Source organism: Zingiber officinale, chromosome 11A (genome assembly GCF_018446385.1).
Source record: "Zingiber officinale cultivar Zhangliang chromosome 11A, Zo_v1.1, whole genome shotgun sequence".
Taxonomy (NCBI): domain Eukaryota; kingdom Viridiplantae; phylum Streptophyta; class Magnoliopsida; order Zingiberales; family Zingiberaceae; genus Zingiber; species Zingiber officinale.
This window is the reverse complement of record NC_056006.1, coordinates 5216721-5360591: the sequence shown is the minus strand read 5'-3', so window position 1 is coordinate 5360591 and position 143871 is coordinate 5216721. Positions and strand designations below refer to the sequence as shown.

Here is a 143871-nt window from a genome sequence, read left to right as displayed (position 1 = left end):
CTACTGAGAAGCCAACTCTCTGGCGTATTTCCCGTCGAAGTTCTGCTACCCTGACGATGAGGAATGAGTCTCCGACGACGACCGCAGCGGCGACTTCCCAGAAGAATTCTAGTATTTGGTCCGCATCGACGCTCTCGGCATGTTCCATCTGAGGATGCCCAAGTAACGGCGCTAGCTGAATTCCGGATCGATGAAAATATGGCCAATAGATATCGTATTTACTGTTGTTGTACTACAATTTCTCTGTGATTGAAGATTTGTTTTGTATATGTTTTGATTAATATTTTGTATGCTATGGGATTTTTGATCGTGTACGGAGTGGGTGGGCCAGGAGAAAATTCGAAACCGTGAACTTCCATTTTTTCATAGTCATCCTTAATATTTTCAATCTTTTAGGTTTTGGAAATTTGATTACAATCGTGTGTGAAATCATTTGTAACATGAGATCGGTGCAATTTTAACAAATTCTATTTAGATTCCACTACAAAATTCAATCTACAAAATCCAATCTCAATCAATCCCGGATCAATTTACTTCCAGATCATTCGATCCAGATTGCAAAGTTTTACAAACCAGGGAGTGGACCGGTCTTTTAAAAAAAAATAAAAATAAAAAAGAACGAGAAGCACTCCATGATTCAGAATATATATATATATTACTATTTTATTAAAAATCTTCCTTTTTTACTAACTAATTTTGATGAAACCTAAAATGAATTTACGTAACTGTCCTTTTTTCTATTCACACTAAAAATAATTCCAAAATTTATTAATAATTTCACAAGCATAACAATCAGTGATCTAGAGTTCGAGACTTAGCTACGACGTATTATTAAGAATTTTTTTCATCATTAATTTTCTCTGGTTGTTTTATATAAAAAATTATAGATTTCTTTAGTTCCACATCTTAGAATTGACGACACTATGATAAAAAAAATTTCTATAAATATTTTAGACCGATGATATTAATAAATATATTTTTCTTAGTTTCTTTTACTAAGATAAGTATAATATTAAATTAAAATATTTTTTTTATATAAGAAATCCCGTTAGCATGGGTCTGACGAATCTTACCCAAATAATTAATTTTTAGTTCTGAATAATTTGGATTCTTAAAGATCTAAATAATTTATATATTATTATATTACACACGCAACATGTGTACACGATCACACTAGTATATATTATTTTTGCCCAAAGACATTCACATCCAATGCAATATAATAACCAGACAGAAACAAAAGAAACACAGACGGCTGGCATGTGTAGTTCAGCTTTAGCCATTGAAAAGTCCATCAAATTGAAGCAAAATGACCCAAAAAAACATAAACAAAAGAAAAAAGAAGAAAGCATTAACGAAACCATCGTACCTGCCCTGATGCTAACAATAAAATCCAGAGACAAAATTTGGGGCAAATTGACTTTTTTTTTTTTTTTTTTGAGAAAAAAAGTGTGATCAAGAAAAATTCTTTAGTTGTTTCCATCGCATCGGTTGCCTTGCTCGTGATCTTCGGCTATAAAATTGAAATACTCGATTCGGTTTGGAAATCGCGGTCGAGGCTTCCTCCAAATTATCAAAAGCTTATTGGGCGACACCGGTTGATTATACAGCAACTGGTTCGTTTACAGAAGACATTACGCCAGAATTAACCTGCAAAAACAAGCAGCAAGGATTACTATTATCCCCAAGTAATTTTTTTTTTTTTTTCAATTTCAATCTTTTGGGAACCAGATGTCTGACGAATGAGTTTGTCGAATGTTTCTCAATAAGACCTGTGGAACCTGGTTGGATTCAGCAGTGAACTATCATAACATTCAGATTGAGGTTGTTCACCAATTTTTATTGAGTAAAAATCAAATGGGCATCCTTTTTATTGGAATCAGGGGCTCATTTTCCATTTATCAACACGACAGTCCCTCCCTCATCCCATTTTTGTTCCCGAAAATATTTATATTTTCGATGTATTATAGCGGCTACAAGCCTAACTGCTTCAATATAAAACAAAAATGACTTAAACAGTGTTTGTTATTTATTCTTAATTGCTATGATATAATATATATGAGACAAAGTATCTATATTGTAATAACTACAATTCATAGCCATTATAATATAATATTGATCTTGGCCAAAGATAAAGTGTCTATATCATAACAGTTCCGGTTCATAGTTACTACAACATACTGTTATTAATGTTCATCAAAGTTGAAAAAGATACCGATGTTTTGATGATAAATGAAAAACAGATGCCCTTTTGACAATTCCAATAAAAGGAGCACCCTTTTGATTTTTGTAGTCCTTATTGTTGTTAAGTCTTACTTAGCTAGTCAAATTCAATAGTAAATTTTTCACAACACCATTAATTCTAGTCATTCAATGTGCATATGGTTACAATGGAATGGGGCATGAAATCAAAATGACAATAAAAAGAAGAATGATCAATTCTGAGGTCAAACTAGTGAAAATATGCATTCAATTTTTTGGCTCCTCTAATTCACCCAACATGCTCGGTTCAATCAACATCTAAGTTTGATCAGTTTTCTGGCTCATTTGACCTCCGCACTCAGTTTATTTATCTCCGTCTTAGTTTTCGAAATACTAACCTGATAAATAATATTATACTTAATAATGGTAGAACAAAGCTTTCTATCTCTTAAATTATAGAATGTTACGAGTCATTCCTCATTTCTGCATCCAAATATTGGAACAAAATCGTATTCTTTTGTATAAGGCTGCTAAATATTATTCAGAAATAAGTTTTTTTCTAAAAAAAATATCATATAAGTTACCACCATTTTCTTAAGAGAAATCCTCATAAGCAAATTCTTGCAATAAATTTTCACTGAGAACTGAATTAAGATTGTGAAGACAACGAAAGCACTAAATTATATTTTATGTGTTATCTACCAGAGATTCTTGATCCTAAGAGTAACACATGATCCATATGACTACGGTAACATGTTATTCAACATAACTAAATTGAAACTATTGTGTTTCAGAATTTACGCATGCAAATATCAAAGAGATTATTTTTTATTTCATTGATTTGGATATTTGAATCACAAGATGAGCTACATACCTTGGCAGATTTGAAGAGTTCGTCCAAGACTTCAGATAAGGTTGGATGTGCATGAACAGCAAATTTAATGTCCTGTTGAGATTTAAGATAATAGTTTGATTTAGTTGAGTAACTAGAATTGGCTTGGCTTGCACACAAAACAAAGCAAACAAGTTGGTGTGATTGTTCACTGAATACACGTGAGGATTTTGTATGTTTGTTGCTGTGATAAAGCAAACTGTAAGCAGCCGTTCATTTGGGATCCTTCAAAATGGAACATTTGCACTTTCTGAGAACTCTTAGTAATTTAAAAAAGATGGAGTCTGCCTTAATAATAAGATTTAAACATCATATGAAGGTAAAAAGAGCAGGACAGTAGTCATGCATTATTCAAGTCTTTTCACACGGTGGTCGGCGCAATACAAGTGCAAATATACAATATGATATCAACAAACCTTCACGACCATTTCGCAAAAGAAGACCTCTGTTAATTGTCAAACATACAAAAGTAAATTAATCCCCAAAACATAAAGTGGTGTTCGTGTATGAGTTCTATTGGTCCTTTCATTGTAGGAAAAGGATCTTTCAGGTTCATTCAAAACTGTGAACTAATTATTTAGGCATTTAAATAATGTGTTTGTCGAAATAGTCGAACCTAATGGCATGTTGTTAGTATTTAGATGCATCGAACATGTAAAATAAATAATTGTATCAGAGCAATTCAATTTGTTATCATTAAAAAAAAATCATGAATCACGAGTCAGATTATGTAAATATGATTACCTGTAATCTTGTTCCCAAGGCAATGGCATTTGATGCCTCGTGGATGAGGTCAGCAGCATGCAGCCCTATGATATGTACTCCAAGAATCTCCCCAGTATCAGGTCTGTATATTAACTGCATTTAAGCAAACAAGATCTCTAAGTTAATCATGAATCCACAGCAAATTTCCCAAGTTTGTAATTTGTTGGTGTGGGAAAGAGGAAACAAAGTTCTAATTTTCTAAGTTGATTGTTTAAAACACAAAAATAAAAAGTTAATTAACTTAAGAATTTTAGGCAAAAAGATTTAGTTCCCAAATCAAAGTTAATTGACTTAGAAGTTTATGAAAAAAAAAATTAGGTCCCAAATCAGATGGAATGTGTCAGCAGTAACACTTCTGCTCGATTCCGTGGAATCAAAATGTGAAGAGACAGTGTTAAATTCACAAAGGAATAGATTGTAACCTTAGCAATCCCCTCCCCCTCATTTTCTGCCAGAGCTTTGGTGTTCGCCTTGAAACTGGTTTTAGCAACACTGATCGGGAAACCACCATTTTCAGCTTTCTCCCTTGCTTGTGGCTGCAAAAGTAAGTTGAGAAATATTAAATTTTCACAAACCATAAATTGAATATGCTAACTTAACTGGTACAGTTCCACATTTCCATTGGCTAGGTCCAATTCCTTCTAACAAATCTAGACTTGTGTTTTTATGATTCATTTCGTTGGTCCTTTATCGAAGCAAGCAAATTGTTCTTTGAAATTCCACATGTCAGCATCAATGTAATAGTTGAGCTACTGCTCAGTAAACAGTTGATTGATTTCTATAATCATAAATCTCATGTAATTTAATCTACCAGAGACACTAATGAAATGTTGAAGTCTTATTTCAAATTCATATCTAAGTTGTGCTTACCTCTGTGAGTCCAACCATACTGATCTCAGGGTGAGTGAAACATGCAGCAGGAATGCTCAAATGATTAAGCACATTATCGTTGCCACAAATTTGCTCGACAACTATGTTCAAAGCATAATGAATTATCAAACTGCAAGAATTTAAAAACTATGAAAAATAATTATACTATGAAAGGAGATGGTACCCGATATCCCCTGTGCACTGGCAGCATGAGCAAGCATCAACTTTCCGTTGGCATCTCCTATGCAAAATAAATGAGGGACCTGCATGGAGAATTTTGCAGATCATTTGCAAGGGTTATATGCAATATGAAACTATAGACATCTAAAGTGTATGTATTACTCTTCTGGAAGAAATGCTAAACTAACCAGATTGCCATCTGCATCTGTTACTTGCATGTGCTCATCAACTGGGACAAACCCACGTACAGTAGCTACATTTATCTGGAAATCATACGAGAACATCAAAAACCACATATTTTCCCTCCCTCCTATTTGATAAAGATCAACAAGTTTGAAGATTACGTTTTCTAAGCCAAGTCCCTTTGTGAATGGTGCCCTTCCAGTTGCTATCATTGCTGCATCTACCTGCAGAAAAAGGCTAGTTAGTTACAACATCAAAGCAAATAAGTTATACATAGAATACCCGTTACTCTGAAAAGAGATGTCCTAAGTAACAAAGGCAGCCTCTAAATGGATCAAGTAATTGTTTTGGATAAAGGTAGGTATGCCTTCAAAAGACATTATAGTTTCCCCCCTAAAAACTCATGCATAGCTTGAGTAACAACTGTCTATTATTAAACGACTGTCCAAACTAGAGGGATTTATTTTTTTTTTAAAAAGGCAATCCATCAAAAATACTGAGATCTCTTGTCAATAAAGTCCAAAATAGGGCTACTTTCACCACAAATATGCAAAGCCGATGTCTGATAGTGCGTTGAAATTTGTTTACATTATGATAAAGCGACAGATGCAGAAGTGATAAAAAAACTGGAAGTGCACGTATTCACCTCTAAAGTATCCTTTGGTTCCTTTGTCTTGGCGTCGATAAGTTCAATAAGAACAGGTTTCCCATCCTTTGCTGGTGTGATCTATAAGACCATATAAAACCAAAATTGTGATGCTTTAACTGCCAACCAAAAGAACCTTACAACAATTTCCAATCAAAGGGAACAGAGGTTAGAGGAAGGAGAACTAAAACCTTGGTTGCAAATACACCTGTATGATAATCAATCTTCCTAGGATTAATAAGAACTCTCTGAGCAAGCTTTGATATCTCAGGATCAAATCCAGGCATTAGCTGATCTAGAGCTTCAACAAAAGTAACCTTATACAAATAAAAACAGGATCAGAAGTGTTCCAAGCAAAAAAATCTAAAATTCATACAAGTTCGATGGAACCAACAAAGGTGGAGTATTGCACCATAGGAGAAATAAAGATGAGGTTTTGTTTTTTGATCTAACTGTACAGAAGTACAGAAATACTTGGGCTCTAGCTGTTTCACTAAAAAAACAAACCTTGGAACAAACTTTAATAGCACACATCTTTTGTCAAGTCATAGGTTGTTTGATGGACCCACTACATACAAAGGCCTAGTCGAGTGAAGAAAGATTAACAGTAGCCAGTGAATTATGATATAAACCTCTTTCTTATTAAAGGCAATATGCTTGTAGAAGCACCAACGCCATTAAGAAGTATCTGTCATGTGCTCAGGAACCACCTTAATTCAGACAAAAAGCATGTCAATGTGGTAATGTGGGAATAAGGTATGCTAAGACTTGTTTGCTGATGAACGTTGGGACTTAGGAGAAAGGCAATGTAACAAAGCATGGCATTTGATTTTACATTAAGGATTCCTGTTATAAAGAAAATATTGGAATACAATTATACAAATCATTACCCTAAGTATCTGGAACAGTAATTGTCCAAACTAATTATTTCGTACAAAAATGGAGCTGCGTAAAAGAATCAACCAGGGGAGCTGAGTAAAAGAATCAACCAAGGAATAGATACAGCTGATAAAAAATCATAGAAAGGGGAAGCTGAAAATGCAAATACCTCACTACCAAGGGCAGTGTAGACATCACTAAACTCAAGTCCAATATAACCACTTCCTACTATAGCTATCCAATCTGGCACCCATTCCAGCTTGAGTGCATGATCACTAGTAAATACAGTTTTCCCTGCCCATATCACCAAAGATCAAAATTAGTGGAACAGTGTATCCAAGCACTACCAAGTCGACCATGGAAGTAGGTTTGAAGATGAGAGATGTTTAAGAAAATGAAATGTCATATCAGCCAAGCAACAAGGAAAGATACAAGGAAAGAAGGGTTGTCATACAAGTTAAGCTGCTTCCACAGAAAAACAATATTCAAAAATAATCAAAGTGACTAAAAAGAATCAGTTCATCACTTCTGAAAAAAGGTACATAGATTAAACCAATATGATAAAGAAAAGAAGCAAGGAATGCACAAATGAACATCTCATTGGAAATTCTCCTACATGAACAACATGTTATAATCTGAGTGTACATATATGACTGGCTAATTACCAACAAAAGAGACACAAGATAAGGAATTACCATCAATTTCAATGCCTTTGGGTACAAAAGGAACAGATCCAGTAGCTATTATTATGTTTTCAGCTGTAACTTCTGTATCTGGAAACCCAACTTTTCCATATTTCACCTTTTGTGTCCCCTGAGAACATCAGTAAGCCTAGTTTACAACTCTCTGGTGAAGGCAACAATGCAAACCACTGAGAAAGATAAGAGCTAGAAAGGAAGCACTACCATGTTTGCTCTCAATATAACAGATAATATAGTTTGTAACTGACAATCTAAATCTCCATACAAGATATTTGTATTCTGCACCTTTATGTAAGTTAATCAAAGCCGACAAATAACAAACAGAGCATGCAAGCACTAACACAGTATAGCTGCTGTCTCTTGTAAGATTTATTGCAATGAATAACTAAAACAAATATATGCCAAAAAGGCCAGTTTGAGCAAATATTATATGATTTCCGTTAGCTACCAATAACAATGTACACTTGATTTTGGTTCTCATATTCTTTTATTTAATGGCACCACAATGTCAAGATGAAGCAAAGCCTTCTAATCAATATGAATAAAAATATCAAACCAATAAAAATTAAGTGAAGTAAAAATATCTTCTCATAATTTTATAGTTCATGTGGGATAGGCATTGAGATTCTACAAACCATTTGATTTTTGTATATTTTTTTAGTTAATGGCGCTCAATTGATGAGAGATTAATAACGGACCTTCTATAGAAAATGGCTAAAAATATTAAGCCAATGAAAATTATAGAGAACTGGAAATGTGTTTTTGTCATTTATATAGTTCCTTCGATTGAAAGAATTCTCACCTTTTTACTTGTTTGTTTGATATGTAACTGAGCAGGAATATCTATTTAAACACAGTATGGTTAAGATATGATTTTTAAGTTAACCAAAAGATATATGGATGGTGAAAATAGTAGCTAAATTAATAAACAACAGGTTCAAATATTTACTCAAAAAATATGATTTAACGACAAGCAAATGGTTTTCCACAGCTTTCCTAACACCATATCAAATAAAGATCAAATGTGTAAGAATATATCCATAAGATAAAATATTCCAATCTAATTAGGATGAAACTCAGCTATAAATCAAGTGGCATAATGATGGACAAGTATAAAACAACGTTTGACATTGAGCACATGCAACTTACCACAATAGTGCCAAAGCCTGTCAGTATATCAACGCCTAAAGATTTCAATGAATTAGTCAAGTTGCTCCGGATTTTAGAGGCGAGATTGTTTGCGTGATCAGCAACACTTTGTCTATCATAACCAGGAGAGGCAACCTTTTTCAGAGAAATGAGATGACATCAGCAAAATATTAACATAAATGGTGGGAAAAAAAAGATAAATTTTGTCACACCATTTATCTCTCTAAGATATTTATGCTACAAGCAAAGAAAATGAAGACCTCTAGAACTATAGTTTCAAAAGATAAAGGGACAATCTTTTTAAAAGTTTCACAAAGTTAATGTAAGTTTGAATGCATTCAAGTGACATGACATTGATATTGTACGATAGTAACCAGATTTATGTCAATTTCTTGTTGAGGGGGGACTTCAGTTCCATGTTGAGAGAAGTGACATTGTAATACCTGTAGACCCAGTGCCTTCAGATGATGTTCATCTTGGAATTCACGCATGCGACCACTAACTGCTAGTAGAGCTTTAGATGGGACACACCCTCTGTTTACACAAGTCCCACCAACAATATCCCCTTCTATAATGGCAGTTTTCAAACCCTGCAAAACAAATACATGATTTTGCACTCCTAGTCGAGGTAATAACCCACGTTGCTAAGCATATGTAGAGAACTCCATGAGTGAGTCAGAAGTTATAAATGTCAATACAGATTTTCAAGAGAACATAAATAAGGTTGATGGTTCAGTTACAGTCACAGATGTAAAAAAATCTTCATTTGGCCGTGAAATAAGCAGCAGAATCAGATACTGTGCTAGAAGTGCAATTAGAACCATTACGATTGGTAATTTTCTCTACAGACTATTTTCTACTTGAAAATAATTGTAGAATATTGTCGGTTATTCATGTGTGATTCAAATACCATGAATTGCAACAACTCACCAAACATGGAACGCCATCATCAGTGGGTAAAAGATAAGCCATAAAAGAAGAGAAAAAGCACACTGATTACACCACATATGTCAGAAAAATCGCATGATGCCAAAGCGTCGATTGACATAAGACCACGCAAGGAAATCATCGCAGGTAAGGCAAGCTACTTTTGGCGATGCATTACGAGATAAAGCACCGAATGTTCGGAGGAGAGAGTGTAAGTTCAAAACATACGGCGTGCCTCAGATGCCATGTAAGAATTGATCAGCAGAGAAGACTATAGTACCTTCTCGACCGCGTGAAGCGCAGCTCCATGACCACCTACGCCAGCTCCGATTATGATGAGGTCGTAGTCGAACTTGGCAGGCTTCCCGTTGTTCTCAGCTGCAGCCACGATCTTGGCGGCGCGATGTCGGGCGAGATCCGCGATCATCCTGCGCGAGTCCGCCGAACCAACCGAGCGGAGGGACAAAACCTCCCTACGAAGACCGCAGAAGCTCAGGCTGCTGCTGCGGAAGGCGGCACCGAGCCTGGCCGCGGCGGGACCGGATCTGGGAGTGGAGGCCGGGGAGAGGGAGAGGGAGAGAGAGATCGACGCTGCCATCGAGAGAGCGGAGATGGAAGGTTTTGCGGCCGACGAGAGATCGGGGAGAGATTTGTAGCGGAGATCGAAAGCAAACCTCGAGGACTCCGTTGGAGGCGGAGGATTCGAAGTGAGGAGGCGACCGCATCGTTGGCGAGGTTTAGTCGCTACTGGGTCAGGGGCGAGTACAAGGTGCGGGCGACCGCGTAGAAAATTTGAGTGCGGATTGATCGGCATCACACAATTTGGAGTTTTCTTATCCAGTCCGATTCGCATGTGGCCCCACTTCTATTTCTAATAGTAGGCTGGTAATGTTTAGGGTAACGCAGGTTCCGGTGGAGGCAATTGATAATTGAGAAGGTTTAAAAAATTGTTTTAATTTTTTTTCTATATTTATTATGATATAAATCTAAATAAAAAATATGATTTTTTTTTTAAATAAATGATTTATAGATTTTCTATTGCCTTCGGGTAAAGGTGTAGATACTTAATTAGAGACAGACTACTTTAACCATGGTTGATTGAAAATTATTATTATTAATTTTAATTATCTATCAAAATTATGTTAATTAATCTTAATTAGTTTAAGTAACGAAGATACATTTGATTTAAATTATCATGTATAAATTTGTTTATTGATTATGAGAAATAAAATAATATAATATTACTTGATTCAATTATTTTAATAAAATAATATAATTTAGGATCTAAAAAATAACAACTCATAGGTGGGGTCATCCATCCTATTTTATAATTAGACTATATCCCTTACTATATCATCATATATATATTTAAATAAATTCTATAACATTTTATTATTATTATTAATTAAGAAGGTATTTTGTTTAAATTTATGAATCGATGTAGTAATTGTTAGTTAGAGTCCTAGAGTCAATCATTTGATGATTGTATTATGAACTTGTTGTATCATATTCTTATATAAATAAAGACATGTGTTTTGGTTATTATACTTACTTATATTGGTGTCAAATAAACTAAGTATAATAACGTCCTTGAGTAGAAGGTTCTCACCTATATCAATCGGTTAGTTGAGCCGATAGTGAGATGATATAGGGAACACTACTCTTAATCATTCCTAGTCGAGTATTAACATTCAGGGACAATGTTAATGCAATAAGACTAGCATGTAGGTCAACTCGATGACTTGATCTCACAAGTCATGGATAAGAGATATCAAGTTGACACATGGGTATGCATTGGAGAATGTATACTGAATGACCCGCCATGAGAAAGTATCATGGATCGTTATATGAGTGTCATATACTTTCTCATGTGGTTATTAGTATGACTACTAGTCCTTGGACCTGAAGTCACCATGGATCCCTACATAAGGAGTTATGTACTTTGGTTTCGTCAAACGTCACCCGTAACTGGGTGGACTATAAAGGCGATTACTAGATATGTAACGAATTATGCCGAGGGATGTGAGTGATGTAGATGGGATCTATCCCTCCTATATGACGGGAGTGACATCGATATTCTTGATAGAGTGAGACCACGAAGTACATGGTCATGCTCAAATGAGTAAATATGAGATATTGAGCTCATTTGATTTAATGAGTCTACTTGGAGATCAAGATTTAGATTGGTCAGAGGATGACACGGTCTATGCCTCATATTGATCAATCTAGATGTCTAGGATAAAAGGGCACTTGTCATATATTGTGAGGAGTCACAATTAGTAGTCACAAGGTGATGTTGGATCTCAACATTCTTATAACTTGGGTAGTAATGATGTGTTGTTAGATACCGCTCATTACTTATGCTTCTAAAAGGGTTTAGGAGCATTGCCAACGTTATAAGAACCTATAGGGTCACACACAAAGGGCAATTAGATGGATATTAGGTTCATTTGATGAACCTAAAGGATTAGGTTCATGTGATGAACCAAATTGGATTAAGAGTAATCCAAAGTAGGCTAATTGAGTTGGACTCAATTTGGTTCATGTATTAGATGAGTCTAATTTGGACTTAGACTCATTGAATTAATTTAATTCAATGAATAGAGATTCATTAAATTAAAATTGACTTGAACCAATTGTTAGATTAGATCAACCAAGAGAGAGAAGTGGTCAAGTTTGACTTGACTTGAGAGGAAGATGAAAGGTCAAGTTTGACTTGACCATTTGCCACCTCATTAGTCAGTTGGCATTGAGTGGGCCAATGATGATGCTCCACATCATCATGGTTGCTTAAGTGGGATGTCACCTCATGGGAGTTACCAAGAGTTATGACTCTTGGCCTTCCATGGAAGTTACATCTCCACCTAAAGTGGCCGGCCACTTTTATTCAAGGAGGAAGTTTATTTTTCTTTGGGTAACTCCATCTTCTTCTTCCTTGGTTCTCTTCTCTCCCTCTCCTCCATGGTTACTGATCTCTAAGGTTGCTAGCACATCCTTAGAGATTTTTCTCCATCTCATGCTTGTGTGGATACATATAGAGAAGTGTCTACTTTGACACATTCGAGATCCGGTGAACCAAGGACAAGTAGGATTGCGAAGGGCTTCGCATCAAGGGTATATTCCTTCTTCTTTGTAGATCTACTGTAGATCGAGGTTTAGAAACTCGTACTTGTAAGTTTTTCGAAAGTTTTATCTTCGTACGGATCAGGTGGCGGGTTTTCGCGATGCAAAAAAGCGATTTTCGCGGCCCGAAAAACCCAACAGTAATAAGTTTGATTACGGGTCAATAGGAATGAGAAACAAAATTATATTATTAGTATTTGGTTCAAAATCTAGAATGAATATGATTATAATTGATAATTTCTTTCGAATCAAGATCACTAATGAGAATCAAATAAATTTCCAATTTTACCTTCATTAATTAATACATTAAAAATATTTAAAAAATAATTTCTCTATTTTTTTAAATAATAATTTGTTCATTTTAATTATTTATGTATTCGAAGTCTTCTATTATTAATTTATTTACTATTTTTTTAATATATATTTATTAACATAATCTCTGAAATAGAAACACTTCCAAATTTAAATTTTAAACTTTTAAAGATTTTAAATTTTTGGAAGAGAAGAGAAGAAATAATGTTTAACATTTAAAGTTTCGAAGATCCAATAGTAGGTGAATTGTCTCCAAATCATCTATTCTATCATTCTAATTGATAGTGGTAAATTGTATCCAATAGAAGGTGAATTGTCTTTCTTTCTAATTATTATCATAACATTATAATTGAAATAAAATTTATTTTCTTTATTTCCAAAATGAAATAAATTCAACACATTAAGCAACATATTCAAAATATTACCAAAAACAACATTCATAACCATTTTAAACATCATCTACTTGTTGAACACAAAATGAAATGTCTCGATGCAAAACCAACTATGAGACTTAAGCAAAATATAAACTTACTCATAAAATATTTGTTGGTGCAATTGACCTCTAGGGTTTGGATGTTTGACAATGCATCAAAGTCTAGTCAGTTTGACCAAGGGTTAATCCAAACAGGACTTGATGTTTGGAAAAGAGTAGTATAGTCAGGATTAGATGACAAGTAAGGAGAAGTCATAACTAGAGGTTAGATAAAGTGGAAGTCTAGATAGTGGATGGAAGTTCTGATGAGTGAATTCAGATCCTAGTGAGTGAAGCTAGGTAGTAAAAGTCCTGGTGAGTGAAATCAGACCCTAGTGAGTGAAACTAGGCGGTGGAAGTCCTGGTGAGTGAAGCTAGACCCTAGTGAGTGAAGCTAGATAGTGGAAATCTTGGTAAGTGAAGTCAAACCCTAGTGAGTGAAACTAGATGGTGGAAGTCTCGGTGAATGAAACTGGGCCCTAGTGAGTGAAGCTAGGAGGAGGAAGTCCTAGTGAGTGAAGTCACGAAATGAAAATCCTAATGATTGAAACTAGGCAACCCTCAGGGGAGATGACCCTAGGTTATATGTGACCGACTAGTTTCTGGTCGACCGGACCAGTGAAACTTGAATTCTGTTAACACTGTTTTACCTTACCATTTTATCTATTATGCTAACTCAGTGTTGCAGGGAAGTTCAGCTAGGTCAATGGGCTGATTGGATAGCTGGCACGAAGTCCAGACAAGTTGACGGACTGACCGGATGTCTGGCAGGTAAGTTAAGGTAAGTCACTGGAGGGGAGTGACTTGGTGAGACGTGTTCCCAGTTAGAGAACTTAGGCGTCGATCCAACTTAGAACCATTTCGAGAATTTAAGTTGAGATCGAGATTAGATTCTGGTCTCAGTGAGATAGAATCTAATTACTACTCTATTTGAATATAATTGTACTAACAATTTATTTTGCAGGATAGTATAACTTTTATTTTGCCTCGGACTAACATTTTCTTGTAAGAAAATGAGTTTCTAGAAAATGGTGGTCCGGGCGCCTGGAAGGGATCCAGACGCTTGGAAGGCAAGTCTATCTCGTCGCAAACATGGAGCGCACTGATTGGCCGAGCCGACGTCACGGTCCGAGCGCCCGGAGCACTCCTATAAAAGAAGCCTTCCTCCAGAGCTACGGACAACAACTTCTTCTACGACTGCTCTGTTGCGCTCTGCTCCTGCGACGCTACGAGACTCGAGCCGCAGCCGGGTGTGGATCAGACTCAGACCGAAGATGTAGAAGACAACCTCAAGCAACAACTTATGGATGTTGTACTTCTGACCGGCCAGCATCGCCGCAACATTCAAGTAGTCTGATCAGCTCTTGTAACTCTTTAGTGCGGGCTGAGGCACCACTTCGAGCTGCTAGTGGGTTGAAAAATCTGATCACTCGGGAAGACCCAAGAAGAACAAAATACTCCCTCTAATGTTTGTTGAAAGTTGGCATTTTATCAAAAAATACTAAGCCGACCCGAGATTGGAACGGAAGGTCCCCGGTTCGGATTGCTTTGAGTAATAAAAATAATGTCGTGCAGTCGGAACAAGACAACAACGCTGCACAACAAACGAAAAGCGTTCGACACAAATTGGGGAAGGGAAATGCGGAAGTATTTACAGACGGCGAGAATGAAGTGGTGAATAGGGAACCGCAGACCGGCGGTAAAATGGTCCCTGAATAGACAGATGCATCCAATCGGCGGGGTATTCGGTCGATCGGACGAAGAAGGCAAAATGATTTCGTGGTCGAGAGGAATTTCAAAAGCGTTCCTAAGGCTCTCAACGTCGCCCTTATTGAACCTAGACTCCATGGTGGTGTATCATAGCCCAGGGATGGAGGTCGACGGCTGTGAGGAGCTAGCCATTACAAAAAACAGGCAGAAAATGGACTAGAAGGAAGAAAATACGAGTCGAACGAGGAAAGACAACCACCACAAGGTCACCGGAACAGAGGAAAGCAGAAAGCTCGAAAGAAAAAATGACGGGGAAGAGAGCTTACGGGAAAAAGATCGACGAGAAGGAAACGCAAAGAACTGCCAGAGCAAATCGCATAGAAACACAAAAGGGTCATCGGAAACACAGCAGCGGAAGCGTAGAGAAGGCGGCGACGCAGCAGGTTTATAAACCCCAGGCTTAACCAACCGGAGCCGTCCGATCTAGGTCGCGGAAACTCAGGCCAAGACCTCACTGTTGAATTCAAACCGCTGAGCATCACATCACGCCTGTCACGTTAGGCGTGCAGCGACGGTGGGCGTGACACATGGTACGCTACCACGGGTCAGTAGTTAATGCAGGCGTGGGAACCTGTTCTGCCTTAATGCGAGGGGATTTACATGATTCTCAAGAAATCAAGGTGATGTCAACATAGCCCGCGCACACCCGAGGCATTCCACGAAATTTTTTTAACAAGTGCAAACCTCCGTCAGGCCGATCAGATAAAAGGAGCGCACTTATGCCCATTCGGCAAACTTCAACAGGTCGATCGGCGAGGATCGGGCCTACCCCGATTGGAGGTCACGCAGTAGCGAAGTCCAATCGGAAGGGAATCTGCTCACCCAATATTCCAGTCAGTCGGAGTACAACCTCCTTCAACTAGACTTGAAGGAGAGACTTGTGATGTGGTGATAATAAGGGGTCCCACCCCGTTGTCACGGTGGAGGTCAAAGTCAAGAGGGTCAATGGGTGGACGGTGTTAGCCAGTCAGGTGAGGCATATCCCGACCACGGGTATGGAGTAATCAAACCGACGCTTAAGGGACGCGCAGGAGCCGAGCCGAGCGACAATCACGCTCGGTCCGTCAATCGAGCATATGGACAGTGGGCTACCGGCCGAGCGACCCTACTGCTCGGCCCGACAACGGGCGACACTTGGACAACGGACTTTCAGCCGAGCGGCTATCCCGCTCGGCAAGACAATAGATAATGCAAGGATAGCAGAATTCCGGCCGAACGACAATTCCGCTTGGCCAAGCAACAGACGCGGCAAGGTATCCTTCGACATCCTTTTGGGAGCTAGTGTCGCTGACAGACGGTATGGTCAGACAGAGGATTGTACGACAAAGCTTCCACTGTCACTTCAGAGATATGCTTGGTCCGTTAAAGTACTGTGTCAGAGACACTTTACTGGCACATTTTTTCAAGGAAAGATTTGAGATGCGTGCTCACCTTGGGAAGTGTGCATGTGCACTCCCGGGGCTCTATATAAAGGGGGTCCAAGCATCGGCGGAGGTATGCTTCTCTTGCGATTTCTACTGTTGCACTACAATTCTTACTTCTTCTTACTTCGCCAGAGACTAATTTGAGCGTCGGAGGGTCATCGTCGGGACCCCTTCCCTCGCTCGGCACTGACGATGCTTATGTTGTAGGCGAGAGTGGAGTCCACCGGAGGTCAGCAAGAGCGCACGTCGCCAGCATTCGTCTTTCCAACTTTCAGACAAGATCATGTTGTATAAACAATAAAATAGAATAAAATAAATAAATAAATTTAAATTATCAAACTCAATAACCAATCAAACAACTAAAAGTTTCAAACAATCAAACAAACTTGAATTAAAAGCTTGATAACATCTAAACGAACCAAGCTCAAGCCAAACTTGAATTGAGAACTTGATAGCATCTAAACGAACCAAGCTCAAGTCAAGCTTCAAACAAGCTCAAGCTCATAAAAAATAAACCAAGTCAAGCTTGAACACTCATTTCAAAAGTTTGGTTCATTTTAAGCTCGGTTCGGCTTGGCTTGGTTACTTATCAAACAAGCTTGAACACCCCAAAGCTCGGCTCGGCTCGGCTTGTTTACAGCTAGTCCTATTTTCTTCCTCTCGAGTTGAGGGTCGTCTCCGTTCAACCTACTCCCAAACAGGACTTGGATTGTTCAATTGTTGAGATTGATCGCAGCGTGGTTCGACCTCTGTCCTTTCCCTTTCCCTTTGCCCAGCTGATCAGCACCTATATCTCCAATTGGGCGACGGTGACTGACGATACTGCCTTCTTGGAGTCGGTCTATTAGCCAAGTAGCAGTCCTGGGTATTATGAATCGTCGATTGATGGAAAGAGCAAAACATCAGTGTCCATATTTTGTCCCTGGAAGCTTTAGGCGTCCGACCCCAACGTGTTGCATGGCATGCGTCCTAGGCTCGTGTTGTGATTGAGTTCCTCCAGATCGGGGTCCTTTAGAAGGTTGATGGTTGCTCGATTGACGCTGCTCGGACGTCATCGCTGGTTTGGCAAGTGCCTCTTTTTTCCTGACCGTCTGGACTTCTTCTACATTGATATATTCATTGGCCCTTTTTTTGTAGATGGCCAAAGTCCTTTGGCGACTTCCGAATGAGTGACCAAAAGAATTCTCCTTCCGTGAGCCCTTGAGTGAAAGTGTTTACCAATATATCCGAGGAGATCGCCGAGATGTCCATTGTCACCTGATTGAAGCGTTGGATATATGCCCTTAAGGCCTCTTGTGGCCCTTGCTTCAGTGAAAATAGATTTATGTTCGTCTTCTGGTGGCACGACTGCCAGCAAAGTGATGCAGGAAGTTCGCTCGGAAGTCTTTGAAACCGTAGATCGAACCGCTTGGCAAACACTTGAACTAGCGTTGTGCTAATCCAGATAACGTAGTAAGGAAGACTCGGCATTTTACCCCGTTCGTGTATCGGTGAGCGCAGCTGCGTTATCAAACTTGACCAGATGTTCATCGGGGTCGGTCGCTCCATCATATTCCCCAACCGTCAGTGGGGTATAATGTTTCGATATAGGGTCATTTATAATCCCCTCCGAAAACTGTTGATTGACCTTTCGGGCGAGTCGTTCCCCCTTCTTTTTCTTGTGTTTTGAACGAGTGTCTTATCAGAGGATGATCCCCGATCTTTATCCGTGTGGCCCCTCTCTGCTGGAGCTCATTACAAGGCATGCACATTAGGGGCTTCCCTATAGATATTGATCGACATCTTGTTCAGTTCTCGAGTGGAGTGTTGTTTAGCCTACCGCCCACTATTGAGGTTGCAGGTTCTTACACTTAACGATCGACTAGCTCTTGTTATTGTTGCTCCACTATCTTTGCTGCCCGGGTTTATATCAGCGCGTCGAGTTCCTCTTGCGTCAGTGTTATCGTCGTGAATCGTCCAACGTCTTTCATCTTTTCGTTCAAATGCAAGCTACGTTCTCATAGATGGTATCAAAATGATCATATTCGAAAGCATAGAGATAAAAAGTCGAAGAGATAACAGTTCCGCTAACTAAATGATGACCTTATTTCTTTATATAAAACAAAATTAAAATAAAGAAAAAGGACTCTCATCTCCTCATCAAATATTTTAAATTATGTTTTGTTAGTTATGTCATTAACTACACGATGATTTGAACCAAAAGCATAATATTCAGGTTAGAATTCAAATTTTGAACATCTTGTTTATTTCCTTTAATATTAAAAGAAAAAACAAAAAGTAAGTTAAAATAATTGGTAGTTTAGGTAGGTGGAGTTGCTACAATCGCATTTACTTCCGAGCCAACCCTTTGTGTTTACTTCGAAGAGGATGGAAAATAATAATAAATAAATAAAATTACACGTGTCGGTCATTTACAAGAACACCTCGCCAACTACTCCCTTAATTGCATAACTACCCCTTCATTTTTATTTATCACCATTTTTCTTCAATCTACTAAGAGGGAATGCATAATCTTTAAGTTCAAGTTAAGTTCATCGCGTATCAAATAGACTTATTTAAGACTTAGACCTAAATTATCAACTTAAAAAAATGGTGAATATTCTCAAAAAGTAATAAATAAATAAATAAATAAATGTTAAATAATTAATAATGCAAACCGTTTAAGTGACCTTCCTATTGCTTCCCAACCAATTCATTTAAGAGGAAGGAAACAACACTTCATTGCTATGCCTAATTCAATCCAAGCATATTTAATTCTCTATTTTGAAAAATATTTATTTATTTTTTTATGTTTCAATTTTATCTTATTTTATTTTATTTGTTATTGTCATAGTTCTCTATATATATGAACCTTCTTTCCTCACCACACACAAACATTGAAACACACTAAAGAATCAAAGCTTAGGCAAAGGAAGAGATCGACAATGGCGGTTGTCATCACCGAAGAGTTGAAGGCGAAGTCGGAGGTTTACTACGGCGATGAGATTTGCCGGGAGAAGTCTAAGTTCCTCCTTCAAGAAGTGAACCTCCCTCGCGGCCTCCTTCCTCTTAGGTATAAAAATGTTGTCCAGCTCAATCGGTAGAACGCAAGGCTTTTAACCTTATGAACATGATTTTTTCTGTGTTTTAATAGGGATATCATTGAGTGTGGGTACGATAAGGAGACGGGTTTTGTGTGGCTAAAGCAAGAGCAAAAGATTGAGCATGTGTTTACGAAGATCGGGAGGAAGGTGACCTATGCGCCCGAGATCACGGCCTATGTTGAGAAGAACAAGATCAAGAAGGTGGTCGGTGTGAAGACGAAGGAGCTGCTGTTATGGCTGACGGTGGAGGAGATCTCGGTGACCGATAAAGCGCCGGAGAATGTCACCTTCACAACCTCGGCCGGGCTTTTTAAGACCTACAAGAGGTCGGCCTTTGAGCTCGAGGAGGAGGAGAAGAAGAAGATGAACATAGAGGATGAAATAGAGAAGATCAAGCTTTCTCCCTTAGCTCCGGCACCGGCGCCGGAGCAAGCTTCTGAGGTGGTGGCCAACAAGTGAAGTGAAGTGTCGTGATGTGCTTCAGGGAATAAAATTAAAATTAAGAAAATTGATGGAGGGAATTGAAAAAGAAACTGCTGCCGTCACTACTATTTATGTTTTATGTAATATCTTGAACTTTTTTCAATATAATATATGATTTCTTGTTATGAGAAATTAATGGAATATTTTTTAAAATATATTAATTTAATGAAACATTTAATTCACATTACTGTACGAAGAAAAAAAATTGAAATTGAAATGTTGGTGCTAATTAATATGTTTTAATAAATTGGTACTCATCCAAGGACCAAACATTAATATTATGGACATGAAGGACCACGTGGTAAAATGGATAAGACAGGTAATAATTTACCAATAATAAAAGAATCATTTTGCAATAATAATTTATAATTTTAAGAAATATCAATTCGGTCCAAGTAAAATTGATGTGTTGATTGGTTCGATAGAGAGTGATGAGATAATGATGCTCTCATAAATTGAGAGCGAGTTTTGACAACTACGGATCTATATAGTGGTTATTTTAGGTTAATCTCATTTAAAATACTTAATTGTACTTTTTGAATAGTACATTTGAAGAATTATATACTTTTTTTTATTTAATCCATTAAAGTTCAACCTTCCGCACGCCAAGTCTAGTCCATCTCTAACTCCCAATCCATTCCTTCTAATTTTTGATTGTCCGAAGAGAAGAGGTCATCCATAATATCTTCATCTAACGGTGTTATGGAGGTTGTTGGTCATCCGACGGCCTAAAATTTAGATTCATAAAGACATCAATCTAGTAAATCCATTGCTAACGTAACATGGTAGACTCGCATGGCGATGATGTGAAGGATCATTTGGTAGCATGGACCAATAATTAATATTGAGGATGTGAAGGACCACTTGGTAAACTGGATAAGGCAAGCAAGAATCATTTTGTAAAAATGATGTATTATTTAAAAGGAATATCATTTGGGTCCAAGTAAAAAAAAAGGTGTCTAGATTGGTTCCATCAATAACTATGGAAAGAGGGTCATCATCGCCGAGTCAGGATTTCCTGGATCACTTTTTGTGGTCCAAGGGATGAACCACTCATATTTACGGTTGAATCGTGATCGCGATCCAATCGTAATTGGTTGCGATCCTTTCCTGAGTTCACCGTCCCCATCAGGTTATAGTTTGGTTTGGAGCGGACGGCCAGAGGCCGCTCGGAGGAGATCCTCGCTCGGCGTCCAGCAACCTGGCCACTTGTCCACCACCGGTGTCCTCCGAACGGCCTCCAGCAGTTCGCTCCGAACCAAACTATAACCTGGTGGGGACGGTGAACCCAGGAAGGGATCACAACCAATTACGACCGGATCACAACCACGATCCGACCTCAAATATGAGTGGTTCATCTCCTGGACCACAACAAAATGGTCAAAGAGATCTACTCTCCATCGTCGCCATAAAAAGGATTATGAGTGTAGTTAATTTAGGCCCTAGAGTTTTAGTGTAGCGATCAGACATTGTAGTGGTTAATACTTAATCAAATGACAAAATTGTGAATATGTTTGTCCCAGTGCTCTCACCCGCTCGTCTCAGAATAAATACGGAAGAGGTAAATCATGACTAAAATGATAAGTGACAGGTGGGATGAGTTTACAAGGGTTGTAGAAATTTACGCCCCGCCAGTCCCGAGATTCAATTTCAAGACCTTATATGACAATCAACCTGTCACTTACCGATTCAACTAAGCAAGTGGAGATGGTTAATACTTAACCAAATACATAAGATTGAAAGCTCAGCTATGTAAGATATTTTCCTTTAATAGGATGACAAATCTAAAGATGTTAGTTGCTCAGAACAGGGTAATCATAAGTAATTTCTGATTTATTTAGTGAGCAAAATATAGGATCAAACTATCTACCTTATATCTACCTTATAATTAGTTGAGTCATAAGATCTAAAACCTGATATAAAAAAGGATGTGCATAAATTAAAAGTGGGTGAAAATTTAGGTTGATGTTGACCATATATAATAACAATAACAATCAATTAAGAGTGACTGTTGTAATACATTTTGGAATCAATTTTCAACGAAGACCTATTACGTTAAGGTAAAATATCTCTTATGATTTATTTCTTTCAAAATATATCGGGTTGTCTTGGAGGAGATGTTAAAGTGACGACTTTACTCTTTGCTGCAACAATCAATTAAATCTTAGTAACTATATAAATCTTCTTATGTCATTAAATTTTATTTTTTATTATATTATTATTTATATTTAAATATATTTTAATTTTAATTTTATTATTATTAAATAAATCTTTTTTATTTTTCTCCTTTAATATGAATATTTGTTATTGTCTTATTGAAATATTTATTAGAGCATATTAGCCATATGACTACATGAAATATAAATCCAGAGCTGATAAAATCTATTGTTAATGTCACATAGTGGGCTCAACCAAAGCCCAAGTCTAGTAGCTCGATGTAATTCGTCATTACATTTTGAAAGAGATCAATCATAATCCAACCCTAAACTACTAATTTTCGATGTCCCATTTATACTCGTTCAATAGATCATTTATGGTCCATCCATCTTGTTCAATGTCCCAATTCTCTTCTTCATAACCGATAGCAAAATCTCCGTTAGTCGTCTCTGTATTTACTTTGTCGTCCCGTTGATCTCCTCGAACTTGTACAACAGTCGAATTAGGGTTAGTAAAGTTTGAGTGCTCTTCTGATGCAGTTATCAACGACGTTCCAATGGTGCGATCGTGATCCACGTGGATGCGCTCCAAGAGGCGTGGCATCCATACAAAGCGTACGATGTCCTGAAATGTCTTGCTGTCGATGTCGCAACGGAGTTGCTTCGCATGCTTTTGCACACGAGTCCTCCAATAGTTCTTTATTTCATTATCAGTCCTTCCCGGTAAGTGTTGAGCTATTTTCGACCACCTATAGTGAGAGTAATTAAAATTGAAAGGGTAAAAGTAAAAATTATCATATGTATGAATATTTTTATTTTTTATGGAAATAAAAAATTATAATTACCGATTTCCGAAACGGCAATGCAACTCCAGGATGAGGAGCTGCTCCTCCGCGGTGATGTTACCACGCCGAACATCAGGGCGAAGATAATTGAGCCAACGTAGTCTACAACTTTTCCCGCTACGTTTCAACCCTGTTCAAATTAAAATAACACATTTTTTTTAAAAAAAATGTAAATATTATTATTTTAATAAAATTTAAAATAAAATCTTTATAAATGATTATGCTTAAAAACATTCCCATTATTTAATGACTCAATCCACTTCAGAAAAATATACAATCTAAACTTTTGATTTCTCCTAACAAATCCAGTCAGTTAGAAAAATACAGATTTATTATAATAGAAAAATGATTAATTCTTAATGAAACTCCTCTCACCCCTAATTATTTAATAGTCAGTTATAAATTGATCTCGTAATTTATTTTATTTATATAATTTGGAGATAGACGGTAAGAGATGTCTAGTCCCACCTCTAGTCACGTGATGATTGACTATAAATTAATTCCGTAATTTATCTTCTTTAACATAGAGACTTTTAGAATAAACATAATTATTTTTTTACTACAATAATAGGTCGAATTTTGATCAAATTTTATATTTTTCCTATTCCATCCTTATTTATTAAATTCATCCATATCTCTATTTATATGAGATATTTAATTTGCATCCTTATACTTATTCTTATTTTCATTCTCATCCCTACTAAAGAATTAGATATTGATGCTCTATCTAAATATTCTATTACCACCTATAATATTTTCATAAAGTTATGAATATTTAATTTATCTAATTTGGTAAAAAAAATTCATAGGACTAGACTGAACTAATTTGGTTTATCATTTTTTTATCATAAAATTATGAATATTTATTAAATTTATAAAACAACGGGTGGAAAATAAAAACTAAAAATAAAAAATAAAAAACAAATTAAACATCATAATCATAAAGAAATAATAAAATATTAAAATAATTTATCCTAATACCATTATCTTATATAAATATAATAATTTAATTGAGCATTCAAGTATAAATAGTATTTTATCAAATCTACTTCTATAAATTATATAAATAGTATTTTATCAAACTCACTTTCATACTTGAATTTAAAAATTCTTATGCCTGATTATTTAATCAAGTAAAAAAAATCTCTTTATATATTCTTTTATTTAAGTCGGATATATTCTCCATCTTTATTCTTTATTCAAATCGAATGTATCTTGGTCGAATTCAAAGAAAATTATCATCTCTGAAATTTATTTATGTTAGCTCAATGTAAAAACAAATGTAAACTAAACAACTCAAATACTAATGAGTTTGGTATGTTAATATTGGATCATAGCGAACAATTTAAGATCAAATGATGCATAAACTTACTCGATTTTAAACTTATTTTTTCTAGTTTAAATATATAAAATTAGATAAAGTCGATAATGCACATAGATTCAATTTCAACCTAATGATATTGTTCTTCTCCGCTATATTCAGGGAGCTTGTTGACAAAAACTAAAATTCCAGGGAGATTTTGAAGAAATGCATACGGAAGAGGGAGGGGCAATATAAAATAAAATTGTCATTTACTCCTCTAAGTTATATAAAATTAATATTCACCCTTCAAAGGTTTAAACAGAGCACCTGCGTGGCTCGCCCGCGCGTTCCACCGGCCCTCGCCGTGCTCCGCCACGACCTGGACGAGCAAGAGATCCTCCTCCACCGTCCACGGCCCTCTCCGGAGTTCCTCCATCTGCTCTCCCGGTGGTGACGGTGGTGGTGGCTCTGTGGCGGAGGCCAGCGGCGCCCTTTAAAGTACCAAGCGAATCGCCTCCTCCTTTCCACGCTGATGGCTACGCAGAGCGAAGAAAAGTAAACAGAGTCGAGATCGATTTTTATTTTTTATTTTTTATTTTGTATTTATTTTAAATTGTTTTTTTAATTAAAATTTGAGTGGAAACGAGAAGGATTTGGAAATTGTGTACGTATGTCAAAGAAGGAAGGCGTTGAAGGCTGACTTCATCCTCTGTTTTCCTCTGCTTCCTCTGTTTACTTGAGGAGTGGATGGTTGTTAGGGTGGAAAGAGGAGGTTCAATGGTTGATTTTTGAAGGGTAATGGCTGAGGAGGCAGTTTGTCGCACACTTTACGGTGTGTTTACTTGGGTGGATGCAGCGGCGATCGACTATAAGACTAACGGTCACGACGCCCCTAGGCGGATGAAGAGTTTGGGCTATCGGTCAATGACGGAGATAGAAAGACTTGTCTACCCGAGCTGATTTACTCGGGTTAATATAAAATAAAAGTCTTTGGAAGAATCTAGGTCGACATTCACGCGTTGAAAAAATTTTCTTAGTTTATCTTTCACAATTTTCATTTCTCCTCCTTTTGAAATCTTAGGACTTTCGGGCTAAAGCCCGAGTAGATTTACATGTGATAGCGACTTTGATGTCGATCACTGACAGACTGGTCACGTTATCTTGCGATGACATCTTCATGGAGTAAGTCATTGCACAACTAAAAGACGCATCGGCCAACCCCCTTTAAACCTAAAATCTAAATAAAGGAGAGAAGGACGAAATAGGGATTTGAACACTATAGTTCAAAATAACTTGAATTCTATATTCAAATTTGACTAAAAAGGATTAATCTTAAATATAAATTGAATATTTTTCAAGTTAGTTTAAAAAAAGCACAAGCAAATTCAATTTATTTGCACCTCTAAGAGGGAACAAGGAGGGGAAGCAAAAAGAAAAATGGAAAAGGATGAGAGGAAGGAAGAGATCTCTAAATAAATCTATTCGCTATTAGAAAGAGGTTAACCTTGAAAAGTTCTTCAAATTTAAGTCACTTATCATAAGATAAAGCATTTATTATCGCCGATAATTACTTGTCTAGACTTGGTTTACTTAGGAGACTCCTTCCTTAGTAAGCTACTTGACTATTCAAACTAAGTTTGGTGGTCAAAATCCATTGAGAAGAGTCTATGCATGAGGTTCATTAAGTCCAAAATTCTTTGAAATTTAGGGGTGGGAAAAAATAATATTTTTCGATAAAATTCCATTTTTGATCTTTTTTTGTCATATTATTTTGCATTGTTGATGTTGCTATATAGTCACCGTGTAGGAAACCCTAACTTTGAAACTTAAAAATGAACAAGAAAACCAAAAGCATGTAGTTCTCCGATTAAGAAGAATAATGTTTCCCACCAGAGCCCCTCGTCTAGAAACCTAAGACTTTTCAATTCATGTCACTAGTTTTTTGGAAAATCGATCGTCGAAGTGGATGTTGCTTTGACTTGAGCATTAGTTGTGTTCATCATTTTCTTTTTATTTTCTTTAAATTTTAGACTTCTTCCCCATCTTTTATTTGACTCGCAATACCAATACCAATGCGGACTAGAAGTCCAATTCTCTTTAATGACAATTCTTCTCCACTTATTACTTTAAATTAATATTTTAAACTCTTTTATCTGTTTATTCTAAAAGATGGAAGTGATTGATCACTCATGCGATGATGAAGAGGAGTTCCATCCCGTGAAAGATAGTAGTTATGGTGGAGGTCAAAGTTAAGATGATCAACGCTTAGATATCATCGGCTGGTCGGGTGATCAGGTTGATACTAAGACATCATCGGTCGGTCGAGTGGTCATGCCCCGATCGGAGGGAGAAGGGTCCGATCCGACCCCGTCGTTGACACGAGGAGATCAAATGATCGACGCTTAATGGAGTATTGAACGCCGGATGGCGGAAGAAACGATGTGCAGAAGCCGAGCCAAGCGGCTATCCCGCTCGGTCAGACAACAGGACTCGACAGGCAGAGTGGAACGTCGGTCGAGCGGAAGTGACACAAGCACAGTGAAATTTCGACCGAGCGAATGCGACACAAACACAGTGGAGTTCCGGGCGAGCGGACGGTACACAGGAACAACGAAGTTTCGGTCGAGCGACCAACTCGCTCGGCCTAATAGCATATTCTCTTTGGCATCTATCGACATCTTTTTGGGAGTTAGTGTTACTGACACCGGGCATGGGCAACCAGAAGATCGTACGGTGGAAGTTTCCACTACCATTTCAGAGATATGCTTGGCCCGTTGAGGTACTGTGTCAGGGATACTTTACTGATAAGTCTTTTCAGGAAAAACTTTGAAAAGTGTGTTTGCCTTGGGGGGCCTGACGCATGCTACAGGAGTTCTATATAAAGGGGAGGTCCAAGCATCGGTGGAGGTACGCAATACGCAATAGGCGATAAACACTGTTCTCGCTACTGCTCATTTTTGTTGTTCCGCCTTTTACTTCATCGTCAATGACTGATTTGAACATCGGAGGGTCAACGATGGGGATCCCTTTTCTAGCTCGGCACTGACGTAATCTGTGTTGTAGGTCCAAACAAAACCTACAGACAGTCAATGAAAATACGACATTTTCAACTTTTCATCTCATCGACGTTTGGATTGGATGAACCACATTCATACTTCAATATAAATATAGAGCAAGATATATATTGTATTTGCCTTCAAGGAATGTGGTATAATGGTAAAAGTGGGATGAGCTTTTTAGATATTGGAACGGTTCGATCATCTTTAAAATTAATTGAATCATAAAAATTAAATATCTAAATTGAGTAAAAAAATATACATCATTTTCCACTCGATTGTTCGACTTTGATTCAACCAAACGAATCAATTGATATAGTACATCCCGTTCAGATTATGAAGACGTGTTAATTATATCATAAGTTATATTTATACAATAAATCAAGATGTAACTATAGGACATTTTTCTTCAATAAAATAAAAAATTGGGAAGATCGATACTAAGCGAGGAGTTATTTGTATTTATAAATGTGTCTGATGGCCCGTTTGTAGGATTGGATCGTCACTTAAATTATTAAAAAAATATAAAATTGTTTATCTCCACTTAAACTATCAAAGAAATATTATTAACAAATATTGTTTTGGGCTAATGATTTTTTTTCTTCTTAAAAAGGCTAAATAGTAGTTTAAATTATTAAAAAGTTTAGAAAGGGCTTATAAATCTTTTTCATGCAAGATTACTCTTAACAAAAAGATTAGTCGATATTTGAAGAATTGGGGCATTGTCCAAGACTCTTAACTAGACACAATACAACATTGAATTTAGGCATATGTTTTGCTTGTTAAATAAGGATGGATATGCTGGGTTAATTCGGAGCTAGGGGGTGAAAAACTTCTCACACTTCAATGATGATGATTTCCAGTGTAATATACTCAAACAAACTCCCAATACTAATACAAGGATTTATTTGACATCCATCTCAAGAAGAGGTGACTAATATAAGGATCCACACATCGAACACATTCTCAACTAAGAAAGAAACTCTTTCTCGAAACAATCGGAGGTGGAAAAATCTCTTACAACACTGACACAAGCATGTAACTCAACGCAAGAAATAAATACGAAAATACAAGAGAAAACCTCTTTCTTGCTTGCACTCATGTAACTTGTAGATGCCCCTTGACCTTGGAAGTGTAAAAGCACTTATCTCCAAGATACTTCAAGAAGCGACGATGAGTAGTCATGAGCTCATTGAAGAGAATGGGGGAACTTCTTCGCATTTGAATCTCGCCAACGACTTTATCCTGTCGCGATTTAGGGCTCTCAATCGATAGCCACGTCAGATCCACTAATCCCAACCATCCAAAACCTGCACCTGGGAAATGGTCATATCCCAATCAATTGACCAATCAATTGGGGAGACTTTGATCGATTGATCGATTCAGAGCACCTCTGTCCTCTCGTAGATAAATGCTGAATCGATTGATCGATCAATTCATGTTGCCTTGCAATCTCGCGAGAAAACAAGTCCCAATCAATCGACTGATCGATTGGAGTATCCCAATCGATCGACTGATCAATTGGGGAGCACATTGTGCTCTTCGCGCGAGTGACCTCCAATCGATCAGCTCGATTGACATAGCCCCAATCGATCGATCGGTTGATCGATTAGGCTGCCCTTGCTCGCGAAGCTCTCCTAATCGATCAACCGATCGATTGAGATCTGGTTCAATCGATCGGTTGAGTGATTGACTAATCCTAACTTGACTAACTCAAGTCTAATATCCCAAACCCAACATCTGGTCAACCGTGACCTGTTGGGACTCGCTCATGTCTAGCATATAGTCAACCTTAACTTGCTGAGACTTCGTTACCAAGTGTCCGACCAATCCTTTGACCCACTTGGACTTTTCTAGCTGTGTCAAGTGTCCGGTCAACCTTGACCCACTTGGACTTACCGTCTCATGCCAAGAGTCTAGTCCTCCATAACCCACTTGAACTTCTAAACATCAGGTGTCTGGTCACCTCGGACCCTCCTAGATTTCCATATGCCTGACTTCACTCACCAGGACTTTCACCTGACTTCACTTACTAGGATTTTTCATTTGCCTAGCTCCACTCACTAGGTCTTTCACCTGACTTCACCCACCAGGATTTTCCAACTATCTAGCTTTACTCAATAGGATTTTTCATCTGTTTGGTTTCACTCACTAGAACTTTCCACACCAAGCGTCAGGTCAACACTGACCATCTTGGATTTTTATCATCTGCCAACCTCCTCGCTGGACTTACCCTTACCTAACTTTCAGTTAGGACTTTCCAATCAAGTATCCGGTCAACCTTAACCTACTTGACTCTTCTTCAAACCAAATTGGTCAAACATTGACCAAAGGAGAATTGTTCCAACAATCTCCCCAAATAGATTATTGTACTTACAATCTTCATACATTGTCAAATATCAAGACTCAAGCTCGAGCCAATTCAAACTTAGTCAATCTGGTCAACTTTGACCTAGGGAAATTGTACCAACAATCTCTTCTGTTTTGATGTTTGACAATACGTTTTGTTGGTGCAATATCCCTCAGGTCAAGGTTGACCTGTGTAACCAAGCTGAGTCTTGGTTTGGGTTTAGATGTTTGACAATAAGATATTGATTGAAGAAGAGTCAAGTAGGTCAAGGTTGACTGGATACTTGACTGGGAAGTCCTAACTGGGATGTTAGGCAAAATGAAAGACCTAGTGAGTGAAGCTAGGCAGTATGAAAGTCCTGGTGAGTGAAGCCAGGCAGAAGAAAAGTCCTGGTGAGTGAAGCCAGACAGAAGGAAGTCCTAGTGAGTGAAGCTAGGCAGATGGAAATCCTGGTGAGTGAAGCCAGGTGAAAGTCCTAGTGAGTGAAGCTAGGCAGATGGAAATCCTGGTGAGTGAAGCCAGGTGAAAGTCCTAGTGAGTGAAGCTAGGCAGATGGAAAATCCTGGTGAGTGAAGTCAGGTGAAAGTCCTAGTGAGTGAAGCTAGGCAGATGGAAAATCCTGGTGAGTGAAGCCAGGTGAAAGTCCTAGTGAGTGAAGCTAGGCAAATGGAAAACCCTAGTGAGTGAAGCTAGGTGAAAGTCCTGGTGAGTGAAGCCAGGCAAGGGAAAATCCAGATGGATCAAGGATGATTGGACATCTGGTGTTGGGAAGTCCAAGTAGGTCAAAGGATTGACTGGATACTTGGCATGAAAGAAAAGTCCAAGTAGGTCAAAGGGATTGACCGGATACTTAGCACAGAGAAAAGTCCAAGTGGGTCAAAGGGATTGACCGGACACTTGGTAAGGGAGTCCTAGCAGGTCAAGGGAGTGACTAGATGCTAGGCATGACATACCAACAGGTCAAGGTTGACCGGATGTTGGTTTGGGAGGTTTGGGACTTGGTTTGGACAAAAATCGACGGATCGATCGTGGATCGATCCAGGTCTGGATCGATCGCTGGATCGATCCGACTGCCCAATGGTCGGATCGATCCGTGGATCGATCTGCAGGTCCCAATCAATCGCTGGATCGATTGGGACGCCGGTCGCGCGATAAGCGCCGGATCGATCCGTGGATCGATCCAGCGCCTTTCGAGCAGAGGCTCGGATCGATCCGTGGATCGATCCAAAGCCTCCCGATCGATTGGGAATATTCGAATCGATCGGATCCGACCGCTGGCATCGTTTATAGCTGCAGGCGTTCGATGGCTGCGACATCTCTTCACCGATTCACTCCTGATCTCTCGCCACTTCTCCACAACACTCAAAGCTCAGATCGCCAGTTCTTGAAGGATCTTGGAAGGTTTCCAAGTCAAGAGGCGGATCAAAGTCAAGAAGAGAAGCTAGGGTTAGGGTTTGTACTCATTGTAAGCTTGTAAGCTTGTATTTCTTGTATCCTTTCCCTCTTTTCTTGTACTGAGTCTTGTAGGGCTTCTCCGCCCTTGGTAGTTACCATAAAGGAGAGTATTATTAGTGGAGGGTGCGTGCGTAGGTGTGGATCCTTGGACTAGTCACCTCTTGTGAGGTGGATACCAAGTAAACCAACCTTGTTAGCGTTGTGTGGTTTGTTCTTTGTAGTTCCGCTGCACATCTTTGAAGGAACGAGCACCGAGCGAACGCGACGAGCTATTCACCCCCCCCTCTAGCTACTTTTGGTCCTAACAAGTGGTATCAGAGCAAGGCCGCTCTTCACCGGAATCATCGCCGGAAGGGTCAAGCATATCAAGAAAAGCTAGAGGGTGAAGAAGTTGGAGCAAATTCTTCAAGTTCAAGACTTTATCAAGCTCAACTTCAAGATGCAATTCCAAGATGGGCTTGGATTTGACACAAGGGTGGCTCCACCATACACTTCTACGAGTTTCGATTCTTGGAAATCAAGAATCAAAAATTTTCTTATGATGGAGATAGAGCAATGGTTTGCTCTAATGGAAGGCTTCAAGGCTCCAAGAAATTCAAAGGGCAAAATTCAAGAAATAGCAAATGGAGGAGCAAGTGCCATCCCTACACAAGAAGGTATCAATGTTTCAATTAAAAATAAAAATCATATAATATGTTTGAGTGTAGGAAAAGTGGGCACTACAAGAGCAAGTGTCCCAACTTGGCCAAGAAGAAGGGTCAAGTGACGCAAAAGGGCAAGGAGAAGGCCGAGGAGACCATTCCCGGAACAAAGAAGAGCAAGGAGCATATCATATGCTTCTCTTGCAATCAAAAGGGGCATTACCGGAGTTAATGCCTCAAGGGGAAGAAGATGGTCAAGGCTCAAGGAGGCATTAGTCAAGGGGGAGCCTCCAAGGTAAAGAAGAAGGTAACATTTATTGAGTCTACTCCTTTACATTATGGTAAAAAGCATGATAGTTCTAATTTTTATCATTTTAATGCGATTTACCATAAGAATAGGAAGCATGAGGGCTTTAAGGAAAAGCATGTGGCCCTACATGCCAAAACTACTACACCTAAGGCTAGGAATGTAGGTAAAAGTCTAGGCAAGAACTCTAAGGATTGTAGCTACAAGCCTAGAAACAAAAATGCTCATGGACTTAATGGAAAACCAAAAACTAAGGACTTAGTGATGGAAAATCAAGTCTTGAGGTCAAGACTTGATAAAATGGAAAAGACCCTAAGAAGGATGGAAAATATCCTATTAGGCCAAAATGAGCATAGCTTAGGTCTAGGAGCACAAAGGTCATCTAATAGTTATAGAGGTTTGGGATACAAACCCAAGGCTAAGAAGGATGTGCCCTCTTATCATAGGGTTCCATATAGTTATGGAACAAATCCTAAGTCTAGAGGTCAAGTCAAGGATACAAGGGAAGATATCCCTAGAAGTATCTTTGCAACCAAAGTGACTAAGACTTCTAAGAAGTCTAAGAAAGTCACTAACAAGGCCACAAGGGAGGCTATCCTTAGAGTTGACCTAGAAAATGTGACCAAGGCTTCTAAGAAGCCCAACAAGGTCACTAGGAAGGTATCTAGGGAAGTTATCCCTAGTGAATACCTAGAGCATCCAAGGAGCACCAATAGGTGTTGGGTTCCTAGGAGCATTTTCTCTACCCCATAAATGGGTTAGAGAGTGTCAACTCTAAGTGAAAGGGTAGTTAACCCAATCATGAAGAAATTGACACTCAAGGAGCATTTTCAAGGTTTTTGTTAACCTTTGAAAATGAAATTGAATTATTATTTACTCCTTGAAAGAGTAAAATGTGCCTAATGGTGAAAAATTGATTTTATCTTAAAATGGCATAAATTGGGAAAACCTAGAGAAATACCAAGTTGGGATTTTGGTATTCTCTTAGGAATTAAGGCAATCCGGGCCTTGATTTATGTGATTATTCTTGAGGAAAAATGGAATATGCCAACATTTGAGGATATGCTTAATTTTTAAGTAGCATAAACAAATCAAGAGAAATAGAAATGTCAATTTAGGTTTTGGCATTTCTTTGAAGCATTTAGGGCAATCTAGGTTTAACATTTTAAGTTAAAACAAGTGATATATTTTGGGTTAGCTAAGTGGTTAAGGATACTTAGATAGGTAATCTAGGTATATTTTATTTATGTTAAACCTTGCCATGATTATTTGCCCATCATATGCCATGACATCATGTTTTATTTTTACATTCATGACTTATTATGAAAAACTCAAAAATACCATGTCATGACATACATACATCATGTAGTTATAGGAAATTTTCTTCTGAAAATTATTTCCTTTTGATGTATGTCATAACATAATCATGCATTAAGTTTAATTCCTTATAATTAAGGACAAATGACATTTAACAACACTTATTAACAAGTGACATCCTAGGTGGATGTCTAATATCTCTAAAATGCCTAGATAGATATGCATGATCCCTAGAATAGGGCAAAACCAAAATCTCACATCTCACAAGGACGATAAGGTGACTTGTCTATGTTTTAGTGCACATTAAATACAAGTGAGATGTTAGGATGATGAACAAAACTCAAGATGTTGATTTAGTGCATTCGTTTGAGTTTTTAAGTTCATCAAAACACATAGTTATGTGTTTTCCCATCATTGGGAAAGCTAATGTACAAGTCATGTGCATTAAGCCCAAGGAACATGGTGGGATATTGGTTTTGAAAATGTTTTTAAAATGATTTTGGAAAACCTTGGTGAAGGCTATCTTTTGATAGTAATCACCATTGAATAGTTAGACACAAACTTGAAGAAAACACTAAAGTTTTAGCAAGTTTTCAAGCTTGTGTCAATCTTTGAAAATATGATGTATTTTCATAGAAAACTATTTTTCCATGATTAAGTATGCCCTAAATAAAGCCTATACAAAATTTCATGATTTTTGAATTTTTGTAGAATTTTCTAGGGGTTTCTGAAGTTGACTGAAATGGAATTTCAGCAACTATCAGAGCTCCGATCGATCCATGGATCGATTGGAGTTCCTGAATCGATCCGTGGATCGATTCAGAAGGCAAACCACCCGCGAGTAGAAGCTCGCTGGATCGATCAGCCGATCGATCCAGGTAGTCCGAATCGATCAGTGGATCGATTCAGCAAGGTTCAATCGATTGGAACCCAACTTCAATCGATCCAAGTTGCTGGTTTTGGCTGGGAAGGCCTGATTTCAGCATCTTTGAACCTATTTTAGTCTAGGTAACCATTCCAAACCCCTAAAATACATTTGTATCCATAAAAAGGGTGTTTTCATGTGAAAACAAGGATGGATTGGTTAAGGAAGGCTAAGTTGAAGTTTAGGTTGAGGTGTGTTTCAAATTTTGAGTATTTGAACCTCAAAACTTCTAAATTTGGGTTTCCTAATGTTTTAGGGATTCCAAGTCATTGTTGGTGCAATGACAGAAGTTACCACCATGTCTTTAGAGGGAGGGACTCTTTAAAGACATGAAAATTATTTTTCATGAACCTTGGAAGGTGGTTAACCTTCTGTTGTGAACTTGCTCAAGGTTGAGCATTTAAACTTGAAATGGGGAGTGGATATCCTCATTATTTCAAGTGGACACTCAAGTGGTTGAAAATGCTCAAGGTTGGGTATTTGTCAACATTGAGGGAGAAGTTAAGGTGATAATGACGGGTATGGGATCTCATTATCGGGTGATCACAATGAGTGAAGTTGTGATCACGATGAGCAACTCTTCAGGGGGAGAGTCTTCAACAAATGGATTTGTTGGAAGTGTGCCCAGAATTGGAGCATAGGTTGATGTGTGTCCAACGATGGGTTGATGTGTGCCAATAGGGGGAGAATGTATGGTTAAGTTTAGGCCTTCATTACCTATGGGAAGGTCATAGGGGGAGAATGAAATGACTCATGAAAGGGAGTAAGTTAGGCTTTCATTACCTAGAGGGAGTTTGCCCTCTTAGGGGGAGAATGAAGAGCTTAATTTATGCTTTCATTACCTAGTGGCATGAAGAAGGAGGCTATGGGATTAGCCTAACTTACATATGGGATTGTAAGTGTTATTGTGGTATTGTCAAACATTAAAAAGTGGGAGATTGTTGGTGCAATATCCCTCAGGTCAAGGTTGACCTGTGTAACCAAGCTGAGTCTTGGTTTGGGTTTAGATGTTTGACAATAAGATATTGATTGAAGAAGAGTCAAGTAGGTCAAGGTTGACTGGATACTTGACTGGGAAGTCCTAACTGGGATGTTAGGCAAAATGAAAGACTTAGTGAGTGAAGCTAGGCAGTATGAAAGTCCTGGTGAGTGAAGCCAGGCAGAAGAAAAGTCCTGGTGAGTGAAGCCAGGCAGAAGGAAGTCCTAGTGAGTGAAGCTAGGCAGATGGAAATCCTGGTGAGTGAAGCCAGGTGAAAGTCCTAGTGAGTGAATCTAGGCAGATGGAAAATCCTGGTGAGTGAAGTCAGGTGAAAGTCCTAGTGAGTGAAGCTAGGCAGATGGAAAATCCTGGTGAGTGAAGCCAGGTGAAAGTCCTAGTGAGTGAAGCTAGGCAGATGGAAAACCCTAGTGAATGAAGCTAGGTGAAAGTCCTGGTGAGTGAAGCTAGGCAAGGGAAAATCCAGATGGATCAAGGATGATTGGACATCTGGTGTTGGGAAGTCCAAGTAGGTCAAAGGATTGACTGGATACTTGGCATGAAAGAAAAGTCCAAGTAGGTCAAAGGGATTGACCGGATACTTAGCACAGAGAAAAGTCCAAGTGGGTCAAAGGGATTGACCGGACACTTGGTAAGGGAGTCCTAGCAGGTCAAGGGAGTGACTAGATGCTAGGCATGACATACCAACAGGTCAAGGTTGACCGGATGTTGGTTTGGGAGGTTTGAGACTTGGTTTGGACAAAAATCAAGTGCTGGATCGATCAGTGGATCGATCCAGACCTGTCCCAGCGAACAGAGAGCCTCTGGATCGATCCGTGGATCGATCCAGAGGTCCCAATCAATCAGTGGATCGATTGGGACGCGACTGCTTCGCGTGATAAGCGCTGGATCGATCCGTGGATCGATCCAGGCGCCTTTCCAGAGCACAGAGGCGCTCTGGATCGATCCGTGGATCGATCCAAAGCCTCCCCGATCGATTGGGAATATTCGAATCGATCGGGATCCGACCGTTGGCATCGTTTATAGCTGCAGGCGTTCGATGGCTGCGGCATCTCTTCACCGATTCACTCCAGATCTCTCGCCAGCTTCTCCACAGCACTCTCAAAGCTCAGATCGCCAGTTCTTGAAGGATCTTGGAAGGTTTCCAAGTCAAGAGGCGGATCAAAGTCAAGAAGAGAAGCTAGGGTTAGGGTTTGTACTCATTGTAAGCTTGTAAGCTTGTATTTCTTGTATCCTTTCCCTCTTTTCTTGTACTGAGTCTTGTAGGGCTTCTCCGCCCTTGGTAGTTACCATAAAGGAGAGTATTATTAGTGGAGGGTGCGTGCGTAGGTGTGGATCCTTGGACTAGTCACCTCTTGTGAGGTGGATACCAAGTAAACCAACCTTGTTAGCGTTGTGTGGTTTGTTCTTTGTAGTTCCGCTGCACATCTTTGAAGGAACGAGCACCGAGCGAACGCGACGAGCTATTCCCCCCCCCCCCCCCCCCCTCTAGCTACTTTTGGTCCTAACACGTTTAAGTTAGGTTAATCTCATAGCCTCAACTTCTTATTCATGCCCAAGCATGAATGAGGGTTTCCTTCATTTTCTCTCTTTCCCAGAGGACAAACTCCCCCTTTTAGGTAATAAAGGCATAATTTAAACGTTACATTCTCTCCCTTTGACACATATCAAAAACTCTCCCCTAAAGAGTTATTCACACGTTGTTCATAATTTCACATGTTGTTCACAACACCATAATGAATATCTCATACCCTTCATTGTCTCCAATATTCTTCCTAGAGCATTCACACACCACAATGAAGATATCCAATTGTCTATTGTTTTCCAATGCTCAACTTTGAGCATTCAGTATAATGAAGGTTTACAGCCTTCCATGGTTTTGTGAAAAATAAATTCATGTCTTTAAGGAATAGCTCCCTCTCAAAACATGCTTTAAAATTTTGTCATTGCACCAACAATAACCTGGAGCTCCTAAGACTTTAGGAAACCCAAAGTTTAAAGTTTTGATGTTCGAAATTCAATAATGAAACTCAACCTTATCCTAAACTTTAACTTAGTCTCCTTTAACCAATCAAATCTTGTTTTAATCAAGAAAACTACCCTTAAATAATCATAAATGAATTTTTTAGGGTTTTATGATGGTTAACATGACTAACCGTGGCTAAATAGACTGAAATCAGGTCATTTCAGTCAAAAATTAGTTTTTTCAATCGATTGAAGCCTTTCAATTGATCCATTGATCATTCAGTAAGGCTCGTCACGAAAAAGCTATTGAATCGATCAGCTGATCAATCCATGTAGGGTTCAATCAATCGACTGATCAATTCCACGAACTTCTGTTCGCAGAAAAATCCAATTCAATCGGTCGATCAATCGATTAAATATCCCCAATCGATCGACCGATCAATTGGGTTTCTAATTTCCTAAAGTCAAATTTCAATCGAAAATTCAGAAATGCCCCAAAAATTCTATAAATCGTGAAAATTTTTGTAAACATTATTTAAGACATATACTATCATGAAAAAATAGTTTTCTAAGAAAATACTGTTGGTTGGTCCTAGAAAGATCGTACCGGTTCCACTGTACAAAATTTTGTATAAGTGTCGAACCTTTCCTAACAACTTATTGTGTTCTTTAGAAATTAAATTTGAAATTGCAAACGGAACTTAACATTATTGATTCCAAATTTAACTTATCTGTTCTTAGTGGTTTAGACTTGGATCGCAAACGATATTTAACATTATAGATCCAAATCCACCTAGGTAATAAATTTAATTAAATATTAATTTCGGAAATCGGCTCCCAGGTCAAACATGACGAGACACATGGTCTTCTTGGGTATGGGAACATCCACCACTACCTCGACAAAGCCTCTTAACAAAATTCAATATTTAATTTCCTTATATAACCTTAGGTTTAATAAAAAAGAACAATCGAATTACAAGATCGACAAATAAAATAAAAGAAACACAACTTCGAATTACAAATCTGAAAATCTAGAATCTCTAGCCTCTTGTGTTTGATATTTCAAATCTATACAAAGAAAACTAGTATGATGCAAAATAGAATTACTAGTTATACCTTTCTTTTTAAGCAACAATCTCTTGGTCTTCTATCGTATTCCTCTTCTTATCTCAGACGTCATGTGGGCGACGATCTACCGAGATGAGAACCACCCAAACCCTTCTTCTTCCTTCTACCAAGATTCGGCCAAGCAACCTTCTCCAAGAGATTATAAGTCTCGGCCACCAACCAAGCTCCAACCAAGCAACCTTCTCCAAGAGATTATAAGTCTCAGCCACCAACCAAGCTCCAAGGGAAAACTAGGAAACAAAACCTCCTTCTTCTTCTTCTCCAAGCTAGATTCGGCCACCAAAACAAACTCCTTAAGGTTGAAGAGGTTCGGGCACTAAGGAGGAAGAAAAGGAGGAAATGAGGAGATGATATAACCGACCACCACCAAGGAAGAGAGGAGAGGAAAATAGAAGAGAGTTGTTATCTCGTGAAGGCACCTCTACCCCCTCTTTTATATTCTTTGGTCTTGGCAAATAAGAAAATTTAATTATTATTAAAATTCCCTTATATTCTTTGCCTTTGGTTAAAAAGGAAATTTTAATTAAAATTTCTTTTAACCCTTTATATGGCCGACCACCTTCAAGAGCTCCAAATAAGGAAAATTTTGTGCACAAAATTAAACTTCCTTATTTGCTTCCGGAAATTTTTAAAATAAAAATTTCTCTAATAATTTTCCCTTCATGGTTGGTTATAAAAGGAAACTTTTATAAATTAAAATCTCTCTATTAAAACATGTGGATGATCTCCAAAAAGGAAAGTTATCTTTAAAATTAAAATCTTCCTCTCATTCTACAAGTAAGGAAAGATATCAAATCTTTTCTTAATCTTATGTAGAAACTATAATAGGAAAGATTTAAAATTTTAAAACTCTCTTTTAAAATCATGAGAATGATTACAAAAAAGAAAAGTTTTATCAAAATTAAAATATTCCTTTTAACTACAAATAAGAAAAGATATCAAACCTTCCTCTCTATGCTTTGTAGAAAGCTATAAAAGAAAAGATTTATAATTTTAAAACTCTCTTTTAAAACCATGGTATCCACATAAGAAAAATATTTTAAATAAAATCCTTTTAATCTCTTGTGGTCGGCCCATCTAGCTTGAGCTCCAAGCATTGGCCGGCCACCACAACGGCTCAACCTTTTGGCTTTGGCCGACCCAAGCTTAGACTCCAAGCTTGCTTGGCCGGCCACCTAAGGGTGGGTAGGAAGTGGGTATGTGGTGGGTATAATTCTCTATATACAAGAGACTACGATAGGGACCGAGAGGAGAAATTGGTTTTGGTCTCCCAATGAAATTAAGCTTCCCGTCAATTTAATTTCATCAATAATAATTTATACCACTAAATAATTATTATTGAACTACCACACCAATCCCAAATTACATTTTGGGTTCCTTTTTATCATGAGTGTGTTAATCTCCCTGTGTTTAAAATGTCGGATGTCCACTAACTAATTGAGTTATTGACAACTCACTTTAATTAATATCTTAATCCAAGAGTAGTACCACTCAACCTTATTGTCATGTCGGACTAAGCCCACCTGCAGGGTTTAACATGACAATTCTTATGAGCTCCTCTTGGGGACATTATCAACCTAGATTACTAGGACACAATTTTCTTCTATAATCAACAACACACACTATAAGTAATATCATTTCCCAACTTATCGGGCCTATTGATTTATCGAGCTAAATCTCACCCTTTGATAAGTCAAAGAAATAAATACTAAATATATGTGTTTGTTATTATATTAGGATTAAGAGCACACACTTCCATAATAACTAAGGTCTTGTTCTTTTATTAAGTCAGTATAAAAAGAACTTACCTTAAATGGTTATGCTCAATACACTCAGAGTGTACTAGTGTAATTTATCAGTCAAAATAAACTAATACCTAATTACACTACGACTATTCCAATGGTTTGTTCCTTTCCATCTTAGTCGTGAGCTACTGTTTATAATTTATAAGGAATTGATAACATGATCTTCTGTGTGTGACACCACACACCATGTTATCTACAATATAAATTAATCGAACAACTACACTTAACTTATAATTGTAGATATTTGACCAATATGATTCTTATTTCTAAGTAAATATTTATACAAAAAACTAGACTTTTAGTATACATCTCAACAAATACACCATATTTTCAAATATTGACACAAAACTTGAAACCATTAAAAACTTCAATATTTCTTCCTAGTTTGTGTCTAATTCTTCAATGGTGATTGCTATCAAAAGATAAACTTCACTAAGGCTTTCCAAAGATATTTTGAAATGATTTTCAAACCAATTTCCAATCATGTTCTTTGGGCCAGATGCACATGACTTGTACATTAGCTTTCCAAATGATTGGCTAACACATAACTATGTGCTTTGGATGAAATTAAAACTCAAAATACTAAATCAACATCTTAAGTTTTATTCATTATCCTAACATCTCACATGTATCTAATGTGTACTAAAACACATACAAGTCAAGTTATAGTCTTTGTGAGATGTAGATTTTAGTTTTTGCCCTAAAATAAGGGATCATACATATTTATCTAGGCATTTTAAAAATGATTATCCATATAGGATATCACTTGTTGATTATTGTCATTGCCCTTAATTACAAGAAACTTAAAATAATGCATGAAAATGATGATGACATATATCAAAATGAATAATTTTTCAAAAGAAAATTTACTATAACTATATGATGTATGTATGACATGACATGGTATTTTTATATTTTTATTTTTCACAATAAATATGAATAAAAAATATAATGTCATGGTATATGAAGAGCAAACAAAGTATGTCACTTTAGCATAAATAATATACCTAGATTATCCATCTAAGTATTCTTAATTAATTACTAAATCAAAATTAATCCTAAGTTGTCCTTTATCTTTCAAAAAAATGTCAAAACCCAATTGAGCTTTTCTTTGACTTTTCCTATTTGTGCCAATTTTAATTAAGTCTAATTACTCAAATTTTGACACATTTTACTCTTCCAAAAGAATAAACACTTAAACTATTTTCATTTTCAAGGAGTACAACTACATTGAAAATGCCCTCTATATGTCAACTTCTTCAAGGGGACCAATTGATGCTCCTTGGGTGTTTTAGGTATTCACTAGGGACAATTTCTCTTGATACTTTCCTAATGACCTTCCTAGGCTTCTTAGAAATCTTGGTCATGCTATATTCCTCTTGGTCAATTCTAGGGATAACATCCCTTGTGACATTCTCAGTGATTTTCTTAGACTTTTTAGAAGCCTTAGTCATATTGATCTTCTCAAAGTTAACTCTAGGGATGACCTCCTTTGTAACCTTGACTTGACGTCCTAGACCTAGGATTGGTTCCATAACTATATGGAACCCTATGGTATGACGCTATATCCTTCTTGGCTTTAGATTTGTATCCCAAACCTCTATGGTGATTGGATGACTCTTGTTTATCTATTCCTAACCCTAGGTTATGTCTATTTGACCCATTTAAAACTCTTTCCATTTTCTTTAGAGTCTTTTCTAATTTATCAAACCTTGACTTCAAGACTTGGTTTTCAATCTTTAAATCCTTAGATTTAGATTTTTCCTTAAATCCTTGGACACTTTTATTTTTGGGCGTAAATAAAAAAATCCTTAGAATTATTGCTCAATCCAATTTCTACCTTCCTAGCCTTGGGTGAGGTAGTCTTTACACGACACACTACATGTTTTTCCTTAACCCTATCATACTTCCTGTTTTCATGATAAATAACATTAAAATAATATAACCTAGAATTAGCATGCATTTTATCATGATTTAGAGGAATTAGTTCAATAAATAATACCTTGAGTGTTCCCTTAGAAGCTCCTCCTTGATTTAAGCTTCTTCCTTTGTCTTTGACCGGATTCTTTCCCTTTGGACATTAGCTTCGATAATGTCTATTTTGTTTACACAAGAAGCACACAATGTGCTCCTTGCTCTTGTGTACCATGAAGCCGACCTCCTTGGGCTTCTCGTTGTCCTTTGCCCTTTAGTGCCACTTGGAACTTCTTCTTAGCTAATTTGGAACATTTACTCTTGTAGTGTCTTTTTTCCTTACACTCAAAACAAATAATATGATATTTATTATTTACAATTGAAATTTCTATACCTTTACCTGTACTTTCTTCATTTGATTCGAATGAAGAGACTTCTTCTTGATCCGACATTGATGTTCCAAGCTCGCCCTCAATCCTTGAGGTGGAGGTCTCTTCATCTTCATCCTCATGCATATGAAATAAGGAGTATACTCCTTTGCCTATGTCTGCATGCTCTCCAGAATATGAACCTTCTTCTTCTTCTTTTGATGTTGAGCATCTCTCAACTTCGGATTCCTCTTCTTCTTGATCCAATGAGTTGCCCTCTTTGGATTCTTCTTGATTTTGTATAGTGGAGGGATCTTTATGGATTCTTACCAATTTGCTCCAAAGCTCCTTGACATCCTCATATTCTCCTATCTTGTTCAAGATGATGCTACGCAATAAATTGACCAATAGCTTGGTCACTTTATCATTGACCTCACATCTTTGGATTTGCTCTTGACTCCATTTGCTCCTTTTGATGAGTTTTCCTTTTGAATATCTTAGAGCTTGAAAACCCTCCATTAGAGTAAACTATTGCTCTATCTCCATCATGAAGAAGTTTTTGATTCTTGATTTTTAATAATTGAAGCTTGTCATTGTGAATGGTAGAGGCACTCTTGTGTCGAATCCAAGTCAATCTCGAGAATCCATCTTGAAGTTGAGCTTGTTGAGATCCTTGACTTGTTGGCTTTAGTGCTTCAACTTCTTCTTCCTCTAGCTCGTTAGCCTTCCGGCGATGAGTCCGGTAAAGAGCGACCTCGCTCTGATACAACTTGTTGGGTCACTTCGGAGCTAGGGGTGAATAGCTTCTCACGCTTCGATGATGATGATTTTCAGCTGAATAGACTCGAAGCAAACTCCCAATGCTAGCACAAGGATTTACTAGGTATTCACCTCAAGAAGAGGTGACTAATCCAAGGATCTACACACTGGGTACACTATTTGTTGAAACCCCAAGGTTGTTTTGGTGTGAACAGCAAGTTAAGTTAGGTCCTATGTGTATTTAACCTTGTGTCTAAGTGTGCAGGAGCTTAGGAGCACAGGTACTCGAGCGGAAGACGCAGCTAGCGAGAAGGACGGCACGCGGTGCGTCCGAGGGACGAGGTGCTGCGGAAGAGTACATCGGCGGACGAGAAGGAAGCGCGCGCGGTGGTTCCGAGGGACGAAAGCCGGAGCGGAAGATTGCTCGGGGAGCAAGAGACGCAGCTAGCGCGAAAGTCAGCATGGGGTGCGACTGAGGGACGAGAAGGAACACGCGGCAATTCCGAGGGATGAGAAGCCGGAGGGAAGCACGCTCGAGAAGGCCGGAACATGGGTTCGGGTGAGCCCTATTCCGGAAGGCCGAGATCACCCAAGCAAACGGAGCCGGAGCGAACAGACCCGGACCGAGATGAGCTGGATCGAGACAAGCTGAACCGGAGTCAAAAAGTCAACTTATGTTGACCTTAGGGCTCCGGGCGCCCGGAACCCTTCCGGGCGCCCGGAATCGACTTTTCAACAGGATCGAGTTTTGACTCGATCCGACCGTTGGGGGATAAAATTTATCACCCCAGGGCGTCCGGAACCCTTCCAGGTGCCCGGACCAAGACTATAAATATAGCCTTGGTCCAGAAGCTTAAACAGAACTCACTGATTGTAAATCCAGTGCTTGCACACTCTCTTTTAGTCTAAGCTTCTGTTTTCTGCACTTCAACGCTGTACGAGGCTTCTCCGCCCGAAGGAGTTTTATTGAGCTTAATCTTCCTTGGATTAACAACCACATCGGTTGTAACCAAGTAAATCTTTTGTGCCTCGCTTTTCTTTATGCTTTTAATTTACTGCTTAGTTTATTTATGCAAGTGTTAGCTTAAAGAGTTCGAGGAAGGGTTGTTTGTTTTTCTTTTTGTGTTAGCAGGATATCCAACAACACCCTCCTAGCCGGTCCAACGGTCCTACAAGTGGTATCAGGGCCGAGTACGCCTCAGAAGGACTAACCGCCGTCTGACGCAACAAAAACGATGGCCGGAGCTAGCGACTACCCACCTGCATTCGAGGGGGAGTTTTCCATCTGGAAACAAAACATGGAGGTATACCTTAACTCAGATTCTGATATTTCTTTAATAATGAAATTTGGTTATGAAGAACCAAAGAACACGAACGGAGAAGGACTCGATCTACGCCTCTGGAACGAAAAGCAACGTGAGGAGTCTATGGCAAATGGGCGAGCAAAATATTATCTTCTGAATGTAATACCAAAGGAAGATTTCAAAAAGGTCGCAGATTTTGAAAGCGCAAAAGAACTTTGGGAAAAGTTCTTGCAACAGGTGACACCTCAATAGACACCGAGCCACCGACAGAAGAGTCCGAAATCGAGGTAAGTACTACAACAGCCGAAGTACATCCCGAGATCGATGAAGGGGGAGAATCTTCGGAAGAAAGCAACTCGATAGGGGGAGAATCAATTACTGACAAGGTAAGTCAGGTATGGACTCGAACCTCTGATCAATTGAATGATTCAATCGAAGAATTGCCTGAAAATTTTTGTGATTCATCGAAAGAGTTTTTTATATTAGAAAATCAATTGTCAAACTTATCCTGCAAATTTGAAATATTATCGAAAGAGTTCTTCGAATTTCAAAATATCTTAACAAAAGAAGTTTGCAAGTTGGAAACTTTGCTAAAAAACTTTTGTGAATCACAAAGAAGTTTTTCGAAAGAATTATGCAACTTAGAAATATTATCGAAAACTTTTTCTGGTCCTAAAAATTTGGAATTACAAATTACTTTATTGAAAAAATTTTATGAATTAGAAATTGATTCATCGAAAAATATTTTCGGATTAAGAAACCTATTATTAATAGATTCCTGCAAATTCTTATTGTTAAAAAATTTTGGCAAATTACAAAATATTCTTTCAAACGAATTTTGCACATTGCCGAAAGATTTTTTTATATTATTGAGGAATTTTATCAAGTTAGAATTTATGCTATTTGAATATTTTTGTGAAGTTGAAATTCAAAAAATAATAGAAATTAACATGATACAAATTGTTGCATGTTTAATATTTGTGGCTTTAAATTTGAAACAGTGTGATTTAAGAAGTTTTGATAAATTAAAATGGAAATTTAAATTCTGTTGATAAAGAGCATTAGAACAACAATTAAATAAATGCAAAGAAAAATTTTTTTACGTTATCAATTTTGCTAAATTTTCTTAGAATGATTTTTTTTTGGTGAAAATTATTGCAAAATTTTCAAAGTTCTCGAAATTGCTCTAAAAGGATCTTAATGACTTAGAAATTCTTTTGTTTAGAGGTATTTTTATCTAAGTCTTTAACCCTTAGATTGTTTTTCTTGAAACCCCATTTTTATTGTGATCAAAGGGGGAGAAGAGAAAGTATAAGTCTAGGGGGAGGTAGAGAAAATTGAAATTTTCTGTTAAATTCTGTTAAAATTTAATTTTATCTATCATGTTGAGGTAGAGAAAATTGAAATTTTCTGTTAAATTCTGTTAAAATTTAATTTTATCTATCATGTTGCATGTTATTGCAATAAACTGTTTAATTTCATATCTATTTTTGTCCCTAGCTTAACTTGGGTTGATCACACCAAAAAGGGGGAGATTGTTGGAACCCCAAGGTTGTTTTGGTGTGAACAACAAGTTAAGTTAGGTCCTGTGTGTATTTAACCTTGTGTCTAAGTGTGCAGGAGCTTAGGAGCACAGGTACTCGAGCGGAAGACGCAGCTAGCGAGAAGGACGGCACGCGGTGCGGCCGAGAGACAAGGAAGCGCGCGCGGTGGTTCCGAGGGACGAAAGCCGGAGCGGAAGATTGCTCGGGGAGCAAGAGACGCAGCTAGCGCGAAAGTCGGCATGGGGTGCGACTGAGGGACGAAGACTGCAGATGAGTACGCTGGTGGACGAGAAGGAACACGCGGCAATTCCGAGGGATGAGAAGCCGGAGGGAAGCACGCTCGAGAAGGCCGGAACATGGGTTCGGGTGAGCCCTATTCCGGAAGGCCGAGATCACCCAAGCAAACGGAGCCGGAGCGAACAGACCCGGACCGAGATGAGCTGGATCGAGACAAGCTGAACCGGAGTCGAAAAGTCAACTTATGTTGACCTTAGGGCTCCGGGCGCCCGGAACCCTTCCGGGCGCCCGGAATCGACTTTTCAACAGGATCGAGTTTTGACTCGATCCGACCGTTGGGGGATAAAATTTATCACCCCAGGGCGTCCGGAACCCTTCCAGGTGCCCGGACCAAGACTATAAATATAGCCTTGGTCCAGAAGCTTAAACAGAACTCACTGATTGTAAATCCAGTGCTTGCACACTCTCTTTTAGTCTAAGCTTCTGTTTTCTACGAGGCTTCTCCGCCCGAAGGAGTTTTATTGAGCTTAATCTTCCTTGGATTAACAACCACATCGGTTGTAACCAAGTAAATCTTTTGTGCCTCGCTTTTCTTTATGCTTTTAATTTACTGCTTAGTTTATTTATGCAAGTGTTAGCTTAAAGAGTTCGAGGAAGGGTTGTTTGTTTTTCTTTTTGTGTTAGCAGGATATCCAACAACCCCCTCCTAGCCGGTCCAACGGTCCTACACTATTCACTAAGAAAGACTCCTTGTCGGAACTTCTGGAGGTGGAAAAACCTCTTACAACACTCACACAAGTATACAACTCAACGCAAGAAATAAATACGAGAATACAAGAGAAAACCTCCTTCTTGTTTGAACTCGTGTAGCTTGTAGATGCCCCTTGACCTTGGAAGTGCAACAATACTTATCTCCAAGATATTTCAAGAAACGACGATGAGTAGTCGTGAGCTCGGTGAAGAGAACGGGAGAAAACCTCACCAACGACTTTATCCTGTCTAAATCTAGGGCTCCCAATCGATTAGACTTGCTCCTAATCGATTGTCATGTCATATCCATGTAATCCTAGCTGTCCAAAGCTTGCATCCTGTGCAACGGTCATATCCCAATCAATTGACCAATTGATTGGGGAGGCTTTGATCGATTGACTGATCAATTCAGAACGCCTCTATGCTCTTGCAGATAAACCTTGAATCGATTGATCAATCGATTTAGGCTGCCTCGCAATCTTGTGAGAAAACAAGCTCCAATTGATCGACCGATCGATTGGGGAGCACGCTGTGCTCTTCGCGCGAGTGGCCTCCAATCGATCAGCGTAACCCTAATCGATCGGCTGATCGATTGGGCTGCCCTTGCTTGCAAAGTTTTCCCAATCGATAAACTGATCGATTAAGATCTGGTTCAATCGATCGTCGATCGATTGACCAACCCTAACTTATCTAACTCAAGTCTAGGGTCTTAAATCCAACATTCAGTCAACCGTGACCTGTTGGGACTGGCTCATGCCTAGCATTTGATCAACCTTAACTTGCTGAGACTTCGTTACTAAGTGTCCGGTCAATCTTTTGATTCACTTGGACTTTTCTAGCCGTACCAAGTGGCCGGTCAACCTTGACCCACTTGGACTTACCGTTTCATGCCAAGTGTCTAATCCTCCATGACCCAATTGGACTTCTAAACACTAGATGTTTGGTCACCCCGGACCCACCTAGATTTCCACATGCTTGACTTCACTTACTGAACTTTCACCTGACTTCACTCACCAAAATTTTCCAACTGCATAGCTTCACTTACTAGAATTTTCCATCTGCCTGACTTCACTTACCAGGACTTTCCACACTACATGTCTGGTCAACACTGATCCACTTAGATTTTCATTATCTGCCAACCTTCCCGTTGGATTTGCTCTTGTCTAACTTCCAGTTAGGACTTTCCAGTCAAGTATCCAATCAATCTTGACCTATCCGACTTTTTTCACACTAAACTAGTCAAACATTGACTAGAGGAGAATTGCTCCAATAATCTCCCCAAATGGATGATTACACCTGTAATCTCCATACATTGTCAATATCAAAATTCAAATATCAAGACTCAAGTTTGAGTCAATTTAAGCTTAATTAACCTGGTCAATCTTGACATAAGAAAATTACACCAACAACATCCTCTGATCCATAAGAGATTGGTCCATTGTATAAATTGATTGATTTTGATCGATCCCACTTATTTAATAGATGGGATCTGTCAAAATTAATCAATCCTAAAAAATGGAGCATCCCTCCCATTCGTAATACATATTAGTTATTACCTTTGTAAATTAATCCATAAATTAGTTTATTATTATTATTAAATCAGAGGAGTTTTTGAAAGAAAAAAGAATTTATTTTGGATAAAATAAAAATACAAATTAAAAAAAAACAGAAAATTAGAAGAGAACGTTTAGTTATCAGGCCACGTGGCAAGTGACCATCGAGTCGCCTAAATTTGCAGAACACGCAGCTTTCGTTAATCGATAGAGTTAGGGTTGGGTATGATATACCATATATGGTATATTGTATTGGAAATTTTGAAAAAAAGAAAATTATATCATTATTATATTAAAATTTAATATATCATACCATTCTATCGAAAATTTTAAACTAATTAAATAAAAAAAATTCAAACTAATAAAATCAATTAAATTTATTAAAGAAAAATTGAATTAATAAAATATCGATTAATTTAATTTTTGATTAAATTAATTTGAAGAATTTTATATACCAAAAATCAGCACCATGTTTGATTTTTATAAATCATCCGCCTAAAGTAAATCAGCTATGATTTTAATTTCAAAACTAGCACCACATTCATTTTTAAGAAAAAATTTATTTTGTATTTCAGATAAATTAAGATATTAATTTTTAGTATACCAAAATTTTACTTATTAAATAATATTATTAAAAACAATTATTATTAAGTAATATTTAAATATTTAATATATTAATATAAAATATTATTAAAAGTAACTCATCAATATCCTCCGTATTATTTTTTATTTGGCAAATTAATTCAAAAATAAGTTTATTATTATTATTTTAAGTTAGGCATTTTTGAAAAAAAAAACATAAATGAAGATTATATTTCCGTGATCGGGCCACGTTGGCATCTTCCGTTCGTCGATGCAAAAGCCCTGTTACATTCCAATCACCAAACATGTTCCCCACCAATCAAAATCGTCCGCGTGGTCCAATTCGCTTGATATTACTCACTGCCCTAGCTTTCTTCCTTTCTCGCCTTCTACCTCTTCTCTCGTCGCCACTCTGCCTCCTCTTCTTCGTCCCTTTTCTCCCTCCCCATTCCAACCGGCGGCGATTTCAGCCGGATCTGAAGACACCAGCGTACACCAGTTGCTCTGATCCGCTGGAAACCAACCCATTAAGCTCTCTACGCACTCCGTCACGGGAAGGAGGTATCGATCGCGACTCTTTTTCGATTCTAGGATTCGCCCCAAAAAACTTTGGTTCCGTAACGATTTTTGGGGATCGTATTGTTTGACGCCTACGATCCTCTATCTAAGTTTATATTTACTTTTTTGTTCAATTTTGATCGAAGCCTCGTTGAACCTATCGTGAAACTCTGGCAGTGATGCAATATGTTGCAGCGGGTTGATGTGTGAGAGATGAGTCTCAATCAGCGTTTTAGAATGCCCCTGCTCAGCCACTATAGGTAGGTTCTGAAGGGATCTACATAGCCTCCGCTTAGCCACTATAGGTGGGTTTTAGAATGCCCCTGCTCAGCCACTATAGGTACGTATATGCAATCTATACAGTTAAAAAAACTTATTTGATTTATTTAAGCTAATATAAAATAAATTAAATTGATCTAAAGCCCTAAGCTATGCGGAGTAGTAACTCGGATCTCGTAACTATTACTCAAACATTTATTTTTCTAGTGAAAAAACTCAAATATCAATATAACTATTTTTAATACTTTTAAGGCAGTGAATATAGGTCTAAGTTTGGACATATAATTTGCCACCAAATTGTTATATTTGGATATTACCCAAAATATTTCACCAACAAGGGTTAAATAGTGGTTTGGGCAATCTTTTGCCAGCAAATTGTTTCTTTGGATATTACCCAAAATATTTCATCCTATAACATAGGTTAAATAGCAGTCCAGTGCTATTATTTAGATCCTTGCAAACAATAAAAAATATATACACACACACACATAAATTAAAATAAATCTTTTTAGTGCATGTATGGAAAACCTATATTGAACAACTTGTACCAAAATTTCTAAAATTTTCTATGGATAAGTTCCTTGGGAAAAAAATATGGATAAGATCCTTATGGCTTTATTCAAAATTTCTAAGTTTCCAAAATTAGGTGTACGGCGTACCTACTTGGTAAATTTCCGCATTACTTTTCAAGACTGTGAAGGGACTTATATGGTTAAAAGAGCCATTTTCAGAGTGCTTTTCTAATGTTTTCCCGTACTCCATAATGTAAATTTAGTTTATAAACGGCTTATGGATTGACTTGATTTTTGTGCATTTTTGGATGGAAAATGATGAGTTTTAAAATACCATTCTAGGCTATATTGTCAGTATTTAGTGGTACAACCAAAGCTAGTGCAGGCACTGAAGTGAATCATAAATCTGATTTTAGTGTTGGTATAAGTTGTCCAATATAAGTATTTCCATACATTCAGTAAAAAGATTTATTTTAATTTATGTGTGTATATATAAGGATCTAAACAATATGTGATATGTATCAGTTAAAAAATCACTTGGTTTTGCATTGGACTGCTATTGGATGAAATATTTTGGGTAATATCCAAATAAAACAATTTGCTGCAAGAGATTTCCTAAACCACTATTTAACCATTGTTGATGAAACATTTTGGGCAATATCCAAATATAACAATTTGGTGACAAAGGATATGCCCAAACTTAGACCTATCTACAGTTCTACACTGCCTTAAAAGTATTAAAAATAGTGATATTAATATTTCAGTTCTTTTCACTTGAAAAATAAATGTTTAAGTAATAGTTACAAGTTACTAATTCGGGTAGCTTAGGGTTTTAGATCAATTTATTTTATTTTATATTAATTTAAATAATCCAAATATACATATGTGGTAGCTATGTAGATCCCTTCGGTACCCACCTATAGTGGCCGAGTAGGGGCATTCTAAAACCCCTATTGAGAGTGTGAGATTTAATACATATTGCTCTTGTTCCGACCCCACCTAGTGGGAAAAGGCTTGGTTGTTGTTGTTGTTGTTGTTGTTGCTCTTGTTTTAATTTCACTTTGGTTGATTTTACAATATAATTTTTTTTAAAAAAAATTTATTCTAGGTCATTATTACTGAAGGCAACTTTTACAGGATTATATACTTAAACAATCATTTGTGCGTGTAATTCATAAAACAAATTTTAACCTCTTTTGTTATATATTTTACTTGCATACTATTCTTTCCTCACCATAGGATGGCATTGCAGTTCACTATGTACTTACATGGGTCATGGATCTCAGATTGGGGGAAGATAAATGAGAACATCTCACCTGTGCGATCTTAAGCAAATACGGAAATAGGCTATTTTATAGGCCAATACAAAAGTTCACAAAAGCCTTATTCTTCTTTGTATCATAATGTTTAGAATTAGCTTACTTATCAGGTAAGTTTCTTTTTTATGTTGCAGTTTTTGGTTTACTGATGTGAATTATCTTTGCAGATGGGCTTAGTTTTACTGGCATATCATGTATTGGCAATTATATGGGAGTAAAATATATTTTAGAGAGGTATTGTTAGTAAGCAATTTAGTTAGAAGAGTGTAATCTATTAGAGTGTAAGGGGGTAGATGTAAATGGAAAATAAATCTTTAATGTAATTAAAATAATTTAATTTATTTGAATACTACTAATGATATGACTTTTCAAAGAGTTAAAGGGAAGGATGAGATATATAGCTGATCTAAATGGTTGAGATAAATGACTTGATGATAATGATGCCAATACTTACTATCCTAAGCAAACATAGGGAGGCGAACCATCGTTGTTCTTGTTATCCATCCTGTGATCAGGAACAATGAGTTTAGTATCAGTGCAGAGTGTATTCGTGTATGTTATTAGCAGTATGGTGCACCAATGTCCCCTGTCTCCAATTTCAATTGTTTGTAATATAGAAAATTTTCAATATCACATCATTGTTTGATGGGTTTACTTTGCTCAAATATCTTTATAATATACCTACCTAAGTTTCTGGGCAATTGAGTATTGTATCTTTGACTAATTTTCTTATAGAATCAAGCCATTTGATGCATTCTTAGAATAAGTGTTTATTTTGGATTTTGGCTTTCAGGTAGTGATTGGCATTCATTTCAATTATCCGGGAGTGCCCATTACTATATGGCTTCAAATATCCTGTCAGGAGATCGAAGGTTGATGATTGCTTGTGATTTCAATTCAATCTTTGTTCTTGATTACAAGTTCCTGTTTGAAGTTCAAACATTTTCCTTCTATTTTATTTTTTAAAGAAGACTTTTAGCAATTTTGTGTAAAATTTTTAGTAATATTTGGAGAAGATTGTAACTGCTGTATGTAAGTGTAGCCCACTTACTAAACAAGTCTCCATGGAAAATTTAAAATTGACAGCAGGCCTTATGATGGTCTCAATGCTTTTCAATGGTCACCTATATAAATGTAAGAGAGAAACTTGAAGAGAGATCTTACGTAGTCTAGATCATTTATCTTGCCATTTGAGATGCTTTCTTTCTTTCCATGGTGTCTACCTTCTACTTTATTTTCCCGCTCCTTCCATCCTTTCCTCTTTTCATGCTCCAAAGTTGGTATACCAAGAATGTCTTAAGCGGTAAATTTTGGAGATGAAGAATCTCCTCACAAAAGCTTATTCTCTTTTTTCGTCTTTTGGTTCTTCTGCTTCCCTAATTTTCTCCTCCAACCTCCTCACTTTTTTTTTTCTGGTTTCAGGGTTGATAGGAGGGCAACCACCTAATTGAGTTATATGGCCCTCACTCTGAAAATTCATGAGCCTCTAGTCTCTGGGAAAGATTTGGGGAGAGAGAGAAGGGTAGTAGACAAAACTGTTGGCCATAACATCTTTGTGTATTAGTTGACTACACATATTGAAATCTTGCATTTAAAGTCTTGCTTGAAATTTTGGCATGGTAATCAAGATGATCTAATGTTCTTAGTTATTTTCAAAACATTTTTTATGATTTCTTGCTTGTCAGTAATCATTGCATTTTTTTTTAATGGTACTTCTTTAGATGGGCTTCTGGACGAAAGTCAGGCATGACTATTTTAGGCAAAGTGCCAAAACCCATCAATTTACCTAGTCAAAGGTAACAATGCATTATCACTATAATTTATAATCTTATTTATGTATCTTGGTTTGATTTGTGTACTATTATTTTAATAGTTTTTTGTACTTAAATTTTGACCACTTTTGAAGGTCGGAGAACAATGGCCTCGACCCAAATGTGGAGATTGTTCCAAAGTGAGCCTATTGCTTCCTCATGTGTATTTTCCCCTTCTAAAACTGATGGAGGGATGCACTGTTTATTCTACTTGCATGATGATTCCTGATTGATATTTCAGGGGCACCCTTTCTTGGGGAAGCCGATCATCTTCATCAACCTCAAATGTGTGGAGTTCATCGACTCTACTATCACCTAAAACTGATGGAGGTACTGGTTCACCCAGTCATTATAATAGCCGCCCATCATCTGGTGGAAGTGGAACGAGGCCATCGACAGCGGGCAGTGATAAATCCCTAGACTCCCAAAATGCATGGGGTTCAAATTCTCACCCATCAACTGCATCTGGACTATCACCCTCACACCAGGCACCAGTGCTTGCATCTCGTCCCAGGAGTGCAGAAACAAGGCCAATTATTGCAGCTCGCCCTCGAAGTGCAGAAACAAGGCCAGGTAGCTCCCAGTTGTCTCGATTTGCAGAAAATGTACCAGAACCTGCAGTTGCATGGGGATCTACAAAAACTGCTGACAAGTTGGTATTTCCCTATCTTCCTTCTTCCAATCTGTTTTGCACATGTCTCTATGAACCTTCTGGTTGCAGCTGTACTCATGCTTTAATGTGCTTTAAAAATTTTAATTTTTCTTCATCTGAAATTTATTTTTGTTCTTTTGACATTCAACTTGATCTTTTATATGTGTTAGGGAATTGCATCATCAATAAATCACGAATTTTCCTTAAGTTCTGGAGACTTTCCAACTCTAGGCTCCGAGAAAGGAAATGAAATGCATGGTCAGCAAGGTGACTTTTTTTTTTCTATGTTGTCTTTAAATTTCATAATCCAAGTGTTAACAATATAAATATAAGATTATTTTTTATGAGTTTGCACTTTAGAAACAAGAGGTTAGCCAATCAAATTATGTTATTTAAGAGGTCCATCTCATTAGCAATATGTCTTGGATAGAATGGGGACAAGATGCTTGCAGCCAAACTCAAATAGTTGGAACAAATACGACTGAATGATGAAGATGATCCTTGCATAGACTTTAATGGAGGGAGAAGATCTATTCAGTAAACCTTGAGAGTGGTGACTAATTTTGTGATGACGATTAGCTTTGAGTTCTGTTGAACTCAAATGTACGTCATTAGATCACATATTGAGCGACCCAAAATATAAATACATAAAATTTGACATTTTTTAACTGTTGGAGCTTTTGGAATCATTGGTTTGTTGTTTAAATTTAATATAATTATCATTGTGGGATTATATTATTTATATCAATTTTATATCCTAATATTGGTGATAGATTCTGTAGTGAAGTGCAATTTATTTTATATTCATTTAGGTTTTACCAGATTATTATCAAGGTTTAAAAAGGCTGGTAAATGTGTGCGAATATATATGTGGACAAACATTTGATTAAATTGACTTATTCTTTTTTACAAATTTTTTGGTCCAAAGATTTAAACATAGTGAGGGCATGAAATCATTAATGATGACAATTTTTATGTCGCAACCCGTGTTTATAATGATGTCCAAGTAGTTGTATGAGACACCGTCGAATATATTCTATGTATTATCTCTAATATAGTGCATTAATCAATTTATAAAAAGGTACAATCACAAGTAAACAAGTGATAATTAATAAATGAACACATACCAACAACTAAATACATTGTATTTCACATTGCTTCGAGGAAAACACAACAAACGAGCAGAGGTAAAGTGATATATATATATATATATATACGAAAATATTACCCTGCGGCACACATCCGTGCGGATCGGTGCGGTGGATCGATCCACTGATCGATTCTGCCCCGTTGGATTGATCAATGGATCGATCCAGCAGGCGCGAGAAGACGAAGCGGGGCTGAATCGATCAATGGATCGATCCAGTAGACGCGAGAAGACGAAGCGGGCCAGAATCGGCCGCGACGCTAGCAGATGCAGCGCCGCCGATTCTAGCCGCGATCCGGCAGGAATCCGATCGCGGCCGGATCGCGACTGGATTCCGGCCAGATGACGGCCGGGATCCGGCCATTTTGTGGCCAAAATCGGTCGCGACGCTAGCAGATGTAGCGCTGCCAATTCTGGCCGGAATCTGGTCGCGATCCGATCGGAATCCGATCGTGTTGTGATCCAACCGAGGGGTGATCCGCTAGCGTCCCGTGAAGATCAGCGGCGACCGACCGCATGGAGCGTGCCGCAAGGTAACTTTTCTCTCTCTCTCTCTCTCTCTATATATATATATATATATATATATTAAAAAACACACCTGGACTGCCTGCCTGGGTCAACTAGGCTGGCTGCTATTTGGAGTCGCATAAAGGGACTGCTCAATCACTCGGCAAAGCGGCCCCTTCCATTTCAGTCTAGGCAAACACCTATACTGCTTTTTAGAATAGTGATTCTTATTCAGATTTGTTACTCATTTCTTGACTGATAGTTGAAGAGCAACTAAGGTGTTTGAAGTAAATAATACATGTATATGAATTGGGTATTCTTGTGATATTAAGCTGTCAACTACCAGGAAAAATTAAAGAAGGATTTAATTGGTTTGGAGGTTACTAAAGTTATAGTAGAAGTGAAAGTAATAAAAGGTATCAGGATCTACAAATGATAAAGTAGAAGAGTTTCTCATGGTTAGCGTCTCCAAGCTCATCTGTTTTTCACCAACCCTGAATTTTACCTCCATACACAGAAACCATTATGGGCACACCTTGAATGGTTGCCTTTTTAATGGACAGGAAAGGTACTATCACACATTATCATTTTGTTACATCGTTTTCTTAGCAATTAATATAATAGAAGAATTAGATGAAGGTGAAGAGGAAGTAGAAGAAGCAGTCATTGTTGTGGGATGTTTATCGATCCTTGTTGATCAAGCGATGATGGAAAGTATAACAGCTTAACTGTTAATTGGTTCATCAAAATTGTTAGCTTGTTCCAGCTTAGCAGTGTATCTTTGTTGTTGATCAAATTCTTGCTGATGAGGTTATGGGGTGATTGCAAGGTGCACAGTCTGAATCTAATCCTTGAACTGAGGCAGTATGTAATCTGCCGTCCCAATGTCATGGCCTATGCTGGGCCTTACTAAGTGAAATTTCTGCAGGGTACTGATACCTTACTGATCCAATAGATCTTTTAGATTGGTGTTGTTCTGAAATTTTACACACTCCAGCACCATACGAACCAGTTTCCACTGATGTGGATAACATACTGAGATTTTAACATTTTATATGGGCTGGTATTGGGTGGGTTCCATAATGTCACAAAGCTGTCTTGGATGGTACAATAATAATACCTTGACAACCTTCCAGCTTAACTCTGCTGATTCAAACAAATGATTGAAATGTTTTATAGCTTATAAATCAGGCCATACCATACTTCATCAAATCTTATTCTGTTTTTTTTTTTGGTCTGGTTACATTACCTTTTTATCAAAAAAAAAGAAAAAAAGAAAAAAAAGGCAAATTAGTCAATTCTGTTGTTGGCTGATTGCAGATTTTGCTTTGTTTTTTTATTCCAATCTCAAGTTAGTTTGATGCAAAAATACAATTGAAAACAAACAATACTTATTTTGTATCTTTTACTAGCAATATTTTATGCTATCTTTTACATCTTTGATTAGCAGGTCAAACATTCCAAGAACATACTGATGCGTCTTCTGGTCCTCTGAGATCCAATGAAAGCCTGAAATCCCCTCGTGGTGGGTGAAGATGCATTAGCTTGCTTGGTTTTTAAGTTGCCTATTCTTATCATAATAGGACTCAAGATATGCTTTGTGAACTCAGGAGAAGATGCCTGCATGGATCAAGAGGATGCCAGTGCTCCTAGAACTGGGAGAGAGACTTCTTATGGAGTTGCTGCCTCACATAACCAAGAATTGCATAATAATTCTCAGCAGGCACAGCCACTTAAAAGCGCCAAATTGACACCTACTCAGTTCGATTCTTGGCATGGTCCTGGAATTCATGCTCCTGACAAAGTTTTGTACAGAGGGGCATTAGTTGGTCCTTATGGACTGGCAGGGCCTCCTGGTGGTTTTCCTGTTGAATCTTGTGTGTGCTATCCTCATCCATTGCCATCCAACTCAGAGGCTGTTCCAAGGCCAGGTGCCGGGTCTGTTCAGTACCAATCTTCATCTGGAGATGTGTATCGGCCTCAAGTGCTGCCTAATTCATACATGTTTTCTAGTCACCCTGTTATTCCGGCCATACCTGGGCCCTATCCTACACCTGTCCCGTATGATGGATGTTATAGCTATCATCAAGCAAGTTTTTGCACTTCTGGTGAACAACAAATGCCTTCAACAAGAGTGGCTACTCAACCAAGTTTCTTCAAAAATCCTAAATCCAATAGCAGCATAACCTCAGATGAGTATCGAAATAATCTTGGTAGAGATTTCACAAAAAGGACGGAGGTACAAGTACTATCTAATAGAGCTCGTGCTCCTTTTCAAGGGCCTTATAAGGTTTTGCTAAAACAACAAGGTGACATAGCAAATAATGCTCCACAAGTGAAAGTGCACAGTGGAACTCTATCACCTAATACGACACAATGCCATGTTGAAAAACCTAAAGAATCCATATCTAAGGAGAGTGAGCTGTCTCCAGGTTGCCAAAAGAATGACATCGTCAATGATATGAATCTGGAAATTGATCACCAAGCATCACTGAAAGTAGCTGTTGATGGTATGGGTCAGCCTTCAAATCCTGTTATCTCTGGTTTGGGAGAAAATTCCCGTAGAACATCTGAAGGAATACTGAAGAGAGAACCAACTGTTGCAATTCGAGGGATTCATGATTGGAAGCATAATACTGCTTCAAGAACGAATACTTCACTGATTGGAAAAATAGAAGACTTAAATAACAAAGTTAGAAGTGCTGAAAACCATAGCATAATTGGAGAATTGCTATCTAAACAAGAGAGATTAAAACAACCAAAAGTTGCCAATGCAAGGTCTGAACATTCTGTCAAAGCTAGAAGTACTTCTATCCCAGTTTCTTTGGACATGCATGCCACCGATTCAACAGTTGTATCTAGGCAGTCAGACTCTGATCTCATTCCAATTGAAGCAGGTTCCCATGTTTCAAAAGGAACCCACTCCACTCCAGGTAGGGGTGAGTATCATTCTAACTCAATGTTAGATTATCAAACCGATGGTGGTCGAACAAGAGAATTATCTGAAAAAGACCCTTCTGTTGTTCTGACGGAAAAAAACACCACAGAAGATGCCTATTCAGATTTACTTGATCACAAAAACCAGGTCAGTGTCTTCCTCTGATTTGGTTAAATGTTGTGATTGCATAATGAGGGGGATTCATAGTGCATTTATCAAAGTGAATTATGGCTTCCATGTGTAGTTGACAAATAACTGCTAAATGCTTTCCATAAATGACCCATATTTCTTGTTCTTTTGTTTTCTCCCCATTTTTTTTGGAAATGTTAGGTACAAATTAGATACCATTTATAAAATTTTGTATAGGACTTTCAACGGTCTTGGTATGTGTCCTCTTATGAATAATTTTATATAGTTCAGCACCTTTGGTTCCAAAATAAAATAGATAAATTTGTATCCATTTATTTTTGAGAAAAATACTCTTATGAATGAATTCGGAGGGCAAGTATGAAATTCTGTTCTGGGTGTGAATATATTTGAAATCCCATGTGAAATAAAAGGCATAAGCAAGAACATAAGCAAGAACATAAGCTACAACTGTAGGTGAAACGCCTCATTATAACTATGTTGTTTTTAGATGACATTCATTCCAATAAATTCTCTAGTTTTTGTTCCAATTTTATTTATAGTGACAATGCTTATGCTCATCTTGTTCCTATGTGTCCCCAGACTTTTGCAAGGTAAAAGTGAATGTCTGAATCTCGATCAAAAGTCAACATTGTATTTTCTTTCTTTCTTTTTTGAAAATGGTATCGGAGTATGGATAAATGTTTTTGATGCCCTTTTCTTTGCTCAGCGTGCTAAAACGAAAGAGTTGGCTGGACAACGTGCAAAGCAGTTACAGAGAGAAGAGGAGAGGATGAGGGATCAAAAAGCAAAATCTCTTGCAAAGTTGGAAGAACTGAACAGACACTCAGCAACGAGCACAAAACCTAAGTCAAATGAGGCATCATCCTCTGGCCATATTCTGCATCAGCCAGAAGATGCTGGAGTAGATGCAGCCTCAAATGTTACCCTCTTTACAGCTGATATACCACTACAGGCAAATAACGACGAGTATAACAATGTTGGACCAGTAGTTTCTTTGCCTCCCAATTCTGTTTCTCATACTCCAGAAACAGTTGCCCAAGATTCATCCGCTATTATGCCTACTCTTTCAATGGAGCATCATACGAATACTACAGCAGTTGCAGCGCAAGACACTTCACAGTCTAATGCTTCCAGTGGTTCCAAGCATAGACAGATGGGACACCGAAGAAGGCAGAAATTTTCAATGGAGAAAAACACAGGCGAGAAGTCAATGAGGGATGATGCAGGATCAAAACATCTTGATGAGGCTTTATATCAGAATAGATCAAATGAGAAGCAATTTACCGGTGAAAAGAAAGAGAGCCCACAAAAGTTTGTTGAAGTCAATGCACCTGCATCAAGTGTTGATATGTTGCCCCATAATGGAGATTCTTCTCTGCACCAGAAGAAGAAAAATAATAGAAACTGGAGGAATAAAAACAGGGATGATACTTTATTTGGCTCTAGCTTAACAACACATTCAAATGTAAAGATTGAAGAATACCCAAGTCAAAGTCCTAAGACTATTCCTGCACCACCAGATATGGAAACTTCACCAGTTCCTGCCATAATTTCTGCTGACCATAGTAGCGGTCAGGAGTCTGGGGATGGCATAGTAAACTCCCAAGGGTCTTCTAAAGTTGATGACGAAATTCAAGGTAGGATGAGCAGCCATTGGAGACCCCATCCATTTCGAAAGACAGCAAGAAACTATCAGTCCGTTAGGCCTACTGACAAGGTTCATGGAAGTGAGACTGTCATCAGGGCACCTGTAAGGCCTGCAAATAAGATTGAACAATCTGAGGAAATCAAGCAGAATAGTACAATGGGAAATAACTCTGATTCTTCGCAACAGATTGGACATGATATCAGTGGTACAAAAACAAAGAGGGCTGAGATGGAGAGATATGTCCCTAAACCTGTTGCCAAAGAACACTTGCAGCAAGAAAATAATCAAAAGTCTTCAACCCATGACAATCAAATGGCTTTTGATGACATGCATGAGAAACCTCATTTGGATTCCAAAGTTGTCGGGTTGTGTAAAATTGATGGCTCATCTGATTTTGGGGTTGAAACAAAGAAGGCAGAGGAAAATAGGCCTGGCAGGCGTGGTAGGGTTCACGCCTCTTGGCGTCAAAGGAGTTCAGCCGATTCTGCTCTTCCTTCACAGACTCCAAATGAAAATGTGCAACCCCCTGATGGGACCAAAATTTTCAACAAACCTTCCAATCAGCATCTACCATTACCAGAACAGGTAAAATCTGATGACAGGGAGAATTACGACAAATTCATGCAGAAAAATTCAGACGTGGTTTCTGCCCTGACCAAAGATCAGGGGATGAGAAGCAAGCAAAAACATCATCAAACTCACAGAGTTACAGGAAGCAATTATGGGATTTCCGAGGATCAAAATTTCAAGAATGAAACAAATGATAAAAATGGTGACAGTCATCTCAATTTAGATACAAGTGAAAATGATGTGAAAAATTGCATAAATGATCCCCGTAAGCATGCTGTTGGTGAACATGTTAAGTCTCACTCTCGCTGGAAACCCAAGTCTCAAATTTCTCACCCAGGTAAGGGCACTGGAGGACAAAGAAACTTCTATCACGCTGTAAGAGTTGAGAAGTTCAGTTATCCTGGCACTGGGACCAACTACCTGAGTAATGAAGGTAACAACACCCTGGACCAGAAAGATCAGTCTCGTAATTCTGCTCCACCAGTGGAGCAGATGCATATCAGAAAACCAGTTGGCGATGTGAATGGACATCTCGATGGGCGTTTTATTAGAGAGCAGGAAGCAACATATAGGATCAGGGATTTTATGCACACTTCTGGAAAATCAAATGGCCAGAGAATAGATGACCAACGGAGGAGCACTCCATATTTTGAATACCAGCCAGTTGATCCTTACAGGAAGCAAAGCGATACATACCACAGGTCGAACTCGAACACCGATCAAGAACCACAACGTCACCATGCTTCCAGGCAGAGCTACAAGGAACATCATCATACTCAAACAAGAAACCATCGACGCTTCATTCGCGGAGCTACTACTGCCCATGTTGATTCTAACAATGGTGAAGAATGAAACATGCTATACAGGTGCTCACACGGCCACTTTGCTTGTTACCAACTGATTAGGCATTAAAACTCCACCGATAATACTTCACAGCATTACGAGGGAAGCTTTTGTAGTTGTAGTGGAAGTTTCACTCTGTTATTTTCCTTATCTGCATGTTGAGGCATAGTACGATCCTACCGAAAAGAGTTCATGGATTTGGAGCATGTGGGTTGGTCCCATTACATGTACATCCTCTGTCCGCCATCAAGAACGGGTTTTGCCGCCGATTTTCCTACTAGTTAATGCTGCTTCAAATATGGTTTGAGGTAAGAAGTGTTTGTTTCCACGAGTTGAAATCGCAATTTGTTACACGAGACATGTTGTTAATTAGTGTTTCTCCTCACTGTCTGCCCTACGTGGAACTTTGTACAGATATTTGCTTTGTGTTCCATGTCGACTCATTTTCCCCTCTTCAACTTTTTAAATTTTTTGGGGGTACTGATTTCTATTTCATGTGTTGCTTTCTGTTGGACCGGGCCAAACCAGTGGTGATCGAGGTGGACCATTTCAGTAATCGAACAGCCTAACTGGGTCTCTTAATAGCACCATTCTAGTCGGAGAGAATATGACTTTAGGTCTTTCAATAGCTAATCAAGCGATTTAAGATTAAAATGTGATATATTATAGGGGATTTTTCTCTGAAAAAGTGAGCTTATGAATATGGATGAGCCTCCATGAATGCTTGCTGAGTTAACTTGGTGGTTTATGGGTTTATGAGAAACTTTTGTAGTATCAAACCGGAGTCATTTCCGGATCAATTTTTTGGGCAACCTTATTTTTATCATCATTATTAATAAGAGATTTTATCCTCTTTTTAATCTTTAAAAAATATTTTATTAACTTGATTTAAATTATTTAAATTTAATTAAAACTATTCTAACTTTATTTAAATTATTCAACACTAGTGTAATAACTATAATTGTAATTACCATAATGTGGAGTGATTTTTTTTATTGGATATGCACATGCAGAGAATGAGGATAAGACACCTTCACATGCATATTACAGAGTTATTCTTAAGAGAATACTAATAAGAAAATTTAAATATATGTATATAAAATTTTAAATTTCTATTCGATATCTCACACAATGGATATCCAAAGATGTTCAAAATCAATATGGTATATATTTTTTTACTGATATAAATTATAAATTATATATATATAAGATTTCTGTATATATATATATATATATATATATATATATATATATATATATACTATTTTAATTTTCCCCAGAATATTAATATTAATAATAATACTTTAAATATAAAATAAGGAATAATAATAATTAGATTTATGACAACAACTCTACAATAAGACGATAATAACTCAATTGATGTTAGATCGATTTTCGATGGGAATAAAATGTCTTGGGTATTTATCTATCTTATTTTACTATGAGCTGGATGATGCTGAATATTTGGAGCGAACCGTATTACCTTTTACTTTAATAACAATCTATTGATTCTGTTAAAATATCTCATTGACTATGAGCTCTTTGTGTAAATGGTCATCCCCGGATCATAGTGTCATCGTAAGGTATTTAAATTGTCAACTCAGATACTTAAAATTTGTATCCCAGCTACGTCGTATTTATAGAAATATTTTTTTTCTAAATAGGGGGTGTAATCAAAAGATAGGCTTTTGGGTTGATCATCATGTGCACTTTTTAATTTATCTTGATGATTGATAAAAAATTTTAATAGAACCGGATCGATCATCAGGAATAGTTAGATTATTTTTTTTTTCTGTATATAAATAGTTATTATACTGAAAGAAAATACTATGTATCTTGATGTGGATCTATGATTTTTGACCATTTAAAATAAAGTAAACAATATGATAGCTTAATTATTGATTAGTGAAGTTGGTATAACTTTTTATAGGTAAATAGTCCCATTTACTTATTTATCAAAAGGAACACTCTAATTTTAAAATTATCATAATAAACATTAAAAATAGTATTATTCTCTTCCTATTCTTCCCGTCAATCTTTTAAATTCCACCCTTCTAAATTCTACGTTGTTTTTCAATGTATAAGTTTGATATAAAAAAATATCATACCCAACATGTACTATCGGGAAAATATCAAGAGCAGGCTAGAGTTGATATGAAAAATATCAAGTTCAATCTAGACTTAATATTAGACCATATCAGATCTAAGCTGGACTTAAAATAAAAAATATGGATCTGATATTAAATTATATTAAATTTAAATTAGATTTGATATGGGAACATATCATATCACCGTGTGATATAGAAATATATGAAATCCTTTTCATATCTGAAGAGAGGAGATGCATGGAAAAAATGATCGTTTTTGATAAATAAAGAAACATGGGCGTTTTTTTACAGTAAAAAAATCGAAGTTTGGTACCTATAACAAGATGACTGTTTTACCCTGCAAGAATGACCCAATTGAGTCGAGCCATGTGTCATGAATAACAACGGCCGCAATAACAAAATCGCGCGGCGTATTCATGGAAAAACAGGAAACAATTTTTTTTTTGTTTTCTTTCAGCCATTAATTTCGCGTTCACTGCCACATAGGGGTGAGTAAAAGTTTGGTTAAACCGAATAAATCGATTAAACCGACCAAATTTAAAAATTCGGTTCGGTTTATTCAGAAATTCGGTTTTTTATTTCTAAAAAATCGGTTAATTCGGTTAATTCGATTCGGGTTCAGTTTTGATTTTTTTTTATTCGGTTAAATCGAATAAACCGAATAGACCGAATTTTTAAACCAAATCGGTTTTTTAGACCATAAATTTTAGACCAAACCAAATTTTTATTAAGCTAAACCAAATTTCTAGAAAAAATCGGTTTATTCGGTTTGTTCGGTTCGGTTTGTTCGATTTTCTTGGAAATTCGGTTCGGTTCGGTTCGGTTTTTATCGAAAATCGGTTCGGTTCGGTTTATTCGAAAACAAATCGATTCGGTTCGGTTCGGTTAATTCGGTTCGGTTCGGTTCGGTTTTAACCGAATACTCATCCCTACTGCCACCTTGGAGCCGAGATTCTTCTCCATCGCTCCTCGCCTTCTCGCTACTGGTGTGGGAGGGAGGGGGAGGCCTCGCTCTCGTCTCATTGCCCGAGACCTAGCGATGCAGTAGGCGGATCGACGACAGGTACAGATGGATTAGCGTTCCACGGAGTCCCTCGATTCATCATCGCAGCAGGTTCTGATTTTTTTTAATTTTTTGTTTTTGAAAAAAAAAAATCTTTTCCTGTTGTTTGAGGTGAATAGGGAGTGATGGGGCGGAGGAAGGTGTCGGCGTTGCTCCTTTTGATCGTCTTCTTCGGGGGGTTTTGCTGCGCCTCTGCTGCTTCCCCAGCTAGTGAGCGCGATTCTGGTGTCCTGTGGGGTTTCGTGCGTTCCCGATCGATGATTGATCTCCCTGTTTTGCATTTTTTTTTTAGGGTTTGCGAGCGTGTTGTTCTCCAATCTCTTGTCTGCCCTCTGGCGGCGGATTTGGTCGGCGACGACGGATTCGAGGATCGGTAGGATCGCGCCTCCTTTCCTATTGATTTATTGGGGGCGTGCAGCGTGCTTGCTTGATTTGGTTGTTTTGGATTGATCAGCGATCTCGAGCCGCTCGAACGTGAAGTTCGAGAGTGGATACAGCGTTGAGACTGTTTTTTATGGGAGTCGGCACGGAATCGAGCCGTTCTCCGTCGAAGTCATGCCGGGAGGGGTGCTTCTGGTTTTGGATTCCGAGAACAGCAACATCTACAAGATTTCTTTGCCCTTGTCGAAATGTGAGTGTTCTTGATCCTGATAAAGATTCAAGTACAATTTGCATACCATTGCACCGCCTAGAACACCGGCTTACTTGTTGTGAATTGTAGTGACCAACCATGCCATTTGGCCAAACAACTTTCACTCCGTGCCAACGAGACCCCGCAAAATTTTTCTGGAAGAAATTAGCAAAATGTGAACTGTCTAAGCACTTGCCTAAACCTACAATATGAACTTTCTTAAGGATCTCTGGTACTTAGACTCTTCATCTATGTATCCTCTCCATGCCCACGTCGGATATTGACACTAGCACATCGATACTTTGGGCACTCAATATTACAATATTGTTCACAGGACACTTGAATCCACATTCCAAACCCGTGTTAGACTCTTATATCCAAGTACGAGTAACCTAGTTAAGGAAGCCTCCAAGTGGTTTATGTAAAACTCGCGTGTGAATTCACTGATGCGAACTGTTCTGAAGAACATCAAGAAAGGCTGATGGTTGATGATGATGATGATGATTTCATTCTGCCAATATCAAGGTGTAAAATAAACTGATTTGTTAGTCAAGCATGTTGGCTAGCTTGAATGTCACAAAAACTTTATAATCTTGTGGTTTAGTTATTTGAAATGTTTGTTCTAGATACATTCTTGAATGTAAGGAAGCCTCCAAGTGGTTTATGTAAAATTCGCGTGTGAATTCACTGATGCGAACTGTTCTGAAGAAACATCAACAAAGTCTGATGGTTGATGATGCTGATGATGATGATATCGTTCTTCCAATATCAAGGAGTAAAATAAACTGATTTGTTAGTCAAACATGTTGGCTAGCTTGAATGTGACAAAAATTTTATAATCTTGTGGTTTAGTTATTTGAAATGTTTGCTCTAGATACATTCTTGAATGTAATTGTTTCTAAATAAGCTCGTATTTTCTTCCCATTTGTATGATACTGTGTTTGACTAATTAAATCTCTTTGGTGTTATACTGAATTGTTGGGACAGACAGCAGACCTAAGCTTGTTGCTGGTTCAGCTTACGGATCGAGTGGTCATGTTGATGGGAAACCACGCGAAGCAAGGATGAACCATCCAAAAGGACTCACAGTTGATGACAAGGGTAACATTTATGTTGCCGATGCAAAGAATAAAGCAATTAGGAAAATCAGTGATTCTGGTGAGTTCAAAAGACTGAAAAATTGAGTTTTGCCAAAAGAATAAACTAGAGCAACAAATTGAAGTGAGAGTTAAATTACATTCTAACAATGGATTGTATGTTTGGATAGGTGTTACAACAATAGCTGTAGGGAAGTCGTACAGAGTGGGCAGTATAGGTCTGCATATTGAAGATGCAAAGTTCTCTGACGATTTTGAGGTAGTGTATGCCAGTAGTAGCTGTTCTCTTCTGGTGGTTGATAGAGGAAATCAGGCAATCAGGGAGATCCATTTGAATTTTGACGATTGTGCTGACCAGTATGGAGCTCGCCTTTCTCTAGGTAGAGCTTCAATTGCTAAGTGTCATCTTTTCCTCTTTTCACAATGTAGTTTGTGTAAGTACTCATCGATCCATGACATTGATATGGGACTAGGAGGGTTTGGTTTCGTTAAGATCACTTGGTGACAACTAAATCTGTTGCAGGAATCGCAATGCTGTTTGCTGCTGCTTTCTTCGGGTACATGCTTGCATTGGTGCAGCGGAGATGGGTTGTCGTAGCATCTTCTTCTCATGTATGTTAGTATTCGCATTTCCATTTCTTAACTATGAATGTGTGAATTATGGATATCAATTTTACAAGATGTTAGTATGAAACAATAGTAGAAGGGGAGCCTTGACACAACGATAAGTGTTGTCGTGTGACCTGAAGGTCATGGTTTGAGTCACAAAAACAACCTCTTATAATGTAAAGTAAGATTGCGTACAATAGACCCTTCTCCGGGATCCCTCATTGGTGGGAGCTTCGTGCACCTGACTACCTTTTTTTATTATTATGAAACAATAGTGACTCCGCTAAGGTATATGCAAGTAGTTCATGCACAAATCATACTTTATATATAGCTTTGGAAAGCCACTGGACCCTACCTGCTTTCGGTTGATGATATTAAATTGAATGGCAAGAACAAGACAACCTTTCTTTGAGAATCATAACTTTTTTTAAAAACACATTCTTTCTGTGGAGTGCTATATGCTTTATTGGGGAATCATATTCCATAGGCCTATCTATCTCTGTGATATATGGCTCCAACAAGCCTCCAGACCGATAACGATAAAATCATAGTCATGTTGATTTTATAACATGTTAAAAGTCATTTATCAAATTTGTTCATCAGGTTTAAACCAAGATTCAGGAACATAATTGGATGGGTACAAATTGAATTTGGTCAAGCCGGCTAGGGGCTTATGTAGTTCATCCTAAGTGACTGCAGTTCGGTTTACGTCGTTGTTGGGCTCACTGAAGTGAAAGATCTTCGGTTGAGAAGGAAATGCTATTTTGGGTGTGAAGTTGGTTTGCTTGAGATGGACATAGTTGAAGCTCTAAGGTTTCTCTCGCTCATTGCGAGCTGCTAAAGCTGGTAAAGAGCTATGATAAAAATGCTTCTAGTATTGTAACACTGTCTACTTATATATAGATCGTTGAGGTAACCGTTGCCCAGCGTCCTTGTGCAAAGTGTCAGCCGGGGTTGGTTTTGCATATTTTCTGTGGATCAATCTCTGCTGCATTGTTCCAACTGAGGGTCACATATCGTTGAAGCCTTCGACAATGATTCAGTCCGGAAGTGAGTCTTACCCACATTAAGTCACTTGTCGAGGTCCCAACTTAATGAATGGTATCGATCATGCTTTGCTTCTATTTAGTTGCAGTTCTTTTTGCACATCTTGTATAACATAAGTTATACTAATAACACTTAGGTTTGATTATGTTATATTTCGGTTCTTTATTTTACATATCTGGTATTAATTGTGATATTTGACTTGATTCTTTCAGGAAGAAAAAACTACCACAAGAAGCTATTCGGCTAGTCCTCATCATCAGCCATTAATTCCACCCGAAACTGAAACCGAAAAGCAGGAAGATGTAGAAGGATTCTTCACCTCACTAAAGGAGATCACTGCATCTGCTGCTGCTTCTATTGCTCCAATATTTGGTCGAATCTTATCGAGAAGAAACACGCCTAGTCACCTCAGAAATCAACAACCGCAACAAGAGGACAATGTATGGCCTCTGCAGGAAAGCTTAGTGGTCCCGGATGAAGAACCACCTCCATTTGAAACACAAACACACAGTCCGCGCAAGACCTACGCATTCATGTCGAAGAATTCAGAGAAGCTCCAGCAACTACAGCACGATACAGCCTATTTCACCGAATGGGGTGGAGTGGAGCGCCACAACCGCAGCACCACCTGAGATGACACGAGGTGGCATTTGGTGCAGTCAGGAATCTGGTAGCTGATAGGATGAAGCAGAGATGAAGTCTGTGAAACATGGAGATCCTCTCCAAACCTTCTGCGAACTCTGCTCTGAGATGAAAGAGGAGATTGTGTTTGTTGATCACTAGCAGAAGTTTTAACATCTGCCTGATATACGGAGAGAGAGGGGGAGGGAGAGTTAAAACTTGAATAAAATTCCCTAGTGTTAGGTCGTATTATATTTCTTATTACATAAACTGGACTTTTAGTAAAATTGTAAATAAATCAAACGTTCAACAAGACTTGATAAGAATTTATTTATGATTATTCAATAGACACTATTAATTAAATGAATAAGTTTAAACAAGTTGAACAACCAAGCAAGTTTTAAATATAAAAATTTCAAACAATCAAACAGATTAATTGACAACTTAACAATATGTAAATAAATTGTTTGCATTGACTTACAAGTTTAAACACAATAAAATTTACTCAACTTGAACTGTGTACTGGTCCTTCTCTTGGCCTTTTCTCTTAGACCCATTTCCCCTATCGACTACAAGGGGGCTGTGAAATAGTTAACTTAAGATCTTGTATGGTCCCTACTGCTCAGATCTGCACTGAGGGAAAGGAGTACTAAAACTCAATTCTAGCAAAATCAAACAAGAGTTTCCAAGGGTATACTTAAACACTGGCTGGAATACAACCACTTCGGTCCAGTCAATCAGACCTCTCGCATGTAAGCATCACATCTGATAACAATTTTATCATATCATTACCTACCCAAGTATTGTTCCTAATGTTGTCGAAGTAAATGAGAAAAGAAAGAGGGAAGACACACCTAGGTGGACAACAATTTACATACAAGGATGTTTCTAAATACAATGAAATGTGTGAAGGATCTCCAACCGGCAAAAACCAATTGTTACAAATCAACAAGTTGATGAAGAGGAAATGATATCACAAATAAAGGTAATCTCACTAAATCCATACAGTATACTGATCCCCTTCCACACGTACAATACTTATATATAGGCTTATGAATATAGAAATCAATTTGTCGACAAATGGGGGATTAATTCTATAGCTCCACTTTGTTCCTCTGCGCCTCGAATCCACTCGGAATATATATATTGCAAGATGTTGCATTCATCAAGTAACAGAGGAAAACTTAACGACATCCGACTCTAGTATTTGTATCCAGCTGAACTGTTTTGCGGTGGTCCAGGTGGCAACCTGTTTGGGGTACGACGACTACCAGAGTTTGCTCCTGAACTTGCATCGCCATTCTGGGTTGGGGTGCCATGCCGCCGGCTGCTGCTGCTTCTGGACCTAGATGATGAGTCAGTGTGTGAGCTGTCTACCGATCCATTTGCCGCAGCATCAAATGCTGATCTCCAATCCTCACCAGGACCATTGGTCCTTGGGCTACTTTCTGCAGTTTTTACAAACATGCTCATTAAGTTATGAATTACATGGGAACTGGATCGACCCTGTTGGTTCAGTCAATAAAGCGAGGAGCTGGAAGCCAAGCAGGCCCAAACTAATGCTTAAGATTGGGAATTGCAAAATGATAAGAACCAAAATAATCAGCTAAATTATCGCAAATTAAGACTCTACATGTAGTTTTTGTTGCAAGGATGAATAAGGCTTAATATAAATGTACTGTGAATATTAATCTCGATACAAGTGAATATATATTGCATATAATCTTTTTTATATTTTACATTAGCAAATATAATTATATTTTTCCTAAACCTATATAGACGTCAATGGTTATTTTTTGGATCCACCAGATTGAATCAGTAGCTTCAATCAATTAACCAAAGAGCTGGAAGCCAAGAAGGTCATAGTCAATGCTTAAGATTGGAAATGCCAACAAAAAAAAAGCAAAATATTCAAGATTTTTTTCTGGTACAACAAAATAATCGGGAATTTGTAGAACTGCAAGGAACAGAATTTATTTCTAAATCTCATCATCTTAAGCAGAGACATAAAAGCTTAAATTGGATTTATAAATATTTTCAATTATTGGGCTAGATTTTAACACTTTCCAGGTATTATGTTATATAGATGAATTAGTTTAATAATAATGTATGTTTTGACATTTATAAATATATAAATGACTTATGATATCATTTTTTTGATCAACCAGTTTAAATCGGTTCAACCAACCGGACCATCAAATAGTCAATCAGTGTTAAACTGCTCAATTTAACACTAGTACCTAGTACATGTTGGGAAAGTGATGTGCAAGATATGCAACAGCCAAAAATGAATCTTAACACCTTGTGAAGCCTGGGATTGGTAGTATGATTGAGTTTAGGTTAACTAGTGCACCTAGAAACCCATTAAAGGAAGTTACCTGCTGCCGAGCTACCATCAGACCAGCTAGCAGCAGCCGCTCTGTTGTCATGGATGCTTAGTTGACGTGTAAGTTTTGAGAGGAGAGATGATTGTTTTTGAATCCTTTCTCTTCTACGCTTCACATTTTGGTCTTCCTGGAGTAGTTCTGTAATCTTCGCGTTGCTTTGAGCACTAGACCAAAGAATACAAATCAGTTGAAAAGGAATGCATCCACTAAACTTACATATTGTATAATCTCAATCCTGATCATGAACTATCAAAATCAAATTCACAGAAAAATGGTCATGTTTTAGTCATGCTTTATCTGACTGCAATGTGCTTGATCACAAATGCATTAAAACCTACAAGAATCAGCATTCCAAAGTCTATTACAAAAGCTTGGGAATTGCGATCAGAACAATGTGCCAGTGCTATGCTTATATATAAGCATTTGATTTGTTCATGAACTACATAAGTGTTACATTATAGTACCATACGCTTGTCGCCTTGCTAAGTAAATCATGCTCCATCCATGGGGATGGGTTTACTTAGGTCATAACAACCTTCACAACAAGACCTCCATCAGGAAAAATTAAGATAACTAGTGAGAATTTCCAAATATTTCATGATTAACCACTGTAATGAAGTTAACATTCTGCCTAATCATTTCCTCACCAATATGGAAATAAAGATGTATCCTACCTACCTACACTAGTATGCAAGTGACTTCCCCCCACCAGATAAATACTCCAGCATTACAGGCAACAAAATCAATCAATTTTTATATGCACAACAGTTTCCAAGCATATTATTGAAGAATGGCAAGGAACAAACCTTACTGAGCTATATAGTTGATTCAACATATCTTCCTTAGCTTTCTCAACTTGGCATAGCACAACTGCCTGATCATACAGAAAAGAAAGATAAGGACCTGTAATATCTCAAATAAGAAGACAAAGCAACCCATAGACAACATTTACCTTTGGTACATTAGCAGCAAGGCTGTTCAATACAGCCTCTACATAACCTCGAACTTCTTGGGACATCCAACGAAGTTCTTCTTCAGGATCAGCTGGCCTTCTAACCATTGTGTCCTAAAATTGTCTGGCATTAGTTTGGGATCTAATATAAAACAAGATCAAGAGTATAGCATATGCATCTGAAGCAGATAATAATGGAAGAGCATGGGCATGTGAGCACATAAATAGATTCGTGCATGAATACAAGCATGCCAGTAAGCACTGTAAAGGGCATATCAAAATCCATATGTTTCTTGACAATGAAAAATTGTGATCGCAAGAAATATGAACCTTCATATTTCAGCAATCCACCAGATTGTAATCCCTATCACTATCCAAAATGCTCCTCGAAAAAAAAAAAAAAATTCGCAGTTATATAACAAAAATCAGTTGCATAAATTTATTCAGCAAGCTTGGTATTCTAGGTATTATTAGCATATATAGCTCCACTTCACATGGAATATTTTGTGTAACTTTTTTCAGCAAGTTTCATATCACAGGTGATAGAATATAAAGCTGCGTCCCACATGGGATACTGCCAGCTATTTAAGTCACATATTTTAATAGTGTTAACTCTAGTTTTAACTTAGTAACTAAACAGGCTGAGCCTGAAGGTTTTATTTCCTGGTGATTTCAACAAATTGTATCGTTTTAAGTGGCCAATCGAGTCAGAGACTTCAATGCACAGCTATGCATTGTGTTACTGAAGTTTCCTAATCACCAAACACCATTATTATATCTTCTCCATAGACTCTTATCAATATCTACAGGAAACTCTATGTGAGACTTGTCAATTCAGTGAAATAAAAGAGTTTGACAGTAAAGCATCTCAGGGACTGACTCTTTTACAAAGATAGATATCCCCCTATGAAGGCAATTGTCTTTGATATATTGGGCTGTTATGAAGCAAAACAAAAAAGTTAACCAAGCAACGATGAGAATACCAAAATGACGAGTAGAATTACTGGAAGATAATATAACAAAAAAATTATTAATATGCAAAAACAATAGGTGAAGGAGAGCTTTGGCGCAACGGTAAAGTTGTTGCTTTGTGACCAAAAGGTCACGGGTTCGAATCCTAAAAACAACCTTTTGTAAAAAGCAGGGTAAGACTGCGTATAATGGATCCTTCCCCGGGACCCTGCATAGCAGGAGCTTCATGCACCGGACTACCCTTTTTTTTATCCAAAAGCAATAGGTGTAGGTGTCACTTCGATAGATGATAAATGACTAAGAAAATTAAATTAAGATCAGACAGACATGATATAGAGAAGCATATAGAAAGGAGTAAAGTAAGACAAAAAAAGTTATAATAATAAAAATAATTTAATTAATTTAAATATTACTAGTAATTAAAGTCTTGTGTGGAGGAACAAGAATCATATAGTTGAGCAAAACATAGCTCGAAGATGACAATTACCAGTCATGATAAATATCTGATCATGTATTTTTCTAATGGCATAAAAAATTACTTATGATTCAGCATGTGTGTGAGTGCTAGAATACACAACAGACTCCTGATTGGAATATCTTTCTATTCATTGTTATGCTCTAGCCTTCAGCACATGAGTACATTATTCTCTTTCATCCAAATAATATTGTTCCATTACTTTCTTCTCTAACTAAAGAAGGAACACACTTATATCTGAGAACTTACAAGTGAACCATCAGAATGACTTTGTCTCATTGGTGTAACTCCAGATTCAGGTGCACCCTTTGAGGAAGTAACTTTTGAAGAGCCAGTGATATTTCCTATCTTATTCATCCACTCAACTTTCTCAGCCAAGTTCTCAGCCTTTAAAATCACAGCACTATGAGCTGCGAGCAACAGATCCATGAATCAATAACACACAGAAAAGGGATGCTGACAAAACGGTCCATTTAATATTTACTAAATAGTTTGGGTATTACATCTTACGATTATTTCTACTAGTTATTATTGTAAATTACCTTTTAAAACAGTTTTATATGCAACTTTACTAGTTATCTTAAAGACAAGGGTTGGGCTTTTTTCTGCTCCATTTGCTTTTTTGGAGTCCTTCGAACTTTTGGGAGGATCTTCCTCATCTGGAACCTCTTCAAGGTTACATTCCTGCAGATGAAAAAACATGTGTACTCATTAGCAAAAAGCATGTGGATGCTAACAAAACATATGGAAGAATTGCTGCAGAGTAAAAAGATTCACACTGTAAGCAGATATAGCATCATGTCCTACATGTATCTAGCACAGACTTTTACATATATGTTTATGAGCAGCCAGTCATTTCAGTGGGGAACTCATGCTAGATAGACTTCCAAGTACAAAATCTGCTGCCCATCTAAAAAGGTGGATACACCATCAAAAGTACCTTCTATATCCAATTCAAACTTAATATTTAACTTCGCTGGTAACCACCTCTCCAGACAAATAACTCCATTTCACTGCATTCTTTTGTAATACAGCTCAAATATAATATTTCTAATATAATATAATATTTTTGTGAAAATATTTCTAAGATAGTTGCCTGTTAAACTCCATATAATATGAAAGTTTTCAGTAGAAGACATACTTCACATCTGTCAGCAGTTCTACAGTGGCTATCAGCCCACACAACTTGATCCAATTTCCTTTTTACCTCTATAATTTCTCCTAAGTAATCCTAAACAAGAAGAGAGTGCTTGATAGGATATTCGAGTTACCACTTATTACCAGGTATATTGTTGTTAATTTATTAAGAAAAGGGATATTGTTTAATTCCCTATATATATAAAAAAAAATGTAAACTTGTCAAAGCGAAGTGCTAACATGCTTCAAATTTTATTGAAGAAATATAGAGGCACACAACTCTCCAGATGTAATTCAATTTATAAAAACGCTAGAAGTGCATTACCTATAAGTAAGGTAACAACAACAATGAACTTACGTTGCTATAGACACAAAACAAGTATAATTTCTTAAACATCTCACTTCGTCAAAAAAAGCATGCCATTAAGGGTGTATTTACTAGATGAGAAATGGCAGGAAGAAACAAGTTAACTTCATGCCAAGTAGCTGTCCCAATTTCTGCTCTCTAGTTCTATTCTTTTATTTCTCTACAGTGAGCAGGCCCTAAAATAATATGATAGTAGAAAGGCTTGTTTTGGTAAGTGAAGCTGTAAAGGAGAAGGATAAAGCAAGCATCAGTACCTCCAAAGTGATAACCCCATGAAAATGCTTCTCCTCCTGCTTTTTTGTGTATCCAAGCTGAATATAAAGCAATGCAGAACACAATTTATAAATAGTTGCCAATATGCCTAATAATTTGTAAACTATGTAACAAAAAAAGTAGGATTTACCTTTCCACTTTTCTCATTGAGGACAAACCATCGCTTGCTCCAGCCATTTGTTTTGGCACTTTTCTTCAGTAAGAATCCTAAATGAGAAAAAACAAAAAATTAATGACTCCATAAAAAAGTGGATCATGAGGAAGAACTTCAATACTAAGATTAATGTGCAAAAAAGCATAGAAATGAATATCATATTGTTGTAAGACTAAAGATGATCTTGTAGGAGATTAATTGTGAATGCAAATTTCTTGAACCTGAATAAAATCCTGCATAATATTGAACCAGTAGAAACAACAACTTGTTGGTAGCCAAGCTAGAAAGTATAACATTTTAACCCAATTATATTCAAATGCTCACAAAAGCAACTCTATGAAGTGATATTTTTCTACCAATTAGACAAGCAAATGAAATACATCTAAATAAAACAACCCTGATACTAATTTTACAGAACTGTTATTCCCTCTTAATATTTCAACTACTCCTTTAATCAGTCCTGTGATTTTATTTCTTGTTATATTAGAAATAGTCTATTAGGATGCAAGTTTTAGTTGTAGGGATATTTTTGTCATGAGACTGTGAATGAAGCATTCATTCTCTCCATAAATCAAACTATTAAATACAAATTATATCCCAACTCTGTTCAATTGCCCATGACTAATTGTTCCATATCTTATCAATTCCATTAGGTGAACCAAGCGTACTCTTAAAGTATGATGAAAGCTGCGTCATGACACATGAAATAATGTCAAAGTATATATTTAGTACACATGAAAAACCTTTTGCCCAAAAATCATTGCAGAATCTGTCGAAATCATAATGGAGAAATTCTAGAAAACTGGGTTAGGGACCTGCTGTTATTTCTCCAGAAGGTCCAGCAACCTGCAAGGTGGATGTGGAACCCTCTTTGGTTTCTTTGTCTTGTTGATTAGATTTATCTTTCATTGATTTCAAACTACCACCTTGAGCTCCTTGTTGGGGGCTTGATGCCTGGTTTGCAACAGAAGCAATCAATGATGAGACAACAAAAACTCATTACACTATTGCAAAAGATATGGCGCTAAGAAAATTAATTATTTATTTACTCTATTCAAGATGGCTTGCTCTGCTTCATTTGCTTTCTTTGATGATCGATTCTTCAGCTCATCCTCCTTACGCTGCCTCTCCATTCTGGGAACAATTTTGAAGATTGCAGTTACGATTAAGTAATTACAAGATTGAGACGCATCAGAAGATCACAGTTACAATCAGGTAATTACAAGCTTGAGAAACATCAGAAGATCGCAGTTACAATCAAGTAATTATAAGATTGAGACACATCAAAACTTGTAGATATCATATCTACCAACTTCCGAGGACTAGCTGTGTTTACTTCAGACTAAAAGCTTGTATGTCTGGACTTATCAGTTATCAGTTGTCATGTGAATGCAAATAACATCGTCCAAGGAAAAATGGAAAACCAGAAACTAAGAATCGAGTGAGCCAAAGTGTTGCTCTTTAGTTGTTAGTACCAGATTAGTCAGAAATTGAATTGAAGGCTTTAGAAGCTAAGATGATTACTCAAAGCCTAGTAGCTTAAAAATGCATAAAAACATCTCATTGAAAAAAATAGTTGAATACAGAAATCTTAATTAGCATTATCAAATTCAAAGTCTTAAAACTAAAAGCAAAAAAGAATCAGAGAAAATTGCAACAGATTTAAAGCTGAATATGGAAGCCCAAGTATCTATGTTTCATTTATAGGTTCAAATTTTTTTACACCAAATACAAGAACTGGAAACCTAATAAAAACATACCTCCGCTGAACTAGACGTATGAAATGTTGCGGAGGAACAAATGCACGCTCCATATCAACTAATGCAACCACCATCTTTTTGGCCTCATTTCTGAAGTTCTCTAATGCAGTTGATGCAATAGCAATCACCTTTTCCATAGAAAGAGAATCGTGCAATAAGAAAAGAACTGCAAGATACATTTTGGTCAACAAATAAAGCAACATTAATAGCAGTCTACCTCTCTTTTAAAAGGAGGATATCGACCTAGTCCAGGTGTACCATTTGCTGAAGCAGAAACTATATCCAACAGAACACGGTGGACCTATTTCATAAAGTCCAGACAAAGAATAAGATTAAACTACTACAAATGTTTTAATGGCATGATAGATGCCTATCATGATAATAAGATCTAAGCTGCATCACGTGCAATTTAAGTTGTGGAAAAGTCTGTTGTACTAATTCATGCATTGTGCCCATGATCTAACATTCAAAGGTGGCACCTAAATCTAACAAGCATGGGTATGAAAAATCAAGAAGCTTAAACGATGTTGTTAAGCTTCTAATCCTAGTAATTACCAGCTCGAAGAAGGAAAATGCCAGACTCAAAACAGAGGGGAAAAAAGGGTAAAAGTATCCTAAGGAAACAAAGTAAAACTTAAACACATGAATGATTTTGAAAAAAAAAAATCAAATCAAATTTCGATAAAGTTTCATGAGGTCACTACTTCAATAAGAGATTACACATAATTCAACCAAAAAATAGCTTGATTATAAGCCTAAAATACTTGGACCATTTACCTCATCAACACAAAGGCGTGATGGTTCTTTTGCTAGTTCCAATACTCCCTTTATCAAAGATCGCAAACCTTTCTCAGGAGATATCAAGTATGGCTGATAACCATCAGCCTCCAACACAATCTAGAAGACAGAATGATCAATAGAGAGCAATTAATTTATTGAAAAACATGCACTGAAGAACAAAAAAAAATAACAGTCTGGACAAAAGTACGCATACTCTTTTGACATTGTTGATATCAAAATGCCTATCCAGTGGAAGTTGTTTTATTCTGTTAGGAAAGTTCCCTTCAAATGTTGCAACAACTTTCCAACCTGAACCCTGAAAAAGAAACCCAAAGGTGCTATATATAACAAACATATAATGTTACAAAATGACCTCAAAAAAAGTGCTTGTTTTTTTAAACGTTACTGGATTAGTATCATTATAGACTTTTAAGATAAAAACTGATTGCTCATTGCAGTAATTAGTAGAAAGTTTGAATGTGAGTGTTAAACAACAAAATTAGACACCCACAATGTTCTTCCCTTATTGTTGCATTAGGAAGTGGATTCAGCAACAAGACATACTGTATTAACATCTAACCATGGCACCCTTTAGATCTCTTCTGCAATTGTTTGGTTGCCACAAGGAATATAAGAAATTTAATAACCAATTTTGTTCAAGGGCTTGGCTTTTATATATGTCAAGGGACAGCTACTAAAAGAGATTGGATTATTAATTCATCCTGTGGCATGAGATTCACAATCATTTGTAGTAAGACATTCATTGATAAGCAATCAGTGTTATCTCCAAGGATTCAGTTATATAGTCCTCAAGCCCAAGTTCCTAATTGATTTTGGCACTCTGTATTTGTTTATCAAATGTCTTCACCATTTTTAACAAGGCTAATAATGTTTGGATGCATATTCATAGATTTAATAATGCCTTGTTGCGGATAAAGTTAATTTTCAATTGAGGAATTCAAACTTGGACAAGCTTGAGCACCTAGGCGAAGGCCTAGTGACAAAACTGACAAAACCTAATCATAGAGTAGACTCAACCTAATATATAAATAGAAAAGAAAAAAAAAATACTGACCTCACCCGTCGCAACATGTTGCAAAAATTTGTCTTCAAATTCTCGACAAAGCTCCAAGGCAATAGCTCTGGTGCCTTCCGCACTCTCCACCATTTGTTCACCAAGTCTAAACAACTCATCCTGCACAATCTGTGACTTACCTTGTAATCTGCAAGTATCATGTTAAAATTAATACATTGTAGAAGGATTTTTTTTAAAAAAAAAGGTAGAGATTGTATTAATGACAGCAAGAACATAGAAGAAAGGCTTCAAGTGACACCTGATAAGCACAATAAGATATACATGTCACTAATATGAACTCAAGCATTTCTGGTAATGTGATGGAAGTATGTAGGCTAAGAAAGTCAAAGTGTCAAGGGAACTCAAAAAAGTTCAAATTAAGTCAAGTCTTCTTATTTTTCTAATGATTATTATAGCCTATAAATTATTACAGTAATGTTCCATAACCATCTCCCGTTAATGCGAGTTCATTAGCGAGTCCCGGGGAAGAGTCTATTGTGCACAACCTTACCCTACTTTACAAGAAACTGTTTTCGAGACTCAAATCCGTGACCTCTAGATCACACAACAACAACTTTACCTTTACGCCCAAGCTCCCCTTCAATGTTTCATAGCTATATTGGTTCAATAATTTGGGACATGTTTTCATAGGATTGTGTATCAAATATCCGATTAAAAAAATATACAATTTTTTTATTAGAATTGAACCAATTTTTTTGGCTGGCCCTATGATACCATATTGCTAGAGACAGTTCAAAAGTTATTACACATCTACAATGAGAAGTAGTAGTTAAAGGGTAATAACAAAAGGAGATGGCTAACAGGAATAATTTCTCATTATCAAAAATAATCCGCCTACTATCAGCGTTAGTTCATGTAATGCAGATGTAATAACAGAATAATGCGTACTAGTTCTAGCATGCTTTTTACATGTAATGCCAAAGAGGAAAGTGGTTGAGTCACAGGTGGTCCCAAAGTCAGGCAGGATATCTTGGTAAAAAAATTATTGCCCACCCAGTCACAGCTTCAAACGTCATACTGCTTGTATAGAAAGTGAAAACTGCACTGGTCACAGTGACACAGGCGAAGTGTTCGAAAGTCAAAAGAGCCAGCCCACTTTCATTGCCACAATAAAGGAAACAAGCTAGGGATCCCAGGGATCTACCAGTACCGAAACTGTCAGACTCAAAAAGTCCAAAGCACTTGATGAAATAGGATAGCTCTTCTAGCCAAAACCCATCGCACACATTGACCCTATTGGTTTAGTTGCTTCCTTAGGCTTGCCAAACAACTATTCAAAGAATTACAAGCAAACCAGATATGCATCAAGTAAAATAGTAGCACCATGATGAAGGTTTTCCTTCTTTTACAGTACACAGGGAAATTTGTCCACCACCAAACATGTGTAGTTAATTACTTCCCCCAAAAATAAACACTCAGATAATATTCCACAAGTGTAAGCAAAAAAATAAATAAATAAATAAAATTTACCCTGAAAGAAGATTTGGCAATCTCAGCTTCATTCTACTGCGAATTTGCTTGGAAAGTGCATCAACTAATGCTACTCTTCCAAGCTTACTTTGTGGAGCACCAGTAAGTATAGTTTTAAGACTCTCAGTCTCAGCTCTCCATGCTGTTTCAAGTGAATTTTCAGATCCAACAGAACCAGCTTGTGCTGAAGCAATAGAAACAGATTGACCGATCAGAGCAACCCATGGAATATCAGCAGTAGAGGGTGGCCCCTGAGACAAAAGAAGAGCTTGAACTGCTGCAAGACATTTCTGGTCCCCAGCAGCTTGATCGATCTTGCTGATAATACCAATGGTTCTACTTCCTAAATAAGAGGAGACAAGACTTTCATAAAAGAACTACAACAAGAAGTCAATAGAAAAATACAAGTTGTCATTGACCTGAAGTTAATCTTCAATATATTATGTTTGTAAAAAAGGAAAATGTTCAAAGGCAAACACCACAAACCTTCTGAATCAAATTCCTTAGCCAGTCTAAGAGCTCGATAAGAAGATATTTCAGGTGCCAGAGCAGCCGGCACTATAAGTAGCAATATTGCATCATTGCGTGCACCATAATCACTGACCTAAAGGGAGATAATTACAGCCGCATCCACAAAACATTAAAAATAGAAGAAGAAAATTGGAAGTGAATGCAATTTAATATTAATAGAACTTCACAATTATAAATTGCAACTTACAATAGAATCATCCATTAACCTCTGGTCTAAACCTGGAAGATCAATTAATTTTAAAGACGGAGCTGGGGAAGAAAGAAAAAAACAACCGTGAGTATACCTAAAGTTTCTTCCATAAGAACTGTGAGAGTCTAATCAGTAGAAGAATATATATATCTATATGACCTGTACTAGTACGGAGCTTCAGATATATCTCATCTGCACGGCCCTTTCCTGAACCTTGAACTCCAGTTCCCTTACTTAGTCTGTCCTGAAGAGAGTGCCTAAGGGCACCTTAGATCAACATAGAAATGTGTCAAGACTCCGTCAAAACGCAAATACTATAGAACATGGTAAAGAATTATCTAATCTTCGAAACCCAACCCAACCATCAGTAGGAGATATACAAGAGATGCAAACTGTGATTGTAGATAAACTGAAAATGTTGTTACAAGGATTTGAGATCTTACTCGCAGAGACTTGTTGAGATTTGCTGTCTATTTGCAAGACAATTGATTTACTACTCAATGAACTATCCCTTTGCAGATCAATACTGATAGGGGCGCGAGTCGCGCCATTCTCTCCAGTCGGCTGCAAGCAATTAAAACCAGTTTTAACTGACAGAAAGGCGAAGGCAAGAGATGGCAAACAAATAATATACCAGTAATGCAATTACAAACTCAACATACCAGGACCGGGTGTCCGATTAAGCTGTTCAACACTGCTGATTTACCAGCCCCCTGAGGCATTAACCAGACACTTAAAATAGAATTTGAAACTGGACTTCTGACAGACTATCGAACCAATCCCATTTCCTAATCTTGGAAGAATAAAAGCGATTGGAATTAATTAGGTCAAGAAGGCGCTTACAACATTGCCGAGAGCGACGACGTTGAGGAACGTGGAGGTCCGCCTCTTGGTCGACCCCTCATCGACGTCCTCATCGGCGAGGAGGGCAGAGGCCTGCATCATCGCGTCCGCCAGCTCGCTCAATTCCTCCAACGCCTCCATCGGGGGCAGCAAGGCACGGATCTCGACAGATAACGCGGGACAACCCCTAACTGAGACTGGCAGATGCCGAGGCGGGGTCCGGAAGGGACTCCGATCGGCCGCCGCGACGAGATCCGGATCTGGGGTTGGAATCCAAACCCCAGCGGCAGATCGAAGAAGACGAGGTAGAGGAGGGGGGGATTGGGGAGGAGGAGACGGAGATCTGAAGCAGAAAGGAACACTGGACGGGATCTTGGAGGAGGCGGAGAGGAAACCACCGTCCCAGTCGCAGGGCTTCGACTTGGAACTTGGAAGACGGTTGAATCGGGAGAAACACTAGAGATGAGAGGAAGCTTTCCTTAACTTAAAAGACGCTCGAACCGATCCGGTCGGGATGGGGAAATGGAGTCGCCGGTTCGCCGAGTGGAATCGTGCTTTGAGAGTCGCGCGGAGGAAAGATCGGTGGCTTTAAGATCCGTGAGCGAAGATTTGGACGGTCGGAATTCGTGGTTGGCGCGGAAGAAGTTAAATTGCATCGTAATTATAATTAATTAAGAGTAAATTGCTCCGTTATTTAATTAGTTAAACAGATAAGATTCTTCATCTTGGCGGCGAGGCGGCAGCGTTCCTCTTCCTCCTCGGCCATAGCCAGGCTTCCCTTTCTCTATTCTCCCACGATGCAGCAATAATCTGAAGCACTGTTTGAGATTACTAGTGAAAAAAAAAAACAAGAAAAAAAAAAAAGAAGCAAATACGCTCCTCTCAACGCCCCCCGTCAGCAGTAGCTTAGCTAACATCTTTAACTGTCCTTCACTGTTATTTTTCATCGAGCTTTCTGTTAAAAAAATGCTCGTTCTTGAATTTGAACTCTATATATAAATTTAAAAATCATTGGACGATATATAAATCTAAATATAAGTCTAAAAGTTACTTAAAAAAAAATATGGGACTGCCACATCAGCGGCCTCCCTAGAACAGGTCCCATGGATATGAAGGGAGGTAAATACAGGTACACAGCTGAAAGCACATAGTCGGGACGCTAACACCAGGCAATGATACCCCGAGGATCGAACCCTGAACCTTTTGGCCACGAAACCATGCGCCCCCAGTTGTGCTATGCCCCGGGGACAAAAAAAAAATCTAAAAATTACTAGACTGTACTAGATGTAAATCTAAAAATCACTAGATTGCTCGATTTAAGTTTAATATATACATCTAAAAATTACTAGTTTGCTCCACGGCACAGGGCTAGAGCCTAATGACACTCTGGCTATGTAATTGCACGTCAACCCACCCGAGAATCATTATAAGAGAGATAAATTACGTAACTAGAAATAATGTGGATGGAAAAATGTGTTGGGCTAGAGTGTAAGGATTTACGTCCTACTAGTCTTGGAATTCTATCCTTCACTCTTAGTGCAAATTTTACTATTCACTTACCGTTTCAACTAAATTCGTGGGCACCGTGTGAGATTATTGACGAAGCACTACATGCTAAGCTTTGCATAGATTAATGTGTAAAGAGTTGTTTTTATAATTGACACTAGATATTCAATTTATGTCGATTAATTTTAAAGATGATCGGTTCATTCCTATAGAAACTTTCCACTAACTATCAGGGTAAATCGAAAGCAATCACAATGGACGGTCCATTAGCCCAGTATTTTTAAGAGAAATTTATCTGTAAATTCAGCAAAACTGAGACTCAATTCTTATATACCTATAAAATTCAGAGAATATCGACCGTTGCACTATAGAAATCATAAAGGTAAGAGAGTAAGATAACTTTAGAAATCTTAGAAAAATGATAATTATATCATGTATGCTTGTCGCTAGTCGACCCTAGTCAATGGTAGAGCCATGATTTATAGCTCGCCCGTACTACAAATGTCCTCCAAAGGAGTCCTCGGGCTAAAGATTCTCTTTTTCTACTCAGCAATTAAAAATCAAGGAATCAATAGGTAAAATTAATGCAACTTTAGTTGGACCCCGGACTATAACCCAAGTAACCTAAAGCCTGGCTCCACCATTGACCCTAGTTAAAAGCGGTCAATCAAACTAGAGGGTTCAACCTGGTGATTCTAACTCAAAGTGAAATGACAACTTATAATATAGCTCGAACTAGCTCGACGGGGTAAAAATAGCTCAGTGGCTCAAAAGCTTGGACTAGCTCTCAATAGATCATCAACCTAGTTTGATAACTCATTTAGGAGTGACTCGACTTTAGGCCCAATGATATCGCCAGTCGATTGCTCTACCTGTCCCAACCACCAGCACATCGCCGGCTACCCAGGATGTCATCGTTGCCCACAAAATGTCATCACAGGCATATCCCTGTGGCCCGAGCGTTGCTCCGATGGTAATCGCGACCTTGTCACGATTTTGGCACAATCGAACAGTATGGACAAAAAAAATTGAGCAATATTTATCATGATCGCGCGAACGAACAAAGGATAATTAAAGGAAAATGAATTGAATCATTTTAATCTACATGTGTTATGATTACAAACATTCGAACATGCATTTCATAATTCGTCTCAAGCATTTAGAAATAACACTGCTCTGATATCATTGTTGATTTTCTAAATGCATGAATTAAAACGAATTAAAGACTTATAGCGATCTCCCGCAGATATGCAATCGGTCATGACTGAATGTAATCTTCGGACTTGCTGAACTTACTGTCAGAAGAGCGATCACAAAGTCGAAAAGTTCTCCACAATTTCATGAACCAAATTCTACCGCCTCGGATGTTTTCCTTCCTCTCTCTTTCTCCACAACCTTCGTTGTCGTTCTCTTCGATTGATCCTTGGACGCACCATTTATAAAGGGAAATAACCCATGGATATAATTGACATTTTCTATTAAGAGTAGTGGGCAACATGGGTATGTTCCCACGTTCCCATTTCCTACAGCATGACATGGTGAGCTTTGCATAGATTAATATGTGTAAAGATTTCTTTTTTATAATTGATGATCCTGTCCGGAATCTAAGTCAGACGGATCGCCAGGTGAGATGGATGAAATGTTGACCGAGTCGTGATGTCTCAGAGGGGGGTGTGCTGAGATGGCTTATGTGTTGACCAAGTCTTTAGAAGTTCTCTGATCAACGCTACATGCAGCCAGTAACCAGGTCCCCCCGGTCCCTGGTACCCCGAGTCTCGAGGTGGATCCAATTAACATATGAGTAACAAGCTAATAATATAATCATGAGATAAATGATGAGTGAGTACGAAAAACATACCCTGGCCCAGGGGGACGCCCTCGGATGGGACGCTGCTTAAGTTGTCGTGACCCGGAAGAGCAGGTGACTCGGAGCCGGATGAAGAGCCGGATCTGATGACGCGAAGCCAGACGCGGCCTGGAACCGGAAGACAAGCTGTAGGTCGGGATAAAACACTGGCACGCAGGCAGGGAGGTATTAGCGGCACGCGGGTCAGGATATGACTTCGGTACGTAGGCCGGGCTAAAATGTCGGCACGCAGACCGAGACACGAGATCGGCACACAGCCCGGGATACAAGATCGACAAGCAGACCGGGACACGAGGTCAGCACGCAGGCCAGGATACGAGATCGACACGTAAGCTGGGACATGAGATCGGCACGCAGGCCGGGATACAAGATCGGCATGCAAGCCAGGATACCGCGGACACGCCCACATAAGACAACGATACGAGGATCAAAACAAAACCTAGGCTCGTAGGCCGAAAAGCAACAAAGACAGAGCATGATCAAACCGGAGTCCATAGACGATGAGGGCATGGAAGTCCGACCCACATCGAAGGCACACGACATCCGTGCTTGAGCAGTGGCGTCCTTGGTCGGCTTCGCGAGGAGAAAGAAGGAAGGAAGAAAGGTGGGTGGCTTGTCCGGTGGCTGTGTCGCGAGGAGGAAGAGAGTAAAGATGGTCTCTCCGGCGACAGTGTCGCGAGGAGGAAGAGGAAGAAAGGATGGGTTGTAGCCGGTGTTGTGAGGAGGAGGAAGAAGAGGTAGGAGTTGTCGCTGACATCGCGAGGGTGGCGGCGAATGAGGTAGCCCCGGTGATGGCGCGGGAAGAGGAGGGGGCGGTCGGAGGTGGTCGTCGCCAATGTCGGGTCGGAGGCAGCGAAGGTGGCCTCTTCCACAAGGTCTTCGCGACGGCGACCGGAGGAAGAAAAGGAAAGGCACAGCCGGTGGCCGCGCGAGGAGTCCGAGAGGAAGAAGAAGATTCCCTTTGGCTCCTGTTGGCGGCGGCGAAACAAAGCCCCGGACCCTCTCCACCTCATGAACAGTGCCACCCAAGAAACCCCAAAACCCCTCCACCTATGAAAAGACCAACTTGCCTATTCTCTTTTCCCTAATTTCTCCTCTATCCCAAAACGCATATCCACATCAATTGACATTAGATATTCAATTTATGTCGATTAATTTTAGGGGTGATCGGTTTATTCTTATAGAAATTTTCCACTAACTACCAGGGTAAATCGGAAAGCACTCACAGTGGACGGTCCATTAGCTTGGTATTCTTAAGAGAAATTTATCCATAAATTCAGTGAAACTGAGATTCAATTCTTATATACCTATAAAATTCAGAGAATATCGACCGCTACACTATAAAAATCATAAAGGTAAGAGAGCAAGATAGCTTTAGAAATAATAGGAAAGTGATAATTATATCATGTATGCTTGTGGCCAATCGACCCTAGTCAATGGCAGAGCCATGATTTATAACTCACCCGGACTACAAATGTCCTCCAAAGGGGTCCTCAGGCTAAAGACTCTTTTTCTACTTGGGAATTAAAAATCAAGGAATCAATAGGTAAAATTAATACAACTTTAACTAGGCCTGGACCATAGCTCGGGTAACCTTAAGTCTGGCTTCACCATTGACCCTAGTTAAAACGCTCAATCAAACTAGAGAGTTCAACCTAGTGATTCTAACACAAAGTGAAATGACAACTTATAATATAGCACAAACTAGCTTGACAGGTAAAAATAGCTCAACAGCTCAAAAGCTTGGACTAGCTCTCGTTAGATCATCAACCTAGTTCGATAACTCGTTTAGGAGTGACTCGACCAAATGTGACTTAACTAAGTTGGTTAGTCATGGATCATGTAGTGCATGGTCCATGACTTATGGTCTATCTCCTTCCTAAATTTGAGCTTGATTGTGTTGTACCTAGGCTCGATTGAGTCCTGCTCAAGTTTGAAAGGTGAGTATAAGTCATATTCCATGGATTGGTACCGTTAGTATTTACATGTACATATGATGTTATTGTAATATATAATAGGGTTGATCTCTAATATATGTAATATTTTACTGGTCAATGTGTCATGTTGTAAAGCAAATCTCTCTATTTATCTTCCTTCTATATTACATGAAGCGAGGTCCCAAAATTAGACTAGTCAAACGGATCAATCCATGACAGGATGAGTCGGTCCGTGGCAGGTCAACTATTTGACGGGGCGGGGCGGGGCGAGGCGGGGCGGACTGACTCGTCAACTTGGCGGGTTGAAAAATTTCTAACACAACCCAATCTAAGACGTGTTGCGGGCTTGATGGGTCAACCCGCGGGCTTGGCAGGCCAACCCGTGGACCTATCAATTTTTTTTTTAAAAAAAAATAAAAAATGTTTTATATTTTCAACATTTTACTTCGGAAATATTTAATCAAACAAATGTATCCATAAACATGTATTTTACATATAAATGAACATAAACTAGTAGTTATGTGGGATAAAAAATATTATTTTTATTTCAAAATTATAATAAAGAAAGATAATAAATTGATAAAAAACTTAGCTTACATGTGTTTCTCAACCCGTGGGTCAACCCAAGCCTATCGCGAGCCGACTCACGCGGGTCGTCGGGCCTAGGCAGGTCAGCCCATGGTAAGCTTAGGTTGATAAAATTCTAACTCAACCAGCTTAAATTGTTTGGCGGGACGGACTAACCCGACGGGCCCAATCTAAATTGACGACTCTACCCAAAATAAGGATTATCACCAAATCAAAACTCATAATTATAAATTGTTTTTAATTACTAATAATAAATATCATGATTATTTTTACTTATTTCATTCTGATAAAGCTAAATTTATGTTTCCTATATATCATAGGAAAACTAGTCAAGAATTCTCCATTCAAGCAAATAAGAAATTAATGGCTAGAACTACTATAGTGATTAAGAAAACTGAAATGATTTTCGAATTACATGAGTATCCCACAGTGAATACAATTAGGAGGTGCAGTTGATATATTAATCTAATAAATTTTGGAGTTAATTTTTAAGAGATGATTTTTTTTTAATCTAAAATAGTCACTATATTAGGACAAATGTTTATTTACCCCTTTTTAAAAAGCACGGAGATTGAGTTCAGATATGTCCTCCATCAGCCAAAATCTACGACCTGCTATAAATTCACATCAGACCCAAATATAGGATTTGAATTGAGGTGAGCTTGGGTCAGCTTGAGCTCAAGAAAATTAAAGAGGCTCGGCTATCTAATTAGCTCGACTTGAAACATTGAATTAAAATGAAAAAAAGTTATACAAACTACAATTTAAACCTTCAACCACGGACAACCATAATAAACCCCTCTAGCCACAAACATCTTCTCAATTTATTATTTAATTTTTAAAATAATAATCATTTTAAATATTATAATATTGAATTAGCTTGACTCGAGCAAGCTCGACGAGCTATCGATCATGTATTACATGAATTCAAGATCGACTCAAATATTAAATGAGCCTCAGTCAACTCTAAGCTCGAGTCGAGCTTTGACCGAGGTACTCATGAACGGCTTAACTCATTTACACCCTTAGTTGGGCCTGATATAAACTGATATCATACTCAACATGAGATTTCATTTAATTTTAATCTAAATCAATTAATTCACATAGAGAGTTCCGATTGTACATTTTAAGTCATGTGGATTTTTGAAGTTACAAGGAGTTCAAATATGCATTTTATTATTTATTTCGACTTCTCTGGTCCAACGTGAGATTTCAATTGATTCTTTCAATAATATTTTAAATATTTTCGGAGGAGTCGAAATACATAATGAAGGTCATATTTAAAGTCTCTGTAACTTTATAAATCTATAGAATCAGAAATAGGTGCAATCGAAATTCTCTAGGTCAATTAGTAGATTTCGGTCAAAATTCATTGATTAACTTAGAGAACTTTGATTGTATCCATTTAATCTCCTGTGAATTTTTAAAGTCATAAAAAGTTTACATGCAATGTAGACATGAAAGAGGAAAAGGAAATAGAAGATAGAAAAAGAAATCTACATGAGAAGATCAAATAATTGAGTGTAATCTTTTAAATGACAAAGTAATGTGTACCTTTTGCTCAATTTGAAAATCTACATGTTTTTTTTTGATAAATTATCATAATTAAAAACTTCCTCTCATCTAGAATGTATTTAATATCATGATTTATGATTCTTCCATGATATTGAGACGGAACGAGAAGAGGATCATCTTGTGCTACACATGGAATATAACTAAATAATTGCTTAAATTTTCTTTAAGTTAAATTGTTTTAAACTTTAAATATGCAATATATTTTAAAATAATAGTTTCACACAAATATTTTTTAAAAACAAGTGAAAAATAAAACCTTCAAAAGCTTCCCAAACGTCACCAACCATTGTTTTCTATTCGACCTTTTTTCCAAAGAAATAAAAACCTGCCGATTCTTGCTTCCCTTAAACGCAATCCTAAACCCATAGCTAGCTGGCGAAGAAATCTACATAGACGGCCAGGATCGACTGGGTGGTGTTTGGGTAATTCAAAATCAAATAGTGAGCGTTTCATTACGTTAGTTTCCCAATTTTTCATTTTGTTTCCTGAAGTTTTTGAAAATATTATTTTACCTCTCTATATTTAGAATGTCGTTTTTAATTGTTCGAGTTGTTAAAAAAATAAACGTAATTGATTAGGTCATGTGAAAATTTTTTATTATTTGTTAGAATAAATCAGAAGCGTATCATGTACATCATAATTAGGGATCGAACTAGCGATATATCTTAGTATAAGAAAATACTCTCATTTTTTAACTATTATTCTAGTTGTTCCAACCTGTAAAATTATTTATAAAAAAATTAATTTGTTCAAAATGTACTTTTATGTTAAAAAGGACTTTAATGACTTGATCAATATCGTTTAATATCGATCAAGCTAACTTAAACTAACTTTTAAAATATCAAAATCATCTTTAAAAAGGTCAATCATTTAAAATAATTGTTACAATTATAACAATCATCAACTGTCTGCTACTAACAATCATTAATTAATTAATTGCTACATGTTAATAGTCATTATAATAATTTCATGATAATTTTAATCATTTAAAAATAAATTTAATTAAATTTAAAATAATTTTGATATAATTCATAAAGATTTTTTTTATATAAAATACTCTCCATATGTTTTTTTTTTTAACCGAGGTGATGCGTGACATATTAAATTTTGATATTTTAGATGTTCAGGGAATATATTATATGGATTTAGAGTTTAAGATTTTATGATTTAGAAGTTGAGTTATAATGAGTTTAAGTTAATAAAAAATTTTTCTAGATACTCAGGTATTGTGTTCCTTTTATGAAAATTTTGATTATATATATATATATATATATATATATATATATATATATATATATATCATGAGTAAATCTTTCAATTTTGTTAAAAAAGAAATTTGGCTGAAGGTGGCCCCTTTAATCAAGGCGCCTACTACTCTATAACAAGCAGTTCGTATCAGAACAATTCTCTCTATATATGATATGCTACGGACTTAGCTTGTGCACTTTCCGTACGCACTTGAGTGGTCGGGCGCCCGAAAGTGACTCGAGCGCTCCGATTAAATGCATTCAAGAGTCCCAAGTCACTTTTGGATGTCCCGACCACCAAGGTACATGGTATCGCAAAGAAGGTACACTAGGTATCATTTCTCTCTCTACGTATACTTTTTTAAAGTTGACCTAAATTATTATTCTTAAATCATTTATTAATGAATACAATTCATGTTGTTAATTATTTTAATGTGAGTTTATTAGTTTTTTTTTTCAATTATGTTCTTGAAAAAAATTTAATTGCTTTTCCCGAGAATATTAAAGAAGGGGACGATGATTTAACCATTAGAAATATAGGGCAAATTGATAATATGACAATTTTTAGCATGGGGATCCTCTGGACCGCATATACAAAAGACCAGTCTTGGTCCTTCATTTGTATTAGTTGGATTTAATTATTTCTATCTGTTAAATAAGTGGGAAATCAGGGATTCTCTGGTTCATAATTTATGGGTCAGAGAATGGTCCATTGATTATGATACCGATTATGATAGACAGTACGGATCCTCTGGATAGTAAAATACGGTTCAAAGGATGGACCACATCATTCATAGGTGAAATTTTATAAACCCCACCTATTATATAGGTGGGATCCATGAAATATCATCTATAAACGACCCCTTGTCTAGGAGCGGATCAGGGGTTATGGTCCAGAGAATTCTGAGACCTTATCTATTTAAGTGATAGAGCCCATCAAAATAGATCAATTCATAAGATGGACCATCCTCTCATCCACAAATTACAGACCAAAAAATCTATGTTCAGAATATCAAATTCCACCAATCCATTTGTCCTCGGACCAGGACAGACAATCAAGAGGATGCACCACCAATTTTAAAGGATGAAGTGAAATTTGGCAGTTCGGATCCTCTGGACCAAACATCCCTGGACCACAAAATCCATATAAAAGGTTATCACGTGCAAGGCACGTGCACACAGGAAATTCAACTCACGCGAAACGCAAGAGGAGGCAGCGAGCCCTAGCCTCCATCGTCCTCGCGTCCGCGAGAGCGTGAGGTTTCCCATCCCAAATGAAGAGGAGGAGGAGCCCTAACCTCACGCCCGTGACGGAAGCCCCTCTTGCCCCCAAATTTCCCGGCAGCGGAAAACCCTCACGCCCACATATTGTTGGATCGAGAAGCGCTAGAGGAGGGGGGGTTGAATAGCGCTCGCGACTATTCCGTTCAATTATCGGAATCGCAAAACTATCGGAGTAATTAAAACGCAGCGGAATAAAATAAAGAAACACAAACACAGAGGAATTTACTTCGTTCGGAGCCTAAGGCGACTCCTACTCGAAGGCCCGCGATCCTTGATCGCTTTCCGTGGGCAACAACTATAAGTTCGTTAAAAGTACAATAAGAGATTTACATTTGTAAGCACAAAAAGAAATTATACTGACAATAACAGAATCAAAGTTGATGTTCCAGGTCGTCGGTATGTCGCAACAACACCTCGGAATGATCTTGTTAGCAGCACGTTGAAGAAAGGAAGCCTGGGAGTTGTTGTTTCTCAATGATGCTCGAAGTCCCCTTATAAAGGGCATCTAAGGCGCCTTGAAAGCCTCCGAAGGCGCCTTCATTGCTCCGAGTCCACCGTGCAGATGAGCGTTGACCATTCTGCGCTTATCACCTTGAAGGCGCCTTCATAGGTCTTCAAGGCGCCTTCCAAGGCGCCTCCATAGCCAACCGAGGCGCCTTCAGCCCTGCTTCGCGGCCAGGTCAGCTTTTGCACCCGAGGCACCTCCAAGCTCCATGGAGGCGCCTCGGACACTTTTCATCCGAGGGAAAACTTCATTATTTTGTACATGCAAGACATGTTAGTAGTCCCAAACAATATCCTGCAACACAAAGTTAGCATAAAACAATAGTATGAGTATGATAAAGAATATTATGACAGTCTTCGGACTGTCCGGGTCTGACTTTGGATTTTCGACCGGAAACTCTAGGTCGACCCGACGCCTACTGTTCCCTCTACGGGGAACGCGTCCTCACCTACTCCACTCAGGAGATTTACCTGTTGCCAGTGCGATCCTCCAGATCGACTGAACTTTTGCTCAACACTCGACGCTTCCGAACTTTCTGCTGGACATCCGCTTCCTGGCTAGTCCAGTCTTTCACCTGGTTCGCGACACCAGGACTTTCCACCTAGGGTTACCACCCCCTAGGACTTTTGCCTGAAGCCATCGACCTGCCAAGACTTTCCGCATAGGGTTACCACCCCCTATGACCTAGGGTTACCACCCCCTAGGGTTTTCCCTTTGCCTAACCGCAGCTAGGACTTTTCTCCACTTAGGGGTTACCACCCCCTAGGACCTAGGGTTACCACCCCCTAGGGTTTTCACCTGCCTAACCACAGTTAGGACTTTCTTGAAACACTCATTCAACATGTTAGATAACAACAAGACTTAACTTTGAACCCTTTGCCATTATCAAAACTTAGGTTCGATCGTCGGATGCTTCCCGCACCAACACATATTTCCCAGCCCTAACCCCTCGCGTCCCCGACGACCTCCAGACAAAGTCGTACCTGTGTTCGACGGGGCCTGAAGTGCATACTAAAAAGTGACTCTTTTGCTACGATAAATAATAATAAAGTTCAATTTACAAATAACATATATACTAAATATATAAATAAACTAAAAATAAATATATTAAGTTAATAAAAATTAATAAATATTTAAAATAATTATATAAACACTACTTGTCTAGCTGTTTTAGAGATAAAAATATTTATCAAATTTGCATAATTCAATTGTCGAACTCTTTCTTTCTCAATCGATAACATTGATAGCCCATTTAGTGTATCCTATAACACTGAGACAAATGCGGTGGCCGCAGGCAGTAGCAAGACGACAAGTAATAACCACCAAGCAAGTAGGTCGCAGTTCACACAAGCGACTGAGGTAGCGTGCGACAGCCTCGTGCTACACAATTAAGTCATGCGAGCAAAGGCCAACCGCCAACCCGCGTCAAGTGAGATAGTCACTGCGAGAATCGACGCGATTAGGTCGCACAAACGATCCTCGTTGCATGATTAGGTTACAATTAGTATCACGTGTTGCAAGACGAAGAAGATGATCGAAGAAGAAGATTATGATTACCTTTTATTCCGTGGATCCGTGCCTTGATAGAAAGAACGTCGAAGAAGAAATCGCATGCAAAGAAGAGCAACACCGGAGAAGAAATTGCGTGCAAAGAAGAGTCATACATTGGTGTGTGCCTCAGAGCTGTGAAAATAGGTTTAATGACCATTTAGGATCCATGCCTCTCATTTTTTTAATATAATTAAAAAAATGGGCTCTTCATTGGGTTGACCCTGAGGTGATTGCCTCTCTGGCCTCATGGAAGTTACGGCTCTGCCTCCAGTGTCCCCAACGGCCTCCAGTGGCCCCGACTCACGCAGAAATCCAACTCCGGCGACCTATTACAGCGTGAGGTTCCCTTTAATTGCCCCGACTTATTACGCAGAAATCTAACAGCAGCAGAGCTTGGGCTGTCGCCGGTCGCGGGCAGGGCTGGGCCTCGGAGGAGTTAGGGAACTAGGTCGTCACCGCGGGATCGCGGTGGGTTTCTGCATGAGTCGCAGACATCGCGGGCCATCGGGGACACTGGAGGCCGTCGGGGAGGGGTTAGGGCTCTGAAATTTGTGGGTGAGGTGGTTTTGGAACCCTGCCGAGGGATCGCGGTGGAGTTTTTGTCACCGACGGATCGCGGACGCGGGGACGATGGAGGCTAGGGCTCGCTACCTCCTCTTGCATTTCGCGTGTACGTGCCTTGCATGTGATAACCTTTTATATGGATTTTATGGTTCAGGGATGGTCCAAGGATATTTGGTCGAGAGGATCAGAATTGGAAATTTGGTAAAATATGGTGTGCAACTTAATAATTGTTTTTTTATTCTCTAAATAAACGTTGCAAAAAAAAATCTCAATTTTGTCGCTGCTTCTTGTTTTCCAACCGCATCCACCTTTCCACAGATCCGCCCTACCTTCCTCCATGGCCGCCGTCCGCCGCCTCTCCGCCGTGCCGATCCGGCGCTGCCACCCCCTCTTCCTCCTCCGCTCCTTCTCGTCCGCAGGTAGCGAGCCGACGATCACCGTCGAGACCAGCGTCCCCTTCACGGGCCACAAGATCGACCCGCCTTCTCGCTCCGTCGAGACCACCCCCTCCGAGCTCCTCTCCTTCTTCCGGGAGATGTCCCTGATGCGCCGCATGGAGATCGCGGCCGATTCGCTATACAAGTCCAAACTCATCCGCGGGTTCTGCCACCTCTACGACGGGCAGGAGGCCGTCGCCATCGGCCTTGAGACCTCCATCACCAAGAAGGACGCCATCATCACTGCTTACCGTGATCACTGTATCTACCTCGCCCGCGGCGGGACCCTCGTCGAGGCCTTTTCGGAGCTCATGGGCCGCCGCGCCGGGTGCTCCAAGGGAAAAGGAGGATCGATGCACTTCTATAAGAAGGATTCCGGGTTCTTCGGCGGGCATGGGATCGTGGGTGCCCAGGTGCCGCTCGGATGCGGCCTCGCCTTCGCCCAGAAGTACTTGAAGGAGGGAACTGTGACCTTTTCGTTGTACGGTGATGGGGCTGCCAACCAAGGGCAGCTCTTTGAAGCCCTTAACATATCGGCGCTTTGGGATTTGCCTGCCATCTTGGTCTGCGAGAACAATCATTGTGAGTAGAAAAAGATAGGCGAATAAAAGTAAAAAATGTTATGAGTCTTGTTGGGTTTGGCTGATCTGCTTCTTGTGTTTCTTTGTAGATGGCATGGGGACGGCTGAGTGGCGTGCTGCAAAAAGCCCTGCGTACTATAAACGAGGTGATTATGTCCCTGGTCTGAAGGTATAATCGTTGAATTTGTGATTTTCCTTTCATTTCTCTATTCATTGTAGCAATTAAATCTGTTGTACAATTTCACAAATTCATTTCTTCATCATGCACTAAGAACACGCTGCATCAAGGATTAGTGCTATCTTTTACTCCCTCTTGTTTTTTTTGTACTGCCTTGTGAATCGTTGGTTCTTAAACAACAATTAGTTATTTCCTGAATGATAATGAAATATGACAGTGAAACTATGTAAGTTACTAAAGTGGAATTAGATCAAAGATAATAATGCTGATTACTTTTTGGAATCTATTTCAATGTTAAAATCCAACAAGTCCTCATGATTCTACTACCATTAATTCTATGCATAATGCCAAAATGCATATGTATCCCTGAATAATATTTTTTTCCCCAATTATTCATCCATTTCATATTACCAAGTTTTATGATAGCCAAATAATCAACATTTATCTATTTTGATGCAACAACGATATGTTATTTGTAAAGTAGTTTTATTGGTTGATTATTTGATTATACTTGAAATGGTTTAGTTGATTAGTTTTCCAGCTTCATATTCTACATAGTTATCTATCTTTTAGCTGTAGATTGGCTATCCGACTTTTGATTTTTTATATACTCGTATAATTGAGTCTTTGCATTGAAATTTATGAAATTTAGAAATGAACTATTTGATATGTAAGTTGGCTCCAGGAAGTGTTTGTTCACAAGTATGCATCCGTACTTTCTTCCCTATCCAATAATATGTATGCTATCAAAATTTAGATGTCTAACTCTGATATATTTGTTCAGAAGTCGATTAATTTTAGCTTCTTAAAGAGTTGGATAGGCTTTGTGTTTCCTTTTAATAGTTTGTGAACCTGTTCAGTTTCCTTTTTTTATTAATGAAAATGGAGTTGAGGAGAGTTTGTGAATTTGGAAAGAAGAAACTCTAGGTTGATTGAATGTTATAATAAGAATGCATGGTGCTTTGCAACAAGAGTAGAAGCTGTTATAATAAAAATGGTGATTGAATGTTATGTAGAGTGTTGAAATTTGAAAGTTGAGACACAATTGGAAAATGCTGAAAGTCACTCTAGGTGGTCCAAAATCTTGTCCAATTGTTTTAGTTATATTCAAGTTCTGGCAGGATCAAACTGAAAAGGTTTATAGACATTAACCATTCAAAATTAAATTACAATAATGATTCAGAAAACATGGAAAGAGCATCCGATTACTGAACCAAGCAAACAATTATATGATTTCATGAAAATTGTGTTTGCATTCCCACCTTGGTGTGGTTTTGGAAAAGGAAGTGGCTTGTGGCACATGATTAAGCAGATTGGCATTTTTATCATATCCTAAGTGCACTAGTCCCTAACGATAGACTTGGATTATCTTCTATTTTACAAAGTGAAAACTGAAGGACCTTTTGGTGTGTTAGGTCAGACTCTGAATTCTGCAAACTTTCTATTGCTAGAAAACGGGTCACTTTATATGTAGCAGCAAGCTGACAAATGAAACATTGAATCTCATGTTTATCATTCATGTGAAAGTCTGAAGTTAAAGAATATATTATAAAATCCCAATGTTTTGGTATTAAATTTTCTTGCGCTAATACAATGCTCGTCTGAACAGGTTGATGGAATGGATGTTCTGGCTGTCAAGCAAGCTGCCAAATTTGCAAAGGAGTATGCTCTGAAAAATGGACCTATGGTGAGTATCATCTTTTGAGATCAATCTTTCACTCCGAATTTCATCTGGAAAGATTTGTCATACTTTTAGAGAATCTTGTAAATGAGATATAGAACAAATAACTGATGTATAATAACATTACATCAATGGCATAGATGTACAATTTTTTTTTCAGATGCATTTAACTACAATCTGTTTATCAAATTCTTTTTCTTTTGTGCTTTGTAGGGATGAAACTTGAAATTGTCAATTAGTCTCTCTTTGACTGCATTATAAAGCTGGCACCATGTCTTTTTATTTCCCATAATGTATATGTTTAACTTGTTACATATTTCCTGTTTCATACTTCCATTCCTCTCGTCCACACATCTATTAAATACTGTCTTCTTAGAAATTAAAGTTTGTTCTAGACATTTGCTTTTTCAAGTCCAATGAAAATAATATCTGTACCTGAAGTTGATAGAGGAAATATGACATTTTGGTGCCCAAAGGGAATGGGCATTTCACCCCTTGTTATCTTACCTACACTTGTTAAATCCTATTATGTTAATCAAATTTGAGTGTGTTCCACTCCAGCATCTCCTGCCTCCTTCAGGGAATCAGGATCCTTTGAACCTTACCTATTAAGGTTGTATGTAGATTCAACATCTACTTATTGATTTGATTGGTTTATGTCCTCTAATTATGCAAGTTACTGTACACCGATGTGATTTTGGACATTGTCATCCTTTCTGGTTGTTTTGCAGTTAGGATCTCTATGACAAAAGAATGCTTATCGAAATCTCATTTCATGATAGTTCCACATTATTTTATTTGTGTTCTTTGAAGTGTAATTGACACATAAAATTTTGCCCATTCTGTTGAACAAACTGCAGGTATCCATTTTATTTTCATCCCGAAAAAATGAATTCGTTAACTGTAATTATACATTCACTATCAGGATTCATAGTAACCAATATGCTTGCTTGAACATTTTTTTTCTTCCTTCTTTCATCCTACAGATTCTTGAGATGGACACATACAGATACCATGGACATTCAATGTCTGATCCAGGAAGCACTTATCGCACACGTGATGAGATTTCCGGTGTCCGACAGGTTCATTAGATCTGAGCCATCTATTGGAACTGCTTGCTCATTGTATTATCTATTTTTCACCTGACCAAGTTTGTTGATTGCACTGGTAGGAGCGTGATCCCATCGAAAGAGTTAGGAAGCTGATATTCTCCCACGAGCTAGCCACAGCCTCCGAGCTCAAGGTATGTCATTTTTTTTCCCCAAGAAGTTCAGACAATAAATAGTCATATTTTTTCTCGACGAATCTCTGTAGTTCTTTTTTCAAAACAAAAGTACAAATGTTTATACAGGACATTGAGAAAGAAGTCAGGAAGGAAGTAGATGATGCCATTGCTGAAGCAAAGGTACTCCCGTTGCACTGGGAATTTGTTATAATATTCAGCTAAAAGTAAAATAGCATTTGTCTCTTGATCATGACATTATCTTCCCTCAATTTTCAGGAGAGTCCTATGCCTGATCCCTCCGAGCTATTTACCAATGTGTTCGTGAAAGGTTTCGGTGTGGAGGTAAGCCGGAATACTTGCATGGTAATCTAATGTGAATTAAACATAGAGGTATCAGCTTTCCTTCGGCTTGCAATGGCTTCACATGAGTTGTGCCGAATATGACACATATTGTCTCAAACCATAGACTAGCATGAGCTCGGGCATGAGCTATGGCTATGCGCTTCAGCTCCCCATGGCTTTGAACAGACTGTGTTTGGTATGACCCATATTGTTCTAAACCTTAGGCTTAGTACTAGCCCCTGCATGAGCATACTTGTGTAACCCACAATGCCATCTCATTTACTCATAATTTCTTCTAAACAAATAATTGCTCAAGTGTTTAAAAAATATTATTTAAATATTTTAAGAGTATTTCAACGTGATTTTTATTTGTTAAACTCATGGAATAAATGTTGGTTATGGATCGTTCTAGGTTCCCAAGCGCTGCCTGGTTCGTCTGGTTCGTCTCGGAGGTTGAGCACGACCTGATCTGTGCTTGGCCTGGGATGGCCAGTGTTTTGATAAATCTGTTTGGGCTAACAAGCTAGAGTCTCAAGATCCGACCCATTTGACATCATTGTTTTTTCTCTAAGTCCTATTTGCTAGGAATAACTATGGTATCAATGTACATTACACCTACTTGAGTTCGGGTCCGGTCTGACCATATCTGAGTTTGCTTAAAATTATGTAATTAAAGCATTTCTAATAAATATAGGGTTACATCAATATTAGCTTTAAGTCCATATTCTTTTACACTAATTATGGATGAATTCACTGCATACATTGAAGGTAGTACCATGGTGTATGTTGTTTGCAGATGATATTATTTTGGTAAATGAAACACGTGAAGGAGTAAAAGCTAAACTAGAGTTTTGCGGGAAATACTAAAAGGGAAAAGTTTTAAGTTTAGTAGAATAAAGATATAATATATGAAATTTAAGTTTAATAATATTAGACATAATGAGACAATTGTTAGTATAGGAGATGATGAGTTACCTGGAATCGATAGCTTTAGATATTTAGGACAAAATGATGGAGGGATTGAGAGAGATGTCTTATATAAAATACAAGTAGAATGATTGAAATAGAGGAGAGTGTCGGGTGTGTTATGTGATTGTAAAGTACCTCTAAAATTTAAAGAAAAATTCTACAAAATTATAGTTAGTCCTGCTATGTTATATGGAGCTGAATGTTGGGTTATTACTCGAACATATAGCAGAAGATGAGAGTTGCAGAGATGAGGAAGGTGGATGTGTGGACATACGAGAATGAGTATAATAAAAAATAAGAGTATTAGAGAGAAAGTCGAAGTTGTATCTATTGAGGAAGAACTCCAAGAGATACATTTAAGATGGTACGAGCATGTACTTAGACGACCAATAAATGCTTCAGTTAGATGATATGAAACTATGACAAACACTCATATTAATGAGGAAGAGGAAGACCAAGAAAGACTTAGTTAGCAACAATAAAATAAGATAAAATTTATTTAAGTATAAATGATAATATAGTAAGAAATAGAAGTCAATGTGAAAGAATTCACATAGCCGACCCCACCTAGTGGGATAAGATTTGATTGTTGTTAAAATTGTGTACACTCATAAGTAGCTTCTTATTTTTATCCATTTAAGTTGGATATTCACCCATCTTCTACCCGTTTATATCGAAAGTAGGTATTTAAGTTTAGTAATAGCAATTTAATCAATGTAAAGATTCTAACCATCCTCACTATTTGCTTCGTTCTTATTTTCACTACTAAACTTAAATTCGTATCGCTAATTTCACCTGCTGACATACTTATTATCTTTTTGTTTTTGCTACAGTCATTCGGTGCAGATAGGAAGGAGGTGAAAGCTATTCTTCCATGAAGAGACAGACCACCAAGTGAATCCTTGAGTACAATTTTTTCTCTCTCACGAAACCTTCAACAAATAAGTATGGAAATGAAAATTTTCTGGGTATTTTTTTGGCGTTTTGATTCAGTATGATACAGGTATAGATTGGCTTAACTTATTAAGTCAGGTTCTTCCAAGTCTTCTCCTGAACATTTAAGGGGCTTCTGAACTGTCAAAGCTGCAAAATTTATTTGCAGTTACTCTCGGTTTGTTTTGCTGGAATATAATCTCTAAGTATTCTTTTTTTTTTAGAAAAAAAAAGATATTATTTTATATTTTTTGAATATTCAGTCTATCTTTTGGTGCTTCTGTGACCCGATCTACCTATCTAATTTAAGTAGTTCATTTGGTTGTTTTTGGGTTGTCTCAATGCGTCTAGCTCAATTTAGAGGTGAGTAAAATTTTAATTAAATTCAAATAATTAATTTAGGATTGTTTTTTTTTAAATCTCAATTATTTTGATTTATTCATTTTGATTTTGATTTTTAAATTTAAATTTCAGTTAATTCAATTATACGTATTGATATTGCAAACAGTTGCTTGTTGTATTTAAAATTTTTTATTTCAAAATATCTCGTCTCAATTCATTATTTGATGGCCCAATAATAGTCGATTCCAGTAGGAGTCCTATTGATAAAAAAATTTAATTAATTTGATATTTTATTGATTCAGTTTGTTTTTTTTAAAACAAAGTTTAATGGATTCGGTTTATCCAAAAACAAACAGATTTATTTAATTTTGATTCAATTGGTTATTTTGTAATTGATTACTCAGTTTTAGTTCAACTAGACTACTTTTTTTATTCTAATAGCTTTTGATCTATTGACATATTATTATTGGATGCATGGTTTCAAATTGAATTAAAGCAAAAATTAAATTGAATATAGTTCCAATTTAATTTTTATTTATATTTTTCTTTTAAATTAATAAACGGACAAAGTTTCACAATATCTTAATCACTATCTAAATTTGAACATGATAAAATCATATATTTTAGCATTTTCAATTATTATTTCCAATTAATTGATAAATCTAACAATCTGGAATGGTTATATAATCATGTAACATTCCACCAATCTATTATTATAATGTATCAATCAACTGATAGTAATAATTTGATAAAAAAATGAGTTGAAAAAATTATTATTCTTAATATAATATAATGTGTCAAAATGATATTTTATGACATAGATGTATTAAAGATATTTAGGTAAAAGTGATTGATGTATTTAGAAAATTTTGAATCACTCTAAATCAAGATCGATATATTTGTCTAAATCTTCTTAATAAATTTATATCCTTAAATATCAATTTGATATATTATGTTAAGAGAAATTTTTTTTTCAATCTATTTTTTATCTAAAAAATTATATCAAATGTTCATTATTTATTGTAAGTGTTATAACGATGATCATCAAACTTCATCAGACTCTCCTCTATCAGACAATATCAAATTTGAGGGCATAGATATATTAAGGAGACTGAGGGCATAGATGTATTAAGGAGACTTAAACGCGTATAGAAGTCTTGGCTTGAAGTGATTCAAAGTCAATTAGGTCTATGGTTATTTTTGGACAAAATTGACTAATGAACTTAGAGAACTCTGAATCACTCTAAGCCAAGACCTTTGTATTCATTTAAGTTTCTTAATATATCTATACTTTCAAACATCAATTTGACATATTATATTAAGAGTGATGATTTTTTTAACTTGTTTTTTATTGAGTTACTATTACTAATAGATTGTCACACTATACTAATCGATTGATGAAATATTAAACGACCACAAAATCATTCCTAATTGATTGACATATTTACCAATCGCTTGTGATTTGTAAATATGCCAATAAAAGGCGGAAAAAGGGAAATGAATTTTATCATCTTCAAATTTAAATACGTGAATTGAGTATTTCTGAACAGTCAATAAATTATCGAATACTAAATAGTAAATTACCAAATTATGTAGATAAGTTTCTCAAATATCCAAATTAAATATGTAAATTTTAAAATAATCAAATTACGTATCTTTTATCCATTTTACCCCTCTGTATTAACCTAATTTGATGCTAATTTACTACAATTGGGATTATTTTTTTTAAATATATCAAATTTTTTAAGAGATTGATTTAAGTTTTAAAAATTACTACTCTCAATATATTATGTCAAATTAATGTTTAAGGACATTGATATAATCAATTTGAAATGACATAGAATCAGGTACTATGTGTTCATTTAATTAAGTAGATTTATGCTCTCAAACATCAATTTGATATATTATATTAAGAATACTGATTTTTTGAACATGAATATTAGAAAAAAAATTTAATTTATGTTCAAAAAATCACCGTTCTCAATATAAAGTGCAAATTGATATTTGAGGGTATGTATATAATCAGGAGAACTAGACAAATATATAGAACCCTATTTCATATCATTTCTTCGATTTCTCCTAAATCCATGCTCTCAAATATCAATTTGACACATTATATTGAGAGAAGTGATTTTTTGAACATAAATATATTCGAAAAATCTAATTCATGTTAAAAAAAATCCCTGTTCTCAAAATAGTATAACAAATTGATATTTGAGGGCATAGATATAATCAGAAGAATTGGACGAACATATATAACTTCTTGGTTCTATGTTATTTCGAGCTCTATATGTCCCTCTAATAATTTTGACCTAGATAGTTCAAAATAGTATGAAATCATGTTTTATATATTCGTCTAATTTTTTTTATTATATTCGGACTCTCAAATATTAATTTAATATAATATATTAAAAATAATAATTTTTTTAACACGAATATATTTAAAAATTCTAACTCATATTAAATAATATACCAAATTAGTATTTCTAAACTAACATATTCATATCTCTAGTTTTAGGAGTCTGGTTTTGACCGATTTGTCAAATAATATCAAGCCCAGTGCTGGACATTTGTGGAATGACCCACGCACGCTCTCACGGCTTCCTCACGTGCGTCTTCGATCTCATTTGAGTCATTTGACTTCGAGTGGTAGGGCTTCCGCCTCTCTCTCTATGTATATATATACCCACCCACAACGCGATCATCGTGTCGTCCCCAAATCCCAACTCCAATCTCATCCGCTGCCTAAAGCCCTAGCTTCTCATTCGCCGGGATGGGAAAATCCGGCGACCAGAAGAAGAAGAAGAAGGGATCCCGGGCGGCTGCTGCCTCAGGCACCCCTGCCTCCGTCTCGACTCCGACGCCGACGCCGCCGCCCCCTCCTCCGACGCCGCCGTCGCATCCCCCTCCTCCGACGCCGAGCAACGGCGTCGTGGAGGTGGACGTGTCCCTCCTATTGAAGCGCGCCCACGAGCTTAAGGAAGAGGGCAACCGGCTGTTCCAGGCCAAGGATTACGTCGGCGCTTTGGGGCAGTACGAGATCGCGCTCAAACTCACCCCGCGCGGCCACCCGGACCGCGCCGTCTTCCACAGCAACCGCGCCGCCTGCCTCATGCAGATGCGTCCCGTCGATCACGAGGCCGTCGCGGCGGAGTGCTCGCTCGCGCTGCAGGCTCAGCCGGGCTTCCCGCGTGCTCTGCTCCGCCGCGCTCGGGCCCTCGAGGCCCTCTGCAGGTACGATCTCGCCCTCGAGGACGTCCACTCGCTGCTTGCGCTGGACTCCTCCCATCCGGACGCTCTCGATCTCGCTGGCCGCCTCCGCGCTGCTGTCGCTCCGGCCGCTCCGTCCGATCCCGGAAGTCGACCCTCTCCTGCGGCCCTAGGTGCCTCCGCCGTTCAGGTTGGCATTCCCATCTCCGGTCTCGGCCCTTGCCTTCCTGCCCGTTCCAAAAAGGCATCCACGCCCCCGCAGCCTTCACTTAGTGCAAATAAGCCGACCGTTCCTTCTCAAAACGATCATTGCACTAACTCACCGTCTCTTTCTAACGGCCCCCAAATCAAACCCTTTCGACTGGTTCCTTTTAAGCCTTCTAATGGCGAGGCCTCTTCCCAATCATCACAAGTCGTGTCACCTAGAGGCAGTTCGCGGCAAAGTGTCAAAAAGGAGGCTTCTCTAGAAGCAGCAGTGATCCGTTGGAGGCCATTGAAGTTCGTGTATGACCATGATATCAGGCTCGCCCAAATGCAGGCAAATTGCACCTTCAAAGGCCTCAGGGAAATTGTGGCCAATAGATATCCTTCGTCCAAGTCTGTGCTGATCAAGTACAAGGATGCTGACGGAGATCTTATAACTGTGACCAGCACCGCAGAGTTAAGATTAGCAGAATCTTTTGTTGACGAGCTCAATAAAAAAGAAGTAAAAGAAGGCCCTGGAGTTGATAAGGATGATAAACTGCAGCTATTGCGGTTACACATTATGGAGGTGAGCCCTGAGCAGGAGCCTCAGGTTCCTGAAGAAGAGGAGAAGCTTCTGGAGGAGGAAGGGCAGAACATTGATCAGTATGTTTCAGATTCAGTTAATGACGATTCCATTGAAGAAACAGTGAACAATGAGGTCATAAGGATGGGTTCAGAGGCTGAAAAAGTTGCAAAAGATAAGATTGGAGTGCCACACAAAGGATGTGATCATCCTGAGTGTAAGGAAGTTGAGATTGATGATTGGCTGTATGAATTTGCTCAGTTGTTTAGGAACCAAATAGGGATTGACCCTGAAGCACATTTAGACTTGCATGAGCTTGGAATGGAGTTGTGCTCTGAGGCACTTGAGGAGACGGTGACTGGAGAGGAAGCTCAAGGCCTGTTTGACATGGCTGCCGCTAAGTTTCAGGAAGTGGCGGCCCTATCTTTCTTCAATTGGGGAAATGTGCATATGTGCGCTGCAAGGAAACGCATCCCTCTGGATGAGTCTGCACCTGAAGATGTCATGGCTGCACAGCTTCAAACTGCTTATGATTGGGTCAGTGAGCGGTATGCTCTTGCTGGGAAAAAATATGAAGAAGCACTTAGAATCAAGCCTGACTTTTATGAAGGTTTACTTGCCTTAGGACAACAGGAATTTGAAACCGCAAAGCTCCACTGGTCATTTGCACTGGCTAAGAAGCTGGATCTATCAACTTGGGATTCTTCAGAAACAATCAGACTTTTTGATGGGGCAGAGAAAAAGATGAATGCTGCTACTGAGATGTGGGAGAAAGTGGAACAGCAGAGAATAAATGAGCTTAAAGACCCTGGAAAAAGCAAGGAGGATGAGTTGTTGAAGAAGAGAAAGAAGCAAAGAGCTGCAGATGGCCAAGGGGAGTTATCAACTGAGGAGGCTGCAGAGCAAGCGGCAGCAATGAGATCTCAGATACATCTGTTTTGGGGCAACATGCTCTTCGAACGTTCCCAAGTTGAATTTAAGCTTGGTTTTGGCGACTGGAAAAAGAATCTTGATGCTGCTGTTGAAAGATTCAAGCTAGCCGGGGCTGCTGAAGGGGACATATCTACAGTTCTTAAGAAACATGCGTCCAATGAAACTGAAGCAGACTGCAATGAGAAGAAAATTACAATTTCAAGTAATGCAATATCTGAAGCAAATTCCAAGGATGTGGATAAACATATGCTGGAAAATTGTCATTTGTAGGGCTTGGTTGTTGATCAAAATGTTAAAATGAATTTGGAATATCTGTTTATCTTGGGCAAAAGTCTAACTTATCATTCTGGGAACCATCTTAGTGGATGATGTGGTATTTTTGACTTTTTATTGGAGCAAGTATCCTGCTGCTCTTTTCAATGAGGTATGTATCTCTAAAGAAGTTTTAAATCTAAATGAACCTCTTTTTCGTTGAGACAAAAATCTGTGATTACTGAATGAACCTATTGATGCATGCATTTCTGTCTAATCACAGTTATCTCCTTAGCCGTATGAGTAGATGCAGTTCTTTCTGATTCATGGACTTTTGTTTGATATTATTGCGTGTGAAAATCTATCTCCTCAGAGCACACAGCTTTTAGTCAGATGTTACAGATTAGAAAATAAACATAGTATTATAAAAATGCAATATTTTCTAGTAAAACTATTCAAACATTCAAATCACTCGGGAGCACAAGCAATTGAGACAATGGCTAAGTTATTTCTTTCATGATCTGGGTTCTGATATGGTGGATTTCAAGTTTCAGATATTAAATAACTTGATTTGAAAATGCATTTGAAATGCTAATATTTATATGCATCAGTATAGCTTCGTGACATCTTATAGACTTAATAACATGATTTTATATTCTAGTGAAAATGAAATAGAGTTATTGATTTTGAAAAGATCATTAAAATTCTCTGCTTCAAAAGACTCACTCTGAAATATTACACAATTAGCGTTCATCTTTGTTTCAGCTTCTAAAGGCAAATGAAACTTTAAACCTTTTTTATTTGATATTTCTGAATCTGCATCACCAACTGTAGGATGACTAATATTTCTATTAGGTTTTCCTGTTGCTGGATAACCTAGCTGGATTTAGGTTATTGATCATATGAATTGGGTTATTAAAATTTTCAGTTTTGTGCATTGGCTGATATGAAACTGTTTACAATATAAATTGTCTTTCAGTTATTGTATCTGGATGCAAAGTAATTTGAGTTTCTTTTTTTTTTCTAACGATTTCAATATGATGTTATCAGAATGTTATTGGGGGAAGATTATTAGCATGATTGATCTCCTCAATTAACTAAAATTTATCATGTATAACAATGATAGAGGAACTAATGTTTCTGGATCTTTAACAGTAGCATTTAGTATCTGCTATTGCTTTTCAATCATTTAATTCTATTTCCATAATGTTTTTATTAGTAAATATAATTCTGTAACCATAGTCAGATGAGAAGTAATAACAAAGATGACCAATGTTCTATTTACTTTGCATACAAATCCACAATATACATTTGCCTTATAATTGCTATTACTCATTTTTTTTTAAAAAAAATTTAATAAGCATTTGATTGCCTTTTAAAGGTGCAATAATCCTAATTAAACGAAAATTTCCTTTGTAGAAGATAATAAAAATTATTTGTAACTATTGTAAAGTCATAGGCATTGAATGCTAGTCTCAAGATATAAGCTTTTTCAAACTTATAAGGGAAAATTTTGTTCCTAATTTCAGAAGAATCCAAGGATACAAAACTTCTCAAAGAAAATAAATGAAAGGAGTCAATGAAGAGTTTGATAATGTTGATGACTTGGACATGCCAAATAAGATTAGGAATATGAAAAGATCAATTCTTGAAAAAATTAATGTAGAAAGTGTACACATTGAAGATAGTTGCTAACATTGGGAGGAAGTATAAAATGTGAGGACATGTTTGGAACTAGGAATTATTTTAAAAATTAAGTCAGAAAACTATAAAAATTGAAGTAATTAAAAGTGATTTAAGAACTCTGAATATTGCAAATGTTATAGCCTCGCATAGTGTGCTGATAAAATCCATGCAACCATCTTCAAGTAGTTGGGACTAATGTTGCTTGCATTTGTATTATTGATGGTGAATCTCTTACAAAAAATTGTTGCAAATCCTAGTGGAAATCTATATTGAGAGAAAAATCATTGGTTAAATTAAGCATGGGTTTACTTCGATGGATAACTAAGAGGGGAACATTAGAGGAAGGAGAAAAGGAAACATATATATGCATTGATTAATTGCTGAATTCATGTCATTTTGTAACGGTTCCCTTCCAACTCTTGTCTATCTTTCCACCTATATACTAAGTCTATGGCCTTGTTTCCACAGATAGAGATGGTAAATTGAAAATATAGAGAAGACAGTTTTAATTCTCTCATTGAACTAGTTTAATCAGCTTTCGCTGTGATTTTGGGCGGATGAATTATTAATGATGAATGCTTAAATTTATCGCTTAAAATATTTGTCCCCCTTCATTTTTTGTCAAAGAAACAAGTGATGCTGGATTTATCTCACTGCCAATTCATTGCTTGAGTTATCTATTCAAGTAAACAGGTTCTCAGATAATTTGTTTACTGTTCTATACTTATGTCATTTTATAGCAGGTTAAGAAGTTTCTTAATACCATTTGATCTTCCTTGGTGTAGATATCATTTCAATTGTTTCAGGACGGTTTGGTGATCATATCTTGCAATCTGAGGTTATACGAAGGTTGGTGTCCTGGCTTGATGAGACTTTACATTCTATATCTGTTAAACTTTGGCTGAAATGACATTTTCAAACTCTTCGACAAGGTTATATATCATTACATTTTTTTTTCAAGCACTTTCATGTTTAACACATCGCTTCTTACCTTTTGATTCTCTTGGAAAGAAAGCATGTTTTACCTGTTGATTAACTTGAGATGCATGCAAGTAGTGAACTATTGTATAAATTTATATATCACCCATGATTAACTTGGAAAGAAAACCCTCTTTTTCATTATGTCAAACCAACCAAATATAAAACAGCATTTTGTCTCCTTGGCTTCCTCTTCCCCTCCTTCCACTTTTTTCCCCTCACCACTTTTCCTTTCAAGTAAACATAGCCCATAGGAGATCTTTTGGACAACATGGAGTCATGAATATCATTTGTCCTATTTACAGAAAAGTAGATGCCTTACATTGTACAGCAAGATTCTTGACAACAGATATATAATATTATCATCTACTGGCATCTACATTATTTGGCCAAGGGCGCAAAGCAACCCTACATTTACACTCTGTTTACTTCGAGCGAAGTTGTCGGCAGCCTTGTGCAAGTTTGGTCGTGCCCCCGAGCGAGGATGCTCACGGCTTGCAGCCACATGAGGCAGCCATGCAGGGTTGCCCATGGCTTGCGGTTGCGCAAGGCGGCTGTGCAGAGCAGCATTGGGCCGGCCGCACAGTGCTGCCTGCAGTGCCTCCAGTGTAGGGCCACACGAGGCGGTCGAGAAGTGCCACCTGTGCAGGGCCGTGCGAGGTGGTAGCACAAGGTCGCCCATGGCTCGTGCGGTTGAAGGCAGAGATGCGATTGGGAAGTAAGACGGCGGAAGGAAAGTTCTATACGATTTGAGCGGATAAAAAAATATCCAAATATTAATCCTGGGATGGATTCTTAAATCCGCCCATCTATTATTTTATAATAAGTAAACAGTGAAAAGGATAAGTAATTCATCATTTTTCATGAAATAAACACTGGAAAATTTTCTGCACGATTTTTTTTTTTTTAATTTTTAAATCCGTTCTCTCAAGTATACAGGGCATTAGTAATTTATTATTCCCAAGTTGACCCACAAACTTGTAATGTTCCTACTTTTCCTTATTGCAACTTGAAGTCTAATGTAATCTTAGCAACCAACTTCAGTTGTTGCTCCAAATTGGCCCATGTAACTCGTTAGATTTGAATGACATATCGAGAATATTTTTTCAAAAAACTAAAAGCTTTTTTTTTAATCAGTATGCTCAACATTAGCTTTATTTGATCCATGGTTGAGTTTGATCAATTCTTATTTTCTGGGTTAGGACTTGAACCATTCCTTATTTGTGCTAGTTGTCATTTGAGCTCATCAATTGATTCTATTTTCGCAACACTACTTGACTATTAAATCATGGAGAGCCTGAATAGAAGTTAATCAAACCAAAAGAACTCATATCACCAGTGTTGTTAAAGGTGCGCCTCGGGTGCGCCCGAGGAGAGGCGTACCAGCCATCACCTTTGGGAAAGCAAGGCGGGCGCTATCATTAAGGCACACACTTAGGCATGCCTAGGCGTGCCTTTGCACCTCACCTAAGGCGCGAACGAGGCATGCCTCTTGGACATTGATGTAGATATATTGCGGGTGGATCCCACATGGAGGGGGTTTTCTTAGTTTTCCTTCATAGAGAAGCAAAGGGCATGAGGGAGAAAAAATGCCGACTTTCCCTTTTCTACTTCTCTCACACGCGAGCATGCCGACTCCTCCCCTTCCTCTTCACGCGCACGACTCCGTCATTTTCGCGCCCAGACGTCGCCGCCACCGCCCTCTTTTTTTTTCCTTTGAAAAAAATGTTTTTAATCAATTTTTCTTTGCTCAAAAAACGTTTCTTTGGTCATTTTGTTTTGATGAACTTCGTTGATTTAGATTAGAAACTTGAAAATTTGAAACTTTTATTAATTTCATGATGATGTTGTTTTGCCTGTCATATTATGTGTCTCATGGCTAGTGATTTGATATTTGTGTGGGTGAAATATTAATAATTATCATATTGGACATATTATATGAGTGTGTTAATAGTTTAGTAATCAAATTTCTCATTTTTTTATTTTTTTTTTATTTTTGCGCCTAATGTTCAAGAGGCACGTGCCTCGGGCTTTAGGAGCCCTTTGTGCCTCGGTGCACCTCACGCCTCTAACAACTATGCATATCGCACACACTTGATATGTCAATTTGCGGGTCACATTACCTTTGTTTTATTCATGGTTGAGTTTGATCACAACTCTTATTGTCTAGGCACTGCTACTTAAATCATTCCTTAGTAAGTGTCATTTGAACTTATCAATGGACTTGATTATCAAAACACTACTGACTATTAAAGTCAAGAAAGTTGGAATAGAAGTTAATCCCACTAAAAGAACTCCTATCACTCATCTAATTTGATTTCCAAAATATTATTCAACTGTTGAAGCTGTCACTAGTGCAAGTCAAAATTTAGCAAGATTGAGAAATCAAGGGTGTGTTTTGGTAAATTATCTATTTTTTGTTAATTTTTTTTTTTTTTTGTAATAACATGCTTGTCAATATTTTGGAACATTTTAGAGCAGTCGTGCAGTTTGTTCGATTGGCCTGTCGATTCAACCAATAACTGAGTGATTCAAAGATAGACACAAACATTATTTGTTTCAAATCAGATGAGCAGTGTTGAACATCCTAGGATTTTCTGGTTTGTCTCTCATTCTTGCAAATTATCTTTTTCTAAATGGCAAGCAAATAGCAAAAGAAGCCTAAATGCCATGGCATATCCCTCGCATAGGAACATGGAGGAACCCTACTTTTTCTCCCCTTGTCATCATCCCTTACCTCACACTTTGTCTTGGTGCATTTGTGTTCGAGAATCAAGATAGATATCATCCTCTTGCCTTTTTAAGTTGAGAATCCATCTCGGGGCAATCATTATATATTACTTCTCCATTGAATGCTACATAAAATCAAATCATTATTGATGTTTAGTTTTCATAGATAGTTTTAAACACATCAATGTTGAAACATGATTAACAATGATAAAACTCAAAAGTGACAGACAATACATGATTTGAATCATTAAACACATTTGTTGTTGTTGTTGTAGTATTCTTGACTAGTATTACTTTTGTTATATTTTAAGCAATATTCTCCTTTATCCTAATTTCAATTAGCAAATTTCTGTATTGGTGCATTTCCTCATCCATACAAAGTGTCTATGAGCTGATGAATTCTCTTGTCTTATAGTTGCAAGTGTAGGAGGCCCCCCCTTCTTGTTGTGCCTTGTTGTGCTTCTTCTTCGGCAGCTTTATAAAAGCAGGTGAGGTTGCTCAGGTGGGTTGTCCCCCACCTCCCCCAAATGCATGATTCGATTCCATCGACACATATCGTGTCATCGCCACCACATCCGTCTCTTTGTGGTCTAAGTCGCAAAGTAAAACATTGCCTTCAATCTCGTGAACTTGCCTTTCAATTTTAACTCATCTGTCTTGTTTTGGTTTCAGTTTGAACAGAGATTGCTTAGTATTAGTTGCTCGTGTTAATTATCATGAATTCTTACTGTTATTTGACTCATCATTTCAGTTTGGTTTGGATTCATATGTTTTTGCTTGTAAAATGTTTCCTCGCATATGGAAAATAAGAGTCGTGTTTGTGCAAGATGATGTGATTATGTGCATAAGTCGTGTTTGTTAGGCATGATTATGGTACTAAATCCATGTTTCAAGCCTTAAAGTTATCTAAATGCTGTCACCAACTAAAGCAATCAAAGGTCACAGTTGTATTGACAATTGTAACTTTTGTACCTATCTCAGAGATGTTTTAATATGAGAAACCTTTGTGAGACCGGATCAGTCGTCTGGATTTGATATTATCTAGTTCATTAGTTTTTTAATATGGAAAATTGATGTTTACTTGGGAGATTTTGTGACGTCTTAACCACTTGTGATAACAAATTTGGTGGCATGTGTTTAATTAAGGCTCTAAACGAGCTAAATTTTATGGTGTTTGAGTTTATTTGATAAGGTAGTCGAGCCAAGTCAAGTTGAGTTTAAAATGAATTAAGGTGTTGAAATAATTATTTATAGTTGTTTTGATTATTTTTTTTTATGAGTTTGAACTTGGTTTGTTTAGATGTTATCGAGTTTTCAATTACGTTTGTTTGATTTTTAATATTTTTACATTTTAACCTTGTTTGGTTAGTTATTGGATTTGATAATATATTTTTTTTCATTTGATCTTATTTATTTATTTAATATATTAATAAGAGTTTTATCAATGATGATGTGGTGATAAGGAGGGGTTGTTCCGCGGAGGATAGTTGTTACGGTGGATGTCAAAGTTAAGGCGGTCAACGTTCAGATATTATCTACCAGTCGAGCTATCATGCTCTGATCGGGAGGAGAGGGTTCCGGTCCCGCCTTTGACACGGGGAGGTGTTAAATGACCGATGTTTAATGGGGTATTAGACGCTGGACGGAGGGAAGAAATGGTGTGCAGAAGCCGGGCCGAGCAGTTACCTCGCTCGCCCAAGCATCGGGACTCGATAGGTAGAGTGGAACTTCGGCTGAGCGGACCTGACACAAGTAGAGTGGAACTTCGGCCAAGCAAACGTGGCACAAGCACAGTGGATTTCTGGCCGAGTGGACGCGACACAAACATAGTGGAGTTCCGGTCGAGCGGACGAGACATAGGAACAGCGAAGTTCCGGCCGAGCGGCCAACCTGCTCGGCCTAGCGGCCAACCTACTCGGCCTAGCAGCACACTCTCTCTGGTATCCATCGACATCCCTTTGGGAGTTAGTGTCGCCCACATCAGGCATGGACAACCAGAAGATCGTACGGCGGAAGCTTCCACTGTACTTCAGAGATATGCTCAGCCTTTTAAGGTATTGTGTCAATGACACTTTACTGACAAATATTTTTAAGGAAAACTTTGGGAAGCGCGCTCACCTTTGGAAGCATGCATGCGTGTTACAGGAGCTCTATATAAAAGAGGTCCAAGCATCAGCGGGGGTACGCAATACGCAATAGACACTGTTCTCACTAATGTTCATTCTTGTTGCTCCGCCTTCTACTTCATCGTCGGTGACTGACTTAAGTGTCGGATGGTCAATACTAGAGATTCCTTTCCTGGCTCGATACTAACGTAATCTGTGTTGCAGGTCGGATTGGAGTCCACAAGAGGTCAGTGGGAGCGCCACATCTCCAGTTTTCTATCTCATCGACTTCCGGACATGATCAGATGAATATAGTTTATAAATGTTGTTCGTAAATATTAATGAACTAAATATATATATGTTTTTGTTTGTTTAGTTTAATAAATTATTTAAATTTGTTCATTTAATTGATATTATGTATTGAATAAACATAAAAAATTCTTATTAAGTTGAATATTATCTTCCCTCACGTCTTGATCATTTTACTAATGATCAATAGTCATTCATGATTTATTTTCTCCATATTAATTTAAAAATTGATTGATGAAAATATTAGGGAAGAATAAATCATCTTTTGTTATATTATTAAGTTGAATATTAAATTTATTCATGAAGGTCAGATCATTTAGAATCCTACATTTAATATATGTAACTTGAGTCTGCAAAATATTTTTTATACAATAAAGTATTTTCTCGTGAAAAATTATACTTATTTTTTCCTAAGAATATATTCTCAATGAAGTTGACACAAACATGGTTATGTATACAGAATCATCACTCAACATGGTGGTGCTACTAAATGCATAATTCTTTCAAGCCGCAAAGGAATTCAAAGTAGGGTTTCTTACAATAAAGTGGATAGAAGGTCTATTCAAAGATGGTCTTGTTTATTATTTTCTCGTGCAAAAGTCGTGAGACAAAAGAAAGTGCCTTGAGAGGTGTTTCTTCTGCTTTACCTTATTTCACAAAAAATTTCTCTATTTTATTTGTCTCGTTAGATATTTCTCTTCTCTTTACGCAACTAACCCTAAACGCAACTAACCCTAAGTATCCGACACAAGAGTATAACTTAAACGTTAAAAACATACTCTAAATGTCACATTTTTCTTTTACTTGTGATCGTTACACAATGTGCAATTGCATCGCAACTAGAAAGGTATATCCTAGGACTTGGTGCAACGATAAAGACATACATGGACAATTCGATAGCCAGAGTTTGATTCTCATGAAGGCAAGGAATACATTCGTCATGATCAAATTCTTGGACAAAGTTGGCTGTTAGATGACACTGCTGCTAGCACTTCCGGATTTATCAAAGTCAGCTGCTAGGTGACATTGCCGTTCACACTTTTAGAAAGCCGTTCACCTCCAAGATTAATCGGACCAACAACTTGGATACTTAAATTATCAAAAAAACTTCTATTTAAGTTGTAATAATAACGTTGCATTGGCTTCTTATGCCACTAAATTCAACTTTTTTTTTTAACAAAAACTCTTAAAAGTTCAAAATGATTAAAACATTCTTCCTTTTTGCACTATCTAGATAGCACCAAAGTGTCACTCTTCCTTTTATTTAGTATGATTAACAAATGAACCAATCAATCACAATTTCCCTAATTTAGTGACTTAAAAGCTTGCCCTCCTTGTTTCCTAAATTGAAATACAAATAGTCTGTGGGAAACTTTCATTTTGCCCCTTTAAACTTTCATTTACTTCAATTTGCCGAACGTGGCTCCACCGGTAACTTAATGATCATACGAGCAATCTAGTGTAACCGAAGAGACAAATTCATGAATGATTGGTTGCTTGAGTTATAAAGGAAGTAGAAGCGGTTGCCGCCTAGGCGACATGATCGTTTACTCATCGATTTGGCAGAGAAATATACAACATGTTGATGACCCATGGCCTCTTAGTGTGCTCCACGTTTGTCTTGCTACTAAAAAAGAATTGGTTGCGGCCACAACCTTCAATCTCATCATACAATACTTCGACAGTGGCCCTAAGTCTTGACCGACTCAACCAAACGATCTCATGGAGAATGGCGGAGACATTGAAGTCGCACGATGCAACTAAATTTACGAGCAAATCAATTCGAGGAAAATAGACCAAAGCTACTCACATAGTGCTATCGCATTTATTATTTTGATCATTACATCGACCTATTACTTGTCTTATACATAATTTAGACGACATTTTAAACTAAACTTCATAATTAAAATGACCATCATATGGATCAAATTATTCTTAATCTCTCCCTTAATCTTAAGTAGTGGAAATGGGATGGGCATTTAGGGTTTCCATGGCCTTCATGGCCTTGAATCTCGGTTCCTTGGCCTCAAACTTTTTCTCAATATAGAGCTTCATGTAGTCCTCGAACACAAATTTCGGATACATCTCTATTTCCTTCTCTTCCTCTTCTTCTTCTTCTTCATTGGCCTTGACGAGAGCCGGTGCCGGGTAGATGACCGCATCAGCACCGGGGTTGTAGAACGATGCAATCGACATTCGGTTCCCGTCGATTTGTGCCACCACTCGGTGGAGCACACTCTTGTACTTGCCATTTGTGATGACCTGAATTCATAGAACAACATGGTGAGTAACTCATTGATGCTTGTCGCATAACCGGCTTTCTTTCGATTGTTTGTTCATCTAACTGATTGAACCGATCGAACCGATTTCAATTTGAAACATATTTCTTATTCTTCAAGGACTTAAGACTGTTGAATCCAATTGCAAATTTTCATATCGAACTGATCTTTTATCGTAGATCAAAGATGGCCTTATCTGATTTGGTTTGATTTGATTTGGTTTGGTTCGATCAATCTGGTCCGATTCGATCTAAAATAAATAAATAAATAAATAAATAAATAAATAAATAAAATTAAAAAGAAAGACGGACCTCAAGCTGGTCGCCGAGGTTGACGACGATGGCGTGCTTCATCGGCGGCACGTCGACCCACCGGCCATCCTTGAGCAGCTGCAGCCCGCTGACTTGGTCGTCCTGGAACAGCAGTATGACCCCGCCGGCGTCGGTGTGGGCCCTCAGCCCCTTCACGAGCTCCGGCCGCGAGCACGGCGGGTAGCTGCTGACCTTCGTCCCCAGCGTCGGCAGCCCTTCCGACCCCCGGAACGCCGCCTTCAGGTACCCTTTCTCCAGCCCCAAGTTCTCATCCATCAGCTCCAGCATCGTCTCCGCCAGCTTCTCCACCGCCTTCCCGAACTCCCCCATCGCCGCCCTGCAAACAACCGGTTTCCTTTAGCTCAGTTAACTCCGACAGTTGCGTCGCCGCCGAACCAGCTTGCTTCTTACTTGTAGTCGTCGTCCATGCCGGGGGTATAAGAGACGTCGGAGACGGGGAGGTGGCGGAGGAAGAAGGTGCTCTCCCAGTCGACCTCGGCTAGCTCGTCGGGCCTCTTCGTCGCCAACGCCTCGCGCGCGAAGTCCCGGAACTTCTCCTCCCGGCGCTCGACGTAGTGCGCCTTGGTGAGGCGCTCCACCTCGTCCATCAGCTCCAGGGACACGCCGTGGTTCACTAGCTGAGATGATCGATCGGTCGATCGATGGCGGAGAAGATTTGAGTAAGAAGAAGGGGAAATAACAAGGAAAGGAAGACGATGGGCGGACCTCGAAGAAGCCCCAGTTCTCGCAGGCGTCGCGGAGGAGGGCCATGGCCTGCGGGCGCTCGTCGCCGGCGGCGAGCTTGGCCATGTCGAGGACGGGGAAGGAGTCGCCGGTACTCTCCATTTGGTTGGACTGCTCACGCTCTGTTTTTCCTCTGTTTCTCTGCCGCTGAGTTGGGGACAGCTTGGGGGTACCTTTTTTTATAGCCGTTTGAGGGGTGTGTTTTGAATTTTTCTTTTTCAGTCCGCGTAAAAACTAAAAATGATATCGTTCATCCTAAATAATTTAATATCATCAATTCCATGATAAAAATATAAATTAGTAAATTATATGGTTAACTTATGGAAGGTCTTACAATCTAATTAATTTTGAAATAGACCGTTTAACCTCATATTTCGTCCGCCAATAAAATTCAAGAAGTACGATAACTCCTAACAGTTGGGCATATAATCATATGTAATTCTTTTGGTTTTAACAAGTAATATTAAAGTCATGATCCATATTAGATATTATGTAGGGTGATATTGAACGAAATTGAAGTGAGACGTAGAACAAGTTAAGAATGATCGGATGCTTAAGGAGAAGTTTAAAACAGGTCAAAAGTGATCAGATATTTATAAAAATATCCGGAATAGGTCAACAATGATCAAATGTTTAGGAGAGATTCAGACTATGAGAGTAATAATAATCATTCATTTGAGAGGAAGATAATTGAAAATACAATCAAAAGTTATATATATATATATATATATATATATATATATGAATATATATATATATGAATGATAATAGGAGATATAAGAAATCTTTATCTTTTCTTTGGTTACATGTTTTGTTTATAGTCAAATCTTTTTTCATTAACTATATTAATCATTTAAAATGATAATAAATTTAATTATTTATGTATAAATTACTTTTTTAATAAATTAATAATTTATTTGTTTATTTTTTTATTTTTATATAAAGTAAATCTCCCTCTCCTTTTATATATATATATATATATATATATATATATATATATATATATATATATATAAAGCTTTGGGCGTTCCATCCGGATATTTTAATTCATTTTTGAGAGTATGAGGTATTTAGATACCTAAATCTGTAAAAGTCGCCCAGAAATATATATAGGGTAAGAATGTACAAAATAATTTTTTTCATATATATATACTCTACTCAAATTCAATAAGTAGAGTAGAAAGAGATGACAAAATTAGGATCTAACTTCTTACCTAACACAAGAATTAAGTGTCACTATAAAACTAAAAACAAAGCTATATTTAGGATAAATATAAGCAAAACTTAATTCTTTTCAATTATAACATTTTAGCAACTATTAGTGATATAGTGTAGAAGCCCCACATTGGCTACCAAGCCAACCGACATCTCATGTGGATTATCCTATGATAATCTTAACGAAATCACATTACATAGCGGCATGAGAACAATGTAGGGACCTAAGAACATATTGATGGATTGAATGATAGCTAACGATTGAACTTATGGTGTCACTTGTATAGACGGTGCCATGTTTAGTTTGGGATCAAATTTTGTTTAAGGGGAGTCCGAAAAGAGAAGAGGAGTAATAATGACCTAAAGCACAACCGATCGATTAATGAGCAAGTTATGGTGCTCTACAAACTTTTACTCGATAGTGTAAGCCACACATGATCATTATCTTATCTCAAACGCACGCATGAAGCAAACAAAGAGCTCCCTCAAACTAAGGGCATCATTTGTGATACAAGTATTGGATGTCATCTTCCATTCGTCACTATCACTCTCTTCACAACTCTCGAGTGGGACGGGGCGACCCCTGTGACACTATCTTATGCCCTTCTCCACCCCGTCTTCTTTTCTTTTGACTATATCCTACTTTTTGCATCGTGTTCTAGTACACTACTCGTGTCATTGTTCTTAAAGATGCTTTTGAAAATCAAATCGTATAATCTCAACTAATTACTTTTAGAAAAGTTATCGTAAATTTCCTTACGATAACGATGTATGTCACATATGGAACTTCTAAACGTAAAAATCAGCACAATCCATCCATAAAGGGGTATAGAGACTAGATTCCCTTAAAAGAGAAAACAACCACAAATGGTGACTTGTGATTTCATGAACTCACTCAATTCAAAGAGGATAACAAGATTAAGATTTGTGTGTGGGACCATTGTGTTAATGAACTAGTTGAACCGTTGACCTACTCCATAATCTTGTCAATGTAACCTTTATGCGATCGGGGCTAAGAAAGCAACGGCTCATCGCGGTTAGTTAGTCCACGGCCAATTTGCCGGGAAGCTTCCTCTTTACGGATGGTGACTAAAAATCGAGAAAGAGAGAAGACGACCAAATGGATGGAGGGGGAATGAGTTCTTTACTTGCTTCTTGGTGTAATTGATTTTCTTTCTTCTTAATTATTTAGAGTACTAATCTTTCAAAATAGGCCTTATTATTTAATAGCCTATTATTTAATAGGCCTTATTATAATCTTTACGGATTATAATTTAATTTAGTAGTTTTTTTTTTCAAAAAAGCTCCTAGAGTTCAATAATTATCAATTACCTACTCGGAATTTTTTTTTATTTTCTTATTAAAATCTACTCAAAGTTTAATAATTTTTGAAAAACAACTCATAATATTTTTATTTACATACACCTCCTAAAATAACCTTAATATTTAATAGCTTTTCTAAACTAGTTTTTATAATTTAATTTAGTAGTTTTTTTTCAAAAAGGCTCCTAAAGTTCAATAATTATCAAGCACCTCCTTAGACTTTTGTTTACTTATTAAAATCCACTCAAAGTTTAATAATTTTTAAGAATACCCCTAACATTCTTTGTTTTATTTATTTATTTATTTTTTGCTAAAATGCACCTTTTCATGTGCGAAATGCCTAATTTAAAAGGAGGCATATGGAGACTAATCAAACATTAAAGCACATTTCAGAAAATGGATTAACAACTGGAAGCATTTTGAAAATTACCCCCAATAAATTAGATTAATTAGCAACAAGTCCATTTGATTAGGTCCTAATTCCTTCTCGTTTTCTAATTTTGATTAGACTTTGGAAATTGGGTTGAGAATTATTGTGGAAAAAAAAAGGAGGAAAAGGACATTTTTTGTTTTATAAAGGGAATTTTGGGAAGAAAAATGGAATATTCATTACTTGTTGGGGATGGCAAGGAAGCTTTGAATTTGTTGATGGAAGAATTTTGGGGGAACAAAATTTAAAAGAATGATTTTTTTGTAATTTTTTTTCAACTTTTGCAAGTAGCCAATTTAAATATTTATAATCCTGTTTAATTGGAGGAAATTTACAGGGGCGAAAAAGGGATAGTTTCCAATTGGATGGACTCGAGAATTCATAGGGAGCATGAGAGTCTAAGACATTATCTATTATCTACTAGAGTTGGAATTACGTATAGGATGAATTGTCAATCTATTTGTGAATTAATTTTAGTAAAAATATAATTCATTCAATATCAATCGAGAGGGCATTTTTTTTCATCCTAACTCCCAAATTCTCAGCCCTCCTTTTTTGCCCGTCTTTCTCCTTTCGAGCATTGCTCTCTATCGCTTAGTCGTGAGTCGAATGCCCACCAATTGCCTAGCCATAAGCTCACAGCCTACTCATAACCCACTAGCTACTCAACCGCAAGCTCACGACCTACTCACAAGACCATTGACTATGACCATAAGCTCGTGGCTTGCTAGCAAGTCCACTAGTTACGTAGCCAAGCAAGATCATTGATCGCTTAACCATGACCTCCTAAGCTTAACGACTGCCTAGTTGCAAGCTCACATCCTATTTACAAGATCATTGACGACCAAGCCACAGATAGGACCGGCCTAGGGATTGTCAAGGTGGGACCAGCACACAGGGTCTCATCTTTGGCAAGACATCTTTTTTGGTAAAATTATATATATATATATATAAAAGTAAAAGTTAATAAAATATATTCAATAGAAAAAAATTAAAAGATGTAATTATAAATTTTAAAATATTATGGATGTTTTTATAAAGGCCCCTCTTAAAAAAGAGAAAAATTTGCACATGAGTTTTTTCTTATTTCTATTTCCCTAATCTTTCGGAATCTATTTTTTTCATCCTCAAACTCTTTACCCACATCGATAGGTATCGTCTAATGTCACCATTGTCGCATCGTGGCATCAGAGCCTGCGCCCACCGATACTACACAATAATGCACACATATAAATCCTTCGATTTAAATAAATTTTTTTTACTCGAATTAAAAGATTTTTTTTTTACCAGGTCCTTGAAAGTACAGGACTGGCCCTGGCCACAGGTTAACCTTTTAGTCATAGGCTTACCAGCTACTCGCAATCTTAACCCCTGTTTACTTGGAAGGAACTTTTCAGCGTTTATTTCATTAAAAAAATGAAGTATATATTCGTCCTTTTTATTCTTGAACTAACTTTCTTTCCACGGATTATTTTTAAAACGGAGCATAAACAAGCAGCATGTTCAACCTTTTTAGCTGGCATTACGTGTCGATTAATTATGAGTGATAGGAACCTTAGTTATTCATTCAAAATTATTAATGAAATTCTTATTTAATTTAGATAATCGATGATTTCAAAAGATGATCCATATTCAATATGTAGACAAAAAGGTCATGTAATAGAGTCAATAAATTTTTTTTTTAAAAAAATATTTTTCTTAATTTCAGAATTGTATAATTTTTTAACTAAAAATATCTATATTTATAATGAAAATTTTATTTTAAATTATAAAAACTAAATAAAAAACGTGATATTTTATTTACAAATAAAGTTATATTTTAGAAAATATTATCTATATATAGAAAATTTAAATAATAGTACATTTAAAAAAACGTAAAGCTCAGAACAAACAATGTAAACTTTAAAAAGAATATAAATTTAAAATATAACAATATACATGATGAGTTTTTTAATCGAGGATAATAAAATAAAATATTAAAATATTTAAACAAATAACTTTTTATTAAATTTTATTTCATATAATCTTAATTATGTTATTATCACATAATCAAACTTATTATTATATAATTAAAATTATACATGATAATTTAAATTATCATTAAAATATACTCTTAGATATTTAAGATATTAAGAAACTCAGAAGGTACTTTATCCTATACCATTAATCGGAAGCAGAATATACAGTTTCTTATTTAATTGGTATTAGGCGTTCAGGTTACGTCGATTGATTTTAATTCTTAAGGATGAATAATTTAATCTCATAAAAATTTTCTATCCATCAATAAAAAAAATAAAGAAGTGTTATGCGTTCATAACAGCTGATTCATTAGTATAATTAAAAAACTTTTGACTATTAATTTATTAAAATTGAAACTTAATTCTTATATATTTATAAAAAAATAATAAAAAAACATCCTACCATTGTATGATTGTCCAGGGAAAAATGTTTTTTTTTTCCAATTCGTAATAATAAACTCAAGACAGATAAATATATACATTCTCTCTTCCCTAAGGACGTAGCCACCCTTGGACTAGGGTGGACTCAGTTCCATCCATTTTTAAAAATTTACAAGTAAAATTTTATTTTAATTCTATCCTCATTTTATTTTAGTCTATTATAGTATTTTTATTTTCATCCTTATTTGGTATCAGAGGGAAAAGTTTTGGTTCTAAATATCTCTCGCATATTTATCAATGGCGTCTACAAGCAACCAAGAACTCGCGTTCACATATTCCCAACAAGATATCCCCATCTTTGTTGGTCAAGATTTTGGATTATGGAACGTGCTTATGAGGACCGTATTCGTGTCTCACGAATTATGGGATGTTATTGATGAGGGGTATATTGCTCATACTCCGGAGGAGGTTGCGGCATTTACAAATGCGCAGAAAAAAGAGCATAAAGAGAACAAAACGAAGGATGCAAAAGCCTTGTCCTTTATGCATCAAGGGGTGAGCCGATCAATTCTTCCGCGCATTACGAGTGCTAAGACCGCAAAAGAGGCCTGACAAATTCTAAAAAATCAGTTCGGAGGCCATGAGAAGGTAATCACAATTAAATTGCAAAATCTATGGCGAGATTTCGATAATTTGGGCATGAAGGATTCCGAAAATATGCAAGACTTTCTCTTCAGAGTTTTAACAGTTATAAATCAAATTCGAGGATATGGAGATACTCTAGAAGAGAAAAAGATTATAGAGAAAGTCCTACGATGTTTGCCAGCGAAATTTGAGCATATAGTTGCAGCGATAGAAGAATCCAAAGATTTATCAAAATTGTCTTTGGATGAACTCATGGGTTCTCTTGAAGCCCATGAAAAGAGGATGAACAGATTCTCTACTCAAACCTTGGAACAAGCTTTTCAAGGAAAAATGAATGTTTCTCAAAAAGAGAAAGACAGCCCGCAAGAGAAGAAGAATATATCGGCACAAAGAGCATCCCAAGGAAGAGGTCGTGGCAGATTTCAAAATTCTAATACTCGTGGTCAAGGTAGAGGAGGAAGAGGTAACTCTAGCTCGCGATTCAAGAATCAAGATTCAGATTCTTATTGTCGCATATGCCGAAGAAATGGTCATGACACTCAAAGTTGTTGGAATAGATGCAAAAGGTGCAGAAATGCAAATCACTCAAAAAAAGACTGTTGGTTTCAAGATGAGGATGAGACAAAGGAGGCAAACTTCTCTGAAAAAAATGAAGCCGATCAGGTATTTTATTCATGCTTAAATTCTCAACAGCAACTTGAGAATATTTGGTATGTGGACAGCGGCTGCAGCAACCATATGTCTGGAAATAAGAAGATGTTCGTGGATATCGATGAATCATTTTCATCGGAGGTAAAGATTGGAGATGGCAAAGCACTTAAAGTTATTGGAAAAGGTGCGGTTTCTATTCAGACAAAAGAAGGGAAAGACAATATCATCAAAGATGTCCTTTATGTGCCGGAATTAACTCAAAATTTATTGAGTGTTGGCCAGCTCTTGCAGAAAAACTACAAGGTGGAGTTCAATAATGATCATTGTGTCATTATTGACAAGCAGAAGAAACTCACGATGGCAAGAATTAAGATGAGTCAGAATAAAGTATTTCCTCTAAACTTGCCATTAGCCGAGAAAGTTGCACTTCAAAGCATGACGGATGGAGATCATAAGATCTGGCATTTGAGGTATGGACATTTGAGCTACAAAGGTTTAAATTTACTAAAAAAAAAGAAAATGGTATTTGGGCTTCCAAATTTTCCATACCAAGATAAACCATGTGAAGGATGCATTTTCGGCAAAATGCATCGGCTACCATTTCCAAAAATATCTTATAGAGCCAAAGTCCCTCTCGAGTTGGTACATGCAGATATTTGCGGACCAACGCAAACTCCATCTCTCAACAATTACAAGTATTTTCTCTTATTCGTGGATGACTACACCAGGATGATGTGGGTCTACATACTCAACCAAAAGTCAGAAGCATTCCCGAAATTTTTGGAGTTCAAGAGACTTGTAGAAAATCAGTGTGGAAGAAAAATAAAAATTCTTCGCACAGATCGTGGAGGAGAATTTATTGGAAATGCCTTCATGGATTATTGCAAAGAGAAGGGGATCCAAAGGCAGTTGACAGTTCGATACAGCCCGCAACAAAATGGAGTCGCCGAGAGGAAAAATCGCACCATAGTGGAGATGGCTCGTAGCATGATGGCGGGTAAAGGACTTCCAAAATCATTTTGGGCAGAAGCTGTAAATGCAGCTGTGTATATTTTGAACCGGTCACCAACAAAAGCGGTTCCAAATAAGACTCCATATGAGGCATGGCTTCAGAGGAAGCCACAGGTGAATAATTTTAAAGTTTTTGGCTGCATCGCATATTCTCATATTCCATTTCAGCAAAGAGAAAAATTTGATGAAAAAGGAGAAAAACTTATTTTTGTCGGTTATAGCGACGAGTCCAAAGGGTATCGATTATTGGACCCAAGGACAAATAAACTCATAATTTCTCGAGATGTTATTTTTGATGAAATGCAGTCGTGGAATTGGGGCGATAAAGAGAAGATTGTATCTCAGCCAACACCGCCTATTTTTTTTACCAAAGACGATTGATCAATCAAACACAAGTGAAGGTGCAAGTACATCAAGTAATAGAGATATCTATCCAGAGTCAGATAGCCCTGTAAGAAAAGTTCGAAGCTTAAGAGACATATATGATTCTTGTGATGTCGCATTTTTTACATATGAGCCACAAACTTATGGGCAAGCTGAAAATCAAGAAGTATGGCACGAGGCAATGAACGAAGAAATTATCAGCATTGAAAAAAACAAAACATGGGAGCTCATAGATCTTCCCAAAGGAAAAAATGTGATCGGGGTTAAATGGATCTACAAGACAAAATTCAAGGAAGATGGCTCAATTCACAAACATAAAGCTCGTCTAGTAGCAAAGGGATATTCTCAACAACCTGGAGTTGACTTCACAGAGACATTTGCACCAGTTGCTCGCATGGAGACGATACGAATTGTTCTCGCTGTTGCAGCACAATTGGAGTTACCGATCTATCAATTGGATGTAAAATCCGCGTTTCTCAATGGTGACTTGAAGGAAGAAGTTTATGTGGAGCAACCGGCAGGTTATGTTATCGAAGGAAAAGAAGAAAAAGTTTACCGGCTTCGGAAAGCACTATACGGCTTAAAGCAAGCACCAAGGGCCTGGAATAGCAAGATTGACCATTATTTTCGATCACAAGGATTCGAACAAAGTCGGAATGAGCCATCATTATATGTAAAGAAAGGTGCGCAAGATTTTCTAATTGTGTGCCTTTATGTCGACGACTTGATATATGTTGGTACTAATCCTTATATGGTGAAAGAATTTAAAGAAGCTATGATGAAAGAATATGAGATGACAGACTTGGGTCTCATGAAGTATTTTCTTGGGATTCAAGTTCGACAATCCAAAGGAGAGATTTTTATGTCTCAAGAAAAATATCTTGACGAAGTATTAAGAAATTTTCAAATGAGCAATTGCAAATCAATCTCAACTCCATTGGCAACTAATGAGAAGTTGCAGCTAGATGATGGAGCAGCAAAAGTTGATGCAAAAATATACAGAAGCTTAGTCGGCTCATTGATCTACTTGACAAATACAAGACCTGACATTGTATATTCTGTCAGCTTGATCTCAAGGTTTATGCACGAACCAAGCAAGCTACACTATGCAGCTGCTAAAAGGATTTTGAGATATCTTCAAGGAACAAGAAAGCTTGGTATCAAGTATGTCAAAGAAAAAGAAAATAAACTTGTTGGATATACCGATAGCGATTGGGCTGGATCACTCGATGACCGCAAAAGTACATCCGGATATATATTTTGCTTGGGTTCGAAAATTATTTCTTGGGTATCTAAGAAGCAGAAGACGGTATCACTCTCATCAGCAGAAGCCGAATATATTGCAGCCACCGATGCTGCTTGTGAAGCTGTTTGGCTAAGAAGAATTTTAAGTGATGTTGAGCAAAAGCAAGAGGCCCCTACAACAATTTTCTGTGATAATAACTCTACTATTGCGATGACAAAGAATCCAGTTTTTCACGCAAGGACGAAACATATTGAACTTCGACATCATTTCATACGAGATCTCGTAAGTGATAAAAAAATTCAGTTGAAGTTCATCAACACAAACGAGCAGTTAGCGGATGGTTTTACTAAAGCAGTAAGCTCAGGAAAAATCGAGCAACTTCGAAATCATGCTCGAATTACATGATCTGATCAAGGGAAAAACATTAAGGAGGAGTATTGAAGATTAATGCTTTTCCATAAATGAATGTACAAGACATATGTATGAATGTCTAGAATAAATAGGATTCATGACTAAGATTCATGAACTAGTAATCAAAGCATGTATTTCATTTAATTTTAGATACATGTATGTTGCAAGTACGTAGACCTAGTTGAAGCATAGATTAGTATAAATAGGAGAAGTCTTGTACCCATTGGCAGTAGAGTTTTTTCTTAACAAGAAGTCTTACTCCAAATATTTTCTTGTTGTAACAAGTATAATTCCAACGACTAAAAGCATAAGTCTTGGAAATACCCAACAGTAGCCACCCTTGGACTAGGGTGGACTCAGTTCCATCCATTTTTAAAAATTTACAAGTAAAATTTTATTTTAATTCTATCCTCATTTTATTTTAGTCTATTATAGTATTTTTATTTTCATCCTTATTTCTCATTTTATTTTAGTCTATTATAGTATTTTTATTTTCGTCTTTATTTCTCTCAATTGAATTGTTAAAAATTTTAATTAAATCTAAATCTTTATCATTTGGATTCGTCTCCCTAAATATATTACTCTATTTGTCCCATGAGCAGTCGGTGTCGCCGCCTCTCTTGTCCCTCCTCACATGCGTCTAGTCACGATATGACTAGCATAACCATAGTAAACCTTCTCGATCCTTATTAGCGCGCTATATCTGTGGGATATTATCGCAACCACAACCGCGACCCTGTCATCGCTACCTTCCTTTCTGACGATCACGACATCACATTTATTGCTATCCTTATTGATAGTTTTATCATCGCTGCTCTCCCTACCACAAGCAACATCGACTCCGCCCTATCATCATGACTCGGTCACAACCATCATAGCCGGAATATCAATACTGACGATCAACTTCAGATAATTTTAAATTTTAGCTACGCCCCTATTTCTCTATGTTTTATGATTTTTTTTTTCATAGTAAATCCGTATTCATCCTGATATGGATATATGGTAGAGGGGTAATTAAGTGGAGAGAGGAGGGCATTAAGGATTTTTCACTATTTAGGGCTTAAAGGGTGGGGGCTTTGCTGCTTCGGGGAGGTCTGCTTCCGCCGCCAACAGGAACCCAGGAGAGAGGACTTCCTCCTTCCCATGCTTCTTGCCTATGCGACCACCGACATCTGGCCTCCACCTCTTCCCCTCTCCGGGAACAACCACCTCCTCTTCTCCTTACTTACCCGCGCCACCCCTCTCTCACGCTCTCTCGCCTTCATCGCTCCGCTCTTCGCCTGCGCTCACCATTGCTCCTCTTCTTCTCCTCCTCGCGACTCCGCCGTCGGACAGACCTCGCGACGCCGTCATCAGCGCTCACCATTGCTCCTCTTCTCCTCCTCCTTGCAACGCCGCTCTTCTACTTCTCCTCTCCTCGCCGGAGTTGCCTCCGAGCCACCCTTCTCCTCTCCCATGGTCGCCTACAGCGCTCCACAGCATGAGTCACCCTCTCCTGTCGAGGTGGAGGGCGTCTCCTCCGTTCATCGCTATCTCCGATGTCGTCTGCCTACGGTTGCTTGCGGTCGACCTTTATCGTGGTGGTCAGTTCCTAATCCACCTCGTGGTGTGCATCCGAAATTGAGCGGACATTCGATATACACTATCATGCACGCCCAATCTCGATCTGATGTCTGATCCGCTACTGTCGTATGATTTTGATGTGGATTGGGTCTTCGAGCCCGTGTTGTCATTATATTCTGCCATTACTTGTATGAAATTTTTTATGTCCCGGTCTGCGTGTCGATGTCTTATCTCGCCCTGCGTGTCGATCTCGTGTCCCGGCCTGCGTGCTGATCTCGTGTCCCGGTCTGCGCGCTGATCTCGTGTCTCGACCTGTGTGCTGATCTTGTTTCCCGACCTGTGTGCCGATCTCGCTTTCCAGTCCGTGTATCGTCTTCCGGATCTAGGCCGCATTCGGCTTCATGCCGCCAGACCCAGCTCCACATCTAGCTCCGAGTCACCTGCTCTTCCGAGTCGCGACAACTCGAGCAGCATCCCATCTGAGGGCGCCCCTGGGCCAGGGTACGTTTTCCGTACTCACCCCTCATTTATTTTACTATTATAATATTAGCCTGTTACTTATATATTCGTCGGATCTGTCTCGAGTCTCGGGGTACCAGAGACCAGGGCGACTCGGTCGCTAACTGCAGGTAACGTTGACTAGAGAACTTCTGAAGACTTGGTCAACATGAAAATCATCTTAGCGCACTCCCCCTCCGAAACATCACGACTCGATCAACATTGTCGCCACCTCACTTGATAATCCGTCTGACTCATATTTCGGATAGGATCACATCCTTTTATTATTATCCACTATTCATACAAATTAAATTGGGTGCATCAAAGATACGATACTGCACTAACAATAAAAAAAAAAAAAATTAAGCTAAGGGTATCTCTCAAAGGAAGTGTATGATATAAAAAAGTTGGATAAAAAGTTCGAAGTATTATGCGTATGAGATTTAAGAACAGTAGTAGTTCCACTATCGTAACGTAGAAAATTGACACATAATATTTTTTATATAATAGTCGTAGATTGTTTTTTAGAAATTGATGATATATTTATCCTACGATATATTTAACATCTATGTATCTATAAGTTAGAATGACAAAAAGAAATCTCATGTTTTTCAAAAAAAAAAAAAAAAAAACTTTATTACTAATAGAGAGTTTCATCCTTTTATATATATATAAATAGTTAAACATCTATTTATATAGACTCTAAATCGATTTAAAAAAAATGATATATGAATCTTAATTCTAAGCTTACAAAGTAAAAACAGACATCTTTTCAGACTTATTATTTTTTTGATAAAATTAAAATTAACATAACAGAAAATTGGTGTAGACAAAACCTATAAATATCAAGAATGCCAAAATGAATTGAAATATTGTAAAAATAAAAATAATAACAAAATCTTGGGAGGCTCGGACGAAAATCTAAATGTTACTTTTTTAGATATAAAACTTAACGATGATGATTCTTCGTAATAAACTATAAATCTCTGAATTCTATGAGTGTCACGGTATAATCTAATTCTAAATTACGAATTAAAAATTATGAGCATTTAAAATTTAAGGGATCATCAAGTGAGCGCATGCCATATTACACTACACTACCCACCACACCATAAGTCAACCTTTCTCCTGTTCTCTCGGATAAGTTTAGTGACTAGCGCATGAGGTGTTGTCACAATGAGGTCTGGGGTTCGAATCTCGGTAAAACCGAGGTAAATACCTCGCTTATGTGCTAGTCACTATTCCAAAGGTTAGTAGTCATCCATGATTTATCTTTTCTGTATTAGTCTTAGGACAAATTGACGGAGACACTGAGGATAAGCATATTCATTTTTTTGCCACAATGAGTCAACCTTTCTCCTTTTCTACGCGATGAATGGTGGTGTTCTCTTCTGCACTAACCAAAACCAACCACAAACAAAGCGCAATTAAAGGGCATAAAGTTGCCTGCAAGGCAGGGCATTCAGGGCTTGTGATCGATGTGAACAGGAAGACAGCGACTACAGTCAGGTCGGCAAATTAATTAAAACGATCTTTGATTTTCAATTTTAATTAGTAAAAATCAAAAAAAAAATTTTATTACCGTATAGTTTACTCTTTAAAATTATTATTATTATTATTATTATTACTTTTTAATAAAATGATCAAGTTACGGAGGATAGAAAATCCGAGACAAAGTGAGAGAATTTTATTTTTATAAGAAGAACCCATATGACTACATCATATCTTAATATAAATGAAATAAAAAAAGTACTACAACTGAGATTTTTTTAAGTGGATGGATCTAAATATATGCTTCTTTAGCTTAAATTAAGATAAGAAGTTCTGAATAAATGAACTGTTCCTATTCGAATCGAATAATTCAGTACATTTGTGTTTTTATTTCAAAAATATGATATTTTTTTTATAATGTCAAATATTATTCCTATTTTGGTATTTTTAATTTCCGGAGTTTTAGTCCCGACGAAACGATCCATTATTTACTATATAATTATAATAATTATGATTTTATAACTATTATCACTATACAATTATAATAGCTATAGATTTTTATAATGCAATATTAACCAATGTCATATTATAATAGTTATTTAATTACGACATCGTAGTGTCAAAGTGTTACTGTAATATATTATTGATTAGAGATAAAATATTTATATTATATCAAGTATGCACTATAAGAGCATCTGTATTCGTGTTGAACGATCAATGTTATAACCGCATGTTAATATTAAAACCAATGTGATGTAGAGTTAATATTGTCATGGCATTGAACGCGTTCAATGCTTCATGTCATTGGATTAAAAAAAAATAGAAAATCAAAATGTGATGATGTTGTAGTGTATTTTATTTTAATTTTATTTATTAAAAAAATTATAAATTTTAAAAATTAAAAATTAAAAATTAAATATTTTAAAATATATTTTAAATATATTTATTTAATATGATATAATTTTAAAATAATTGAGTAGACCGTGAGACTTATAAATAATTAGTGTTAATATTAAAAGAAATATAAATGAAAGAGGTATGTTGTTATAATAAATATGTTATGATAGACCTTATATTTTTGATGAGACGGTGAATATTATAATAAGTTAGCGTTGTAAATATTCTAACTGTTAAATCATACTATTATGAGTATGGGTCAGAATATAAAGTCCTGCTACAAGTGTCTAAGAATAGGAACATCTGTTTTTTTATTTTTTGCCCCATATTAATTAATTATTTTATTATTATTTATTTATTTTTGGATGAAATGCCAATAAACGTGCTGGAATTTTGCCAACAAAGGCCGCAGCCCAAATGTCGTAAAGCAATGGGTTTAAAAGGCCCAACAAGAAGCCTATCATGATCCATAGATGTTGAGCTATATGTAATCATTGGTAACCTGGGCTAAACAAATCAAGTGAAATGGACTAACCGGACCGACCAAATCACGAACTTTTTATAGTGACCGATATCATCATCGAAACGGCCCCTTATCAGAAACCTCCGAAGGAATTTTTGAATGAACTGTACCACTTGATTGATAAGAGCCTGCGCAGGGGATGCTCAAACCTGGCACCTCAGTCAAAGGGTATAACATTATAATCAGAGCACCCCTGGTTCGGTTGTATTTAAAAGGTCTAACAAGAAGCCTATCATGATCAATAGATGTTGAGCTATATGTAATCATTGGTAACCTGGGCTAAACAAATCAAGTGAAATGGACTAATCGGACCGACCAAACCTACCAAATCACGAACTGTTGATTATGAAGGATTTTTTTTTTCAAGGGAAATTCATGTTCTAAGTTAAAATCAATAATTACGATTTGATTTAGAGAGTTTATTGTATAATTCATGTTCTACTATTTGATTCCATATGATTCAAAATTTGAGTTTTGCTAGGATATTTATTTGATTCAAACTAAAACATCCTTAATAATTATTTTTAATTATGAATGTTAATGAGAATAATAAACAATAATTATAAAAAATATTTTGATATTATAGAAATGGTTCCACTTATATAATTCACATGAAATGATGCAATTGGTATCAATAGTGTAAATAATAATCACTGCCAACAAATTTAAATTAATAATTATATATGATTACACATTTCAATTGTAATTTTACTATATTTCTTTCGCAAATAATAACAATTTTTTTTATGTGGCTGCGACGACAAGGACTACGTGGCAGGCTCAAGACGGTCAACGTCAAGTTATACTGATCTAACCCAAAATAGAATCCTGGTCAAGTCGGTAGATTTAAAGGCTACGTTCCAATCTGAATCAGACTTAATGGGAGTCTCGACCATGTAGATGAACGAGTAGGCAGCTCCGGTACTTCTGTAGAGGAGGTCTGGGGCGAAAAAAAAAGGTTCAAAATAAATTTGAGCTCCAACTATTCAAGACCCCAATTACATGCCTAAAAAGATAAAAGTAAAAGAATATAAAATATGAATTTGGGTCCAACTATTCAAGACCCCAATTAAATGCCTATAATACATAATATTAAAAAAAAAATTTGGGTCGTCTCAAATTATGAGCTCAGGGCCATCGCCCAGTGCCGTCCTCCTCCAGGGTCGGCCCTGCGAGTAGGAGTGATAGAGACATATTATAAGAATAGTAGGGATCCTCTGGATCACAATCCTTGGTTTATTCTTGGACAGAAGTTACTAATAGATGGGATCCCATGGATCCTATCTGTATAACAGATGGAGTTTATAAAATCCCACTTATAAATAAAATGATTCATCTTTTGAATCATATTTTACAATATAAAGGATCTAATCTCTTATAAGAACGTAGGCCTAGGTGCGGGAAGTGCACCTAATGCATGATAAGGACTTCTATCACTCTCCTAACCTGTATAAAAGAGTACTCGAATATACGCGTGCAAGTACACAATACTAATTTCTACTTAGCTAGCCACTTCATTGACTCCTTTATCTTTGATTGTCAGAGAGATTTCGTTAATGTCTGTCTTCGCCTCCTTTCTAACTCTATTCGATGGTTGCAAAGTCTCTATCAATCATAAGGACTCTGGAGTCAATTCTAGGAGACAGGATCTCCTGAACCACTTTTTATGATCCAGGGGATGTACCATTTGTATTTGCGGTCGGATCGTGGTCGCGATTCGGCCACAAATGGTTACGATTCCTTTCTGGGTTCATCGTCCCCACCAGATTATAATTTTTGTTCGGAGCAGGCGGCCGGAGGCCGTCCGGAGGACACCCTCGCTCGGCGCCTAGTAACCTGGCCACTTATCCACCACCGGAGGCTTCCGGGCGGCCTCCGGCAGCCCGCTCCGAAGAAAAACTATAACTTGGTGGAGACGATGAACCCAGAAAAGGAGCGTAACCATTTGCGGCCGGATCACGACCACAATCTGACCACAAATACGAGTGGCACATCCCCTGGACCATAAAAAAGTGGTCCAGGAGATCTTTGCTCCAATTCTAGGGAGAGATCACCTCTACGAGTCTTCAACGGAATCAAACATACCCACGGTGATCACATCTCTCTACCTTAGGTCGGCAACACATACATTCTGGTTCTTGTTTCTCGGTTTAGTCATTTGCTGATCCAATTTGTAGACCCCTGTTGGTCTGGAAGAAGGGATGAATTATCCTAAAAATAAAATCAAATCTTTCTCATCTTTTTCAAACTAAATTAGAGAAACATTTATTTGTAAAAAAATTAATTAAAATAAACTAATTAATAAAAGAAAGAGGTACAAAATTTATTTGGTTTGTAATCAGAAGATTGCTAATCAAGACTATGAAAAACTCACTAAAATTCTCCTTTGGATGGAGTAACCTCTTACAGGATTGACAACTCATAATTATAGTAGAATAGAAAAATAATTCGAGTACAAGTGTTGTTCTCTACTACTGAGACTAGGGCGCTATTTATAACCTGATCTAATCTGATCGTTTGTTGACGTGATAGCTCTGGGTGGCTGGAAGAGCTCTGGGCGCCTATCTGTAAATAACACTTTATCCACCTCGCAACGGTTCTCAACGGCTCTTAATGGATCAACCTTATTTGGTCCGGGCGCCCAGACCGTGTTGACATGGCTTGTTCGAAGCTTATCAAGGGAGCCACCCCTTGGCTGCTCAGGGGGTTCGGGCGCCCGGAGCATCCGGGCGCTCGGAGAATCCAAGCGCTTAGAGTAGTCAACCTTTGTTGATTACTTGTTTCTCCTCTGTTTTGGCTCTGTTCGTTTGGGTGATTTCAGCAATTCGGAATATGGCTCACCTGAACCCATTTTCCGACCTTTTCCTCCAGCAATCTTCCGCTCCGGCTTTTCGTCCCTCAAAAACGCCACTCGCTTCCTTCTCGTCTGTCATTGTACTCTCCTGCAACACCTCGCCCCTTAGACGCATCGTGCCCGTCAACTCTCTCCCGTGCCATTCTTCTCGTTAGCTGAATCTTTCGCTTACTTTCTGTGCTCCTAAGTTCCTGCACTCTTAGACATAAGGTATCAAACATACATATGACCTAACTTAACTCAATTAACCACATCAAAACTATCTCAAGATACGTACACGATCAACTATGGACCGATAAGGAAGCACCTGAATCGAGGTGACCTGACCCTATCCAACCTGCCCTCGACGACCTATTTTGAGTACTCAAGAAGTCCCCTTATCTCGACCCGATCAATTTTATTATAGTTAAATACATTCTCATGAACTCTTATCGAGCCAAATATCAAATTCATTCATGAACATATTGTTTATTTATAATTTAGAGTGAGTTCTTCTAAAATATTTGCCATTACATATCCATTTCTCACCCATCCAACAAACGGAAAATCACATCTCCTGGTGTAATAGAGATTAGCTAAGCCCGCATTGAGTTCAAATTATAGGCATTAGCATCAGTTCAGAAGAGGGCTACCTTCCTTGATGAGCACGAAGATGTTGCCCTTATCGCCTCTCGAGATCCTGAGCTCCCCGTCGAGATAGGTGGTGAGCAGCCAGGACTGTGCCATGGTGTTGTGGATGGGTATCTTAAATGGAGGTTGACTAGAGATGGTCCTTGCAACTGAAGATGCTGCATCTTGCAGGGAATTTATGATGCCCTTAAACGGAGATAGATCGATGTTTTGGCCGAGGAACTCCACCTTGTCAGGAATCACGATGTTGTCAGTTAGCTGCGGGGTTCCGATTGCGCCTTCTTCGAACTTGATCTGAGAAAAGCAGCCAGAGCTCACTCAACAAGCTAAAATTTTATGGCTCCTTAATGGTGTCTCAATAGAAATCATAGACTTTTAATGAAATTCAATGTCTTTGCATGCTCATTGAGCCTTCTATTGAATAAAGCACATAAGATAGCAAGTAAGGAATCAGAATTTATGTAGAGCTATTTCTGATAGTACTTTCAAAAAGTTCCTTGTTCAGACAAAATGGGAATCAGAATGTTTAGATAGCAAACTTGTTTTGCAATTTATAGGAGTCGATGAAGATTGATCGTTTGACGGGAATATGACAAGAAACACAGGCAAATGCTATGAAATAAGCTCGTATAAACAATAAATTTCGAAGAAGATTCAATCATGTGACTGAAGAAAAAGCCAAGGGACTCAAGGTGAGTTAAACAAACATGTAGCAACATAAAACATAAGGATCAACCAGGCTTTGAAGAATAAGAATCCTATTTCACATTCAGGGGAGGATAACAGTTCATTCGATCTACCTATCTCTCTCGGGGAATTCTCCTAGACCACAAATTACAATAACATTTCTAGATGTATAAAACACTTTAGAAACAAAGAAATCATCAAGAACCAGAGATCCAACGAGAAGCTCTGCCTCGAACTAATAGGGCCCTTGAACTGATAGGGAAGTAGTAGCAAAAGTTCTCATTTAGATATTTACTCCTAAGTCTTTGGGAAGTTTACTAGCACAGAATCAGCTAGAAGGATAGGTTACTTTATCCAGGCAGAATTAGGCTGATATATTGTGTGGTTGAACAATAAATGAACTGAAGTTGCTCCAATCCATTCATGAATGCTGAATCAATAGATTGTAGAGCATGGAAACTATCATTAAGACATCCAAGATGAGACAAGTTTAGGAACTAGCATACCTGCAAATATTGTGTGGTCAAACAAAAAATGAATGAAAATATCAAGATTTCCCCCAAATCTAAAGTTGCATCCATTCATGAATGTCAATAGATTGCAGAAACTATGATTTAGGGCATCCAAGATGATACAAGGAGTGTAGGGACTAGTATACCTGCACTCTCTTCGGACTCCGGACTTCAAATTTGGCATTGGTGGTGAGCGAAGTGAAAGACAGAGGCCCTGCGAACTTCACAGAGTTCACCACCGTAAAGCTCTCTGAATCAATGGTCTGAGATATCTCATCCACCTTCACCAGCTGCAGCAACCTCCCGGATCCCAAAAGGGGGAACAATTGCGAGAACGACGTATAACTGCCTCGGAACTCAAACGATTTAGCCGATGAAGAAACGGGATCTGCTAAAAAAAGAAGGATTCGAAATGGAACGAGATCGAATTAATCTTACGCGAGGATCCACTTGCCGTCGAGGAGGGAGAGGGCATCGGTGGGGGCGGGGGTAGGGTTCTTGGCCTCGAGGAGGGAAATGAGCTCCAGGATCTCCGCCCTCGTCTCGCACGACGCGTTCAATCCCCTGTCAGTGCCGGAGAGCAGATCGATCAGCTTCTTCTTGAGCTCTGCCATCTCGTCCGGCTCCGCCGTCACCAGAGGCTCCAGCACCGCGACCCCGGCACCCTCCGACTCCTCCACGCCGCCCTCCTCCTCGCCCCACTCACCTTCATTTCCGGAAGCCCGGGCGAGTAGTTGGTGCCTCCGTCCGATCGTCAATACGGGGGAGGAATCGCGGAGGGGGAACGAAAGGGCAACCGCCGTTAGGCGGCCGAGCCGGGAAGCGGAGGAGAGAACCGCCGGAGGAGCCCTGACGGCGGAGGAATTCCAAGACGCGACGGCACCGGCCATGGAGAAGCGCCGACTAAGTGCAATCTGCCTTGACGAGGAAGAAGAGGGTTTTAAGCAACTGCAAAGTGGGCTGTCGCCCAGCTACATTTATACTACGCTTAGTCTTAGCAATCCAACCAGCCAATACCGTATCGACACGTCGACGGCAGTTACTATATATATATATTATTTTATTTTATTTTACTGAAATTATTTACAGTCCTGTCCTGTTGGGTTGATCTGAAAGATGATATAGAACGGAACTTCTGAAACTTTCTTTTGTGATATATATTATTTTATAGTTAAAAATGGGAATGGATTTATTTTTTATAAAAAAATAATCTTAAATTTTAAACCCTACCTTAACGAGAGAAGTTTCTAGAAACTTTTGTCCTAAGCTTATCGTTTGAACATAAATAAATTTTATGAATTTACTATGTATAATATTTTGATATTTTATTGAACCACGTGAATAAATTTCAATATTACTATCTAATTTGTCCCTTCGGATGTGTTTAGTAGTTAGCACATGAGGTGTTGTCACCAATGAGATCTGGGGTTCGAATCTCGACAAAGCCGAGGTAAATACCTCTCTTATGTGTTAGTCACTGTTCCAAAGGCTAGTAGCCGTCCGTGATTTATCTCTTCCATATTGGCCCTGGGACGGGTTAACGGGGACGCTGGGGGTGAGCGTATTCACCTTTTGCCACTAATATTACTATCTAATTTAATGGAACGCCTAATAAAAAAATATTGTGATTTAGACGGTTCATTGCGAGCGTTTTCGGATTTATTCTGATAGTCGATAAAAAAATTTCGTGGATCGATTCGATCGTTCCAAGACTAATTAATGAGGCTAACTGAATTTATTAATATTACTATCTAATTTAATATCTTAATCATTGTACTAATAACTAGTAGTCATCTGTAATTTATCTCTTCCGTATAGACTTAGAGACATATTGACGAGAGCACCGGGTTATATTTTTTCACAATATTACTACCTAATTTTCATAATTTTCAAAAAATAAGTATCTCATTGCCATTATATCTTTCTCTTCTTTTCAAGTTCAAAGTTTTTTGTTCTATCTATTCAACAAAGTACTTATTAATTTATACTATCAAATTCAGATTGAGAGTACGAATATATTAATAAGTCTTCCAAGAGTATAGTAGTATTATTTGAAGTCATTTGGAGTGCTCTAGGCATACAAGTTAATTTTGGATAAAATTGACCGATGAATCTATACTATTTGAAATTTCAAAAGTTTAATATTTTTCATATAAGAGGAGTCTTACAAACTCATTCAGGATATTGGTGAATGAATATTATTATCCTAGGGTTTTATGAACTTGCAGCAAATTTTATTAAATTTTAACCGTTCAAAAATTTTTTGTTCTCAATTTATGTTGTCTAATTCAAATTTGAGGACATAGATATATATATCAAGGAGACTTCTAAAAATATATTAGTTTTGGGTTAAATAATTAAGAGTTCTTTATATCTATCAGTCGATTTTATCCAAAATAGATTGAGGGACTTATGCCATTTAAAAATTTAAAAGTGTGATATTTTTCTAATTAGGAAGTCTTAGAAATTCATTACTTAGTATCATATTATAATAAACTTGTATAAATTTTATCAAGACTTTATAAATTTTACTACTTTCAATTTATGCTGTCGATATGATACCCTAGATACATTAGGGAGGTTTCCATTAATTTTGATTTGAAGTGATTCAGAATTCTTCCGATTCATTAGTCAATTTTATCCGAAATAATATTTTGTTTCACCTATTCTCATTTAACGATTCATAAGTTATTATTGCTTACAAAACTACACAAAATTATTGTAATAAGAAAAGTGATTTCATCAAATATCTTGAAGAGAAGAGAGCAAGAATGGCCTCTCATTTCAAATCCCTCGTTCAAATCACTATCTAGTTGGGTCGGATTTGATATGGAACTTCTAGAACTTACTTTTGTGATATATATTGTTTTATAGTTAAAAATGGAAATAGATTTTTTTTAAAAAATAAAAATCTTATGGTCCGTTTGGTTTGCACGTTTTCCATTTTCATTTTCTAAAAAATACGTATTTTCTAAAAAATAGAAAATAATTTTTTATCATTCTTTATTTTTCTAAAAAATATTAGCTATTTTTTTTTTGAAAACAAACACGAAATTTGTAAACAAAACACTATTTTTTAAAAATGCTCATTTTTCAAAAAATTAAAAATGGAAAACATACAAATGAAACACACCTTTAAATTTTAAACCCTACCTACACGATAGAAGTTTGTATAAACTTTTATCTGGCAAACTTATCATTTAAACTTAATGAATTTTATAAATTTTACTTAATCATGTAAATAAATTTCAATATTATTTATTTCACGTATGCAACTTTTATAATTCTAAAAACACTTATCATATTTTCATTATACTCCTTTCTCTCTATTAGAAATGTAAATAGAAAAAGAGGTAGAAATTATTAGGAGATTATTATTGTAATCATTTTCCGGATTAAGGTTGACTAGATTGATTAATCTCGAGTGAATTCGAGTTTGAGTTTTAATGTTTGGATAATATATTGTAGGACATATGTAAGAGAAGTCAAGTAGGTCATGAAGGACTGGTACTTGACTAGTTAAGTCTTAACTAGGGGTTAAGTAATGGTAAATCCCTAACTCGAGGATTTGACAAAGGGAAAATCTAAGTGGATAAAAAAGGACCGCACGTTGGCAAAGAAAAGTCTTTAGTACAGTTAGACAAATAAAGTCCAAGTATATCAAGCAGGATCACATGTTGACAAAGGGAAGCCCTTGTAGGATCGCAAGAGTGCGATAAAAGGGGGGATGAATATCGCGCTTTTAAAAACTTTTCGTTTACTCGTTTAAATCAAAGTCGTACATGTTGAGATTTTCGGGCCGCGAAAACCGCTTTTTCGCGTCGCAGAAACCCTGAAACCCCCGTCACCGAATCCGTGCGAAGTAAAATAAAACAAAAATTCGAGTACGAGTTTACTAAAGTGTAGATCTACACTAGGAGAAGAGCCTTTTACCCTTGATGCGTTGCCCTTCGCAATCCCGCTCATCCAAAGGGTGCTGGATCTCGAGATCGTCAAGCGTACGATCCTCTGGAAGTATCCACACGAACAAATCAATGGAGGGAGAGCCTTAGAGTGTGCTAGCACTCCTAGAGGGTCTCGGCCAAGGAAGAGGAGAGGGAGAGCAAGAGGATGCAAGGAGGAAGATGATGGAATCAATTGACTTGAATGAAAAATCAATCTCATTCACTCACAAAAGTGGCCGGCCACATGTGTAACTCCTTCTCATTTAATGTGGCCGACCACATTAAATTGAAAGGGGATTTGTAATCTCCATGAGGTGGCACACACATGTGCTAGCCTTGATGATGTTGCATATCATCATTGGTTCTCCTAATGTCAACTCACAAATGAGGTGGCAAATGGTCAAGTCAAACTTGACCTTTCATCTTCCTTCTCAAGTCAAGTCAAACTTGACCAAATCTTTCTCATGGTTGATCTAATCTAACCATTTAATTCAAACCAACTTAATATAATGAATCTAATTCATTTAATTAAATTGATTCAATGAGTCATAATCTAAATTAGACTCATTGAACACATGAATCAACTTGAGTCCAACTCAATTAGCTTAATTAGGATTACTCTTAATCTAATTTGATTCATCACATGAATCTAATCCTCTTGGTTCATCATATGAACCTAATCTCCATCTAATTGTCCTTTGTGTGTGACCCTATAGATTCTTGTAACGTTGGCAATGCTTCTAAACCCATTTAGAAGCATAAGTAATGAGCGGTATCTAGCAACACATCATTACTACCCAAGTTACAAGAATGTTGAGATCCAACATCACCTTGTGACTACTAATTGTGACTCCTCACAATATATGACAAGTGTCTTTCTATCCTAGACATCTAGATTGATCAATGTGAGGCATAGACCGTGTCATCCTCTGACCAATCTAAATCTTGAACTCCAAGTAGACTCACTAAATCAAATGAGCTCAATATCTCATATTGACTCATTTGGGCATGGTCATGCACTTCGTGGTCTCACTCTATCAAGAATATCGATGTCACTCCAGTCATATAGGAGGGATAGATCCCATCTACATCACTCACATCCCTCTGCATAATTCGTTACATACCAGTAATCACCTTTATACTCCACCCAGTTATGGGTGACGTTTGACGAAGCCAAAGTACGTAACTCCTTATGTAGGGATCCATGGTGACTTCAGGTCCAAGGACTAGTAGTCATACTAATAGCCACATGAGAAAGTATATGACACTCATATAACGATCCATGATACTTTCTCATGGCGGGTCATTCAGTATACATTCTTCAATGCATACCCATGTGTCAACTTGATATCTCTATATCCATGACTTGTGAGATCAAGTCATCGAGTTGACCTACATGCTAGTCTTATTGCATTAACATTGTCCCTGAATGTTAATACTCGACTAGGAATAATTAAGAGTAGTGTTATCTATATCATCTCACTATCGATTCAACCAATCGATTGATATAGGTAAGAACCTTCTATTCAAGGACGCTATTATACTTAGTTATTTGACACCAATAAGAGTAAGTATAATAACCAAAACAAATGTCTTTATTTATATAAGAATATGATACAACAAGTCTATAATACAATTATCAAATGATTGACTCTAGGGCTCTAACTAACAGTACAGTGAAAAAGTAAAGAACAGGTTCGGTTACTTGGTTCGGAGCCTAGGTCGACTCTTACTCCAAGCCCCGCGATCCTTTATTGCACCCATGGACAATCCACTAAGACTCTTCTTTCCAAAAACCTCAGAAAGAAGCAGTGCGTACAATATCCAAAAATATAAGATAGTAACTGTTAGGATGTATACTAAAAGCCTAGCTTTTGGTATAAATATTTATCTAGAAATAAGAATCACATTGGTCAAATGTCTACATTTATGATAAATGTAATTGTTCAATTAATTTATATTGTAGATAACATGGTGTGTGGTGTCACCCACAGAGGATCATATTATCAGTACCTTATAAATTATAAACAGTAGCTCGCGGCCAAGATGGAAAGGAACAAACCATAGGAAGGTAGTAGTGTAATTAGGTATTAGTTTATCTTAACTATATAATTACACTA

General features: G+C 37.5%; 10 protein-coding genes across 20 annotated transcripts; 5 read left to right on the top strand and 5 right to left on the bottom strand.

The window, feature by feature from the left end:
* Positions 1–1159: 1159 nt before the first annotated feature.
* Positions 1160–10110, bottom strand: LOC122031834 (dihydrolipoyl dehydrogenase 2, chloroplastic-like). Its single transcript, XM_042591011.1, has 15 exons — positions 9675–10110; positions 8911–9057; positions 8468–8602; positions 7313–7430; positions 6787–6911; positions 5930–6055; positions 5739–5819; positions 5254–5316; positions 5098–5172; positions 4914–4992; positions 4730–4830; positions 4282–4395; positions 3839–3952; positions 3077–3148; positions 1160–1650 (listed from the first exon to the last, which is right to left on the bottom strand). Exons 1-15 carry the CDS (start codon positions 9990–9992, stop codon positions 1603–1605), a joined length of 1716 nt encoding a protein of 571 aa, XP_042446945.1. The 5' UTR covers positions 9993–10110; the 3' UTR covers positions 1160–1602.
* A 9236-nt stretch (positions 10111–19346) lies between these two features.
* On the top strand, positions 19347–20193 carry LOC122032206. The gene is made up of 2 exons (XM_042591467.1): positions 19347–19547; positions 19629–20193. Exons 1-2 carry the CDS (start codon positions 19420–19422, stop codon positions 20035–20037), a joined length of 537 nt encoding a protein of 178 aa, XP_042447401.1. The 5' UTR covers positions 19347–19419; the 3' UTR covers positions 20038–20193.
* Positions 20194–22551: 2358 nt separating this feature from the next.
* Positions 22552–24801, bottom strand: LOC122032864 (transcription factor JAMYB-like). Its single transcript, XM_042592178.1, has 3 exons — positions 24693–24801; positions 23063–23192; positions 22552–22966 (listed from the first exon to the last, which is right to left on the bottom strand). Exons 1-3 carry the CDS (start codon positions 24799–24801, stop codon positions 22552–22554), a joined length of 654 nt encoding a protein of 217 aa, XP_042448112.1.
* Positions 24802–49697: 24896 nt separating this feature from the next.
* LOC122031894 (protein MODIFIER OF SNC1 1-like) lies at positions 49698–62746 on the top strand. Of its 8 annotated transcripts, XM_042591110.1 has the most exons (11): positions 49698–49883; positions 50058–50140; positions 52784–52862; positions 53413–53609; positions 53712–53786; positions 53897–53941; positions 54043–54457; positions 54624–54720; positions 57555–57632; positions 57718–59192; positions 59902–62746. In XM_042591110.1, the coding sequence occupies exons 5-11, from the start codon at positions 53737–53739 to the stop codon at positions 62263–62265; spliced, it is 4524 nt and encodes a 1507-aa protein (XP_042447044.1). In that variant the 5' UTR covers positions 49698–49883; positions 50058–50140; positions 52784–52862; positions 53413–53609; positions 53712–53736; the 3' UTR covers positions 62266–62746. The 8 variants fall into 8 exon arrangements, with proteins under 8 accessions (XP_042447044.1, XP_042447045.1, XP_042447037.1 ...); XM_042591111.1 differs by lacking the exon at positions 50058–50140; XM_042591103.1 differs by lacking the exon at positions 53413–53609.
* A 2560-nt stretch (positions 62747–65306) lies between these two features.
* On the top strand, positions 65307–69772 carry LOC122032134. 3 transcript variants are annotated; one of them, XM_042591391.1, is made up of 8 exons: positions 65307–65427; positions 65547–65637; positions 65720–65800; positions 65882–66058; positions 67046–67216; positions 67326–67535; positions 67679–67767; positions 69024–69772. In XM_042591391.1, the coding sequence occupies exons 2-8, from the start codon at positions 65553–65555 to the stop codon at positions 69441–69443; spliced, it is 1233 nt and encodes a 410-aa protein (XP_042447325.1). In that variant the 5' UTR covers positions 65307–65427; positions 65547–65552; the 3' UTR covers positions 69444–69772. The 3 variants fall into 3 exon arrangements, with proteins under 3 accessions (XP_042447325.1, XP_042447326.1, XP_042447324.1); XM_042591392.1 differs by having other exon boundaries at positions 65338–65478; XM_042591390.1 differs by lacking the exon at positions 65307–65427 and having other exon boundaries at positions 65485–65637.
* A 613-nt stretch (positions 69773–70385) lies between these two features.
* On the bottom strand, positions 70386–83282 carry LOC122031018 (dynamin-2A-like). The gene is made up of 22 exons (XM_042590064.1): positions 82820–83282; positions 82639–82689; positions 82420–82540; positions 82136–82243; positions 81974–82035; positions 81742–81859; positions 81256–81598; positions 79765–79912; positions 78904–79005; positions 78687–78806; positions 78127–78210; positions 77910–78037; positions 77199–77283; positions 76965–77103; positions 76126–76202; positions 75977–76033; positions 74761–74902; positions 74468–74628; positions 72772–72885; positions 72626–72693; positions 71811–71983; positions 70386–70880 (listed from the first exon to the last, which is right to left on the bottom strand). Exons 1-22 carry the CDS (start codon positions 82958–82960, stop codon positions 70633–70635), a joined length of 2790 nt encoding a protein of 929 aa, XP_042445998.1. The 5' UTR covers positions 82961–83282; the 3' UTR covers positions 70386–70632.
* Positions 83283–95701: 12419 nt separating this feature from the next.
* LOC122032193 (pyruvate dehydrogenase E1 component subunit alpha-1, mitochondrial-like) lies at positions 95702–102068 on the top strand. Its single transcript, XM_042591450.1, has 8 exons — positions 95702–96462; positions 96551–96630; positions 98249–98326; positions 99307–99402; positions 99492–99563; positions 99672–99725; positions 99822–99887; positions 101690–102068. The coding sequence occupies exons 1-8, from the start codon at positions 95781–95783 to the stop codon at positions 101732–101734; spliced, it is 1173 nt and encodes a 390-aa protein (XP_042447384.1). The 5' UTR covers positions 95702–95780; the 3' UTR covers positions 101735–102068.
* A 2765-nt stretch (positions 102069–104833) lies between these two features.
* LOC122030870 (protein CLMP1-like) lies at positions 104834–113442 on the top strand. Of its 2 annotated transcripts, none has more exons than XM_042589919.1 (3): positions 104834–107467; positions 109767–109830; positions 113105–113442. In XM_042589919.1, the coding sequence occupies exon 1, from the start codon at positions 104905–104907 to the stop codon at positions 107311–107313; it is 2409 nt and encodes an 802-aa protein (XP_042445853.1). In that variant the 5' UTR covers positions 104834–104904; the 3' UTR covers positions 107314–107467; positions 109767–109830; positions 113105–113442. The 2 variants fall into 2 exon arrangements, with proteins under 2 accessions (XP_042445853.1, XP_042445852.1); XM_042589918.1 differs by having other exon boundaries at positions 109767–109913.
* A 3464-nt stretch (positions 113443–116906) lies between these two features.
* Positions 116907–118598, bottom strand: LOC122032607 (1-aminocyclopropane-1-carboxylate oxidase 1-like). The gene is made up of 4 exons (XM_042591917.1): positions 118420–118598; positions 118105–118331; positions 117694–118030; positions 116907–117365 (listed from the first exon to the last, which is right to left on the bottom strand). The coding sequence occupies exons 1-4, from the start codon at positions 118537–118539 to the stop codon at positions 117057–117059; spliced, it is 993 nt and encodes a 330-aa protein (XP_042447851.1). The 5' UTR covers positions 118540–118598; the 3' UTR covers positions 116907–117056.
* A 17819-nt stretch (positions 118599–136417) lies between these two features.
* Positions 136418–138744, bottom strand: LOC122032041 (chromoplast-specific carotenoid-associated protein C1, chromoplastic-like). The gene is made up of 3 exons (XM_042591293.1): positions 138246–138744; positions 137954–138152; positions 136418–136902 (listed from the first exon to the last, which is right to left on the bottom strand). The coding sequence occupies exons 1-3, from the start codon at positions 138695–138697 to the stop codon at positions 136591–136593; spliced, it is 963 nt and encodes a 320-aa protein (XP_042447227.1). The 5' UTR covers positions 138698–138744; the 3' UTR covers positions 136418–136590.
* Positions 138745–143871: the final 5127 nt, after the last annotated feature.

What these genes read in the sequence shown, in the direction of transcription:
- LOC122031834 (XM_042591011.1), bottom strand. Translation starts at nt 9,992, where the DNA reads ATGGCAGCGTCGATCTCTCTCTCCCTCTCCCTCTCCCCGGCCTCCACT. An exon ending in TGAAGGCACTGGGTCTACAG is followed by an intron (nt 8,603 to 8,910) that starts GTATTACAATGT and finishes TCTCTGAAAAAG; the next exon opens with GTTGCCTCTCCTGGTTATGA. An exon ending in CAGTGCACAGGGGATATCGG is followed by an intron (nt 4,831 to 4,913) that starts GTACCATCTCCT and finishes CTTTGAACATAG; the next exon opens with TTGTCGAGCAAATTTGTGGC.
- LOC122032206 (XM_042591467.1), top strand. Translation starts at nt 19,420, where the DNA reads ATGGCGGTTGTCATCACCGAAGAGTTGAAGGCGAAGTCGGAGGTTTAC. An exon ending in CGCGGCCTCCTTCCTCTTAG is followed by an intron (nt 19,548 to 19,628) that starts GTATAAAAATGT and finishes GTGTTTTAATAG; the next exon opens with GGATATCATTGAGTGTGGGT.
- LOC122032864 (XM_042592178.1), bottom strand. Translation starts at nt 24,801, where the DNA reads ATGGAGGAACTCCGGAGAGGGCCGTGGACGGTGGAGGAGGATCTCTTG. An exon ending in CGCGCGGGCGAGCCACGCAG is followed by an intron (nt 23,193 to 24,692) that starts GTGCTCTGTTTA and finishes TAATTTGAACAG; the next exon opens with GGTTGAAACGTAGCGGGAAA. An exon ending in CATTGCCGTTTCGGAAATCG is followed by an intron (nt 22,967 to 23,062) that starts GTAATTATAATT and finishes CTCTCACTATAG; the next exon opens with GTGGTCGAAAATAGCTCAAC.
- LOC122031894 (XM_042591102.1), top strand. Translation starts at nt 52,831, where the DNA reads ATGGCTTCAAATATCCTGTCAGGAGATCGAAG. An exon ending in ATCCTGTCAGGAGATCGAAG is followed by an intron (nt 52,863 to 53,711) that starts GTTGATGATTGC and finishes GTACTTCTTTAG; the next exon opens with ATGGGCTTCTGGACGAAAGT. An exon ending in TACTTGATCACAAAAACCAG is followed by an intron (nt 59,193 to 59,901) that starts GTCAGTGTCTTC and finishes TTCTTTGCTCAG; the next exon opens with CGTGCTAAAACGAAAGAGTT.
- LOC122032134 (XM_042591391.1), top strand. Translation starts at nt 65,553, where the DNA reads ATGGGGCGGAGGAAGGTGTCGGCGTTGCTCCTTTTGATCGTCTTCTTC. An exon ending in CTCTGCTGCTTCCCCAGCTA is followed by an intron (nt 65,638 to 65,719) that starts GTGAGCGCGATT and finishes TTTTTTTTTTAG; the next exon opens with GGTTTGCGAGCGTGTTGTTC. An exon ending in GACGACGGATTCGAGGATCG is followed by an intron (nt 65,801 to 65,881) that starts GTAGGATCGCGC and finishes TGGATTGATCAG; the next exon opens with CGATCTCGAGCCGCTCGAAC.
- LOC122031018 (XM_042590064.1), bottom strand. Translation starts at nt 82,960, where the DNA reads ATGGAGGCGTTGGAGGAATTGAGCGAGCTGGCGGACGCGATGATGCAG. An exon ending in ATCTCAACAAGTCTCTGCGA is followed by an intron (nt 82,244 to 82,419) that starts GTAAGATCTCAA and finishes TGTTGATCTAAG; the next exon opens with GTGCCCTTAGGCACTCTCTT. An exon ending in ATGGGGTTATCACTTTGGAG is followed by an intron (nt 74,903 to 75,976) that starts GTACTGATGCTT and finishes TTTCATCTGCAG; the next exon opens with GAATGTAACCTTGAAGAGGT.
- LOC122032193 (XM_042591450.1), top strand. Translation starts at nt 95,781, where the DNA reads ATGGCCGCCGTCCGCCGCCTCTCCGCCGTGCCGATCCGGCGCTGCCAC. An exon ending in ATTATGTCCCTGGTCTGAAG is followed by an intron (nt 96,631 to 98,248) that starts GTATAATCGTTG and finishes TCGTCTGAACAG; the next exon opens with GTTGATGGAATGGATGTTCT. An exon ending in AGATTTCCGGTGTCCGACAG is followed by an intron (nt 99,403 to 99,491) that starts GTTCATTAGATC and finishes TTGCACTGGTAG; the next exon opens with GAGCGTGATCCCATCGAAAG.
- LOC122030870 (XM_042589919.1), top strand. Translation starts at nt 104,905, where the DNA reads ATGGGAAAATCCGGCGACCAGAAGAAGAAGAAGAAGGGATCCCGGGCG.
- LOC122032607 (XM_042591917.1), bottom strand. Translation starts at nt 118,539, where the DNA reads ATGGAGAGTACCGGCGACTCCTTCCCCGTCCTCGACATGGCCAAGCTC. An exon ending in AGAACTGGGGCTTCTTCGAG is followed by an intron (nt 118,332 to 118,419) that starts GTCCGCCCATCG and finishes CGATCATCTCAG; the next exon opens with CTAGTGAACCACGGCGTGTC. An exon ending in ACCTCGGCGACCAGCTTGAG is followed by an intron (nt 117,366 to 117,693) that starts GTCCGTCTTTCT and finishes CTATGAATTCAG; the next exon opens with GTCATCACAAATGGCAAGTA.
- LOC122032041 (XM_042591293.1), bottom strand. Translation starts at nt 138,697, where the DNA reads ATGGCCGGTGCCGTCGCGTCTTGGAATTCCTCCGCCGTCAGGGCTCCT. An exon ending in GACGGCAAGTGGATCCTCGC is followed by an intron (nt 138,153 to 138,245) that starts GTAAGATTAATT and finishes GTTCCGAGGCAG; the next exon opens with TTATACGTCGTTCTCGCAAT. An exon ending in GGAGTCCGAAGAGAGTGCAG is followed by an intron (nt 136,903 to 137,953) that starts GTATACTAGTCC and finishes TGCTTTTCTCAG; the next exon opens with ATCAAGTTCGAAGAAGGCGC.